At 37.8% G+C, this 144,179-nt stretch overlaps 3 protein-coding genes across 7 annotated transcripts; all 3 read right to left on the bottom strand.

The window, feature by feature from the left end:
• Nucleotides 1–46,796: 46,796 nt before the first annotated feature.
• Nucleotides 46,797–60,342, bottom strand: LOC308565340 (caspase-12-like). Of its 2 annotated transcripts, none has more exons than XM_081154381.1 (11): nt 60,123–60,342; nt 58,766–59,014; nt 57,232–57,291; nt 56,970–57,068; nt 53,381–53,475; nt 52,803–52,976; nt 51,822–52,056; nt 51,044–51,190; nt 48,039–48,148; nt 47,521–47,640; nt 46,797–46,960 (listed from the first exon to the last, which is right to left on the bottom strand). In XM_081154381.1, exons 1-10 carry the CDS (start codon nt 60,127–60,129, stop codon nt 47,542–47,544), a joined length of 1,275 nt encoding a protein of 424 aa, XP_081010507.1. In that variant the 5' UTR covers nt 60,130–60,342; the 3' UTR covers nt 46,797–46,960; nt 47,521–47,541. The 2 variants fall into 2 exon arrangements, 1 of the variants encoding a protein (XP_081010507.1); XR_014000033.1 differs by having other exon boundaries at nt 46,873–46,960; nt 47,521–47,645; nt 60,123–60,187.
• A 7,299-nt stretch (nt 60,343–67,641) lies between these two features.
• CASP1 (caspase 1) lies at nt 67,642–97,426 on the bottom strand. Of its 4 annotated transcripts, none has more exons than XM_081153209.1 (10): nt 84,102–84,169; nt 79,169–79,420; nt 77,030–77,071; nt 76,752–76,858; nt 75,775–75,948; nt 74,387–74,621; nt 73,422–73,565; nt 72,076–72,185; nt 69,725–69,828; nt 69,482–69,568 (listed from the first exon to the last, which is right to left on the bottom strand). In XM_081153209.1, the coding sequence occupies exons 1-9, from the start codon at nt 84,106–84,108 to the stop codon at nt 69,730–69,732; spliced, it is 1,170 nt and encodes a 389-aa protein (XP_081009335.1). In that variant the 5' UTR covers nt 84,109–84,169; the 3' UTR covers nt 69,482–69,568; nt 69,725–69,729. The 4 variants fall into 4 exon arrangements, with proteins under 4 accessions (XP_081009336.1, XP_081009337.1, XP_081009335.1 ...); XM_081153208.1 differs by lacking the exons at nt 69,482–69,568; nt 69,725–69,828; nt 72,076–72,185; ... (5 more) ...; nt 79,169–79,420; nt 84,102–84,169 and adding exons at nt 85,437–85,523; nt 85,953–86,056; nt 86,520–86,629; ... (5 more) ...; nt 96,436–96,702; nt 97,363–97,426; XM_081153210.1 differs by lacking the exons at nt 69,482–69,568; nt 77,030–77,071 and adding an exon at nt 67,642–67,751 and having other exon boundaries at nt 84,102–84,195.
• A 17,723-nt stretch (nt 97,427–115,149) lies between these two features.
• On the bottom strand, nt 115,150–142,046 carry LOC308564940 (caspase recruitment domain-containing protein 18-like; the record flags this gene model as incomplete). The annotated part of the gene is made up of 3 exons (XM_081153658.1): nt 115,150–115,421; nt 137,047–137,181; nt 142,028–142,046. 3 exons carry the CDS (start codon nt 142,044–142,046, stop codon nt 115,150–115,152), a joined length of 426 nt encoding a protein of 141 aa, XP_081009784.1.
• Between the last annotated feature and the right edge of the window lie 2,133 nt (nt 142,047–144,179).

Here is a 144,179-nt window from a genome sequence, read left to right as displayed (position 1 = left end):
CCATATATGCATATTTTATAATGATCCCCAGTGTGTGTTTTTACCACACTTTAAGAAAGTATGTGTATCTTATCAATTTTCCTCTTTTAAGTATTTCTAAAATCATAATTTATTTAAGTTTCCTTTTTTTAAATTCTCACCAGAGGATATTTTTTCCATTGCTATTCACAGAGATTGGAAGGGAGAGAGAGAAACATCAATGTGAGAGAGACACATCGATTGGTTGCCTCCTGCACACTGTCCTATCGGAGCCAGGGACTGAGCCTGAAACTGAGGTACAAGCCCTTGGCTGGGATTGAACCAGGAATCCTTCAGTCCGTAGGCCAACACTCTAACCACTGAGCCTAACTGGCTAGGGCTAAAATCATAATTGTTAATGGTTACATAATATTTCATCCAACTGATTTATCATATTTTGCTTACCCCCCTGTTATTGGACTTTTATATTTGGTTCCAATTCTTTAATAAGGAAGACAGTCAGTTGTATATATCTCTGTTACTTGAAGATTTTTAAAGGGTATATTTCAATAAATGGAGTTACTCAGCCAGATTATACCTATTTTAAGCCACTTAATACATTTTGCAAAACCCTTATCTTAAATTTAATGGTGGTGGATACTGCTAACATTTGTACACAAGGTTGCCCAACTTTTTACATTTTTCCTTATAAAAGCTGGATATACATTTAATTTTACTTAATGAATGTGAAAAAATACACCTTACCTCTTTGTCATTTATTAATAATTTATGTTTTTCTGTATTTTTTGTTTATATCTTGAAATCAGATTTGAATTGGACTTTTATTTATTTTAATTAATTAAATGAAGTCTTTATAAATTAATATTATTATAATGTGCTGAATTATCTACTGCCAACTAAGTGTCAAGTGTCATTTTCTCTCTCCTATGTGCTCCTTTATATATTAGGGTTTGGAAGCCTGGGGACTATATTTCCTAGAATGCCTGCCAGCATGTTATTAAGTTAGAGTCAAGCTATGTGACACATTCCCACAAGATTTGGAAGGTGGAACAAAAAGAGAAGTCGTTGTTGCTTCTGCTAGAGTAGCATAAGAGGCATAGGTTTCCAGCAGACCGCAGCCCTGGAGTGTTACCAAAGGTCTCGGAGCATCTGTTTACAAACAGCCCACTTTGTTCCTGTGGGCAGCTGATGTTATGGAGAATCGTATCTGGCACTCCCTGAACTTTCTGATTGCCTGAACACTGCCAGTGCTGACATTCACTCCCCAAGCCCTCAAATCTCTTACACTGACTTCTGCCTTGCTCGTATTGAATCCTATATTTTCCTGCATAAATATGATTGATATCTATTAATAGTTGCCTCAAATGATTCTTATTTCTTTACCTTTTTTATTGTGTTCATAATTTCAAGAAAGTTTTACTTTTGGCATATGTAAAATCTTAGCACATCCTTTTTTTCATTAAAGCTTCATTTATTGAAAAAAATTAAAAATACAAAATTGTTACATACATAGTATAAACATGTAGTATTGTTTGAGCCTAAGCATTTGAAATAAATGAGTTAAACTGATGACTCATCACAACTGAATACTTTGAAGTACTTTCTATAAATAAGGGATATCGTTATTACATAGCATAACCATCAGAATCAGGAAGTGAACATTGATACATTATACCCTGTAATTTTTAGACATCATATAATTTTAACCTATTGTCTCAACAATACCCTTTAAAGCAGAAGATTCCAATCAGAAGCATGAAAGTGAAACTTGGCTTTATTTAAGTGTGCATTTGTCCTCACTATTTATCAGCCTTTCAGCATATCCTTTAACATTGGCCTAAACCCTATTAAGACTTTCTATTACAATTTTCTTGAATTTTACCATCAGTAGAAACTGGCGACTGTTTTAATACTTTGATTATTTCTAAGCACTATGATGGAACTGAATATATTTAGGAACTTTCAGAAACTCTAATGGTAACAATGTAGATTCTCAGTCATACCTTTCTCACTCTTAGATTTTTTTAGTACATAATATCCTTTAATTAAAAGTCTCGGTTTGATGTTAATAACCATTAATTATCTTAGTGTGGCAAAAGCCTTTGTAACTGTACAAGCAAAGGCATAATCAACAAAGAAAATTTCACTTGATTTTGCCAAAGAAAACTAGAAAACCCTGAAGTTCAGAAATACTATAAAGCCATATTAAAAGAATAAAGGCAAGTAGGAATAACATAGTTGTATCAGATGTGATATTGTAAAAAGTTAATACACTTTAAAAGTAAAGAGCTTTTACTGATCAATATGAAAGAAAATTCTCATAACTGAAATTCTTAAAAAAGACATGTAATTCACAGATAAATAAATAAACATATTCAGTGAATGTAAAGAGAAGCTCAAATCAGTTTTAGAGTATCAGTGATTCTAGTAGTAACAATGAAATGTCTATCATTCATTGAATTCTTAATACATGCTCTGCATCATGCTAAATTATGCCATTTAAACATCACAGCAGATGTAAGTATCGTAAAACCTGCTTTATAGATGATAAAACTGTGACATTATATTGCTCAAAGTTACTTATTGGTATAGTTGGGTCACAAATCAGAGGCTGACCAACTCCAGTACACAGTGTTTTTAACCACTCTGCAGAAATACAATTTAGCATAACAATGAGATGCCTTTTAAAAAAATTGTTCAGCAAATTAGCAAACAATAAATAATTGATAGTGTTCCAAACTGGCCAATAAATAAATAAATAAATAAATAAATAAATAAATAAATAAATAAAATACAGAAACAGACGCCCCCCCTTTTTTTTTTAACCCTGTCAGGTGAAACTGTAAAATGGTTGTGGGGAGCCGTTGTGGCCCTAGGCACAGAGGAACTGCCTGGGTGAGCTGCAGAAGTGCTCCCCTGCTCCCAGGGAGATGTGGGTGAGCCGCTGTGGCCCCAGGCACAGGGGAGCTGCCTGGGTGAGCTGCAGAAGTGCTCCCCTGCTCCCAGGGAGATGTGGGTGAGCTGCTGTGGCCCCAGGCACAGTGCCTGGGTGAGCTGCAGAAGTGCTCCCCTGCTCCCAGGGAGATGTGGGTGAGCTGCTGTGGCCCCAGGCACAGTGCCTGGGTGAGCTGCAGATGTGCTCCCCTGCTCCCAGGGAGATGTGGGTGAGCTGCTGTGGCCCCAGGCACAGGGGAGCTGCCTGGGTGAGCTGCAGAGGTGCTCCCCTGCTCCCTGACCCAGTCCTTGAGGCACCAAAGCAATACTAAATTCTAGAAAGGCTAATTAGGAAGCTGGCCCCGGCCTGAAGGGTTAAAGGATAGTTAAGCCACATACCAAGCCAAGGACTCAATCCTCCCCAAAAGTTCCCATTAGAAGCCGAGAAAAAGATAGTTACCAAGGTCTGAGCTCCTGCAGGTGGCAGAGTGTTTACTCTGAAAGAGCATTCAAAGGGCCTTGTAGGAATGTGGGGAGGGGTGCTATTCAGCAAAATCAACAGTGCCTATATATATGGAGCTGGAAAAATAAACTTGGGGCTGGCAGCCGGCAACAGGCATGAGCTGCAGCCCTCCCGATCCCATCTTTTTTGTGTCTGTCTTTTCTTCATCCTCACCCCTTCCTCAGGACCTTTCGACTCTGCTGGCGGGCTCCGGCAAATGGTAAAAAATTTTTGAAGGTCAATTTGAAGACAACATATCAAAAACTTTAAAGGGTGATTTCATTGATCAAATAATTCCATATCATTCATAATCTAAGATTATAACCAGCAAGATTGTTAAAGATTAATCTAGAACTATACTCATTAAAGCATTGTTTATTAGCTAAGAAAATTGAAAGCCAAGGAAAATCTAATTCACTATGGTATAATGAGGTACTTGTACAATTAAAACTGTTAATCTATTCAAATTTGTGTTTTAGAAAAATATCTAATATCACAAAAAGTTTCAATGTTTTATGAGAAAACATAATTACAAAATGTAAGCTCAATTGTATACACACACACACACACACACACACACACGAAACAAATGTATTATGCAATAACTTGAAGACTGTACCCTCAGAACTAGTTGTGCTTCTCCAAGAATGATGGCATTATAAACAAATTTTACTTTTTAGTTTTTCTCTGTCTTTTCCGGTGTCCTGCCGATGATATGGGTAGTCTGGGATCACATACGGAAAACAACAGTGTTTTTGAGGTGGTTTCATGGAGATTTTGTGCTTCTGAGCCTGTATTTTGAAACTTGTCTTGCTTAGCTGTTTCTGTCTCAGAAACATATTCTCATCACATTTTCCCTTTGTTCAGCCCTGAAGGTTTTACACGGGTGTTGTATTTCCTGTGCTTGCTAACGGTTTTCAATTTATCTGCTGTCTTGGAGAAAGCATAAAAAAGCATTCTTTACCATAAAAATATACTTGGATAGCACTATTTTCAAAGCACCTCCATATTTATTAAATGATTTGATTCTAATACCAACGTGAAGTAAATAGTGTAAATATTATAGTAGCTATTCAGTTACAGGAAGGTTTTAAAAAACTAGGTGAGGGCATATAGTTGAACAAAAACTGTGGTAAAAGCTTCATCTGTGTGTAGGTGCCATTTGAGAAAAATTATCTTGAGTTTTTGCTCCAAAATCTCTCTTCCACATAAATGCCCTTCCCACACTCTTTATACAATTATGTTATACACTTAAAATGGGACACTTTTGTATATGCAAATTATACCCCAAGAAAGCTGTTAAAAACAAGAAGCAGCCCGGGGGCATTATATTCTCGGGTACATTTTTAGAGTAGTGTGTGTTTGAGAAGGGGCAATACATTAGTTTAGAGAACATGAATTGACAGTTCACTTATTTTAATCCCTGATGGACTTTAATGCCAAAAAAGGGAGAGAAATGATCATGACTAGAGTTGTGTTTTAGGAACATTTGCCCTGCCTCCTGCTTTTTACCTGGGGTGACTCTTTCTCCATGGACATGCTGCCTTTCAGTGTAAATTAGGTTCTCATACTACTATGGGCTACTGGGAGTGAAAACTCTTGATTTATACCTACTTTGAGCAGCTGTGGCAGCTATTTTATTCAACATTAAGCCCCACAGTCAATCATACATAATAAAACTGAAGCCTATATAACTTACTGAGATACAGTGAGAGTCAACTCCTTTTAAGCTGACAGCTTACAAACAACTACATGGCTGTTATTTTTGAGTGGCCTCATCTCTTAAAATCTATATTTTACTTTAATATAGGGACAGCCCAGGCACTTTGCAAATTTTACAAAATTATAAGAACAGAGAATGAAGGACCTTTTGAAGTACCCAACTGAAAGGGAGAGATGTGCCGGTTTCAGGGAAAAAGAGCGTGTTCAGCAGAACGCCTGTGACTTCTGTCCTAGGAGAGAAAGAATGACAAGGAGAGGGAAGCATTTGATGGGCAGCCAATTAAATCGAGATTATTTTTATTCAATGGAGTGTATATTTTTCCTGTTTTTGTCAAAATTATGTAAAATCATTTAAAAGTCTTTGTGAAAATTATAATCAAAAGTCTGTTAGACACTCTCAATTTATCAACTAATCCTAATTGAGATATTTTTTATTGAATATATCGGGGTGACATTAGTTAATAAAATTATACAGGCTTCAGGTGTACAATTATATTAATACACCATCTGTATATTGTATTGTGTGTTCACCACCCCAAGTCAAGTCTCCTTCCATGGCCATTTATCCCCCCTTTACTTTCTTTGACTCCCCGATCCCCTTCCCTCTGGCAATCACCATGCTGTTTTCTGTCCATGAGTCTTTCTTTTCTTCCTTGTTTAATCCCTTCACCCTTCTTACCAGCCCCCAAAGCCCTTCCCTCTGACAGCTGTCTGTTTTCCATATCCATGAGTCTCTCTCCACTTTGTTAGTTTATTTTGTTCATTAGATTCCACATATACGTGAGGTCATATGGTACTAGTTTTTCTCTGCCTGGCTTATTTCACTCAGCATAATGTTCTCCAGGTCCATCCATGATGTCTCAAAGGGTAAGAGGTCCTTCTTTTCTACCTTGTTTACAGCTGAGTAGTATTCCATTGCAAATGTACCACAGCCTTTTTTCTTGATTCTCACCCAAGGATATGTTTTTATGGACTTTTAGAGAGAGAAGAAAGGGGAGGGGGGGAGAGACAGAGAGAGAGAGAGAGAGAGAAACATCGATGAGAGAGAGAAACATTCATCAATTGCCTCCAGTATGCACCTGACCAGGGTGGAACCAATAATTTTTTGGTGTAAGGGAGCTCCAACCTACTGAACCATCCTTCCAGGGCTATAGCACAGCTTTTTTATCCACTCATCTACTGATGGGCACTTGGGCTGCTTCCAAATCTTGGCTATTGTAAATAACACTGCAATGAACATAGGAGTGCATATATTCTTTTGAATTAGTGTTTCCAGGTTTTTTGGATATGTTCCCAGAAGTGGTGGGTCATAAGGCAGCTCCATTTTTTTTTTTTTTGAGGTAACTCCATACTACTTTCCACGGTGGCTGCGCCAGTCTGCATTCCCACCAGCAGTGCATTAGGGTTCTCATCTCCACATCATCACCAGCACTCATTAATTGTTGATTTATTGATGGGCAGCCATCCTGACAGGTGCGAGGCAATGCATCGTTGTAATGGTAACTCACATCTCTGATGGTTAGTGACAACAAGCATCATTTCATGTATCTAGAGACCATCAGTATGTCCTTTTTGGAGAAGTGTCTATTCAGGTCCTTAGCCTATTTATTAATTGGATAGTTTGTGTTTTTAGTGTTGAATTTTAGAAGTCCCTTATAATTTTGGATATTAAACCCTTATCAGATGTATCAGTGAACGTGTTTTCCCATTTGGTGAGTTGTCTTTTCATTTTGTTGGAGGTTTACTTTGCTGTGCAAAAACTTTTTAGTTTGATGTAGTCCCATTAGCTTACGTTTTTTTGTTTCTCTTGCCTGAGGAGCTATATCAGAAAAAAAAATATTGTTATGAGAAATGTCTGAGATTTTACTGCCTATTTTTTCTTCTAGAATTTTTATGGTTTTGAGTCTAACATTTTTTAAGTCTTTAATCCATTTTGAGTTTATTCTTGTGTATGGTGTAAGAAGTTGGTCTAGTTTCATTTTTTTTTTTTGCACTTATCTGTCCAATTTCCCCAACACAATTTATTGATTAGACTATCTTTACCCCATTCTATGTTTTTGTCTCCTTTGTCAAATACTAATTGACCATAAGGTGTGGGTTTATTTCTGCGATCTCTCTTCTGTTCCATTGATCTATATGTCTGTGGTTATGCCAGTACCATACTGTTTTGATTACTAAAGCTTTATATTACAGTGTGATAGCAGGCAGCTCGATTCCTCCAACTTTGTACTTCTTTCTCTAGATTGTTGTAGCTATTAGGAATCTTTTGTGGTTCCATACAAATTTTTGAAATATTTGTTCTACTTCTGTGAAATATGCCCTTGGTATCTTGATAAGAATTGCATTGAATCTATAGATCACTTTGGGTTGTATGGACATTTTAACGATGTTAATTCTTCCTATTCATGAACATGCTAAATGCTTCCACTTATTTGTATTTTCTTCAATTTCTTTCTTCAGTGTCTTATAATTTTCCAAGTACAGGTCTTTTACATCTTTGGTTAAATTTATTCCTAGGTATTGTTTTAAGCAATTATAAATGGGATTATTTACTTAGTTTCCTTTTCTGATAATTCATTATTGGTGTATAAAAATGCAACTTATTTCTGGATATTTATTTTGTATTCTGCTACTTTACTGAATTCATTTACTAGTTCTAGTAGTTTTTAGGTGTAATTTTTAGGGTTCTTTATATACAGTATCATGTCATCTGCAAATGACAGTTTTACTTCTTGAAATTTATCAACTAATCCTTATTGAGCTAAATCTATATTAAAGATTGTGGTAAAGGCTGCAAATATGACAGAAATTCATTTAGGTCCCTGCCATTTTGTAATATCTTGGTGTACAGAGTATACATTTTTTAAATGTGTAAGGATACGTGTCTCAGAGAATATAGAATTCAGGGTAGGCCATCATCACAAATTGGGGCAGTAAATAAAAGCTTCACAGTTACAGACTTTAACCCAATTCTTAAAGGATAGGTCATATTTGTGGAGGAAGACAGGAGCTGAAAGGATTAATTGGCTAGCTACTCATTACAAAAATAAAAAACAAAAAACCCCTCAAACTATGTTTGAAATACTGTAACTATTTACTAAAATTTTGCTCCTAATCTCATTTTATATAATATATATTGAGATTTATAATTCACTGTTTAAATATATAACAGTTTTTTATAATCTAAGATTATCTCAATAAGAGCATACTTTTACTATTGAAAAGATGATGTAAGATCAAACAAAAATAAATTATGTGGTCCATAATCTCACCACATCACAGTTATACTGTTAAAGAACAATATTGACTTTTATTGTATCAGTGTAGAGTCCCACGCTTTTTTTTTCCCCAGAAAATTTATCTTTTTTCTGAATTTCAGATCTCAAGAAAAAATGAGTTAAGAAATCAAGAATGTGATTATTATTAAAGAATTAAAGCTTACAAGTCAGCTTGGAGACACTACTGGTTTGAAGGAAGAAAGCTGACGTGCAGAGTCCATGGTCAAGGTTACCATTCCCAGGTGCAGGTAGAAGAGAAGGGATCATCACCTCACCAGTCAGTTTCACCTGTAGCTGTTGCCATGTTATAAGTATGTGTTTATGATCCTATCTTTTCCTAGTGGTATTCATTTTTGCAAATATATTGTCCAAGAATAACAAGTTTAGGAAACAAAACAAGTCCTTAAAATGGCAACTTCAACCTGTGATTTTATGTAATGTTGTTAACCTTTCCAGGTGATCCTAATGTCACATTATTCAAATGAGTAATTTTCAGTATTGGAATATTCATTCTACACTACAGTTACTTTAAAAAAATACTAAACTTAAATTTTCATATTTATTGAACTTTTTAAAAAAATATATCCATAATACTTAAGGGTAGCAGGAATTCCGTGATCATTTAAAGAATAACATGGTTTTAGAAATTTCCAAAAGTTCTTGAGAATTCTAATTTCTTGTTCCCAGATTCAGAAGGTTGATATGTGAAGGGGAGAGGGGAAATTTAGAAGCACTCTTCCTTTTACTCTTATATCACAGGAAACATTATAAATAACAAAATTCAAGAAGATTATTCTTGATAGAGTTTCTAATGATATGTTCCTATGCATCATAGTGTCATTTTTAGAACATAATTTGTGTGATTCAGCAGATCCCCAGTGTTTCTACAGATATGCAAATATGTGGAGGATTCATTCTTGATCTCACTGCTTTGTATGTGTTGTTCCAATACCTGTCTGTTGCCATAATCAAGTCCCATTGTATGACCTTCTTTTACTGAAAGCAATGTGAGGATCTAAGGTATAGCCTAATTTATAAGAGATGTATATGTGTAATTCAAATATCTAGTTATTTATTTTAAATGTATTTTTTTAATCGTCTGTTTGGAGATTTTAACATTCTCAATTCACATGTTATAAAAGTAGGTTTAGGAAGACACTAAAAGAAAACTCTAAGAATTATAAAAACACGATGCATTTTGATAAGTGTACAAGAATGATTTATCACTCAAACCGGGCTACATTTAATATTCTTGCTTGTCTTATGAAAATTGCACTTCATTTTCCCCCACATTTCCATTTTCAAAGCCCTAAAGCAATCTGCTTTCAGAAGAAGGTCAAGGAGGAAGAATGCTGTCTTCAGCATCATTCTGATTTCCAACCTAAAATTAAATCTGCCCTGGATTCTATAAAACAGGTTTTTAACTAATAAAATGTTTCCTCCAGTAAATTTGCCCTCGCCCTGGCCTGTGTGGCTCATTCGGTTGAGCGATGTCCTGTGCACTGAAAGTTCTCAGGTTTGGTTCCCTGTCAGGGCACGTGCCAGTGTTTGGGGCTCGATCCCCAGTAGGGGGCAGGCAGGAGGCAGCCGATCTATGTCTCTCTCTTTTCCTCTCTCTCTAAAAATCAATTAAAACATATATAAAAAAAATTGTTCTGATTCCATGGTCTCACTTTTAGTAAATATTAGGAAACTTGAGAAATTGTGAGGCACAGGTGACATAAAATGATACTTAAAAGTGTATACCTTTTTTTAAAGTTTCTTAAGAGATATCAGGTTTGGAACTGTATTAAAAACAGTGAAAGGATGGGAACAACTTTTACTAGACGTCCATACAATATTCTGAAAAAAGACTCAGGAACTCAACATGGCTCATTGACTTACTAATAAATCACGTGACTATCTCCACATGATTAACACACAGCTTTCTTAATCAAATCAACTAAAAACTAATAATTTTCATGGAATAAAAAGAGCTATTTTTCATGGATATCGTATAAAGAAAAACAAGTGGTACCTCTATGAAAGGTAGCCTCAGTGTTTATTAGGAAGCCACAGAGTAAGGAGAGAGGTGAGAACATGGATTAGGCAGTTGTTCAGTGGGGGAAATCAAAGCTATGGTGCCATGTATCTTAAATTTCCATAAGTGATCCCTGACTTAATGGGCAAATGCAAACTCACCTGTTTCTTGTATATGAAGGTAAACACACTAAATACAACACTGCTTAGCATAGCTGAACTTTTTTTCTGAAGATGCTTGCAATATGCAAAAAGGACTACATGATACAACTACGGGCCCAATTTTCAAACTCAAAACAAGCCAGGTGATAGTATGCTGAAGAAAGTAAGAACAGTCAGAGGAAAATGTAAAATCAAAGTGTGAATGTTATAAGGCCGTTTACTATAAAAAGTGATATATTTTATTATCTAAAGTGCAAAAGTATCCCAAGAAGTCTTCGAGGACAAAACAATCATAGTATAAGGCATTCCAAATAACCTAAAGTGTTAGGTGCATACAGAAAAAAAAATCCCCTTTAATTTCCCTTAAGATACTCCAAATAATAGTCCAGGAAACTAGCAAGGGTGCTCATTCCACTTGCCTTTGCAGACAAGTCTTTAGTATGCTCTGCTGTCTATTTTTATTTAATTTTTAAACTTTTTAAAAAAATTGATTTCAGAGAGAGAAAGGGAGAGGGAGAGAGAGAGAGAAAGATCAATGATGGGAGAGAATCACTGATTGGCTGCCTTTTGCACGCCCCTCACTGGGGATCAAGCCCACAACCTGGGCATGTGCCCTGACTGGGAATCAAACCATGATCTCCTGGTTCATAGGTTGACACTCAACCACTGAGCCATGCAGGCCAGGCAATTTTTATTTAATTTTTAAATTAAATTTATTGAGGTGACATTGGTTAAAAAACTGTATAGGTTTCTGGTGTACAATTCTATAATAGATCATCTGCATATCACATTGAGTGCTAACCACCCAAAGTCGAATCTCCATCCATTACCATATATTTGACCCCCCTTTCCCTTTACTACCTTCTGCTGGTAACCACCATCCTGTCGTCTGTGTCTATGAGTTTTATTTATCTTGTTTGTTCATATTTTGCTTCCATTTTATATGCCATATATGATTATGGTTCCTGATGTTTTCTGCCTGACTTATCCCGCTTAGCACATTCCCAAATCCATCCATGTTGTCTGCTGTTAGCCCTGTCATGATTCTTAAGGCTCCAGAACTCCTCACTCAGCTGAAACACTGTTACGCTGTATCTCTACCTCTTCAAAGCCGTCCTTTGCAATTTCCAGAGAGAGAGCTGGTTTAAGAACTTAATCTTGGTTTCTAGGTTATTATAAAATTAAAAAAATGACCTCCCCTTGCCCTGGCAATTATTTTCCTTCGTGATTAGAAGTTTACGCTGTGTGATCATGGACAAATTATCCAATCTTCCCAAGTTTAACTGTTCCCAAGTTTCTTCATTTATAAAATAAGGGTAATTCAACTTTTTTATTTGACCATGATGAGGATACATTAAGATAAATTTTCCAAACTTTCATAAGAATATCTAGCTCATAGTAAACCTTCAATAAAAATTTAATAGTCACTGTCATATTGTCATATTTTTGTCCTCAATGTCACCAAATAGTAGATGCCTGAAAACTGTGGTGGACTGGAGGTAAGATCCTGTATTATAAATTTGCCAAGGGCCTGTATTTATTTTTTCATCTCTGTATCCCTAGCAGGTAGACAGTGCTTGATACACACAGTGAGTTCTCAATAAGTATTATTTTTAACAGAACAGAGATTTACTATTAGAACCTAAAATAGAATTGAGATGTAGGCACTTTAGGTAAGATAGGAAGAGAAGGCAGTAGATTGAGTCAAGGCTAGAACAAATGAAATGGTGCCCAAGATGCGTGTCTGAGAGTGGGCCACGAGGAGTCAGCACCTGGGGCAAGGTGATGGGCAACTCTGGGGTCTCCTGTTCTACCTGCTGTTGAGGCTTATTCTTTCCCAGGGGCTTAGGCAGTTGAGCTCTCCCTGAGGGTGAGGAAAGTAGAGTCCCGAGGGTAAAGACATTACTCAAGGAGCTTGGAGGGTTCCAAATTAATGGCAGTGAAGTGTCCACCACCGAAAGCGCTCAAAGTTATTTTTGGCCAGTGGGTTATCTTTCACTGTCAGTAGCAGAGGCTAAGACGCACATTTTCTCTTCTCCATGGCCAGGAGTAAACTGGTGCTTATTCTGTGTGGATGAGAAACTGCTGTTTCTGGAAGAAAGCCTCCCGGCAAGCGTGCCTTCTGCTCTATGCAACAGGCAATAGCCAGGCAAAAAATATGCACTTCCAGTGAAATGATCTGCACCGACCACCAGATGTGGGCCAGAGAAAGGACTTCAGACCCTCTGCCTGTCAGGGTTTAAAACTCCAGCAATGAACCCGCAGGTAATTCCTGGCTCTGCCACTTCTACCTTTGTAATCTTGGGAAAGTTACCCGAGCCTCAATTTTCTCATATGTAAAATGAGAATAGTAATAGTATTTATCTCACTAGGTTGTCATGAAGATTAAATGAGTTTACCCCTGTAAAATATTTAGAACAGTGGCTGGCCTATAACAGCACCCATTAAGTAATAGCAAATAAAAGCAGCTTTCACTCTTAGGAAAAATCACCTCCTAGTAATTTGGTTACTAAATACCAGCAAGTCAGGTAGTTACATAGGTCTCTGACTTTATTCAAACCTAAGGAATACTAGTTAGCCAACGTTGTACCAAAAGCCTGATTTGGCACCAAGTAAAATCTGGTGCTGTATCTCAATGAGCTGGTTAAGTTTGAGAAGCTATGCCTGGAGAACAGATAGAAGAGTTTTCAATTTCTGCCACACCTCCCTTCTCCCCTAAAATAAACACCTTTGGGTAACTCACCCACTCCCATTGAGGGGGAAGATTTAATGTTGCAGATGGCTGTGTATTAACTGTAACTCGTCACAATTTACTTATAATAATTCTTGAGATAATTATAGAAACATAGACTCACAAACCTGAAGAGGACTTATGATCATCGAGTTCAAAAGTCACACTTTCCTCTTGAAGAAATGTGTCTTCGTTTGGACGCCTTACTTAAATCCCTCTTTCCCTCTAACTTTGAGGGGGAGAGTCTGTAATGGGAATCCTGGTCCTTAGCCATCGCTTGCCTTCACTGTGCTCCCATTTATTTGCTCAGAGAGTGAGAGTGCTAAAGGCAGTTCAGGACAAAGGCCTTGATGAATGTGCTTTGCCAAATGCACGGTGCTTCATGTAACTCACTCCAGCCATTGTATAAACATCAAGCCCAAAGTATAATTTTAGCAGCGTAAATCGATGAGAAGCTTCTTTAGTTCCAAAGAACAATACAATTAATAAAGATGTGAATTTTTTATTGACCTTGAATTCTCTTGAATTTATTATTTTGTGACCTGGCCTTAACATTTTCTGGAATTTACAATGTTTATATCAATATCAGCATCCGTATCTAATTACAGTGGATTCTGAATAATTAGACTTCACACATGACAATGCTGAGAGGTTTTTCATTTTAGATTTAGAATATTGTGATGTCAAAGATAAAAGTAACAAGACATACAGTGCATTTAACCCCAAAATAGATGACAGAAAATCCAGTTCCGTGTACAGAGAATGTATGCTCCAAGCGTTAACAGAAGCCCCTAGCACACATAAGGCAGAGTGCTAGCCAGAGGAAATGTGATGGCCCAGATAGTGCAAATGAGAGCTTTGGCCTAAGGTTAAACAGACAGCATGCTGTCACATTTTAGATCACAGGACAGGAGGCTATCCAGGGTTGTGGCATTTTTCTAGCTTTACTCATGCAATTTTAGTATATTATGACTTCTCAGAAGAAGGGCAACACACCCTAATAGAACCATTTTAAAAAAGAGTGATTATAACTTTACAGGCCTAGGGAATGAGAAAGGGAAATATGATTTTAAATATTGAACATAGTGTATTCTTACATTGTTAAAAATAAAACAAAACAACTGTGTGTATGCACACAACATACTAACAGCAACTGGACGCAGGTCATGTCTCTTATTTGTGTATGCTAAGATATTATTTAAAAGCTTCCTCGCCCAGTCGGCGTGGCTCAGCAATTGAGCATCGACCTAGGATCCAGGAATCTTGGTTTGATTCCCGGTCAGGGCACATGCCCGGGCTGCGGGCTCAGTCCCCAGTCAGGGGCCTACAGGAGGCAGCCGATCCATGACTCTCTCATCATTGATGTTTCTATCTCTCTCTCCCTCTCCCTTCCTCTCTCTGAAATCAATAAAGATATACTTGAAAAAAAAAGTTTCCTCTAATCTATAATAATAGACAACAAAATTTCAAGATCAATAAACTAAATTGAAATGATGAAGGAAGGTGCATGTATCCTGTGTATGGCTGTTATTCGGAGAGACAGAAAACAAAATGAAAATTACTTCTATGTGCTTACTACATATGTGAGAGGTTTCTATTTATGGCATTGGTCTTATTTAAATATTGTTTATATAAATTGATTTATAGGACTAATGGCTACCATCTGTAGACTACTGTATTGACAGAAACTATTAAAAATACACATGATCCAAAAAAATTAAGTAGTATCATTTTGATATGTGTACATGAAAGCAGACACCAGGGTCCTAGGCTACCTGTCACTACTTGAGCTGAATTAAGCAGAGACAAGGTTGAATCATATGTGAACGTTTATTCCAATAACGCCAGCAGTATGGGGAGAGCACTCGGTCACCCTGGAAACTCTGCTCTGACTCCCCTTGACAGTTGGCTGATTGTATACCAGTGAGGGAAGAAATAACTACATGCAGATGCGAGCTTCGAGTGTAACAGGGAAAGGGGAGGGGAGGGTCTGCAGTCCGGCCTTCAGGAGCTCAAAGTCCAATAACAAGGTGACTAATCTATGATGTTACAAACAGCTCAGCCCTTTCCTGGGACCAGAGAATGGTCAGTATTCCTGAGGCAAACTCCGGGAGGGGGTCAGGGTGAGGGCACAGCAACCAGATCAAATCGTGTCCTGTCCTTGGTCTGTTCTCCAAATGTATTTCTTTCCTGAGTGATGGACCATCAAGGCACCTTGTCTTTTTACAGCCTTGTTTCAGCCTCCAGTTTCCCGGGGTCGCTAAGAAAACTTCTTATCTACACTTAGCAAGGTGAATGATTAGTAAATAAAGGTGGCTCTATTCTTGTTACGTGTCCTTCCCCACTACCATATAGACTTGTACTGCCTTGTAGAATGCAAACAAGCAGACTAGGCCCTTGCACACACACCTTAAACAAACAAACAATTGCACTGCTATACGTCACATGCAGAACAGGGATTTTTTTCCCCGTCAACTACAAGAGTGTATACTTTTGAATAAAGAAAACACTGATGTCCCTGTAGTTATTTAAATAAAATGGAAGGGCAGTTATGGCTACATCATAAGGGACTAAAGTTTCTCAGTCCAATAACTGCAAAGTTGTCTTTTGAATTACAGTGTATCTTTCTAGGTTTCTGAATGAAATATGGTCATGAATAAACAGGATGTTTAGAAATAATTCACTCAACAGGGCTATACTGACCTCTCAGTTCTCAAGACTTTGTAAGAAGTAGCTCTTAAGCATAGCTGCCAACCACATTAGAATAGTATGAAAATATTTTTCAAAATATCTGCAGCCTAACTCTAATTAAACTTTATTTCTTGAAATATTGGGAAATGAAATATACAAAAAGTGAAAAGATTTGATTCTAGACCTCAATATATCACTAACTTTGGGTAAGTCACTTAATATTTTGAGCCAACATATTTATTTGTAAAATGGGCTTTGTTATTTGCAAAATGCTAAATTCTTATAGGTTGGTGGGTTTATATGAGCATTAAATTAGGTAAGGAATGTGATAGGGTTTCAAAATGCAGAAAATGCAATACAAGTATTGTCTTATTATAATAATTCAAATTCTTAAATATGTTTCTCACTACAGATATTTTATTTTCACTTAATTTTTATAAAATGTATCTTTATTGATTTCAGAGAGAGAAAGTGAGGGGGAGGGAGAGAGAGAGATAAAAACATCAATGATGAGAGAATCATTGATCAACTGCCTCCTGCATGCCCCCCACTGAGGATAGTTTGAAACCCAGGCTTGTGTCCTAACGAGGAATTGAACTGTGATCTCCTGGATCATAGGTCAAGGCTCAATTGCTGAGCCATGCTGACCAGGTTATTTTTATTTATTTTTTAACATCTTAATAATTTTGAAGAATGCATTGCTGTTTAGTAGTGTTATCTCCATAAGTTTTTGTGGGTTTTTTTGTTTTTAAATTTTAGTGTGTCATAATTGACAATATTCAAAGATATTTGAAGTGGACAACATGATTTTATATGCATATACATATTAACACTTCCATGACTTCATATATTTACCTATTTTTTCTGGTGAAAACATTTAAATTCTATTCTGTTAGCTGATTTCAATTATATAATACAGTGTTATTAACTATAGTCATCATGTTTTGCATTAGATCGTTAGGCCTCATTAATCTTACAAGTGAAAGTTTGTACCCTTTTACCAGCATCTTTCTATTGCTCTCATCCTTGGGCAACCACTTTTCTACTCTTCGTCTGAATTCAACTTTTTTTTTGGACTCTACATATAAGTGATATAATGCAATATTTGTCTCCCTCTCTCTGGCTTATATCACTCAATATAGTGCCCTCTAGGTTATACCATGTGGTTGGAAATGGGCTGAATAATATTCCATGTTATATAAACTACACTTTATTTGTACATTCATCTGTAAACAGATACTTAGGGTGTTTTCATATGTTGACTATTATTAATGATGCTGTAATAATCATGAGAGTACAAGTATCTCTTAGAAAAAATGATTTTGTTTGCTTTGGCTATATACCCAAATATGGGATTGCTGGATTATATGGTAGTTCTATTTTCAATTCATGGAAGTGCCTCCATTCTGTGTTCCATCATGGCTGCGCCAATTTACATTTCCACCAACAGTCCCCGAGGGTTCCCTTTCCTGCGCATCTTCACTAGCATTAGTTATCTCTTGGATTTTGATACCAGGTATACTAACACATGTGAGGTGATATCAAATTGTGGTTTTAATTTGAATTTTTCTGATGATTAGTAATATTGAGCACCTTCTAATGTATGGCTGGCCTTTTGTGTGTCTTTAAACAAATGCTGGTTCAGATCCTTTGCCCATTTTTTAAAACCAGAGTATTGGTGGGGTGTTCTTGTTTTTGTTTTTCTTGCTGTTGAGTTATATGAGTTCCTGATAAGTTTTGAATATTAACCTCTTATCAGATACGTAGTTTGCAAATATTTTACCTGCTTCGATAAGTTGCCTTTTCAATTTTTCAATTATTTCCTTTGCTGTGCAGAAACATTTCATTTAGTTGTAGCTTCATTTATTATTTTTGCTTTTATTGCATTTGCTTTTGATGTCAAATCCAAAAACTATTAAAAAAAACCAGTGACAAGAACCTTAGTTCATATGTTCTCTTCTAGGAGTTTTAGATTCAGATTTTACGTTGAAGTTTTTAATCCATTTTGGTTGATTTTTGTGCATAGTGAAAGAGAAATCCAGCTTTATTATTTTGCATGTGACTATACAGTTTTCCTAACAATATTTATTGAAGAAATCTTTTCTTGTTATATATTCTTGGCTTCTTTATTTTCATTTAATTCATTATATATGCAACAGGTTTTTTTTCTAGATTCTCAATTCTGGGCCATTGACTAATGTGTCTGTTTTTATGCCAATACCATACTGTTTTGATTACTATAGCTTTGTAATACAGGTTGAGATAAGGAAATTTGATCACACCAGCTTTGTTCTTTCTAAATATTGCTTTGGCTATTTGGGGTCTTTTGTGGCTTCATGTACATTTTAGGATTGTTTATCTATTTTTGTGAAAAATGCTATTGAAATTTTGATATATAAAAAAAATTTTTGATATGGATTAGATTGAATTTATAGATCACTTTAGCTAGCATGTACTTTTTAACAATATGAATTATTTTAACGCATGAGCATGGAATATCTTTCCATTTATTTGTGTCTTTTTCCATTTCATTTATCAGTGTCTTATAGTTTTCAGTATACAGATTTTTGTGCCCCTTGGTTAAATTTATTTCTATGTATTTTATTCTTTTTGATATACTTGTAACTGAGTTTGTTTTCTTAATTTTTTTTTCTGATAGTTTGTTGTTGGTATACAGAAACACAATGGACTTTTAATATTAACTTTATATTTTACAACCTTACTGAATTTTTTCATGAATTCTTACAGTATTTTGATGGCATTTTGGGGGGTTTTTAATATCTAACATCATGTCTTCAGCAAAGAGAGAAATTTTACTTCTTCTTTTCCAATTTGGAGCATTTTTATTTCTTTTTCTTGCCTAATTCTTCTGGTCAGGATTTCCAATACTATTTTGAATCAAGGTGGTGAGAGTGAACATCCTTGTCTTGCTCCTAATTTTAAAGGAAAACTTTTCAGTTTTACACCATTGAGTATGATGTTAGCCATGGGCTTGTTTCATGCTGCCTTTATTGTGTTCAGGTGCATTCCCACTATACCAAGTTTATTGAGAGTTTTGAACATATAGGAACATTTAATTTTGTCATAAGATCCTTCTGCATTTATTGAGATGACCATATGATTTTATCATTCATTTTTTAATGTGATATGTCACATTAATTGATTTGTGGATATTGAACCATATTTGCATCTCTACAATAACTCTCACTTGACAAAACAGACTTTAAACCAAAGGTTAAAGAAGAGAAAAAAGGTCATTATGTAATGATAAAAGGATCAGTTCATCAAAAGGATGCATTTGCAAATAAACATGCACCCTATAGGAGCACCTAAGTATACAAAGCAAAATTAACAGGTGTAAGAAAAAAAATAAACAGCAATACAATAACAGTAGGGGACTTTCAGTGTCCAACTTTCAACAATGGAAAGATCATCCAGAGAGAAAATCAATAAGGACATATTGGACTTTAGTTGTACATTAGACCAGATAGCCCTAACAGACACATACAGAGCATTTCGGTCAACAGCAGCAGGGCACATATTTTTCTCAAGCACACATAGAACATTCTCCAAGATAGACTATATATGTTGGACCTTAAAACAAGGCTAAATAAGAAGACTGAAGAGGTTATTTCATAATTAGCTAGTATATTAATATTAATTAGAGGAAAAGAACAAAGGGAAAGTCAGACATTTTTGAGCATATTCAGCTGGGAAGCAGAGCCTGTTTGTCTCACCAGGAAGCTACAGCTTCACACCCCAGGGAAGTGGGACATTGTCCCTCCAAGGGGATTAACACCCTCCCCTTCCCCAGCCCCATACTGCATTGTCTGGAGGACTGGAGGAAGAATAGGACATATGCAGTGAAGTCAGAGTGACACAAGGAAGGTACTTGCCTAACAGTCTACCCTGGGATAAAGATCAGGGGCTAGAAGGGTGGAGCCACTGCAAGAGAGTGAAATCTTGGAAAGTTAAAATCCCCAGACAAAGACTTCCCTCTCTCTTGTTCCCTCTTGCTCTCTTGTTCCATGACCCACAATCACCTGTTCATTCGAGTGACCTCTCTCCATGGTCATATGGCCTTATGCAGCCACATGACCCATGGCTGTGCAGACCCCACATGCAATGGACTGCAGCTGGGAACACTAGCTAAGCTACCCAGATGCTGGATTGGACTGTACTTTAATATGGAGCAGAAATTCTGGGCAGAGGCCTTATTTCTCGCCTTGTTGAAAACAAGATTAGAGTTTTTCCATGGCAGGATGGACAGAGATGGGACCATGGAGGGGAACTCCCTCAATTTTACATCATTAATAAAGCTTTCCACAAAACCCCATCCTCTTGTGGGGGCCTCAGGAAATTATTTTCCTAAGGACTCCACTTCCACCAATAACAAATTCATATCAATTTTCTTTTCTGACTACAGTGGTATGAAACCAAGAATCAATTATAGAAGAAAACTGGAAAATTCACAAATATGTGGAGATTAAACAACATGCTACTGAACAACCAGGGGGTCAAAGAAGAAGTCAACAGGTTAATCAAAAAATACCTTGCAACAAATGAAAATGAAGACACAACATATCAAAACTTACAAAAGCATCTCTAAGAGGAGTTCATAGTCATAAATGCGTGCATTAAAAACTAAAAATATCTCAAGTAAGCAACCTAATATTACACCTCAATAAATGAGAAAAAGAACAAACTAGGCCCTTAGTTAACAGAAGGAAGGAAATACAAAAATCAGAGTGGAAATAAATGAAATAGAGATTAAAATAACAATAGAAATGATAAATAAAACTAAGACCTATTTTTTTTAAGAGATAAACAGAATAGACAAATCTTTAAAAAGACTTACCAAGAAAAAAAAGTTGTCAAAAAAGTCATAAATGAAAGAAGAGTCATTACAACTGATAGCACAGAAATGCAAAGGCTCATAAGAGGCAACTGTAAGGACAGAAAAAGGCCTCTCATTTTCTTTGCTGTGGACTTCCACAATTTACAAAAAGCATCTGGTAATTAAACTCCAAGATTTTTGGCTCCTCTGTTCAAACTGCGGGACAAGATAAGCTACAGTCAAGATTGCATTCTTGCATCCCCCTCCCCCCTGCTGTATTCACAACTCAGGGATAATTCATGCCCAGGAATCTCTAGTTAGTAAAATGTTTCCTTCCCTACCTCCTCTTCAAACAAGTCTCTTTTCAAACTCTTCATAACTTTTGTTCTAAGTTCGTTTTACAGACTTGGGGAAAATACTGATAAGACACCTCCCTAGGACATCTGCTGTACTGTCCTGCTGTACTGGAAAGCAAACAAACTGTAACTTTTCAAGGCAGCCCCTGGTATCTGCTCATCTTCAACACAATCCCCCTGCCTTCCTTGTCATTTAGCAACAGCAACAGCAACTGCTTAAAAGTGCAAGCCACTCTTTCTTCCCTACTCTGTATTTGATAGGGGAACTTATAATGTCCAAAGATTGAGCACCTGAACTAATCTGAAATATAATTATATCACTTATAAATTATAGAACACATACCCATCTGAATAGGGGTTAAAGTTTCTTTTTCCTTAAGTTTCTTTGTCCTAGGCCTTTATGCCCATACACCCCCCTTGATTCCAGACAAAGCAATTAAAGAGGTGATTCAGCGGTGGACAATGTATCCATGAACAGGCATGGTCAGGCCGGAACAACCAGGAGTCAAGATATCATCTTATCTAGACATTGCCAGATGACCAGAATGATAGCTGATGCCTGCAGACCTCCGGGACTGCACAATAGCTGCATTCCATTCACAGCCTCAGTTTACCCCATTTCCCTATATAACCCTATCCCTCAGGTCATTCTTGAAGACAGGTTTTGGATGCTCGTATGCTCTCTTCTTGGTTGGCCGGTCGTCTCAATAAATGCCTTATATGATTCAACCCTGCCTCCGTTGAATTCGATACCATGACAGGCTGCCCAAACCCCATTGGGGTTTCCAGATAACATATTGACTAAAAATACACTGGCCCTTTCCTCTCTTGGAAAGTAAAATAAATTTCCTCTCTGCATCTCTTTTTTTAGTTGTGAATTCTTTCACAGCCTGCTTCACAGGCTAAACCCTAACAGCAGCTATCAACAATTTTATGCCAACAAATTGGGAAATCTAAGAAGAAATTAATAAATTTATAGAAACATACCATCTACCAAGACTGAATCCAGAATAATTAGAAAATCAGAATGAATCCTGTTACAAGTAAGGAGACTGAATCGGTAATCAAAATCTTCCTGATAACAACAACAACAAATCTAGGACCAAATTCCTTCAATGGTGAATTTTACTAAACATTTAAAGGATACCAATCCTTTTTAAACTCTAGTGAAAAATAAGAGAGAGGGGAATACTTCCAAACTTATTTCATGAGACCAGCATTAGCCTGAAACCAAAGCCAGGCAAGGACACTACAAGAAAATAAAATTACAGGCCAATGTCCCTAATTAGCATAGATGCAAAAAGTCTTAACAAAATAATAGCAAACCAAATTCAACAATACACTAAAACGATCATACATCATGATCAAGTGGGATTTGTTGTAATTAAAATTAACATAAAAAGTTGATATGATACGACATCACACCAATCTCTAAGTGCTTCTAAAATAAATCTGGGCTATTTTTCAATGTATCAAAATTCAGTATGGGCAAGCAGAGGGGATGTTCAGAATGAGAAATAAAAAAGAACAGAATTTAAAGAAACTTGTCTACATACAACACAGTCTTCCAGAAAACACTTAATTGTAACCTTTCATTGCCTTTGAGCTATTTTATCACACTTTGTAAACTGTAGATCACTGATAGACATGCAAATTCTATCTTACCTACTAGAGGTTCAATTCCCTTCCTTTTTACCCTGTGGAAAACCCAGTCTTGTTACCAGTTAAATATTTATTTCCATATCTATAAGTGGACCTGTTTTTAAAGCCTCTTTGAACCTGTCATAACATACATGATTCTTTCTCTAAATGAGCAAATCTTTAAAATATGTTCATTTTTATAACTATATGGAAGTCGTTATTTTATTCTTTACTGAAAATTATCTTTTAAGTAAGCAAGGAAAAAAGACTTCCAAAGAGAGGGCAATTGAATGGTTATTCAGAGAAGAAAAAGACACAAGGAGTCAGATATGCTCCTGTGATCAAGAGAGGGAAAGGTTTTAGGAGGAAATTTCTGCACAGCTCAGGGGTGTCTGGTAAGTTGAAAGAGTTTTTAAAAAGTGTCTATTGCATTTGGAAACCAGATAACCATTGCTATTTCTGCAAGAGCATTTTCATAAAGTGGTGAGGTGATCAAGTACAATGTAAAATTTTGAAGAATGAATAAAATGTGAGAAGGGAAAGCAGTAAAAGGAGACAATTTATTTCCTACATTTTTTTCTTTTGAATCTTACTCTTCTATAACTGTAAAAATGATAAATGATCATTTCTAAAAGCTATTGAAATCAGACAAGAAACGGGTCCAAGGAGGCCTGTCACCACTTGAGCCAAATTAAACAGAGACAAGGTTGAGTCAGATGTGAGCATTTATTCCAATAATTCCACAGAATGGAGAGAGCAGCAGGTCATCCTGAAAATTCTGCTCTAACATCTACCAGCCAGCTGATCGTATAGGGGTAAGGAAGAAAGGCTGCATGCAAGGGGGAAGGAGGCAGGCTAAAGGCTGCAGGGTACATCGTCCATGTTCCATGCGTCTCCTTCTAGGATTTTGAAGTCTGATAACAAAGTAGATAATTTTCCATGATGTTAAAAACAGCTGAGCCTGTTCCTGGGACTGGAGAATGGTCAAGATTCTTGAGACAAACTCCCAGAGGGGGTTAGGGTCCAGGCACAGCAACCTAGTCAAAGTGTGTCCTGTCTTGGTCTGCTATCAAAATGAATTTTCTTTTCTGAGTGATGGATCCATCGGGGCTCTAAGATGTCATCTTTTTACAGCCATGTTTCTGTTCTTGCAGCACTTTCTCCAGTTTCCCAGGGCCTGTAAGAAAACCTCTTATCTGTAGCCAGTAAGGTGAGTAATCATTAAATAACTGTGGTACTTTTTCTATTACGTGCCCTTCCTCTATCACTACCATATCACTTCTCCTTAGTGGTTTTCCATATCTCAGTATGAGTCCTTATATTGGCCTATTAGGATTCTCGATTACTTCTCTATCTCATGTCCTTTTATTCTCTTTCTTACACACTGAGTACCAGCCACACTAGCTGCCTTGCTGTTCAATGAACAAGTTCAGCATACTCCTGTTTCAGGGCATTTACTCCTGCTGTTCCTTCTGTCTGTAAAGCTAACCCCCCAGAGATCTGCTTGGCTTGCCACTTCTTCAGGTCTCTGCTCAAAGTAAGGTATCTCCTCCATAGTAAAGACTAGGCATCAATTTAAAATACCAACTATACTCTACCTTCTCAAAGACACACACCCTTTACCTTTATTCTTGGCCTTATTTTATTTTCTCCCATAGCACTTTTGCTGTTGGGGGAACTGGGGTACCCTTTCCTCACTGAGTGCTGGGGGTGGAGTCCTTACAATATCTTACGAAAAAGAATTTTCTGAGACTCACACAGGAGGATTGAGTGATTTTTATTTTTGTGAAATTATATCCCTGGGTTTCCAAAGTCCTATTTCCCTTAATCCAGTCCTGGAAGAAGTGTAGTTGGGGTTTCAGTCGAGCTAAAAGCAAAGCCAGTGTCCAGAGTTTCCATTCCGTGTTGCAGCCAGGTCCAGTTCAGCATCAGGACAGTTGCAGTTCATTAGTCCATTGGGTGTGGGGTGCACATGGTTGTGGGCCATGTGGACAAATGTAGGAGAGTAAGAGACCATGGCCCCTGCAACATGAGTCCCAAGAGAGCCAAGAGAACAAAAGCACAAAGACAGTAAACTCCTTTGTTTAGGGGATTAAATATCCCAAATTTTACACTCTTGCCGTGGCCATGACCATCTGGTTAATGACCTGTTCTCAGGTGTGACTGACAGCAAGTACCTTTCCCAAGTTACCCCAATTTTCCTGGGCAGGCATGTATTCCCTGTCCTGTCCCTTTCCCCAGTGATATGCAGGGAATGGACCAGGGGAGTGTGTAGCTTTAGCTTCCTGGTGAAACTGCCCAAGTGACACACCTATAATTTCTGGCCTTCCCTTTGCTCCTTTCCTATTATTAATAACTACTTAATTACAATGGTATCACTTTCACCATCTAACATATTATATATTTTTACAAAAAATTTACATATTTATAAAATTATAAATAACAATCAAAAAAATATCTTTAAGTCAATGCAAACCTCATCTGGAATCCCACTGGCACTTTTGAATATCTTTCCGTATGTTCCTCTAAATGCACACAATTTAAAATAAATAGAATCATAATATATATCTACCTGCTTTTAGGACTCTAACCAAAATTTTTAAAATTATGTATTAGTACATAATACCAGTTAAACTTTTCATATTTAATTTTAGTATACCTTAGTTGAAAATGTGTTCTTCTGGCAAAGCAAAGATAAATGGAAAGATAGGTAATTTGAGTTTATTTCATGATGGTTTAAATCTTATGCCACTCACATCTGTATATTTTACTATTTACAAAGTGTTTCCCCATGTTTTGTTTTATTTAACACTCAAGCTTTTTGAGGTACACTAAGAGGTATTATTTTCTTTAGTTTATAATGAGGAAACAGGGGTTTAATATGATTAAATATCTTGCCCAACATCACAAAACTAAATGGCAAATTTTGTTTGTAAATACAAATAAGTGTTATTCAAATAATTCATTCAACAACATGACAAGAAGCCATGGCCATAAAAACAAACAAGGAATGGCTCTTCTCTCCTCTCTGCAATTCAAAGTTTAGTGAGAAAGGTATGTGTACAAGTACAATAAAATCACTCTGAGAAATTCTGGGAAAGGCCTAAACAAAGTAGGAGAAAGTAGCCACCTCTCCTCTGATGAAAGGATTTGGGGCGAAGATCACAATAAAATAAGTGTGTCATAAAAAAAGACAATTCACCTCAAAATAGGTCTGGTGAGAAATGGGAGAATGTCTTTGTTAAGGAGCTTTCCTTGTGATATGGTCTTGTATATATAAAGAAAATAATTGACTTTAAGAACTGATTAAATTTTAATGAACAAGCAGGCAAAATGAAAGTGGAAGTCTGTGGACTACTTTTCAAGGTGAGCCTGTCATGTAGACACAATGAAGATGAGTTACAGAGTTTTACCAAAACACTATTAAAATATGCATGTAGTCTTCTTTAATTTTAAAGATTTATGCTTTCTGTCTTTACAGATATGGCTATTGTTAAAGAAAAAGTCTTTGGAGCTAAAATATTCAGCAAGCCCAGGGAATTTTTTCCACTTTTATTTTATTGTTTTAATTTTATTACATTTATTGGGGTAGCATTGGTTAATAAAATTATATAGGTTTCAAGTGTACAAGTCTATAACACATCAACTATATATGGCATTGTGTGTTGGCCACCCAAAGTCAAGTCTCCTTTCATGACCAGATGTTTGAACTTCTTTACACTTTTCTACTTCTTCTCACCCCCTTCCTCCTGGAAACCACCAAAATGTTTTATATAAGTTTCATTTGTTTATTTGTCTTATTTGTTCATTTGTTTTCACTTTTATATTCCACATATGAGTGAAATCATATGGTCCTTGACTTTCTCTGTCTGACATTTCACTTAGCATGATATTCTCAGGCTCCAGCCATGTTGTCAAAAATGGCAATATTTTTATCATTTCTTATGGCTAAGTAGTATTCCATTGTGTACATGCACCACATCTTCTTTAACCAATCATCTATCTAAGGACACTGGTTGTTCCTATTTTTTGTCCACCATGAATAATGCTACAATGCTACATTGAACATAGGGGTAGATGTATCTTTACCAATAAAGTTTTTGGGTAGACACTGAGAAGAGAGGTTGTTGGATCACATGATAACTCTGTTCTTAATTTTTTAAGGAACCTTCCTACTGCATTTTATAGTGGCTGTACCAGTTTATATTTCTACCTGCAGTGTGTGAGGGTTTCTTTTTTCCCACATCTGCTCCAACACATGTTATTAATAGTCTTGTTGATAATAACCAATTCTAACAGATGTGAGTTGGTATTCCATTGTAGTTTTGATTGGCATTTGCCTAACTGCTAGTGAAGTTGAACATATTTTCATATACCTGTTGGCCATTTGTTTGTCTTATTGAGAGAAGTGTCTGTTCAGGTCCTCTGTTACTTTTTCAATTGGATTGTTTGGGGGTTTTTTGTTATTGAGGTGTATGAGTTTTTTATATATTTTGGATATTAACCCCTTATTTTAGGTGTTGTTTGCAAATATCTTCTCCAATTCAGTTGCTTGATTTTTTGGTTGTTTTTTTGTTTTGTTTTGTTTTTTGTTTTTTTGGATGATTTCTTTGCTGTGCAGAAGCATGGATTGGAAGAATCAACATAGTTTAAATGGCGATATTACCCAAGGAACATAAAGATTTAATGCAATCCCTATCAAAATCACAATGGCATTTTTTAAAGAAATAAAAGAAGTCATCAGATTTTTATAGGACCACAAAAGACCTGAACAGCCAAATCAATTTTGGCGATAAAGAACAAACCTGGAGGTATCACATAACCTCACTTCAAATTATACTACAAATCGACTATAAGCAAAACAGCATGATATTGGCAGAAAAACAGACACACAGCCCAATGGAACAGAACTGAGAGTCCAGAAATAACCTATATATAAATGGGCAAATAGTTTTTGACACAGGAGCCAAAAACAAACATTGGAGAAAAGGAAGATTCTTCAATAAATAGAAAAATTTTAATGCCATATGCAAAAGAATGAAACTAGACTGTTTGTCACAAAAATTAACTCAAAGTGGATCACAGACCTAAATATAAGGCCTGAAAAAATAAAATACATGGAAGAAAACATAGGTACCAAACATATGGACCTTGGTCTTTAAGAGAATTTTATGAATTTAACATTAAATGCAAGGGAATTAAAGCAAAAATAAGTGAATGGGACTATATCAAACTAAAAACTTCAGGCAATTTCTAATATCTCTTCAAATGGCAGAGAGAGCAGGATGCATCACAATCTGACCTGGTTTAAAGGTTGGAAAAATTAGTATTTAAGCGGACTACCAAAGTCAGCTGTCTCTGCCCAGGAAGTAGCCAATGGCTGGTAACATAATCGTGAAAACAGAGAGAATTCACTTATGGAAAGTCACGGTTAATGGAAGAGAAATTCAGAAAAATAAAAGGGTCTGCCCTGAACTGAGAGCAACCACTACCCTCTTTTAGAATTGAATTGAATTTCAAATTGATTTCAAAGAAGTCCTACTGACCTAGTTAGATAAAAAGTGTTCGGGTTTTTTTTCTTTCAAAAAGCAATATGAAGATGTTCTGCTGATTTGTCATATGGGGACACGAGGATGGAAGTCTGGTGAGGCTGGGAGCCCCAGGCCTGCAGCAGGAGTACAGCACACTGCCGTTTCCTCTGGGGCCCTTCTGCGTTCTGCAGGCTCTGGAAGGAACAGTTTCCAACACTTTGCTTCTTACTGGTCTCCAGATATAGCTCTTTTCTCCCACTTCAGAGATGATTTTAATGTTACAAAGCCCTCTCTCTTTGTATATTTTCTTCAGCTTTTGGAAAACAGCCAAGAAGCCCTGCCACAAACTTTGTAAGCCTGCATAAAGCAAGGTGCCTGCCTACTTGCTGGAGTGGAAGGAATGAGAGAAAATGGTGAGAAAAAAATTAGCTCAAAAATAATGTCATCTTTTCAAGCAGGAATTTTATTTTGGGACTGTTTCTATATCTCCAAAGTAATTTAATAGTTTTAATGGATCTGCTATTAGAAACTAGCCCCTCTGAACCACAAAGAAAATCAAACTCACTTGACATTTTCAAAACTGAATGTAGTCCAGCCAGCCATACCTGATATGAATGTAAATATGGAATTTATATTACATTGAGTCTAGATGGTATATTTTCTCTCTCTATGTGTGAGCATGCATATTCATAGCTCTTCTGTATGATAAATTGCTTACGTACTCAATCAAAATATTTCAAAGTTTTCATCACCTTCAACTATCAACCCAGAGGAAATAAAAATATTAAGTCTCTGTTCTTCATACACACTTTATACTGCATCTATATTTCTTTTATGCCTTATCGTATTCTCTCTTGCTCGATTAATCAGGTAATTAAATGTTTTATTGACATTATTTACTGTAAGTTAAGCTCTGGAGACAGACTTTTAATTGCATTTCAAACATTTTCCATCTATGTGACAGTGGAAAACTTCCTTATACTTCCTAAACGTCGATCTCTTCATTTGAAAGTAAGATTATAAGAATTGCCTTGTGATGTACGATAGGGCATTCTATAAAAATAGGAAACGCAAAACTGTTAGCATGACATAGTTTGTACTTGGTAAATAATATATAGTAACTTTATCGATCCACTAGATCACTGTTAATTTAATGAATGAATGTAGCATTTTCTTCTTTTCTTTGTTATATAAATGCATTTCTAGAAACATATATACAAACATTAATTTTAGCTCATTTCTGATGTAGAAAACATTAGCAGACTTTTAAATTAGACAGTGGGTACTAAATATTAATGACTTAAGGTATCTTTATTTTTGTCATTTAAAAACATTTATGCTAACCAAGTGTCTGGGGAAACTTACATAAAATGGGAGGAAGTATAGCCCCGGCTGTTGTAGCTGCTCCAAGGGCTACACTCAATATGCATCACCCTTTCTGCTCTGCTTTCTAGCTTCCCTTCGCCTTCAGTTTTTAAGGGTAATCTGATAGCAGGACTCAGACCCACATCACTAAGGAATTCAAGATCCTGTTCACTGATATCCTTCTAAGGTTCTGGCTGCTATATTTTTATACTGTGTTTAATTTTTTGCTAAATTAAGGAAAGTACCAAGAAATGCCCAAATGGACCCCCAAGATGCCGTACTTTCCACCAATGTGTAACATCAGCCCTATCTTATGAAGATAAAGGTCATTCACTCATTCCTAGAAGGTGACTATTCCCTCTCTGCTCATCTTTTGGAACAAGGAGCACAAAATGACCAGCATAGTCACAGCTAAAATTTAATGAGATTCCTTCTGGGTCGTCTGGGAGAAGCATTTCTCCTCTGGAGACTTCTAGAGCCAATATCTTTGAGTTGTAAGAACAGGAAGCAAAACCTCTCCTATTGAGTCATTAAGAATATTGGGCCTGGCCACGCGGCTCAGCAGTTGAGCATCGACCTAGGATCCAGGCGATCGGGGTTGGATTCCTGGTCAGGGTACAAGCCTGGGTTGCGGGCTTGATCAATGACTCTCTCATCACTGATGTTTCTGTCTCTCTCTCTCTCCCTTCCTCTCTCTGAAATCAATAAAGATATATTTTTTTTAAAAAAGAATATTGGGAAATGGAGTCACTCTTACTTCTACCAGTAATTCCAGGACTTGTGTGTTTTGCCATTGGGGACATAGCACCATAAAATGGTTTTTGATTTATGGTGTAGCCTACAGCCTGGAGATTGTGTGCCATTTTACAGAGTATGATATTCAAACTAGCACTTCTGCTGCACCTTCAAAAGGACCTTTTCTTTCAGATTGGCAGCCTTTGCGTATTGCAGTATGTTTTAGAACTGGTAGATTTTATAATGGTATGTGCCCATTTCTACACTCCCTTTGCTGTAAAATGGGTTCCTTGGTTGATGCAATATTAAGTGGGAATCATAGATAAATAGGTGGGGCTATATATTCCCTTGGGTAGTGTACTTCTTTAGGTCCTGTGGATTAGAAATATATTTAAACTTAACGAAGAATATCCATTTATTCCAGGATGATGACTCACTGTTCCTTCCAGGGTAGAAGGGAGTTAGTGTAATCAACATTTCAGCAAGTGCTTTGGATTCTCCTCTGGGGATAGTGTTGTGTCAAGGGCTCAACTTTGGACTTTATTTATGACAGGTTGAACATTTGACAGTGGCAGTGGTTTTAGATAGATCAATATTTGTGAATACTTGATAACATTTTTTGGTTTAATCTTTAATAAGCCTGCTCTGAAAATCAGATCTAGCTCTGAATGCGCTGACAGGTTGCTGAATTGTCTTGGTGAGAGCAGGCAGGAAGAATATTAAATTCCCAAAGAAAGAACAGACCAAACCTAGAAGATAGAAGATACATTCAGTGACAGTATGTGGAGTGAAATGCTTTGTGATGTATAAAAAAAAAACACCTGTTTTCTATTTCTCTTAAAAAGAGAAAAAAATATTTACCAATACCTTACTCCAGTAATATTTATGGTACATATTTTCTTGGGGAATGCCAAGAAGGGCTTTTTTTCCTGTCTAAAGGCTAGCTTTAAGCAAAAATAGTGTTGCCGCAACAGAGCAGTTTTCACTATACTTACATATAAAATCATCCATGTCACTATCTTATAAGCACATTTCTGAGCATCATTTAATAACTGGACTTTATATTTTCAGGGAAGGCACTCTGTCTTCTTTATTGTTTTCTCTGCAGCTCATCATAGAATACCTCAAATATGTCAGGTTTTTACTTAAATTTTAACTAATAAATCAATATATTTCTACTCTTTACACTGTCTAGTTGCACATATATACACATATGTATATTTTATTTCATTCTGCATGAATTAGACAAAATACGTTATTTATTTAGTTGTTACTAATGCATTCAGCTACTCAGCAAATGTTTATTGAACCTGCATTCTGTTTTAGCCACTATACTAGTGATCAAGGGTAGACAGTGTTTTCCTTGTACTTTCAATCTAACGGGGAGATGCGCCATTAAGCAATGATTAAAAAACAGAATAATTCTGATGGTGTTGGCACACAAATGTCCTAGAGGTGTAGGAGAATAAGAAAAGGCTCTTACTTAGAAAATAATGGATCAGGCCCGGCCAGGCGTGGCTCAGTGGTTGAGTGTCGACCTAGGATCCAGGCGAATGGGGTTCAATTCCTGGTCAGGGCACATGCCCGGTTGCAGGTTAGATCAATGACTCTCTCATCATTGATGTTTCTATCTCTCTCCCTCTCCTTTCCTCTCTCTGAAATCAATAAAGATATATTTTAAAAAAGAAAACAAAAAGAAAATAATGGATCAATATTAAGACTGAAATGATGGTAAGAAGTTATCTAGACGAGGAAGCAGAGATGCACATCAAGTGGCCATCATATCAGAGGTGTGGTGCTTGTCTATGGGAGAGCAAGAATACTGAACTGATAAAGGGGGTTGGTTGTTACTGGATCTTAGAGTACAAGGCAAAGAGTAGCTAGAGACACGGTAAGCCAGTGTATGATTATGATTGATCTTATAATCAAGTCTGGCAGATTTTATCCTAAGTATTGTAGACAAATATTGGAAAATATAAAGCAGGGAAAAATATTATAGAGGCAAAGAGTCCAGTAAAGAAATATGAAAAGTTTTCTTATGAGAGGTAATATTGGCTTTAATAAAAATTCTGGCAATGGAAATGGAAATAATGAGCAGCTTTGTCAGATCTACCTAGGATTTTAAAATTGATTTGATGTGGATGGAGAGAAAGAGGGAAAAGACAAGGGGGGTTCCTTATCCTGGCCTACATGCCCATACCATTAACTTCAAGAAAGAAATTAAGATGTTCAGCAGGTTAGCTATTCAGGGTTATGATGACGTTACATTTGAACTTGTTTTTGCAATACATTCACTGGAGAGATTGAATAAAGAGTTGGATTTTTGGGTCTAGAGCTCAGGAAATACTGATTTTGGAGCTATATCAATATGAATGCTATTGAATCCTTAGAAGTAAGATATTCTAAGTAAATTGTAAAACAAGACAAGTAATCCTAGAAATAAGAGTTGACAATACCAAATATAAAATGAGTTTCAGAAGAAGAGTCTACCTTTGGGGAAATCATGAGCAAAGTGCCACAGAATCTAAAGAGTATAGGAGGTTAAAAATTAGCGATGAAATTTGCTGGAGAGAAGTCAAGTAATTAACATTTTTTACTTTGGGATTAGCAATAATTGGTGACTCTTACAAGAGCATTTTCTGTGAAATACTTGTGAAAAGAGTCAGACTACAGTAGCTTTAGAAAAGTGTAGACATTAGAAAATGGAGAATGTAAATTTCAACAAGCTATTGAATGGTGCTATTGTGAAAAATTTACAATTTTTCAGTTGGAAAAAATGTGACCATAGTCAGAAGATATCAGCATAAGAAGCTGTGGTTACACAAGAAACCTACACAAGAGTTATACAAGCTACATGTGGCTCTAAGCAGAAGATAAGGAGCAGTGGAAGGACGGCATTCTGTTCAAAACCTGCCGGGCATGGCTCAGGGGTTGAGCATTGACCTAAGCTCCAGGAGATCTTGGTTTGATTCCCAGTCAGGGCATGATCCCCAGTTGGGGGGGGGGGTGCAGGAGGCAGCTGATCAATGACTCCCTCAACACTGATGTTTCTATCTCTCTCTCCATCTCCCTTCCTCTCTCTGAAATCAATAAAGAAATATATTTTTTAAAAACAACGAAAAACCCTATTACTTTCCACTATCTCCAAAACAAGTCACATCGTATTCATTCTCTCTTAATTCTTTGTGTCCAAGGTTGCTGAACCAGGTCCAGTCTGACCCCACAGGTCAGACACCTGGTGCCATTCTGTCGCCTACAACAAAACTAACCAAGTAACTCTTATACATCAGAGGCGTATAAGAGCTCAGAGATGTATCAGAGATGTATAAGAGTAGATGAGAAAATACCCACATCACCTGTGTAGAAATGTGTAGGAAAGGCTGAGACACTCTTGCCATAAAACCCATATGCCTGACAGTGACATACAATTGTAAGAGCACTCAGAATTCCCAGCTTCTTCCAGAAGAGCAAAGGGTTTGGACCCAGTATTTAGCATCCCAACTTTTAGGACATCCACCTGAGGGACAGCCCCCAAAACATCTACCTCTGAAAACCAATGGGTTTGTATACATGAGACCCACAAGACTATAGCAGACAGAGAAGCAGTTCTTAACAGGCTGTCCTCTCAGGGCTCAGAACAGAGAGAGTTGATATAAACAGTGATCTGTCAGTCAATCTCAGATAGTGGACTATTTTCATACTTTAAAAGTTGCTGCCTGAAGGTCAGGCTTTTAATTTAGCAGGCATCTAGAGAATGACTTTGGTATTCCCTGAAGATGTAGGAGGCCTATGGGTGCAGCTTCCTTGTTCTCTTTCTGGCCCACTCAAGGTTGCTAGAGTCTCTTTGGAAGGAGCTTGTGTATAAGTCTTGTGCTCTAGCTTTTGTGATTGCCACCCAGGGGATGCACTCCTTGATCAACTGGCTCTGATGGCCAGCAGGGCTTTTATTCCCTGGTCCCACAGGACTGTAGCAAAAAAAAAAAAAAAAAAAAAAAAAGAGCAGTTCTTAACCAGCCATCTGTCAGTGTTCAGTGCAGAGGGTGCAGACAAAAAGTTCCATCTTCCAATCTTTCCCTGAAAGAGGTCTACTTGCATATTTTAAAAGCTACTGCCTGAATATCTGGGTTTCATTTACCCTGCATCTAGGTACTGACTGAGATCCACCCCCTTGGCACATCAACAGTTTTTGGAACATCCTCCACTACTGGGATCAACTGTGATTGTGTAGCTGGGACAATCACAAAGAAGAAAGAATCAAGAATTTGGACCAAGCTGAATGAAAGGTTCATCTCCTACATGAGTTCACTCTGTCAAGACTGGTGATTGTTATATCTAATGTGTAGAAGCCAAAACTTAGAGTAAAAAAATGAAGAAACAGAGGGGATATGTTCCAAACAAAAAGTACACAATAAAACTCCAGAAACAGATCTTAATGAAATGTTAAAAAAACTATAGCTATAATAATTTGTTAATGGGTCCATAAGGTAAAAACATGTAAATTGTGACATCAAAAGCATAAAATATGTGTGTGAGGGGAGAATAAAAATGTAGAGCTTTAAGTATTTATTTCAAATTAAGCTGTTATAAGCTTAAAATAGACTATTGTGAGTATACGATATTTTATGTAAGCTTTATGGTATACACAAAGCAGAAAAAAGCTATAGAACATTAAAAAAAAAAAAATAGAAAGGAATCTAAGCATACACTTCATAAAGGAAGATAAGAGAAAAAGAAAGGATCAAAGAAATTACAAAACAGCCAGTAAACAATGAACAAAATAGGAATAATAAGGTTATATCTATCAATAATTACTTTAAATGTAAATGGACTAAATTCTCCAATCAAAAGACATAGAGTGGCTGAATGGATAAAACAAACAATCAAACAGGAAAAAAAAACTAGACCCAATTATATACTGCCTACAAAATACTCACTTCACCTTAAGAGCACATGCAGACTGGAAGTGAAAGAAAGTAGAGAGATATTTCCTGCAAATGGAAACCAAAAGAAACCAGGGGAAGCTATGTGTGTGTATATATATATATATATATATATATATATATATATATACACATATATAAATACACACACACACACACACACACACACTTTAGAATTTAAGCAAAGGCCTCAATAAGAGACAAAGAAGATCATTATATAATCTATCAAGAGGGTCAATCCTCAAGATGGTATAACATTTGTAAATATGTATACACTCAGCATAGGAGTATCTAAATATATAAAACAAATACTAACAGACCTGAATGGAGAAATAAAATAGTAGGGAACTTTATGATACCACTTTCAACAAAGAATAGATTATCCAAACAGAAAATTAATAAGGGAACATTACACTTTCTACTAGATAGGCTTAATAAACATTTATAACATATTTCATCCAACAGCATAAGGATACATATTCTTCTCAGAAAGTGTGAAGCTTCAACTTTGTACTTACTAGTCAAGGTTTATTGAGAAACTGGGGGGGCTTTTCTGGTTCCATATGAATTAACAAAGTTAATACCTACAATATATAAAGTGTACATTTTAGATATGTTGTGTTTTCATTTGTCAATTATACCTCAACAGATATGAAATTTTAAAAATAAAATAAAATGAAATAAGAAACTCTATCTCATACTGCTGGCATAAAGTACTCACTTATGAAATTTCATTTTTATTAAAATTAATGTATTTTCATATATAAGTCTTCCATTAAATTCTAAGTTAAGTGATGAGATATATTATTTCTTATTCTTCTCCCCTTCCATCAATATCTTATGCAATGTCTGATAGTTTGTTGAGTGAATGGAATTAATATTAAAATGGCCTATTTAATTACTACCACATTTACTTCTGCAAAAAGATTGGTGACTAAACGATTAAAGATATTTATTAATATGAGATATCAAATTGCTCTTGAATTTGAGGTAGCCATGTGTGTTATGTACATAAGACTGGCATAATTTGATGGAATAAAGAGGAAAAACTCAGAAATTTTCTAAGGAGGAACATAATCTTCATCAACGTTTCAACAATTTTGGACTTAAAAATATCTATACTATTCTTGGAAATTTCAAGGGAACATTTTACCATGTAACTTATTGATAAGTTGAACCTTAGTACCATTTCTTCTCATTTAATTTTCCCTGAAGTTAGAGAAAGACTAATAATAATAGTTACCATTTTTTTTAATGCTACTTTAATTGACATAAAACATTGGAATAATAATTGGATCTGTGGAAAAAAAAAAACTGAAAGTACTACCTAAAGCAAATATCTTCTCACTAATAAAAATGTGTACTGTTCTCATACAACTCAATGGCATAAAAACAAACAATCTGGTTTAAAAATGGGCCAAAAGACCCTCACAGATGTTTTTCCAAAGATGACTCAAATGGGAAACAGATATATAAAAAGGTGCTCAGTATTACTAATCATCAGGTAAATGCAAAACGCAACCCCAAGGAGATATTACCCCTGCTCTGTTAGGATCGCTATTATCAAAAAGATAAATGATAACCTGCTGTTGAGGTTGTGGAGAAAAGGGGACCCTTGTACACTGTTGATGAGAATACAAATTGGTACAGCCTTTATATAAAACAGTATATAGTTTCCTCAAAAAGTTAAAAATAAAACTATCATATAATCTAGCAATCCTTCTTATGGGCATATACCCAAAGGAAATGAAGTCAGTAGTGTGCTTCCATGTTTTTTCCAGCCTCATTCACAGTAGCCAAGATACGGAAACAACCTAAGTGTCTTTCAAGAGATGAGTAAAAGAAAAATTGAGATTACACATACATGTATACATATATAAATTAAGCCTTTAAAAAATAGACCCTTACATTTGTGACAACATGGGTGAAACTGGAAAACATGATGCTAAGTGAAATAAGCCAGACATAGAAAGAAAAATGCTTGATCTCATGTTTATATAGAATCTAAAAATGTTAAATAGGGAGAAGCAGAGAGTAGAATAGTGATTCCTAAGGTAGGAAAGAGGGGAATAGGGAGATGTTGATCAAAGTATATTTGTAGCTGCTGTTATGTAGGATGAATAAATCTAGAAATCTAACATACAGCTGATGATTATATTTAATAATGCGATATTGTATACTGGAAATTTGCTAAGAGAGTAGATTTCAGATGCTCTCATCACACACTCAGAAAATGGTAACTATGTGATGAGATGAATATGTTAATTAGTTTCAATGTAGTGATTATTTCACTCTATGTGTTTAAAACATGTTGTAAACCTTGAATATATGTAATTTTTATTAAAAATTCAAAATGAATAAAAAGGTATTGTGATTTTATTCAAATGTATGTTGAAAATTTGAACTCAAAGTGAAAACTATTTTTAAAACTTATTTTAGTAAAGTGAAATTCAGTCCCACAAATAACCTTTACATGATTCTGACTAACTGGCATAGAGGAGTCATTAGTATGCAACACTAGTCACTGTTGAGTTTGCACCATCTGTAAAGCATAAAAAGTAGCTTAGTTATAGTATCATGTATTTGAAAGTGTAATTTTAGTTTAGTATATTTTTCATTCTACAAATTTGAAGTACAAAGGAGAAAGGAATAATGAAATCATGAGGCTCTCAACACAGCAAGCAAGTTGGAAATTCTCAAATTAGCAATAATTGCAGAATCAGCACTTACTCTACACTTGAAATAAATGCCTCTTTAACAAACTACAATTTAAATATTCTTCATATAAATACAGAAAACAACACTGTCTCAAAAGGAAATAAAATAAAAACATGCTGATAGGAGGCAGCTGAGGTAATTGCTGTGTTCAAGTCATCTTGTCTATTTTTTTCTTTTATTGTTGATCCTTACCAGAGGATATTTTTCCAATGACTTTTAGAGACAGTGGAAGGGAGGGAGGAGTGAGAGAGAGAGAAACACTGATGTGAGAGAGGCACATTGATTGGTTGACTCCTGCACTGCCCAATGGGGCCTGCAACCCAGGTACATGCCCTTGACCAAGAATCAAATGGCGAACCTTCAGTGGGTGGGCCAACACTCTAACCACTTAGCCACACCAGCCAGGGCTGTCTTGTCTATTTTTACATGAAAAACATACACCTACTTTTTATTCCCATCTCCAGAGATGAAAAATATATATATTTATTGCATTATGGATTGAAGCCATGCTCACCTACATTGAAGATAGTAACAGACACGTAATATCTCATAATATTGGGGAAAAGCAGAATAAATCTTCACTAAATTAACATAAAAAATTTTAACATAATTAATGTATCTGTGCTATCATATTCTCTTCTAAAATTTTTTAAAAAGAACAAAATTTTAATATTGGAAGGATACAAAAATAAATACATTTTAAATAGTTCTTTATTTCTTATTATTTTTTTGTTCATTCAATAATTCACCAGCCTTTTTGCTTTTTATTTTTAAATAATCATAGTTTTATAGGAAGTTACACTAATATGTACACAAAATGGACATCAGTGAAAATGGCATAGTAGGAAACTCCAAAAGTCTGTCTTACCTACAAAAGCAATGAGCAAACTGGCAAAACTGTCATAATCACCTTTTTTTGGAACTGTGGATACTACTCAAAAGCTTACACCAACCAGAAGAGTGCTCATTCAAGAAATAAAGAACAGCTGAACCGAGGAAGAGGGCTTTGCAGCATTTGAACTTACCTTGATCTCGCCTCCAGACCCTCGGTTTGATAGGGGCCTTAAAGGCACCAGCATGCGTTCCTGGTACAAGTGCCTAACCCCAGAGAGAGTAGAGTAGACTTGACTCTCACAGAGTTGTAGTTGTTCACTTGACCTGTCTGGTGGCTCCCTGAAGGCCTGGCCCAAAGGGCTTGACCCTATTTTGCCTAACTCAGTACTCTACTAGGGCTGAGGAGACTATCCAGTAGCATTCATCAAAATTATTTAAAAGTAAATGTAATGGAGCTGCTTTGGGGGAAAGGAATAATAATTGGAGCAAGAAATCGAGTAATCAAAAAGCTGAACATAGAATTTTCACTCTCAGGTATTTGAAAACATGTTAAGCATAACAAGCAATTGTACATAAATATCTATAGCAATATTATTAATAATAACCAAAAAGGGAAAATAACCTAAATGCTCATCATTTGATTAATGGATGAACAAAAGTGGTATATCCATACAATAACATATTTGGTCATAAAAATGGAATGAAATGCTGATACATGCTGCAACATGGATGAACCTTGAAAACCTTATGCTAAATGAAAGAAGCCAGACCTGATAGGCCACATAGAGTATATGGCATAATTCTACTTATATGAAATACCTAGAATAGGCAACCCCATAAAGAAGAAAGGGGATTAGTCACCAGAGGCTCGGGAAGGGGAAAATGGGGAGTCACTGCCTAATAGGCATGGAGTTGCCTTTTAGGGTATTGAAAATATTCTGCAATTAGATAGTAGTGATCATTTCCCAATACAATGAATATACTAAAAGCCATATAATTGTATGTTTGAAAATGGTTAAAGGGTGAATTTCATGTTACATGAATTTAATCACATATACATGCTCACAAACACACACACACTTGAGTATATAGCTCTGGACCATGGGGGGAAGCACAGGCTATTCAGGCTATGAATTCTCTGCTATATTCCAGGTGGGCAGGGACACTAGATACCCTAAATCTTCCCCTAATCTGTGCCAGTATGCACGGTCCCTTACCTGTAACTTGTCCCACAGTGTGCAATTGTGTTGTTTAATATGGTTATTTCATTTCTGTCCTTATCTACCATATAGAATCTCATCCAAGCTACTGGTCACTGAGCTTCCACATCAAGTTTTCAACAAGTACTCACTGAACAAGGGCATAGAAAATAGAAGGGGAAATGTACAAAGATGTCCTGTGTACTCTTGTGTAATTGCAGTACCATAGCAAAATGAGGAAATTGACATTGATAAAAATCCATACATTCACTTCAGATTTCACTAATCTTACATGCACTAATCATGTGTCTAAAGTTCTACTCAATTTTAATATATGCGTAGATTTCTGTGACCACCACCATTATAATAATGAACGGTTAACCTTTTGTAACCATATCCAACTTCCTCTCCCCAGTCTTCTGTCCCATGTGGACCCTGTCTGATAAATGCTGCCTCTCAAGAACATGTGTAAACATGCTTTCAACATGTTTCTCCCAAGAATTGGGAGAGAATTATCACAGAAAAAAATTTTAATGAGCTGATAACTTAGCTGAATCTTCAACGATAAATTGTTTATAGGATGTTTTGTAAAGCACCTTGCATAAATAAAAGCATTCAAAATGAATATTTTTTTTCATGTTTGTTCATGTTGCCACTATTGTAGCTATATTTGGTATTATTATTATTATTACTATTATGACAACCAGGGAGTGGAGAATGTGTTCATTCCAGGGAAACAAGGTTAGTGGACAGAAAGGCACAGAGAACATATAGGGACACATGGAGCATAACAGAAAAATACAAATAGTTTAGTATAGCTGGGCTTCAAAATAGAATAGGAAAAATTTAAGGAAGTAAGGACACAGTAACATTTGTGAGTTCTGAGAATGTGTTTCTATTTTGTTCTGAGAAGGAGGGACTACTAAACTGATGGATGGCATTCATTTCTGAGCAGTCTCTTCAGTGATAGTCTAGTTGTGTATGAGAGGGAGACAAATGTGAATTTAGGCTGACCAGTGGAGAATCTATGCACCATGTATAATGAGCCATAAATGTGGTGTGACCTGAACTGGTGAGAGTGAGTATGGAGAACAGAATGGATTTGGAATTTAGGAAGCAGAGTTGGCAAATTTGGTGACTTGATGTAGATGGAGGAAAAGAGGAATTAACTGCAAGGCTAAGTTTCTGGAAAAGGTAAGTGTGTGGATGGAAATGCCCCTGATCTGCACAATGGTCCTGGAAAGAAAAACAGAGCTGGGCTAAGATTGTTAGGTTTAGAACATGTTATGTGTTTTAGTTCATTTAGGTTACTATAACAAAACACCACAGACTGGGTGGCTTATAAATAGCAGAAATTTTTTGCTCACAGCTCTGGAGGCTGGAAGTCTGGGATCATGGTGCCAGCATGGTCAAATGAAGGTCCTCCTCCGGGTCACAGACTTCTCTTTGTATCCTCACACAGGGAAAGAGGCTAGGGAGCTTTCTGGAGCCTCTTTTATAGGGCACTAATCCCATTCATGAGGGCTCCACCCCATGACCTAATCACCTCCCAAAGCCCTCACCCTCTAATGCCATCTTATTGGGCATTAGGATTTCAACATACGAAATTGGGACAGACTCAAACATTCAGATAATAACTATGTGTTTTAGACATCTATATAAAATGCTCTCTATATAAGTGGCCAAAAATAATCCCTAACTAGTAAGCATTGTTCATGGTTATATTCTCAACAACTACTATTGAATCAGGCAGAGAACAATCGCACACTCACTATTTATGGAATAAGTAATGTTGGTTGTGAAGAAAAGAATGTATTATGAATGTATGTATTTCTAACACATTATAGATGTCCCCAAAGAAGAATAAAAAAAAACAAACACAACAGAGTCGGTTTGATGAAATGGGAGGGGGGTAATTCTCGACTAAAACAAAACCTGTTTTGTATTGCAAAATAAAAGTTTGTACTGCAAAGCCATTTGCAAAATATATTCCATAATTTATCTCTATAGCGCCACAGAATAATGTCTTCTAGACGGATTCATTTATCTAGTCAAAAAAAATGAGCGCCTGCTCTGTGCCATGCACTGTTCTAAGCTCTGTAAACGCCACACCAAACAAAACAAAGCCAGTGCCCTCATGGAGGTTACATTTTCATGGACAAGATAGGCATATAAGTAAACAAATAATTTTGTAGTGTGTCAGAAGGTAATCAGTGCTGTGGAACAGCCATGAAGCAGGGTAGGGAGAGGGAGCACCAGAGGCAGGGGAGGGCATGCTCTTCCATTTAGAGTGGTGAGGGAAAGCCTCACTGACAAGTCTTAATTTAGCAAAGACCCATAGAAGGGCAGCAGCAAGGCATGTAGATACGGAGATGGGAGAATGGACTGTTTCAGACAGAGGGGTTAGAAATTCTCAAGTGAGAATGTGCTTGTCAAGTAAGAGGAACAGCCCTGGCAGGCCTTGAAGCCAGAGAGCTAGGCTAGGAGCCAGATCCTAGGAGTTTAAGGCAGCCCTTTGCAGAACTTGTGGGCAAGAGGGGGTGCTGTGTACAGTGACCGATAAGCATAGGAAAGTGTGCTTAACCAATTTATAAAGCAGAGAAATAAAAATTAAATGTATTTATTTTGTTCGGACCTGACAAATGAATAAGATTGATTATGCTTCATGTCAGTGAGAATGTGAGAAAATGGGTCATATCACATCTGGCTTATGGGAAGTACCCATTTGGACAATTTTTGGAAAAGCACCCTACATAGAAAATTTAAATTTTAATATATTTTACCTTGTCATTTTAGTTCTGAGTTTATTCCAATAATGTTGTCAGAGGGAAACATAAAGGTATATTTACAAGAGAAATTTTATTATAAAATTACTTAAGATTAATAACAAATTTGGAAATTACCTAAATGTAATGTATATTCTAATACATTCAATAAATATAATATTAGGGAGCCAATAAATATGGAAACAATCTATGGAAGAAAAAGACATTTGAGACCTGATATCATTTTGGGTTTTTTCACTTCCTAATAGAAACCCCACTTTTTCGTTAGGCATGTGACCACATGCAGTAAACACTTCATTTCTCAGCGTCTGTTGCAGCTACGAGCTGCTCTGTGACGAGGCTGTGGTTAGTGCTTATAGGAAGACGCAGTTCTCTAAAAGGGGGGACTGCGCTTTAATGACAGTGAAGGCTGCAGCTCCAGCAGTGCGTTGAACCGAGAAGTGACCTTTGAAGCACAAGGCACTCCTAGAAGTGGGATCATGGGGTCAAATGGCAGTTCCATTTTTAATTTTTTTAGGAAGTGCCACACTGTTTTCCATAACAACTGCCCCAGTCTGCATTCCCACCAGCAGTGTACTAAGGTTCCCCTTTCTTCACACCCTCGCCAACCCTTCTTGTTTGACGATGTATTGATGGCAGCCATTCTTCTAGGTGTGAGGTGATATCTCATTGTGGTTTGAATTTGCATCTCTCTGATGATTAGTGAATTTGAGCATTTTTTCATGTGTCCTAAGAATTCTGAAATACCAATCAGAAAGAATATATGCACCCCTATGTTCATAGCAGCACTATTCACAATAGCCAAGATCTGGAAACAGCCCAAGTGCCCATCGCTAGATGAGTGGATAAAAATGCTGTGGGACACTTACACCATGGAGCTGTAAAAAACCGGATCTCTTACCCTCTGAAACAGCATGGAGGGGCCTGGAGAGTATTATGCTAAGCAAAATCAGCAATTAGTGTGTGTATAAATTGGCTTTCTTCTACAGATTGAAAGTTAAAATAATGAATACTTACATGCAGACATAGTATATTGATAATGTTTTAAAATTTTTACACTTTGATAATTTTCAAAAGCTACTATGGAGGGGTACATTCAGATTGGCCTTTATATATGTTTTTAGGTGAACTTATAAGTGAGTTCATGGATAAAGCATTTTCATATATTTTAGGGTTCATTAAAAATATGACTCATAGTTCACTGAAAAATATTATTAAAAATAGCCTATGGCCAAGTTAGAAATAAATCATTATCAATCAAATAAATATAAATTAAAATTAAATGAGAATCTAATCTATAATCATAAATATGGGCACTGGAAATCAAATATTAGTAATATTCAAGTGAAGGGCCAATGAATGATTCTAGGTGACAAAGAAAATGCTATCCTAAGACTATAATCATTGCTTAACATCAAGATATCTATTAATGTAATATCAATAGTTCAAATCAAAAGATAATACTTTCTATTTACTCTAGTCTACATAAGGGCCCAAAATAGCATTCATCCCTGAGAGGGAGACAAACCATATAAAAAATAACAATGTAAATATACATTTTATTATAAAATAAGTCTAGCTTAAATCAACAGGAAATACTATAGTTAGTTATGAAATACTATAGGCCTTTCCATTAAAATAATAATTAAGGATGCCCAGTATTGCTATTTTAATTTTTTAATATTATCTAAAGGTATATGATAAATGTAGAACCTCATGAATATGAAATAAAAGCTGTGAATATTGACAAGGAAGAGACAAATCTATGATTTGCAGATAATAAAATTTTATATGTAGAACTTTTAGAAGAAAAACTAAGTGAAAAACTGTCTAGATGAGTGAATGATCGGTATGAATCCTGAATTAAGTTTATATATATTTAAGAATCAAGAGCTCCTGCCATTTGCTTTTAACACTCACAGCAATATTGGAAACTACAGAGGAAGAAATTCTCATTAAAAATAGCAAGAAAATACAATGTGTCTAGGAATATCCTTATACAAAAATTTGAGGTTATATGAAGAAAAATATGTCTTTGTTTAAAGATAATACATATATATGTGTGTGTGTCTTAATGATTACATAAAACATGGTCCTAGGTAACCAAATGTACCTATTTATATCCCATTCGAACTGCATTTAGCGGTCAGGAAATGTATAACATCATTCTAAAATTGACCTGGGAGCATGTACAAAAGTAATTAAGGCAAGTGTGAATAAGGGAGATTAACAGTATGATGTGGCATAGCCCTGAAAGTTAAATCAGTGCATGTAACAGGAATGACTTCTGCCACAGAGTTCCCAGTATGTGACAGGTAGTGCAACAGGGAGCCAAGGCATACACAGACCATCACTCCTGCTCTATCGGAGTCAAGTGTTAGTGTACCTGCTTTGTGCCTGGAAACCGGTGCCAGAGAAGTTAACTAATTTCTTTTTAAAATGCCACAGATGTATTTTATAAATGCAGGTTATAAAAGAAGAACTCATTCTACAATGGGATGCTATTCAGAAAGAATGATTTTCTTACTTTCTGTTTTCTAGACCAGATTTCCAGATACCTGACTGTTTTTGTTTTCTCTCTAAAGGAATATCAGATTACCTACGGTATGCTTACAACAAGGCTGTTGTTTTGTTTGGGGTGTTTTTGAAGCTAGTTTGAATAGACTCTAATCCCTTACAGTCAAAGGTTTCCTAACATACATACCAAAATCTGGTATCTTTATTTTATAGCCTTCAAACACGAGTAGCCCAGAGCACATTCTAAACTAATGTTAAAGACAATGGTATAATTTGTAAAAAGAATGAAAAAGATTCATGTAGTGTATCTTTCACATCATTGAAAAGAAATCAGTATTATTCTCAGCAATAAAAACCCATAGTTCACAGCAAATAACTTACAGATATTTTAGAGAATAAACAAATCTTAAAGCAATGACAAGAAATTATAGGTGGACTAGGACAGTATTTAAGTTTGAAAAATAGAAGCAAACAGAAGGAAATGTAAAAGAATTACTAAAAATGTGTGTGTTTTAATAATATCACACACAAAATTTATTATCAGACAACTAAAAAATGCTTGCTAACATATGACCATAAGCTAAAATGTTATTATATAGAAAGTATTTCCATAAGTTAATAAGAAAAACTTGTAACAAAATAGAAAGATATAGTATGAATTAATAATTCACATAAAAAACTAGCTAATAAAGATGTTAAAAGGTCAATGGTAATAACAAAAAAATATGCCAATGAGGCTATTTTTCATCTATTAAATTAGTAACTATTAAAAAGAGATAATTTCTTTGTCTCTAATTAGAGATATTTAATTTCTAAGACATTTAATTTTATTATCTTAGGTTTCTTATATGCAGAAAAGTGGGCATAAAACTTTGACATTAAAAAGTGTAAAAATATTTATACTTGCATCTAGAAATTCAACTTTTTGGAATACATTATAAAAAAATAAACTTATACCTAGACAAAGTAAAACCGTAAAAATATTTATCATCACACATTGTGCAGGAAATAAATATTGAAAAGGACATTAAAAGTAAGTAAAGGTTTAAGCCTGGCAGGGCGTGGCTCAGCGGTTGAGCGTCAACTTAGGATCCAGGAGATCGGGGTTCAATTCCCGGTCAGGGCACATGCCCGGGTTGCAGGCTCAATGCCAGGTCGGGGGTGTGCAGGAGGCAGCCGATCAATGACTCTCTCTCATTGATGTTTCCATCTCTCTCCCTCTCCTTTCCTCTCTCTGAAATCAATAAAGATATATTTTTTTTAAAAATTGTTTTACAATGAGCATGACTTACCTTTATGATAAAATGGGAACACAAGCATACTTTTAAAGGAATTTTATTAACTTAACAATAGTAAGACAGTGATTTTTGGCCTGGTATTTGCAAAGGGTGGTCAGTTGGAAATCCGGTACAAAAATATTCATAATCAAAAAATGACCTTTTAAATTAGCAGATTCATAAAGACCATAAAGTCTCCATTTGCCCTGGAAGAAGTAGAAAGAGAACACTGCTATTAGTAACTAGAAGTAAGATATAAATAGAACTAATCTTTACTGCGAGATATATCTTCACAAAAGGGCTATGTATCTATCGTGCCCAAAGAAGAAGATCTGTACTAGGGCCTCCCTGCCTAGTGTAGATTCATCAGTAAGCATTTGACACCATGGTACTAGCAGGCCTCATCTCAAACAGAGTAGGGATGTGACTCAGCAAATCAGACTGGGGAAGGAAGCCAAACTCCAACTGTACATAATGTGTCCAATTATTTTGTTTTGTGCATGCATCAGAACTAAATATGTTCTACTCACCAAGTAGGTTTTTAAGAGAAATAAGGACTGAAGAATTTTCTCTCTGGACTTAATCATTTCTTATGCCACCATTATACTATGGTCAGATGCAAATAAAACCAGGGCTTCCCCAAGGGCTATTAAAAAGGGCAGATAAGGTGAGCCTTTGCACTCTATCACTGTTCTCCATTCCATCTACACTTTATGTATAGATACTGAGCAGGAAGCACCCAAATCTACTTCTTGGATACATTTACCTGAGATGCTTCATATGAGTTTTAGTTCCCAGGGAAGAGGTAGAAATATCGTGTCAAGGATACTCTTTCAATAGTGGGCATCTGGAACTGTTCATGCGATGTCTCGAATGAACGTTGAACCTAAACTAGCAAAGAACGCCTTTAGAGATTTTCCAAAAGGAAATCTGAACTTCTCATTTAGGGGGTCAGAAAATGTATATTATGTATTAAGCTGTTGCAGGTTGGTATAAATAGAATAAATTTTTAGCTTTTCTTTGGATATAGTACATATACAAGGACACTAGTCCCCTCAAAAGCATTCCCTGAGTGAGCAAGGCTATCAGAATCAGAGAAACTCAGACTGGTATGAGTACTATGAAGTACTTTGTAGTACTTCAAAAAACTTCAAGTTTAAATAAACTTGGAGTACGGGAAGGAGCATCAAGAGGACTTAAGGCTTCAGGATTCCTGTAAACATTTTTCAAATGGTTCTCGGAAGTTTTCTGGGGCATGGAATAAAAGGAAAAGAAGATCCCTACCTTTCGAAAAATCTCCTCCAGATGATGACACCAAGAATATTTTTTGAAATGGTAGATAATTTGGTAAATGAAGAGAGAGCCACTTTTGTCCTTTCTCCAAGAAATATTATCTGCAAATAAAAAAGTATAAAAATATTGGAGGATACAGCCTTTGTTTAAGTGTGGAGGACTCCTAGAGCCATAGCTGTTGGACAAAGTTTAATTTTGAAGCTTTGGAGGAGAGAGGGAGGCCAAAGCTGGACAGAGCTGAAACCACAGGTTTTCATAGCAGCCCAAAGAAAACCATCATGGACCCTCAATCATAAATCCCCTTGACTTCCTCAGTAGAGGGCCAAAGTTTGGCCCTTAGGATTGCAAGTAGTAGGAGAGAGCATAAGTCCTCTCAGCACTTAACACATAATAATAAAAAGAATCCAGCTCTTGACATTCTTTGATTCTGGCGTTTCCCTTCATCCATACTGTTTTCTAGTATACTTTTTTTTACACTTATAGATTTGTCGTGTGAATATCTTTTGAGTTACTACTTCTCTTTACCATTCAATGTGGTCAAATCTACTGTCATAAAAAAGTAAATATTCTAATGGTCAGTTTATCTGCAGCTACCTTCCTATTTCTTCTTCCTTTTAAAAGTTTGAGCTCTCAAATATGTCTCTACTCACCATCTTTATTTTCTCCCAGCCTGTTCACTCTTGTCTAGCTTCTCTTTCCCACACTATATTTACCAAATGACTTTCTGCAAGGTCACCCATGTCCGCCAAGTCATTAAATCGAATGGTAACTCATTCGGCCTCACCTTTACCTGATCTCTCATTCACATCAGAAACTATTGGTAACTCCAACACATTCTTTCCTGGTAACTCTGACAACACCTACTCCTAGTTTTCTTTGTAATTCTCTGACCATAACTTCTGAGTCTAATTTGATGACTAAAACTTCTATCTCTGATCTTGAACTCTAGAATTTTTCAAGCCTTAGATACAGGATCCCATATCACTCTGTTCTCTGTTTCTAGATCATTTTATCTATTTTTAGAACATTAAATGTCATCCTTAAGCAAGCATCTTCCAAAATTCCAACACAGATCTCTCCTCTGAAAAATGCATCTATGTAACTCTTTACTCTTAATTTCATCTCGAAATATGCCAAAGGCATCTCAAACTTTCTTTCAGGATTCCCATTTTCATGAATGTACCACAGTCATCTACTTGCAAACCTGAGTCACCTCTAGCGTCCCTCTTCTTTACCTGCTAAATCCACTGACCACCAGGTCATATTAATTTCCATCTACTAATTACTTCTTGGAGCCAACAATTTACCTTATTCCAAAACTGTCATTATCACCTGTGGCTTATAATACTGCAATAGCATTTTAACCTGTCTCCCTAGATTCAACTCACACCAGACTGTAATCCATTCCCCACAGAATCCCCAAAGTGATCATTTAAAAACAACAATATTATCATTTCCTTGCTTAAATTTCACCAAAATTTTCTATTACTATTGGTATAAAGTAATAGTAATAAAGTATATTAGTATAAAAGACCAAATTCTTTCCTGACATATGAGGCCTCAAATTGCATGGCTCCTGCATACCTCTCCAACTTTCCTCTCCCTCTTGGTAACTCTCCCCTCCCTCCATGCACCAGCTTCAATGGCCTGTTTTCCAAGTCATTTCTTTCTCAAGTCTCTGTGTACACAGCTTTATCTCTCTGGTATGTTCCTCTCTTACCCTTGACGTGGTTAACTTCTTCATCTTTCAAATGTGAGCACAGATTTTTCTTTAAAGCACTGATCATAGTTGGCAATCATTTATTTCTGTAATGTTATGTGTAGATTTCCCCCTCCCTAAATAATTTCTGCCTCTCTGATCTGACCATACACTCTGTAAGGTCCAGTAACCATGTCTGCTGAAATTTGTATCATATGTCCTGCACCCAACCCAGCCCTAGCCCATAGTTATGTGTATAAAAAAAATGAATGCAAGAATTTTACATATTAGACTTTATTTTCTCAACTAAATTAAACAATCTCTTAGAGTATGTGTCAAACTATATTTAACTTTTTAACTACCTTTGAAAGCAAAAGGTGTAGAGTTCTTCTTTTAAATATATATTCTCCAATATATAAAATAAAATAAAGTAGAACTATTCCAGATGAACAGTTGGCCTGCATGGCCTTTTTTTGTATTTCCCCAAGCGAGACTGAGGATCCTCTAGTTCCTTGTTACTCACTTTTGGTCACAGACCAACAGCACTGGCATCACCATGAAGATTTTCTGAAAAGCAGATCTTCTGAATCAGAAATCTGCATTTTAATGAGATTCCCAAGTAATTTCTATGCACGTTAAAGTTTGCAATTAACACACTGGAGCACTTAAAACTGTAACTTGTGTAAACTGGGGTCTAAAAATTGCCCTTGTTATCTAAATGGTTGCTAAAACAATGCTGTGAATGACTGTTATATCAGGAATATCTTTTGTTCTACCTTCTACTCTCCTACTATGACTTTCTTACCAAAGAAAGATTTTCAGTCATTGGCTGAATTATCCTGAAGGTAGGCACCTGAATGTTATCAGATTTCCTAAGACCAGATTCAAATAACAGGCCAAGAGGTTCTAGGATATGTGGAACAATTATTACAGTTTTCCTGGCTGGCTCATTTAATTGCTAGTCGATGATCAGGTGGACCAAACCAAGAGAAGAAGATACATTTCTGTGCCATAGGCATATTTTTTAAAAATGGAAAAAAACCTCTTACTTATATATAGACTATTGTAAGTATTTTAAGTCTGGATCCTCACTGAACTCCTGTTTAGCTTGAAAGTTTCCCCCCAAATCAAGACTATAACTTTCTAGTTTTGAAAATTTTAGAATTTTAAATGTCACTTCTATCTAAAATATCATTAGAGAGGAAATGTTCTTATATTAGTGATAAATATGAGCATAGCCTAGCCTGTAATCTAGGCACTAACAGATTGAGAAACTGTTCTCTCTAAAGTCACTTACGTGGAGTTGAAGACTTGAATGCAATGAAGTCCTTCTCCACGTGGGTCTTTGTAACAGCATCACTCCAGCCGTAGTACTGAAAATTCCGGTCATATCTACATGCACAGGCTTCTCCCATGTCTGGCACCCAAACGCTCCCAGCACCTCCTGAGAGAGACATCCGTGTCATATGGAAGCTATAGTCAAACACATACACAGACACCAACACAAAATCTTTCTCCACCATTCTACCTTTACTTCAGTACATTTTAATATAGCATTTATTAAAAATGAAAGTATCTTACTACTAGGAAAACTACCTCACTGACCGTGAACCATACAAAGCCCATGTAAGTTTAGAATCAACTTGTTGACCATCTAGTTGCAAATGACTGGGCATTCCTAATTCTTCTAGGCTACTTATCATTTCTTTAGGAATAGTACAGACTTAACACAATTTCTGGACTGGGCCTAAGAGTAGTACTGAAATGTTTTTTCTGCCCGGCGGCTGGGAGTGGCTCAGCGGTTGAGCGTCGACCTAGGATCCAGGCGATCGGGGTTCGATTCCCGGTCAGGGCACATGCCCGGGTTGCGGGCTCGATCAATGACTCTCTCATCATTGATGTTTCCATCTCTCTCCCTCTCCTTTCCTCTCTCTGAAATTAATAAAGATATATTAAAAAAAATAAAAAATTAAAAAAAATTAAAATGTTTTTTCTCACCCATCTCTAGGAAAATGAAGGCTACATCAGGCTAATAGGAAAAAGGCCACCCTCTGGGCTCCCCAACTCAGACTCACTGCCTCTGCAGGCCTGCATGATGATGACCTTGGGTTTGTCTCTTAGACTCTGGCAGTTACGGTTGTTGAAAATTTGGAAGATGGTATCATCTGGAAGTATATCTGGCTCTTCTTCCCTGTGCTTTGTCCCACAGATTCCTTCCAGGATGCCGTGTGACATAAATACCAAGATTGTACTGTCCGAGGATCGGTGCTCTTGGCGGGCAGCAAACTCCCATAGCACTGCTTCCATTTCCTGAAAGAGACTCCAGAATTGCTATGAAGAAACTCTCCACATATAATTGGTACTCAGATTGCAGACGGAGTTAACAAAAAGGTTCAGGCACCAAGGAATCAGGTGATTTGGACTTTAGGAAGATGCCAGGAGATGAAATACTAGTCCCCATAGGAAGGCTTAGCTTTCATCTGCTTTATATGTTGGAGCTCCTATAAGTTTTCATTCGGAGAGAAAGAGCGAGAGCTTTCTATTGACAAAAATTATAAGCACTTAAATTTCTTCATCATGGAACAGTAGAAAGTTAGTTTTAAATGGTTTGTTGAAAGTCACCCAGGGTATCTTACGCGAAGCCAGAATCATAATTTTGTGTGCGTGTGTGTGTAAACATTTTTGTTATTTTTACTACATACCTGGTTTTACATTTAGACACGTGATTTTGAAGTTATAAAAGTCTCATGAGCTCATTCTGAAGGTATCAGGCAATTTTAGGGCCCTGGTCATTCATCTCACCCACACTATCAAGTAACAGATGCCTCTCAGATTGAGACCTTTAGAAAGAGCCAACATTTTTAGTGAGATACTACTACATAGAGGTGCTCTAAACCTTTGAGATGAGACTGTGCACTGGAGAGGCAGAAATCCGGGGGATCCTATTCTGGAGCAAATATAATTCCTGTAACATTTATTTTGTTCATGTAGGTGCTAAGGAAGAAATTCAGTGTTCAGGATGGTAGGAAGCTTGTCCTACTCTCCTGAGTCATTACCGAGGCTGTAAGATTCACTTTTATAACCACTGTGTATCCAAGGCTTTCTAGCAGGTCTTGCATCCCCAGAAGGTCAACTTCAGAACCATGCCGGTTAGAAAGGTAATCAAATTCTTTGTTGTGGATGATGAGGGCCAGGCGTGTTCGGCCCTCTTTCTCCATCACTGGATATATCTGCAATAAACAGATACAGAGTGAGTGGCCCCAGGCCTCCTCCCTTTTGCCTCCAAAGTCCATGCAGAACAGACCGTTAGAATTATAGAGTGGATGGCCGGAGAGCTTAGGGATGGAACTATGTCCTCACGAGGAAAGAGACAGGCCCACAGACTGAAAACATGGAGAAGGAACTTGGCATCGATTAGGTGGTGTATAGGAGTTTAGAGTGTGTTCCAGGATGGGATGGAAGAAACAGGAAATCTAATGTAAGGATAACTTAATAGATAAAATGATTAGGTAACATCCTATGCCTTTTGGCTCGATCTTAAGGCATTTAGAACAAGAATGAAAATCCCCAGTGTGTCCCCAGTATCTTGCTTGAGTGGACAAATCGTGTTTCTCTCTATTCCCAGGCAAAATACCTCATCTGCCTTTGTGGTCCTTAGTCTATGGAAATGATCAGAAGGACAAAGCTTCAACTCATGAATGTGTTTGGAAGTCTGGGTTTCTTGAGGAGCTAAAAGAGAAACAAAACAAAACCAAACAAACAAAACCAAACAAAAACCTCAGTAAGCAATAGCATCCACTGTTTTGCAATCACACAGTTCTCTTGCGTGGGCTCTCATTTTTTGGATACTGCCATTCCACCAAAAAGCTTAATATCATGAACATATTTTATATTTAAAATTACTAAAACAAAAACTTGAATATTCCCCCTTTTTCTTTCTGTCTCTTAGTGACCGCACCTTAAATTTCTGTTTTTGTTAGTGGTCACGGCATTGACTAATCTTTCAACCCAACACATTAAATTCATGTAAACACAGTATCTAAGATTTAGAAAGAAGCCTAATGTTTGGTTAGCCTAGTGAAGTCATTATTCAGATATTTGAATGGCACTTCGAATGCCCCTACTTTATTATTACCTCTCTCTAAAATATCTTCACTAACAGGGAACTTAAAACATTCTAACACATTTCGGAATACTAAAGTATGAGCCACCAAAAACAAACAAACAAACAAACAAAGGTCTAATTCCTTTCCCTGTGAAAGCCCATGAATTTTTCTATGACTTTAATATCTCTCCCCATTACTTTATATAATTGCCCCATATAAACAATCATTGTATTTTATCTTAATTGTAAGCTTAATTAGGACAGGGAAGGTGTCTTTAATCTTTGTATTTCCAGTATCTAGCAAGATAATCTGGCACACATTAATGATGTCTGGTAATGTTTATAACTGCTTGTTAATGAATACAGTAGTTACCTTCAACTTGAAAACAGCTACCAAAATATCTCCTGGTTCCTTGTTTCTCCTTAGAACAGCAAGCCTCTGCTCCTTCTAATATTTTCTGCATTAAAATTATTTCATCTTTTAACCAACAAATCTATCAGTTTTTCCTACATCTCTACTCGCCTACTCTATTTTTCCTCTTACTACAAAGAAAGACAAGTTCTTCTTCCTGTGAGATGTGATAGCTCTACTTATGCTCTGAGTTCCAGTCCCTCTCACCCACGGGACTGGACTCAGGCATGTATTCAGCTGTGTCTTCTACATCAACAGTTTCTCTCACCCTTCCAAGTGAATTGTCCCCATTGGCACATCAGCATGCCTTCATATCAAGTTATCTGTTAAAGACACCTCCCCTTGACCCCGTTGCCCCTCCAGCTATTACTGTCCCATTTCTCTGCTCCATTTCTCAGCTCAGTTCCTTAAAGTCTTCATCTACGTTCATTATTTTTTATTTTTTCAACTCATTTTTTCTCCTGGATGCAATATAAATTATTATCCTCACCACTTACGTGAAGTACTTGTTACAAAGGTTACCAATGACCATATTTTGCTTTCCTATCATTTAACATGGTTGAACACACCTTGTTTTTTGAAAATTGTTTTCTAGGCCCCTGGGATGTTGCGTTTTCCAGCATTCTTTCTAAATCTGTCCCTAGTGGTGGCTCTTCCTCTTCTGCCGCATATCCAAATGTTCGATTATTCTATGTTGCAACCTCTGCTATTCTCTATCAATATTTCTCTCCAGGTGGCCTCTTTCAGTCCCGTCATCTAAAATTCTATCTACATGGTGATGAATCCCAAAATTTATTCCCAGCCCTGAGTCCTCTGTGAAATCCTGCTGTTTATTCAATATCTTTGAATGTAGCACATGTTTCAAACTAAACGTACACTAAGACTCCAGATATTTGTCCATTCCTACAAATCTGTTTCTCCTGTGTTTGCTCTGAATCCCAAGTTTTCTCTATCTCAGTAATTGGCACTTAGTTGCCAAGCCAAAAAACCTAGAATCACCCTTGATTCTTTCATTTCTTTTATTAGCCCACACCCAATTAATCTATAGTTTCTGTTGACTCTACCTCCAAAATAGATCCCAAATTTAATTCCCTGCCATCATCTCTGTTACTGCAGCTCTAACCTAAAAGCTTTTATCCCTTAACCGAAACATGCAAACAACTTTCAACTAGAGTTTCTGAGTCTATGCTTGTTTATCCCTCCTCTGCCTAAAAACCTCTTAAAGGTTTTCTATTGTAAACAAAATCCTTTTCCACACTCTAAAAAGCCAAAAATGGCATGGCAGCAACAGTCTGACTCTTTAGCCACTCCTCCTGCCACAGTCTTCCCCTAATTTCCTACTCTCCAGCCAGACTGGCCTTTCCTATGACAAGATAATTCCAGACTCAGAGCCCTTGTCTTGTTTTGCCTTTCCCTGGAATGCTTTTGCTTTAGAGTTTGGCACAACTATTGTTCAGGTATGTATTGAAATATAACTCAAAAGGGTTCTCATAACTATGCACTCTGGCTTATGTACCTCCCACCCCCTCAACATCTCTTTCTAGGGACTAATCCTCTTTTCTCTTGTATGTTCCCTGAAACTGCACTATTTAGTTCTTGCATGTCTATTATATATCTGTCCTCACTACACTGCAAATTCCATGTAAGCAGGATCTTTATATGGCTGATTGCTATAAACCCAGTAATAAGAATAGCATACAGTAGGTTTTCAAGGAATATATGCCTATATATAATATAAGAATAGATATAACAGTGAATAAAGATGGCAACGTTTTTATTCCTTTGTCCAGAACTTCTGAGGATCTGGTGCTCAGAAGACAACACTGTCACTGCTCCTTTTTAACACTATCATTATTTGATGGGGCCCAATATTTCATCAGGTTCTTTGGTGACCACATAGTATGTGTGATTCATACTGTGGGTTTTTAACGTACCTTTCTTAACCACATCCTTATTTTGTTTTGTGAAGTTGGTAGTTGCTTATATCTTAGATTTTTCTTTTTCAATCTTTATTCATTTCAGAGAGAGGAAGGGAGAGGGACCGAGAGAGAAACATCAATGATGAGAGAGTCATTGATCAGCTGCCTCCTGCACGCCCCCAACTGGGGATCGAGCCCACAACCCGGGCATGTGCCCTGACCAGGAATCGAACCCCAATCGCCTGGATCCTAGGTCGATGCTCAACCGCTGAGCCACGCCCAGCAGGGCTATCTTAGATGTTTTATGAGTCCCTTTAAAGATGTTATTAACCCCACTTAAAAATATGAACCTCAGAAAAGTTGAGAAATATATTCCAGAGAACATGGTTAGTCGGTGGCAGTTGGACTTCACGTATAGATTTTTTTAGTTTTACTCCATTTCTCTTTCCACTACACCACCGGGCCTTTCTTATATGTCCTAGCTCAAATAGTGTCATTATGTGCCCATATTACGTGTCAGAGTAGAACTGTTTAATGTCTAGGAAAATCTAGCCTGCTTCTCAGTTTCATCTTCACTTCATTTCCAGATTCTTAGATTGAAAGAGCAGGGATGCATGTGTTAATCTTACTTTTGAGACACTTGTTTAGGGACGAAGGGAGAAATATGCGATTTCCCAAGCCTAAATTCAGTGGTCTTTTCACTGTAATATAGGGCCCCTGTATAGCTGCCTTACCCCAAGTGATATATGAGGGCTCCCAGGAGCCACTGGACTTTGATGGCAGTTACCTGCTGGAGGGAGAGCCAACGCCTGGGCGGATTTGGCGGATTCGGCATTTTCCTCATCTTCATTTTCTTCACTTTCGCTTTCACTTTCACTTTCAGATTCTGAGGTGGAATGAACAAATAGTTAAGCATCAGTGCTCTACTCTGAAGGTTATTTCCAAAGATGACAGTTGACTGAGAACACAGGTCTTCTAGGTCTTTACCAGAATATATTCTGACAACATCAGAAGCTTTCACCTGTGATGTGAGATTTGGAGGCAGTTACCTGTCGAGGAGGAAGATTCACTGCTGTCAGATTCATCATCCTCATTTTCTGGGTGATGTTCTGAAAGAAAAGAACATTTATTAGCAGAAGTAAGTTTCTGGAACCTACACACTTCAGGCTCTTTCCCTTGCACTGACAAGGAGATGACTGTGTTCTGCATGGGGCTACCGTAGGAAGCCTGGAGACCTGGCTCACCCTCTAAGCTCTGGCTTTATTTTAGAGGCAGCGCCATCCTGCCAAGCAGAGGGGGAGGCCAAGTTTCTATGAAATGAGGAAGAGCTCGCTATCTTCTTGTTTATATAACACAGGGAAGAGTTAAATTCTTTAATCAAGGCTTTTCTGCAAAAGCGTTTTTCATTCTCTGGAGGAAGAATACATCTCTATAAAAATTCTTCTTTCAGCAACAGCAACACAATCGCCAAGGGATGTTCTGAGGATTTAGAACATACCCATGAATGTTTTACTCTAGAGTAGGGGTCAGCAAACTATGGCCTGCAGGCCCAACTCATCCCAACACCTGTTTTTGTAAATAAAGTTTTATTGGGACACATCCACACTCATTCTATACTTCTTATATCTTGCTGATTTCATGCTATAACAGTAGATTTGAGTGGTTCTCTGGCAGAGATCACATGGTTCAAAAAGTTTAAAATACTATCTGTCCTTCCAAAGAAAAAATGTGGCCAACCCATGATCCAGAGCAGGGATGGGGAACACCCAGCCCACAAAATCCTTTGGTCTGGCCCCGCCAAGGCAACTGCAGATGGGACTCAAGATTCAATAAATCTAGGAGCTTTCTTCATAGCTAATTTTTAAGTGATAATTTTGTATGGCCTGAGAATGCTGTTATAAATATCCAAATGGCGCTTGGCAGAAAAAAGTTTCCCCAGCCCTGCTCTAGAGAGAAAGATACATTTTTCTTTTACCCTCAAATTCCCTACGTCCTCCTTAAACAATGACAAATATAGGTTCATAGAGATTTGTCTTTTCGGACAAGCCATCGCTAAGCAGAAGATGGTGGGTTTTCCCTACTGAATATTCTATATCTGGGAATGACTCTAACATCCATGGTGTACCGCCAGAGTTGCACAGATTAGCTAAAAACTCTCATTAAATTTAATTCGACTCCAGCACCACTGATTCATTTAACAAATATTTACTCAGCACCTATCAGGTGCCATTTCTGTGAGTCTGGGATACATTCTTGAACAGAGCAGACAGAGATACATGCCTCATGGAGCTTACATTTTAGCAGGGAGATATATAATATAATGAACAAATAAATGTTATAGAATGATTGAAGATGACAATTGCTAAAAAAAAAAAAAAAGTATCAGTGCAAAGTGATTGGGGATGTTGGAATAGGAAAGGAGTAGACCAGGGCATTTTAAAGTACAAAATAAGAAAGTCAGACAAAGAGAGTGCTAGAGATGTGGATAGTTCATTCTCAACATGTGAACAGAAATAAGAACACAAAAACGGCGTAAAGAGAGTAGATAAACAAGTTACTGGCCCTTTGGTCGGAAATACTCACTTAAACTCGGCAGTTTCTTGGGGTTGAAGAGATGTTCCACAAGTATTTCACCTGCCGTTTGCGTTTTCTCAGTGAGGGCCTCAAGGAGGCTTTCGGTCATGTTCACAGCCAGGTCAAATCCTTCTCCTAATCTTCGTAACTCATCCTTATTTACAACATTCTTTTCCACCAAATCATCAAAGATGCCATCAATCATGTTCTTGGCAATCACCTTCACCTGGTAAATGGGATCTTTTTTCTGTCTCTTGTCTGTAAGAATGATTGGATTTTAGATGTAAACAGGACCTTCCCTAGGTTCTAGGCCAAAGAATCTGACAAGCTTGATAAATGAGAGCTGCCTGCATGGGCCGATTTGCAAAAATTCTGATTTGTTAGGCCCTGGCCGGGTAGGTCAGCTGGTTAGAGCGTCATTCCCATAAGCCAAGGTTGCTGGTTCCATCCCCAGTCAGAGCACATACAGGAATCAACCAATGAATGCATAGATAAGTGGAACAACAAATCTCTCTTTTTCTCTCTCTTTAAAAAATATCTGATTTGATAGATCAGAATGGATCTATCAAGTTTTCATTGAAATTTATTTCATTTCTGTGAATTTTCATTCCTAACAATTCCTGAGGTGATGCCACAGACCACACTTAAAATAACACCTATCTTGTTCAAGCGCGTTCCTTTATATAGATGGGGAAACTGAGGTTCAGAGGCATGAAGCAACTTCACTAAGGAGGTCGATGACAGCCGACTCGGGTCAGTTTTTGTATCACCCACCATCTTTTCACTTCCTGTACATTTATCAGTGCTTAGCTTACAAACGCCTGGTATTCAGTAGGTATGGTAGGGAAACATGAACATATTGCACCTGTAGAAGAATGCATTTTGTTTCCATGGGCAGAGCAGAAGGCCGCTCTGTCTGCAGAGGCTGAGAGCCCGAACCACAGCTGGTTCGCTCGCGGCTGCAATAGAAAGGTCAGGCAGGGAGAAGCATGGAGCAGATAAAGTTACTCCTCCTTGGCAGGGCCTTGCCCAAGCCAGAGAATGCTCATAAAATGGGTGAGAATCCCACGTCAGTGTGAGCCCAAAGAAAAGCCTAAAAGCACAGGAAAGGTTCAAGAATACAGGTCCAGATTTTGTACGTTTTCCCCTTGTTTCCCAGAAGCTGTAATACATGAACCGAAGCACTTTGTGTGTTAGCTGTGTCACTTGTGTGACCCGAGCTCCCATCGCCCACATCCCAGGGTAAAATAGTTTTGTCTGGTGAGTGCCCCTCTCGTGGCTCTGCTCCTCTCCCCAACCTCAACCTCTTGAGCTATAAGTCCCCCAAAACACAGCCATAAATAGTCGAAAAACTGGAGCCACTCACCAGCCATCGCTGCTCTGGCTCCCCGGGCAGGAAAAGTCTTAAAGTGAAAGCAATCTCCTTTCCTGTTTCAGCTAACACATGGGTTTTTATTGCCTAAATGGAAAACTGCTGCTTCTCTTTCCAGGAGAGAATTTGATTTGACTCCTACAATTCGTAACTTCTTTCCTTTGGAAAACAGAGCAAAACCTGTCTTTTTTGTTTGATATAACAAAGTCAGCAGAATGTGATACACACACACGCACATGTTTGTTTTGTTTTCTAGTCTATTTTTAACACAGTTAATAAATCAAATTGACCCTTACTTGTCCCTGTGCCACCCCTTAGCCACCAAATAGGAGGGAGGGCCCATGTGGCTGATGTCTGCTCAGCCCTGAAAGTGAAGTGTTAATGTGGAAGGCTTGAGGGGAGCAAGAAACTGGCTGGTAACTGCCCAACTTGATGGAGTATCACTGTTTTAAAAATCCAATGTATAATCTCTTTTCTTCTCTTTGTTTTCTTTTTTTTTAAGAAACCAAAAATCAACTTTATTTTGTACATTGAAAAAGGTAAGTTCCATTTTAGTGAAATGTGCACAGGATTATTTTTCAGTTTAAATAATAGTAATAAGTAAAGATAACTTTAGAATTGTTATACTGTATTCAAATTAAGTGGTATCTGCAAAATAAGAACAATGGAGACTTGAAGCATTGGTGAGAAAAGTCCAGCACTCAATCTGAAAATAAAAGGTTAGATGTGTGGTTTAAGAAATTCAGTTAAGAGGAGGAAACAAGAGGGCCATGTAGGTCACAGCTGCGCCTGCCGCATGCCGGAACCACATCAAAATTACAACTAAAACACAGAGCCACTGTCACTCAGAGCCTCCTGAAATCTGGCTGAACAGAAGCCCCACAACCAGGGAATTGAAGAGGCACTGCGACTGGTAGGAGGGGTGGGGAAGCAGGCAGATTGGGGCTGGATCATGGAGACTCGGCCTCGGGCCCATACCTGGTGCAGCGGGTAAACCCAGGAGGGAATCTCGGCAGCAGAGGTTTCTCAGAGGAGTGAGGGGTCCCAGACCCACATCACACCCCCAGCCCAGGGCTCCAGGGCCGGGAAGAGACGTCCCCACAACTCCGGACTGTGAAACCAGCGGGGACTGTCCCTGAGGGTCGCGGAGGCTGCGGGAGCCCCAGCGGCTCCTCTTAAGGGGCCTGAGCACGGACTCACTCGGACGCTCCCTCTGAGCCCAGCGCCGGGCAGCAGCCGGAAAGGACCCGGGACACTCGGGGAGGAACTAACCTGCCTGAGATCCGGGCGAGAGGCGGAGGGGCGTCTTCCTCCCGGGCAGAAGGGCTGGCGGAGGCCATGGCTCCTTTGGCGAGTCCGCCCCGCACACAGCCGGCGGGCAGGCACCATGTTTGAGTCGCCAGCACCTGACTCACACCCTTGGCCCCGCCCCGTGATTCCCAGAGGCCCCGCCCCTCCCCACCTGCATCTCATCCAGGCCATTTCCAGGGGCTTTTCTATGCTAGTGGCCTCTCAAGCCTCATGCTTAGGACTTTCCTAAAATCTCTCAAACAAGCAGCAGCAGGCCCCATATGGCTTGATAAGCGGCCCCAGGCCTGGCACTAGTAGCAGCCTGCATTGGCTCATAGCTTGGCCTCTCCTGGGCACCTCCAAGCCCAGCACAAGGAGCAGCCAACTACGGTTTGCTGTGTAGCTCATGCCGGGTGGCCCTGGGCAAGGCACTGGCACAGGCTGACTTTGCACCTCCCGGGAGGCCCCAGAGACAGTGCACCTGGTGGTAAGACTCGACCACAGTGGATTACAACCCTACCACATCCACGAGTATCACACTTAAGGGGCACACTTGGTGAACACCAAAGCTTCACTAAAGTAAATCCTGCTCCATAGGGGTTTCTCTAGCACAGCAGCTCTTTGGCTGTAGTTGCAGCTGCTCCTCACAGCTGATTGGCCTGGGAGTCAATTCCTCCTAGTGACACCAACAGCAACCAAGGCTCAACTAAAACAGAGCAGTGCACATAGCCCACACAGGGGAGCACCTAGAAGGCCCAGCTCAGGTGACTGGGGAGGCAGAGCCACTGGACCCTACAGGACACCTACTACACAAAGCCACTCTACGAATTCCAGGAGACAGAGCAGCTCTACCTAATACATAGAAACAAACACCACAAAGCAGCCAAAATGCAGAGGCAAAGAAACATGTCACAAAAGAAAGAACAGAAGAAATCTCTAGAAGAGAAACTAAATGAAATAGATCCAAGCAAGCTAACAGATACAGAGTTCAGAATTTTGTTTATAAGGATGCTCAACCATATTAGTAAGAGTTTTACAAAAATAACTGAGAAAATCAATGACATAATAAAGTCCCAATTTGAAATGAAGGCTACATGAACTGAAATGAAGAATAGTTTACAGGTAATCAACAGTAGAGTAGAGGACACTGAGAATCAAATCAGCAATTTGAAGCATGAGGCAATAAAAAACACCCAACCAGACGAGCAAAAAGAAAAAAGAACCGAGAAATCCTCTGGGACAACTTCAAGAGGCCCAACATTCGTATTATTGGGGTACCAGAAGGAGAGGAAAGAGAGCAAGAAATTGAAAACCTATTGAAAAAATAATTACAGAAAACTTCCCCTACCTGGGAAAAGAAATAGACTTACAAGCCCAGGAAGCACAGAGGGTCCCAAACAAGAGGAACCCAAAGAGGCCCACAGCAAGACACATCATAATTAAAATGCGAAAGGTTAAAGACAAAAAGAGAATCTTAAAAGCAGCAGGAGAAAAGCAATTAGTTACCTACAAGGGAGCACCCATATAACTGTCAGCTGATTTCTCAACAGAAACTTTGCAGGCCAGAAGAGAGTGGCAAGAAATATTCAAAGTGATGGAAAACGTGGAACTACAACCAAGATCGCTCTACCCAGCAAAGCTATCATTTAGAATTGAAGGTCAGATAAAGAGCTTCTCAGACAAGGAAAAGCTAAGAGTTCATCACCACCAGACCAGCACTACAGAAAATGTTGAAGGGTCTTCTTTAAGAAGAAGGTAATGAACAAAAGAATCTGACAAACTAAATAGATCCAGAGACACTGGTGCATGCAATAGAGGACCATGATATTTCAGAGGGAAGAAAGAAGGGGGGTGGAGGATGGGAAGATATTAACCAAAGAAGTTATTCGCATATAAGCATAACCCAGTCAATAATGGGGTGAAGGCCTGGGGAGCGGGTGGGAGCAAGGTGGAGGGAATCGATTGGGGGCGGGGGGAATGGGACACCTGTAATACTTTCAACAATAAAGATAAATTAAAAAAAAAAATCAGTTAAGATTTATTAAACAATTACATATAAACATACCTAGAATAGTGCCTAATTTATAGTATTTGATGAAACAAGATAGTCCATTTTCTCCTACTCAATGAAACTTTTCCTGATCTCTTTAGCTGTCAGTTCTGGGTATTGTTTATCCATGTATTCATGTGTCTATTTTTTATTTGTTGAATGCACAAAGGACTCTTCTACTTAATTTTACAAAAATAGTAGCTTGCCATTAAAATTAAACCATATAAAAATTTATAAAATGGAGTAAGATCATCCAGCTTCCTTAATTTCACACTACAAAGTTATCACAATTATATGTTTACTTTGCATATTTGTGAATTTTGTCCTATCCTCTTAAAAAGTACTTTATACAATACTGATTTTAGATGGCCCCAATGATTGGTCTTCTTGAATCTATGCTCTTTGCCCTGACTATGGACTGGCATTATGACTTGGTTTTGGCCAACATGGTGCACTAGAGGGACACTGTGCAATCTGAGCCTAGGTCTTTGGAGGCATTATGAACCCCTCCGTCTTGGACACCTGGGCCTCCATGCAAATAAGCCTGGGCAGATAGCTAAAGGGTAAGAGACATTACAGGGAAGAGAGCCCAGTTGTCTCAGTCAAAGTTATCCTGGACCAGCTTCAAGCCAGATGATTTTCAAATATATGAGAGATCCCAGCAATGTCAGTAGAGATGCCTACCCTACATGCAGGTGATCTCAGGCACATGGGTAATTCCAGAAATAAAAACAACCACCCATTCGACTGGTTGACTTGTGAACAATAAAAAAGCTCATTGCTTTAAGTTACTAAGTCTTTGACTAGTTTATTACTTAGCAATAGATAACTGAAAAATATATATTTACCTATAACTTTTTTCCATATTATCAATACTTTGGTTTTTTTTTTTTAATTTGACAATAGATGACATATATTTATAAAAAGTCAACCCTTTAAGAACTATATCAATATTTGATGATTGTACAGTATTAAAAGTGTTGCTAGCTTATCATTTTTAAATGTTTGGTGAAATTAGTAGATATATAAGGCAGCTTATCCAGTAGCCCTGAATCATATATAATGAAAACTTCATTCTCCATACAAGTCTTTCCATTTTCAATAACACATTCTATATATCATTTATCTAAAATTTTTTTGTTTTGTTTTTCTGGTGGTGATCTTCAGAACTCTCAATAACCTACCTGTTTTATCCCTATATTTTCTGACATTAAATTCAAACAATGCCTACCAACTCACTATTACCTGGTCTCATATACTTGAGCTTTACTCCTGCAGTTTTTTCTAAGGCTAAACCATCAATTTTTTCTTCTATTCACTCAATCTCACTTAGTCAAGGACATTGTTCAACAATAGTCTCATTGCTCTCCTACATCATTATTTTTCCCACTAATCCTGTCATGATAACCCTAAAAAACACTATAATCCCCCCTTATTAAAACACCTTGCTGACTGGTCACGAGTATGCTCGTGTTTCTGTGTCCCAACGTTGCTGACCGGTTACGAGATAACTTGTTTCTGCACTTACATTAATTTAAGTAATTTTAAGGTCTGAAAGCAATGTAGAGTTTTAAAAGAGGAAAAGTAGCCAGCCACATGGTTGAGTTCCGGCTTAAAATAGCAGGTCAGCAAGATGTTAAAAATAACGCTCTTGATCCCATTTCCACACAACTCCTCAAAAGCATTCTTTACCCTTACTTTCCCCAAATGCTTTTGCATTCTTTCTTGAACTCTTTTGTCTCTACCCCTCTATCAAAACAACTCTCGTTAATGTAACTGGTGACTTCAATGTTGCCAAAATTAAATGGTAAGTGCTGTTATTTTTTTGACTTATTAGAATTATTTCACAGTGGTGTTTGCATCTCTTCCTGAAAACCTTCATTCATTTGCTTTCCAAATCACATCTTTATCTTGATTGTCCTGTTACTTCATTGGCTGCTATTCACATCTTTGGTTTTTGCTTTTTCCCCCCTCACCTGTTTAGCAGTGTCTCCAGTATCTTAGTTTTCAATACTGTTTATATACGTGAAGACACTCAAAACTTTAGCCTCCAGCTTATGCCTATTCCCTGAATGCCATTCTCATATAACCAATGTCAACTGGGTGTATCTTTTGAATGTCTGGTAGACATCTAATTTTGATGCTTCAATCCCTCCAAACTCACCACCTTTGAGAGTGTGTCCTATTTTATTCTTTGAGGTATTAAAGCCAATTTCACACTTCCTGTTATTCAGAGTAGAACACAGTTCTCTATTCTTTCTCAGAACTTCCTTCAGTTTTGCTGGCTATCCTTTCAAATAGTGAAGGCTGCTCACTACCCTCTCTTCTATCATCCAGATCTGGACTACCATCATACTTGAATTTTTGCAATAGCCTGTGCTCCTCTGCTTTGACCTTGGCCCTATCACTGTCATTGTCATCTTAACCCTATAGCCAGAGTGATCCTCATAAAATGTAACTCTGATAATTCAATTAATTATTCTCATAATTTCTCAGTAGATTCCTACCTTAGATGGGTATGATATTTATTGGGATGATCCCTTGGTAATTTAAATAATGTCTAATCACTGGAGTGTACACCTGAAGCTAATATAATATTGTATACCAACTGTAATTAAAAATTTTTAAATGATTTAAAAAAAATAAAAGATTTCAATTAATGAAATCCTGTTTTCCAAACATTTTTTACTTTTGGTTTTATTTTTTTGGAAGTATAGTGCAAAATTTAATGGAATTATTTTTGACTTTTTAAACATAATACTGTAATATTTCTGCACAAGGATATTTATAGTGTGTCCCCAAAAATGTATACACACACTTTGAATAATTATAAAGGCAGTGTTTATTAAAATATATTTCATTTTCAAATTTGAGCTATCAGCTCTTAAAATGTGTATACATTTTTATGGGACACCCTCTATATTCTCATATTGTTTTTTCTCTATTCCTATTTTACTGTTAAGCTTTTATTAGGCCCATGCTGTTAAATTAAGAAATTGCTTTTCTTCCTCTTTTTCTAAGGTTTCATTTTAAATCACTAATGAATTATGAATATTATTAAATGCCTTTCTAAATATCTTTAAAATATCACACTTTTTTCTTTAATCTCTTGAAAAATGCTACCATAAATATTTCTGTTATTAAACTATAACTATATTCCCAGAGTTAATACTAGCTGGCTAAAAATATTATTATTATAAAATATGTGGCTGGATTTGATTTGCTAACACCTTATTTAGAGTGTTTATGTCAATGTTCCTGAGAAATCAACCTACGTTTTTCTAACTTTACCTCAAAGCCATTAGTTTTGCATCAGTTTTTTACTAACCCTATAAAAGAATTTAAAGAGGTTACTTCTCTTTTTATTATCTGGAAGTATTTATATAGTTGAGCTCAGCACTTTCTTAGGGGTTTTGAAAGACATGTCTTTACAAACAGTTTTGTCTGTTAACTTTTTGCAGGTAGATATAACAAAAAATTAATGTATTTAATATTTTTTGATACATTTGGCTTTTTATTTCTTCATGGATTTCGTTGATTTGCTTTTTCTAGAATTTCATCTATATTACGTATGACCGTATCATGACTTTTCTGCATTTATGTTCACTTGTGTTTATGGTTTTTTGATATCCCATAATGTCTTTGTGTTAATTCAAATTTTTAATAATCTTACTGAATGTCTTCTATTAGTATTTTTAAAAGACTAGCTTTTACTTTTTCTGACCTGTTCAATTTTTTTTGTCTCGATATCTCATTGATATTTTTAAATATTTATTATTTGCATTTTTCTCTTTTATTATTGGTTTGCTATTTTTCTGACTTCTCAAGTGAATTAACTGAGAGTAGAAAGAAAGATCCATGGGAATAATTTGCTAAAATAATAATTTGCTGAGAAAAAAGATTATCCGAGCCTATGATGTTGGTTAAGTACTAAATTAGCAAACTCTGAACCACACTACCCCGTGGGTTTGATGAGTGTACAGACGAGATGACCACTGTACAGCTCTTGTCTTCTCCTGTTGCAGAGGGCAAGTCCACGCTGGTTCTCTCCTCTCGGTAAACGCAGGCCCGATGAATCATGAGCTAGAAAATCCAGCTCGCTCCCTCCAGGTCGTTTCCATTCACCCACCGTTGTAACTGAAGTTCTATTTTCTATTAAAGGACCCAAAGATGCAGCTTATTTGTTTTCATTTTTATTTAAATACCAAAGTTTAAATACATGTGCCACGCTGGGTAAGGTGCTCCTAGGAGTTGACCAAGGGGGCAAGGCGGCCTGTAATCTCCTGAAGAGGAAAAACAGAACAGAAGGTGAGGGTGCAGCTCCCAGAAGCCTTTAATCCACACTTGTCAGGAACCCTTTCCAACTTCCCCCTGGGCTTTTGCCGCTCCCCTTGGCTTCTGACTGGCACCTTTGCAGCATATGCACAGGAAGTACTCAGGAGGATCTTTGTAAAATCTAATCAGATGACCTCATTTCTATGTTCAAAAGCACTCAAAGGGCCCGGCTGGGGTGGCTCAATTGGTTGGGTGTTGTCATCACAGAGGTGGCTGGTTCGATTCCCTGTCATGGCACTTGCCCGAGGTGTGCGGGAGGCAGCTAATCGATATTTCTCTCTCTCCCTCCTCCCTCTCTCACTCTAAAAAAATAATCAATAAAAACATATTTGTTTTTTAGAAAAAAAGGCATTCAAAGGCATCCTATCTCACTCAGGATAAAAATTTTAGAACACTTACCATGTGATCACCAAGGCCCATGAGACCAGGATTTTCACCATTTTCTGAATTTGTCTCTGTCATTTCCCTCACTCTCATTCTCTTCCACTGCCTTTTGGAAGTTCTTTAAACATCTTAAGCACATTTCTGCCTCAAGGCATTTGTACTTTCTAGTCCCCAAACTGTAACACTTTTTCTGCATAGAATAGCAAGCTTTGCTATCCCACTCTGTCCACTCTCTGTTCTGATTTCATTATTTTGTCACTTCAAAGAAGCCTTTCCTATATAATCTATTACAGTACAACACCCATCTTTTTCATCTCTTTAGCCTGCTTTATTTTTCTTCTTAGCTCTTATCACTCTGACAGATAGTTGCTTGTTTGTGTACTTAGAGTCTGTTTCCACTCACTAGAGTATGAGCATTCTGAGAGCAAGGACTCCATTTATTTTGTACACTGGTATATTCTAAGATTCTAGAACAGAACTCGGAACATTGTAAGTGCTTGATAAATATTAGTCAAATAGCTCAATTCCTAAATGTGGTTCTATTAGACTAATTAGGAAATAAAACCTATTCTGGTGAAGTATCTATGCAATTATGCAATCAGGGAGTCACAAACCAGGAGGAGAAGATGGTGGGTAAAGATTTAAAGAATTGAGATAAACTTTATAATAAAGTATAATTTAATTATGCTGTTGAAAGGGAGATTAATAATATAATACAGTATGATATAAAGCTGTCATGAGTGAGTAAAATAATTGTTGGCTCTAAACAAAATGAGCCCATTCTAAAATATATTTACACATACACACACAACAATGTGTGTTAACATGGATGCTTAAAGGGGTTTCCCAACAATAATTAAGGACCTGAGAGCAGACTCAGAGTGTTCTGTGATCTACACTGTGAGAATAGTCAGAGAGCCAGAAACTGCATCAACACAAAAATTACAGTCCAGGATATATTTTATACTGTCTGGTAATGGGAGCTCAAGGCCAATAATGTGATATCTGCAGTTAAAGGACCAAATATCTGCTTCCTTCACACTCATTTCCTCTGTTTTCTGGTGTTTTTTTAGGATCTGAGGCAATGTTTGGTAATTCAGTGTCTGTGTGTGTGTGTGTGTGTGTGTGTGTGTGTGTGTGTGTGTGTGAGACAGAGAGACAGAAAGACAGAGAGACAGAGACAGAAAGAAATAGAAAGAGAAATAGAGAGAGAGAGGTGGGAGAGAAAAATTAGTAATAATGGAAGCATGAGTACATTTCTGTTTTATTAATTGCTCCTCTGTGTCCTTCATTGTTTATTACTTCTTGTCTTCCTGACTTCTCTCCTTGATTGGCTGACTGATAGATTAATTGATTTGGAGATAGAGGAGGTTACAGATTCCTAGAAGTAGAGCAAAAAATAACATCTAATCACCAAATTACATCAACAAGCAACATTAAGTTGACCACCCAAGCAAATGGCTGTCATTAGTCATTGGACCTCACCACCAGTATTACTTTCCCATTTATTATACCTGCCAATAGCTCTGAAACTTACTATTTTTAATTGCCAGGAAAAAGATAGAAATATCTTGACATGGATAGTCTTTCAATGGTGGGCATCTGGGCTCGAACATCTGGTTTTTCAAATGATAGTTGTACCTAAAAACAAAAAGAGGTTCTAGATGAAACATAACTCTTATACACTCTCAGAAAACATTTTGCACCATGAGCCAAACACTTCTGGGAATGAAGGGTACTCCTAGGGTTGATGGGACCAAGCCCATAAACATTCTAACTCCCTGTCACTGCCACCCTACTATTTAGAAGTAATGCCCAAGTTCAGAATATACTCTTTATCTCAAAGTAAACACCTCATGCCTAACCCAAGATCTTTCAAAGTTCATTTCTTCTATTTTCCATGGATCTGAACTGATCTCCTGTGGTCAGTTCATAAGAACAGAATCTCAAAGATCCTCTACCTTCAACCTCCAAGACTAACTCCTCAATTCAATAAGGCACAAACCAAAATTTTGTCCCTAAGACCTGAACACAACAACTTTCACATCCTAACCACCAAGCTGACCTCTGAAGTTTTTTGTCATGGACTGATAAATGAGATTGTATTGATACCATTGTAATTAGCTCATTATTAATAATAGGAAAGGAGCTAAGGGGGAAGGCCAGACATTTTAGGCATGTCATTTGGGCAATTTCACCAGGAAGCTGCAATTTCACACTCCCCAGGGAACCACTCCCTGCAGATCACTAGGGGAAGGGGTCCAACAGGTGATGAACACATGCATAATGAGTTGAGGTGACACAGGGAAAGTGCCTGTCAGTCAAACCTGGGGAATAATGCATTAGTTAGAGCAGGCAGGGCCATTGCAAACCCATGAAAATCTGGGAATGCATAATCCTGATGATAAAGGTGCTTGTTCTCTTGTGTGGTTCTTTTGGTTCTCTGGTTCCCTTGCCCCTGTTCTCTCCATAACCACATAGCCCATGGCCATGTGGACCCAACGCATAATGTACTGATGGACTGCATCTGGGAACACAAATTAAGCTAGCCTGATGCTGTATTTGACTGTGGAGACATGGAACAGAAACTCTGGACCCTGGCTTTCATTTTAGATCTGCTGGAAACAAAATGGGACTTCTTTCTTGGCTGGATAGTGGGAAATGGAACCTCATAAACTCAGGGGCATAAGTCCACAAAAATAAAGCTTTCTACAATATTTCATCCTCTTGTGCGAGTCTCAGAAAATTCCTTTTCCTGTGATATCGCAAGAAACCCACTCCCACCAGCAACCAGTGAGGAAGAGGATCTGTCCCCATTGATAACACTATTTCTAGACTATTTTTAGGAGAGAACAATACCCTTGAAAGTACAATGTCTAATTCCTATTATCCAACAGGACTTAATTTCCTAAATTCCCACTCACAGAAATGGTAACTCACATTACAATGCAATCTTCTCCCATTTACTAGAGGTGTAGTTCTCTTTTCCCACAGGTGTGCTACTGTTCTCTAGAGTTTTGAACTTAAAAAACCACCACACTTTCCCATATTCTTAATACTAATACCTTTCACCCAAAAAAGGGGCGGGGCTGGAGGGAGAATATCTGTTCATTTATTCATGCATTTATTTATTGAATGGATATCAATTCCTATGTGCCAGCATGTTGAGGTGTTGAGCAAATTCCTGCCTGCATGAAGTTTGCATTCAATTGAGTAAATAGAGGTAAAAAAACCAACAAAACATATACTGAATGGGTGGTAGTCAGAACAGTGGAAGAAAACAAATCAGGAGGGAGGAGGGAATAAGGAATATCTTGAGGTGGGGAAAGAATATTGTCTTCCTTTCTGGACCACTGCATTCAAAGAGTGTCTTCTCCTGTATTTTCTTTCACATGCCCTAGATCTTTTTTGTTATGGACCCTATCACAATCTCTAATGATACATTTGTTTGTTGGCCTACTTGTGTATTATCCATCTCTCTCACAAAAATGTAGATCCTAGGTAGCCTTATGATGACACACAATGTCTCATCTAACCCTGTGTCACCGGGATAGCAACAATTACCGAGTAGAACACCTAATATATATTTATTTAATTAATTAACCAATAAGAATTGATTTGAGATACTTTCCATTCTTTGACTTTATAGACCATAACAGATAAGCTTCCATTTTAAATTATTTTGTTCCATTTTGATCTCCTGCTGTGGTGTATTGACATCTTTTTTCTAAATCAGATTTTAAAATCCCTGGATAACAGAAACCAGCCACTGCTCTGCTTTTGTTTACCCAGCAAAGTCTGTGATAGTCACTTGAATTAAGAATAATAGTAAAGTCTTCCTTCACATACACACACAAAAAATGATTAGAAAAAGAAAAAGAAGCTTACCTTCCGAAACACTTCCTCTAAGTGATAGCACCAAGAATATTTTCGGAAGCATGCGATTAGTTGTGCAATGAAAAGAGAACCTCTTTCGGGGTCTCTCCAGGATATATGATCTGTAAAGTTAAGGAGAGGTAAGCCTTGGGTTGTGGCCTTGAATTTTTTTTTATTACATTTTTGTTTTATATATTTTGTGTGTGTGTTTTTTTAAGCATAGTTTGGGAATTAATTTGACATATCTAGGGGAAATACTTAAATCTCTACATTAACTAATTTTCCACAAAGCAGGAAAAAAAACTGGAAGAGATTTAACTAAAGGGATAACTCATGAGAACCACATAATGATTGCATGATATTCTTGGAACTGACTCTTACTATGTGCCTCATGTTCATTTATTTGGCTTTGAAAATAGGCTTGAGAGATAACTGGAATTACTGCATTTTACAGAGGAAAGAATAGACAGAAGGATTAAGGAATTCCCCTACTCTCTTGTAGTAAGCAACAGAAAATGGTCACCTGGCTCCAAGGTTGTTTACAGAATATATATCATACTGTCTTTCACAATATAATAAACAAAGTAGGTGGACAAATGCAAAGAAAACTTTTTGAGAGGAGGAATATGTTTGTGGCATAGATTGTGGTGATGGTTTCACAGGTGTGTACTTGTATCCAAACTCATGATTTTATATACAGGAAGTATATACAGCTTTTGGTACATCAATTAAACCTCCACGAGGTGGTTAAAAAAAAGACTTGAAACAAAAATTTAAAAATTAGAAACACTCAAATGTAAGACTTTTTTTAAGATGACTACCTAGAGGTCAAAAACTAAACACTGATCCCCCATTATTAGACCTAATAAGCCCCACAGAATCATTTTCTACCTCTTTTAAAGGACATCTGCACCCTGCTGAGCCCTGCACTGGCACCACTCTAAACAGCATCAAATGGAAATATGGAGAAAAGAGCTTGGAGTTGATCATTTAAGAAAGGGCAGCCAGTCCCAGGATCCATAAAAACTCTATTCAAAATGTTAAGTAGATTTGACAGAAAATTGAATCAACTATTTGGTTTGAAATAGTGTATGGTAAACGGGGTCCCTTGTGTTAGGTTGTTTTAATGTTTGAGGTACCTTTGACTGTAAAGAGTGCCGCTGATTTATAATAATAAAAGTAGAGTTTTAAAAAGTGGAAAATATAGAATCTGTGTTTCCATAGAATAGGTGAGATAAATGTAAATCGTTTTGACAGCACTTAGATCACTGCTGCATACAGCCTATCTTTCTATGCTAGAAGCTTTCGGGGGTGGCCTCAGGCCCACAAATCCTGGACTGTCACCAAAAGACACATACGTGGGGTTGAAGAGCAGAAAGTAATGAAGTCCTTCTCCACGTGTGTTTTGTAAACGGCATCGTCTTCCAGGCTCTCGGGTGACTGTGAAGAGCTGTCTGCCACGGCGGCTGGAGAGTCGCTGACCCACAGTTCTCCCGGCTTCTCTGTGGAGACATCAACGGTATGCACACTGTGTGCCTCCCTCATTCTTTTTAAATGTTTATTCTCATCAGTTTCACACACACAGAGATACATACAGGCACTAAGCCTCTGCCCCCACACACATGACTTGGCTTCTCTCTAGCGTCTTTGAGCAATGTGTCGATGAATAGTGACAGCATTTTGTCAGTAAATAGTGACAGTGTCATAAACCTGGAAGAAGCCATTTACTAAGAACAGCAAAGGAGTTCAAGCCTTATCTGCATAATTGCAGAGCCTACTTACCATTTTTTAACTAAGTAATTTCTGCTTTTTCTCCCAAACACTGTTCCAAAAAGCTGAGAGGCAAGTGGAAGTCAGAAAAAAAGCAAAGGAAATTTTGACAGCAATCCCAAGTACCCTCATCTCCCTCCTCATTTCCCTGTCAATAATGCATGAGAAAGGGAAGGGTGCTGCTACACAGAACAGCCCAGCTTTCGAATGAAATTCTTCTCAAGCCAGAGAATGTCAAAATGTCTGTAAAACATTTACAACTAAAGCTGTCATGAAAATGATTTCATTCCAAGGTTTAAATAATTTTGTTCAACTTTGATTTAAGGATTCTGAAGATCTCCTTCACTACTTATGTTGGATTAAATTGAACAGATATGTCTCAGCTGAAAAGACAATTTCTCACCATACCAAGCCCCTAACTGGAGCCTCCCAAGCATTCAGTTCACTTGATTTGCACTGAATGGGGTCTAAGATTATTTCCCCTAAAAACCAAACATGTCACAATCCTCAGCAAACACCTCATGCCCTTTAGATTTTCCATATCAGAACTCACCACCTCTGCAGGCCTGGATAATGATGACCTTTGGTTTGTCCTTGAGACTGAGGCAGTTGCGATTGTTGAATATACGAAAGATGGTGTCATAAGGTAACACATCTTGTTTTTCAGCGCTATGCAGAGTCCCACAGATTCCATTCAGGATGCCATGAGACATGAACACGAGGAATGTACTATCTGAGGTCCTGTGCTCTGGCCGGGCAGCAAATGCCTCCAGCACGGACTCCATCTCCTGAAAAAGGCCACAAAATCTTACTTTAATAGGACAAGCATTCACATTAACCTGACCTTCTGCTTAATGTGAGCAGCAGAAGAAGCATCTGCAATGTTCTAGTCACTGTGCTTGATGATAGTCGTTTTCTTTTCCTTCCTGCAATGAAGCAGGGGGCTCAGCTGTCTGCTCCAGCTACCATTATATGACCTGTCCCCCTGATACATTTCACCTTTGCTAATTTTCACTTACATACTTTTTTCTTGCTATCCCTGTCTTTTATCTCATTACTTAATAGGAACTTTGTGTCCTAAATGTATTATACCACTTCCCTTCAAAAACCTTCCTCACTGTACTGAGGATAAAATCAAACTGCTGACATATGTATATTCCCTCGTTCCATCTTTTTCTCTTCGTCTAGGCTCTAGTCACACTGGTCTTTCTGTATTTCTCATGTGCCAGTTTCATATTTTGTTCAGACTTTTCATCTGTTACCATCCCTCTTAGAATGTATTTTATTCATTTATTTCCAGACTTGTGTTGTTACTGGTAGTCATCTGTCAGCTCCTATATTGTCTCCTAACAAGGCTTTTCTTGACCATTCCGCCAAAACAATCACTTCCCACTCACCAGTTTGCTCCTATGTTCCTTTTTTTCGCTTACTTTTAACTTTCTTTGCACTCTTACAGAGAGAAACAAAGACACCAAATCTCTGAAATTTTCTGTATTGTTTTTAATTTGATTGCCCCCCCTCCCCTCATCAGTAAACCTAAATCAGTGAGAACTTGGAACCCCCCGTCTCATTCACAGACCTATCCCCAGTGCAAAAATAGGCCCTGGGACAGAGTCAGAACTCAGTATTCACACGGTGAGTACAGGCCTTTAAAACATTCATTACTTTAGAATTTTCTGGGAATATTGGGTCTGAATCCCAATCATCTCACCTTGGAAGTAAGAATTGTGTGGGTACGCATGCCAATCACTTTTTGTGTAGTTTTATGGAATGGAGGCCATTTGGAGCTTAAAAGAGAGAGAGATTTCACCTATCTAATAATTTTACTTTCTAAATACATGTATACACACACACACACAGATATGTGGTCTATGGTGGTTAAAGTATTTGACTAACACTATAAAGTTAATTAGTTAGTAAGAGGATGTGAGGGGCCCTTACCTTGGCGGTGAGTTTCCCTTCCACAATCACACTGTAGCCGAGGCCTGTGAGCAGCTCCTTCATCCCTGCGACGTCATGCTCAGCCCCCCTCCTGAGCTGAAGATGAACAAACTCTATATTGCATATGATGAGAGCCAGACGAGTGCGTGCCGTGCTCTCCTTTATTGGATAGATCTGCAGGAAATAGATATGCAGTGAGTTTGATTTGCCTAAATCTCTTTTAAACCTTCACATACTAATCACTGTTGCTTTGTTACAGGCTCATATAGCTGCCCTCTCCCTTCTCATGTACCAGAGACCCTGCCTTTTTCTTTGTAATGGATTGAATTGACAATAGAAAGAGGTGAGAATTGAAAGTGATTTAGAACCTTCCAGTTATTTAAAAATTAAAAATAAAATACACTGGGGGAATAAAAGTGATTTATTTTCCAAGAGCCCAGAACTAGTCCCAGAACATATTTGGGACAATTACTCAAGAATCTTGAGACTCCACAACCTGTGTATGTGCCGTGATCAGGAATCGAACTGTGATCTCTCAGATCATAGGTCAATGCTCAACCACTGAGCCACGCCGACCAGGCTCAGTATTATTTTTAAAACATCAATATAAAATGGGTTTCAGGCTGTAATTATATTTTTAAAACATGTTTCCTGTCTAGGCTTTTCAACTAGTATGCAAATAATTACTCAGCTACATTATCTTATAAATATTTTGATCCTATGATTATAGCTTAGTTGTAGTAAGTCCCAAATAGATATTAGAACAAATAAATGAAGTAACAGATCTGTATTTTACCATGGGATTGAAAGAAAATTGGAATCTGTGTGAGGTTATGATTTCCTACTTGCTCAAAACATCTATGAAAAAGATTATCGCTGTCCCCACCCCACCACTCTGCAATTAGTGCTTTAAGAAATTGTGTAGTTAGTGAAAGCAACAGTTTCTCTTTCTCTATTTTATGGATAGAACACATTACCTCTCCAGCCTTTTCTTTACATACTTTCAGGAAATCTTCACGAGGACACAGCTTGAGGGTATCTGTGGTTTCTGCTGACTCAACCAGTTTAGCCATTTCTGTAAGAGCTGCAAGATATATGGCATGACATCACATGATATAAATTTTAATACCTGTATCCGTGATCCAATTATCACCTAAGAATACTGACACAGAAGGTAAATCTTGAGAAGAATTTTTTTGTTCACTATTTTGTTTTTTTTAACATTTTTAATGTAGGAATTATAACTGTATCTAACCTCTAGTATGAAGAGATGTAACTGGGAAAGAAGGGAGAAATTCTTGGTAGCAGATCCACCCAAAAATGTAATAAAAGGAAAAACAGATGAAATTAATTTTAATAATAATTTATTTAACATAATATATCCAAACTATTATTTCAACATGTGTTATTACTCAAGCACTCAGTAGTCACAATGTGGCTGGTGGTTATCATATTGGATGGTATAACATACTAATTTACACAGAACACGGACACATACACATACTAAACACCTAATAGAATCCTGAATCTTGTACCAGCCAGCTATTATTTTTTCAGCTACTTCAGCCTGAATTCCTAACTTGTCCAGAGGAGACTGGCTGCTCTGATTCCTAGCCAAATTGTGAAGTCAGCTCTCTCAAGGGGAAATGCTATCTAGCAACCAGAGTGCTGACTCCAGGGTGAGAGGGACAATATTTTGCTTAGAGATTCTAACATACACCACTGGATATCCTGGCCCTCAAAGGGCTGATCAACCAGCACTAAATTTTTAATCCATGTTTTAAAATGTGAGGTAATAACTCCTCCCTGTTGGAGAAGCTTGTTTTCTGGCTCATCCTTAGAGAAATGTGACATGATCCCGCACCAAAACATGTGACTGAGAGTTTGCAAAAGGGTGGGAAAGTCCAGAGCTCTCCCCTGTCTGAGGAAGGAAGAGGAATTCATAAACAATTAGAAGAGAGGTTTGCCAAGATCTGGTTAACAATGACTTTGTCCATGATAGGAATAAACCTTGATTTTAGTTACATGAACAAACCAAGGCACTCTCTGATTTTATTTTATTTAAAAGAAAAAAAGCAATGTTATCCTATATAAAATTTTCAGTTGTTATATTTTATAATTTTTTTCTATTTTACTCATTTATTTCTGTTAGTTGTTTTCATAATATATTTTGATAAATATCTTTCTGAAACGTACGTTAAGCACCTAAGCTCTGGAGATGCAGCACATTGTAAGTATTTAAGAAAACCAAGCTTTCTGAACATTTTTTTATAGATTAGACAGAGACATGCTCTCCTTTCTCATTCCAGAAGATTTTTGCAATGTAAAGACACTCAGCATACTGGGTTGGTCCCTCAGTAGAGGGTGTTTCTCATCAAAAACCTCCTCTGTTTCCAGTTTATTTACAAGCTTGCTGAACTCTCTAACTTAAGAAACCTCATCTCCTAATGATTGTTGTGTCTATGTATAGATATAGTGTTTGCAGTTAAAATTGGGAGTTAATATTTCCATGTTGCATCTAATGTTATAATTAGCAAGGAAACAAATTCTTTCATTACAACATAATAGATATTATAGTGCAGCCTGCTGCCTGCCCAAAAGGAATTTCCAGCAGCCTGCCAATGCAGCAGAAAGAAATGAGAGAATTAAGAGTGTAGATAAAACTGTTAATAGCTCAGTTTTATCTTTTACCTAATGAAATCTTTAGGAAACCCCTTTAATTGATACAAAATGGAAGGAACTGATACCAGATGAGACAAAGCCATCGCCCTTGGTAGCAGGTAGCAACTTGAGTATTTATCTCTCTGACTAAATAACAGTGCTTGGCGTATAGTATATATACATCTATATATATACATACATATATATATCTATATATACATACATACACATATATATTAGATCTTTAGCTAGAGCTAAATTATCTGGAGCTCAGAGAAGAGTGTAAGATGAGAGCTAAAATCTTAAGAGTGGTCAGCATATGCCTAGACTATGTTCTTGGCCTTACAAACCCTGTAAAGTTACTGAAATTGTCCCCATTTCACAAATGCTGAGACTGATGCCTAAGGAGGTTAAGGAACTTGAAGGAAGTCCTATATGTAGTGGCCAAAGTGACAGAACCGGGGTTCAGGATTAGGTGTCCCTAACTACAAAGTCTCTACAATGAGCTTTTTCCATGAATAATCTAAGCATAAGCTCGGCTTTGTACCTAATTGGAAATCGAATCCCCTCTCACAAAGGACAAGGCTGCCCCTAAAAGGACAATGATAAAGTGAGTGAAAATAATGTTTGAGTAATTTAAGGATGGGGGCAGTACAGAGGACTCTGGAGGGGCATTGGAGCTAAACAGATTCTGGAAAATTCGGGATAGTTGTTGTAAGTGATTCATTCTTACCTTTTGTACTGGTGGAATTTTTGTTCGTATTAAGAAAGGTCTGGACAAGGATTTGACCCGCTTCATGGCGTTTCTGTTTCACAGCATCCACTAAGACCCAGGCCTTGTCACTAGGTTTGGCATCATTAAATTTTTTCTTTTCAGTTTCCTCCAATTTCAGAACATCTTTTTTCACCAAGCCATCCAAAACTCCAGTTAAGAGTTCTTTCCCGATAGATTCCAAAGCCTTAAGTGGGTTTTTGTCACGTTCATCTGTCAGAAATATAAAGACACCTTCAACTTTAGGCACAACCTAAAGAGTTTGTCTTGTATTTAAAGAGCTCCCCATAATGTGAAATACTCTTGAGATACCTTCTATTTCACCATTTCCCCAAAAAAATACATCGCTCTTTCATTATACCTGTGGAATTCTTTCCATGTATCAAATACATACTAGGCTTTGTTTAATGATTGGTTGCCACTTAAGGTTTTTTGATAGCTTCTCATCTCCTTTCTGTGACATTGAGCTAAATCTCATCAACTCCTCTAATATTTCTCTTTCTATTTTTCTCCATCTCATAGTGATGATGATCCACCTGCCATGTATGCTCCAAGGAAAGTCCATGCTCTTGTCTATAGTGTAAGGTCTTCCCACTAGACCATAGGATCTATTCTCTCCTCTGTATTTAGTTTCCTTGGTGAAAGCACTATGCTTTTGCATCCACAGTTTGTACCCTAATATTTTAAAATCTTGTCTCAATCAAAATTCAGAGTTGAAAAATAATCTGATAACTTATCTTTCAATATGGTAGATTAATTTGATACCAAGTTAATTTATTACTGTCTGGGATAATTTGAATTTTTATAGAGGAATATAGAAGTCAAAGTAATAAATCTCCTTTAATATCACAGGTATGATTTAGAAATATATATGGGAAGGAAGGATATCTCATCAATTCTCAATTAATTATAAGTTGATTATTCAGTCCATCTAGATATAAGGATAGCCTTGCCTCAAAATGGCACTTTCTAAGAAAATGTGCCAGGACATTGAACAAGAACTTGGGCCCAGAAAAAAACAGCCTCGTGTTCCATGTTATCTTGACTTTTTCCTTCAATAAATGTTTATTTGGCAGTGATTATGAGAAAGAAGCACAGAAATTACAAAACATAAATTAAATGTTACCTAATGTCAATTAACTTAATACTAGCTAAAACCTCTTTCCCACTTATATTGATTGAAAAACAAATACATATAAAACAATGTAAATCATCATCACCATTATTGTTATTATTTATAAGTCTCTGTGCTAAATACAAATATTAATATGCCATATCATCACAATGAGAAAGACATTCTTTTTCTTATTTTATAGATCATTTGCCCCAAATCACACAAATTGGGATTCACATATTGTTTTTACAGCACAGTTTCAGTAATAATAGTTAATATTTATCAGGCCCCCATTGGCACCAAGTGTTATGCATGAACCTTCTCACTTAAACTTTACCAAAACTCCATCTAACTTGTATATTAATAATTCTATTAAAAAACAAACAAAGAGAAGTTAATTAAGTACTTGACCCAAATTGTATGTATAGTCCACACTGCGTACAGTAAGCAAGGAGAAGGGATTCAAACTCAGGGGTTCAGACCCCCCACTCTTAAATCATCAAACTACATTACATGATACTTGGTGAAGAGTTGCTTAAAATGATATAAAGTGCTGCAGGGACTCAAAGAAGACTGGGTAAATTTCTGCAGGTGAAGCCACAAAGGCTTCTTAGAAAAGATAACAGAAACACTGAGATACAATGCAGTATACAAATGTTAGAACAGAGAGTTTGCAAACAGTATGCAGGTTAGTGTGTGGAATATTTAGTCTGCCTAAGCTCCAGGCTTCAGTTGCATTTATCTGTGCACTCAACAAGGTGGTATAGTGTTGACTGAGTGCATGGCATGCGGAGAAATAGAGTTAACAATACAACCCAAGAGTGTGGTCCTAGTTCCTCTTCTCCTCATCTCTATATTCTCATGGCTTGATTATAAATTACCCCCAAATTTATAGATTCAGCCCAGATGTGCATATCAAAACTGAAACTCATATATCCATCTCCTCCCAATATTCCACAAACTTGTTAAACTCAGCTTTATAAAGTGGATCTGTTCATTTTTTATTCACCTGCTTTGTTCCCTAAACTAGCAAATGATATCTAAACACCAAGTACCTCAAACCAGTAAAACATGGTAATAACAGCTCTCTTCTGCTTTCTGAATAACTTAATTTCCATCTTGCCTCAAATTGTACTGATTTTTATCTGTTAAATATTTGTGGAATCTGACTACTTCTCTCATTTCTAAGTGCACCCTATTCCATTTCAGGCCAGCATTCTTCTTTTTTTTTTAAATTACTTCAAGAACCTTATAAATCTAAGTTTGGTTCCTTCTACTCTGTTTTCCACAACAAAGCAGAATTAGTATTCTAAAATCTAGAGTTGATACTGACACCTCTGAGCTTAGCTTAATTTAGGTCTTCTCATTCATTCACTCTCCTCTGCCACTTACCCACCTTGTTTACTACGTTCAGTTTCTAGAAAGCCCTTACAGCAAACCTCGGTTCTCGAACACCTCCCATCTAGAAGCAATTCAGTTCCCCACAAAGTTGTTCACAGAAAAATGTCTCCTTGTCAAACAAAATCTCTGTTCCTGACCAGACAACCCTTTCATGCTGATACCTGAATGATCAGTCACGTGCCTCTCAGGCAACAAACAGAAGAAAGAATGTGCCAGTGTGAGCCAGTTTACCACCAAACCTCATGTTGTTAACATCTCAGGAAATTGTGCTGTGAATATTTTTGTGTTTTGGTGGGTTTTTTTTTTGCTTTTGTTGCGGCCTGTTATTATTAAATACATACAATAAATCACCATGGGTCCTAAAAACGTCAGGGATAGCAAGAAAGTGAAAAGGAAAGTTGTAGGAACAATGATGGAGTTTAAAAAAGAAATAATTGCAAAGTATAATAGAGGTGTTCATGTGTCTGATCTGGCTACCAAGCATGGCATGGTGAAATCACGATTAGCACAATTTTAAAACATACAAGGGCCATCAAGTGTGCTGATGTTGCTAAGAATGTGAAAGTGCTCACGAAACAATGCTCACAGGCAATTGGGAAATATTAAAACAGGAAATCATTTGGGGGTCTGGAACAGATTAATGCCATTTACATGATTTCTAATGGGAGAAAAAAGTGATTGGTTTTCTAATAAATTGCTTCTCAAACAGACATCCGGAACAAATTAAGTTCCAGAGCTGAGGTTCTTCTGGGTGGGCAGTCTCCCACTCCCATATTTATTCCTGTTTCCCCACTCCTCCAAGACTAGACAGAGTGTCAGGTATATGCTCACAGGACACCTCGTTTCTCACTAGGCTAGCATTTTTTCCTAGTAGTTGTTAATTATTTTAATAATAGCTAACCAAACTTGGTTGTTCATATGTATGCGGCCATTTACTTGTTTTTGTCTCTTGCCTTTCAGTTTCTCACATCTATTGTCTAATGATGTCCTGACTGCAATCCAATAATCAGTGAGGCCATCTTGCCTGGACAAACAGGTAGCAGTGAGTGTGAATTTAACTTACTGCTCTCCAGCCAAATGCTGTATTAGTGTCATGAAGGAGACAAGAAAAGAAAGCAATCAACCCTTGTATTTTAGGAACTTAAGTTAAATGTCATAAAACCTGGAGAAAATTATATCATAAAGAGAATCAAAGAAATATATATATATATATATATATATATATATATATATGAAAAAGGAAGGTAAATACAGTAAATACAAAAATATTTTTGTGAAGCTGAATTCATATTTTAGAGGGACCAGTGGAAAAATGGATAAATATATTTTGAAAGGTAGGAAAACCTGTCCAAAAAGTTCAGACATTTTTAAAGAGGCCATAGGAAGCCACTATAGTTCCTGAGAAAGAAAATTACATGTATAGATATCTAGAATGTGAGAACTGAAAGATAACTAGTCATTTTTCCTAATGATTCAAATCTGCAAGCAAGCCTGTGCCTGGCCACCTATATGAGAATTAGATACAAATCTTTACAGGGTAAGAAATCCCTACAGTCTATTTAAGATTGAGAAATTCAGGGTCAGGATAATCTGAATAATCTGGATTTTAAAAAATGGTTACACATTCTTCAGGTTTGTTATAAAGTTTAGAAACTGCTGGTCTAGTTGAGCCCCTTCCTTTTCAAACGCGAGAATGAAACCAAAACTGCCCTGATGCAAGTGTAACCACAAACTGCATAAACAACTAATGGCCCCACTTCTTTGCTCTCCGAGCTTCTGTGTATAAGAAAAACGACCTGAGAACAGGGTGCAGGATGGACGGGAGGAAAACCTAGAGAGGGGGAGACCGGTGAAAAAACTGCGAGGGCAATCTAGGAAAAGCTGTCCTAGCGTCATCATTGGCACCAGGGCTAGAGGGAAAGGGGGTGAAAGAGTCACCTTAAAAGACCAAATGTGTAATTCGATACAGGGCAGGACAGAGGAAGGGGAGTCAAAGGTTCGTCTAGGCGGCTCGTCTGGGATCCATAGGGAGCGAGGATATTTCAGGGCATTTAGCATCTTCAAGAGTTGCCTCACACACAGACAACTCACTCTGTCGGCCTGAGCCCTCCTCCCCTTTGTGACCATGAGCTGAAAGAAAGGAATGAACTCTTCCCGGGTCTAGAATACCTGGAAACCTCACTTCCCTTCTGCTTCCCCAGGGCAGTGTCACCTGGCTGATTCAGGTTACCCAGAGCCAGCAAGGAGAATTCCGCTTGCAAACCACCAGCTCTCGGCTCTCCTTTCCCTTTTGTTATTTCTGTTTGTCACAGAGCAACAAACAAAGTGTTTCCTAAGACCCAGGTCCCTGACCTTTAGTCAGAAAAGAGCCCTACTCACCAGCCATAGGTAACAACAACAGCCTCAGTGCCTTCCCTCTGCTGTCAAGTGAGCCCCAGGCTTGAAAATGAAACTCTGAGCATTTGCACAATGCAAGGGGAAGGGACAGCTAATCACACATTGGTCAACGACTGCTTAGAAGTTGACACCCGCTGCTGGGAAGTCCCCTGGGAAGAAAAATTTCTTACTTTAGGAAGAAAAAAAAATTGTAAATGACGAAAATTTTTCCTATGGACTTGCACTTCTGACTGGTTTCCTTTCTCTCTCTCTCTTCATTGCCTCCTTCCCTCTCTTCTTTCCCTGATGGCTCAGCATGCATCCCTGCTCACCTAGAGGTCATGAAGCAGTGAAAACTAACAGGTCTCCTTTCATTTCCTGTTAAGAACTATCCAATATAGCTTTTGTTTTCTGCTTCAACTGTGCTGGTATCCTCCCCTTCCTGTCTCCCTGTCATTTTGAGTTTTTATGGATAAGTTCTGAAGGAATCTTTGTCTCCACTCCCCTCGTGCTTTTATTTAACCTCCCAAGCCTGAGGGTGACTTCTCACTACCCTTTTTTGATACTCTCTGAAGAATGAGTGACAGTAGAGGCTGTCTCAGGCTGTAGTAGAACAAATGCATGGTAATACAAAAGAAATATGTACAGAAGAACAGTTGAGGGGAAAAAAAAGAGTGATGGTCAACTTTGAAGGTCTTTAAAAGGTCAGAAATTCACCTCCACTCTTAATGGGTTAGGATTGGAAAGGGCTCATAATTGCAAGTGAAAAGGTCTTCCTTCCAGTTCTTCCCAAGTCTCACAGTGCTGAGTGGAGGATTTCACCCCAAATTTATTACCACTGCACCACACAAAGATATTACTTTGTATACAACACATCCTAGCACTTATTCATAGGGTGTAGTGTATTATCAGCTAATTATTTTGTGCTTGTTGACTATCTTGTCTTCTCAATAAGACTGTAAACTATGAATTGCCTGAGGTTGAATCAAAATTACTTTCCATCCCTAAAATACCTTAAGGAAGAATAGAGATATATAATTTCTGGCTAAGGATTTGGCAGTGGTAAACTCTAAGATTTTGGATAAGTCACATATCACACTCTGCATCTCTCCTGCTGAGTTCCAGATTCTTTGATGTCAGGTAGCTACTGTGATTTGCATCTCTGTCCCTAAAACTGAAAGCCCAGAAAATGGTTTCTAGAAAGAAAGAATAGTGCTATTAGGTGCTTCAGTGCTCATGGATCAAGTCTAAAGATTCCAATTCCATTACAAGCTCCAAATTCTACCTCTGTCTTCTCAGAATAGAAAAACACCATGACAACTTTTCATTTTTTTATTTCAGATTTATTGGAACTTTTAAAAAAATGTCTTCTTCCTGCACGTATCATTCCAAAAACCAGAACAGAATGACAGAACTCCTGGTTTTCTACAAGAAAACACACACAAACAAACATTAAAAAAAAAGAGTTCTGCTAAAATAAATGCAAGTTGAAAGATCACTCCACTTATGGGGACACACACACTCATAAAAAGGAAGAGCCCATGTTATGTCTAAATATTGCCCTGCTGCGTGAAAAAGAGGAGCATCTAAAACCAAGCTTTCATCATCTTTTGGCCACATTTCAATCTATATCTGCTATATCAACTGACCCTGAGAAAGGGACATCTAACTGCTGAACTTTGAGAGAAGAGCAATATGCTCTGCACTGAACCAGCAGAAAGCATCTTTTTAGTCCCTCTCATTTACCATACGAGACATTAAGACCTTGACCAGGATGAAGTTGAAGCCCTCTTCTTCAAGCTCACCCATCCCCACCACACACACACATCTGTCCATTGACATGATAGAACTTACTTATATTAATATCCTGGAAAGAGGTAGAAACGTCTTGTCAAAGTCACTCTTTCAGTGGTGGGCATCTGTGCCTTACCATCGGGTGACTCAAATGAAAATCGAACCTAAAAGGAAAAGAGAGTCTGTATTTTTTTCCCCCCTGAGTGGAAGAATCTTTACTTAAGCTGGAAAAATTACAAAAAAGTATAGCAAAATATATCATAAAAACAAAAAGGTTGTGCATCTGTAAGAATCATAGTAATATATATATCCAATCATGGAATGACCAGACTGTTTAAATCTATTGCTGGATCTAATAGCTATGGACACAGGCAAATTGGAGTCCACTTGTTTGTCTACTTAGGGCTAGAGGGGAGTTAAAATAAATTATTATTTTCTAGGGGTTGATTTCTAGATCATAGCAGATTGGATCTGGCTTGTAGGTTTTCTGATTCACCAAAGAACCTCAAAGTTCATTTGGAAAGGGCATTTCTGAAAGATAAGCATGTTTAGAGTTGCTTCTTAGGTTTCAACTGGAATAGTCAAATATCCAGGGAAATAGAGTATGAGAAACATCTAGAGCCTTACCTTTCGGAAAATTTCCTCCACATCACAGGACCAGGCGTATTCTTGCAAACATTCGATGAGTTTAATAATAAAAAGAGAGCCCCGTTTGGGATGTCTCCAAGAAACATTATCTGTGAATAAAGCATGTTCCAAATCTCATGCAAAACTCTTGTCTGGCCATAAAAACAGAATTCTAGGACTTCCACTCCAGCTGAGGAAGGCTGTTAGTTCATACTGTTTTCTAGACACTCTTTGCCATTATTTAGTGAATATATTCAAAGTTTAGTGAGTATATTTTTACTGATACTCCACAATTATTAATGTCATATGAAGAATGCCATATACGGTGCAGTTATTAGCTTGGCATAGTCTCTGAGTTCAAGGACCTGCAAATCTAGTAGGTGGGGAGGAGAAGGCAGAATGGGGTAGAGGGAAGTGAATGGACCTTGGAGAAGAAATACCTGAGTGTGGATCCCAAGAGTGCTATTTACTGACTCTAATTTCAGTTAATTATACACTCCAAAATGCAAGGGCCTTGACTGTAAAAGGTAGGAAGGGTAAAACGTTCTGCCACAAAAATATATTGAAAGACCACATATAATGTATTATAAGTGTTTGGGAGAATATAGGATATGTTATACCCAGTGTATACAGAGTAACTATGTTAATAACCTTTAATATCTACCTTGTAAATAATTTAATTAAAATCAAATAATATTGATCATATGGTATTTGTACCAAAAAAATGTTAACTAAATATGAAAATGGTGCCAATATAAAAGAAATAAAAACCTAAAAATGGTTTAAGAGAAAAAGATCATATTGTACTAGAGGAAAAAACAGTCTTATGAAAGAGAAATATTGAAGAATGATATTAATTATATAAATAGTAGAGACATAGAAATCATGGAGCCATTTAAAAATTTTGCAAAGAAATATTTGAGAGAAAAGCTATGTATATAACCATGGACACAAGCTTTAACAGAACCTTTTAGCCAATAATAATGGTAATAAAGTATATAATAAAAATAGATTAAAATTCTATTTAAAGTCACAGGTATTTTATGAAGCTGGTTCTAGTTAAAGGCAGGGGATGGGAGAGAGGGTGGAGGCAGAAATCTCCACAAGTTCTCTGTGAAATTAAGAGAGTAAATGGTCCCATATGTTCAGGAGAGCACCACAATGTACCTATGATTACCAGAGACTATGAAGCTAAGTTTCCTAGCGGAAGACAAAGGAATTGAAGTTTTTAAGAGTCATCTGCAACAGAAGGTTGAGGAAAAGAAAAGAAGAAGAGAAAACTCAGCACGATGGATGCTGAGAAGCCAAGGTGTCTATAAAGGACTCTATAGCCAGAGGCAAATCTTTTGTGGAATGCTGGAATCAAAGGTAGAAACCTTGAGTTAACTTAAAAATACAAACATCTTTAATAATAGCAATTATTTCATGTGTGGTTTACTCTGTATCATTCTCTCTCTCTTCTTTCTGTATATATATATATATATATATATATATATATATATATATATACATATATATATAATATATAAAATCTCATTCAAATCTTAGAACAATGATATTGTATTTACATACATCAGTGAGGAATTCAAAGAAAGCCCAGAGAGGCTAGATATCTAGAACTAGTTTATAAAATATGAAAAGGCAGGGTCAGGATATAATTGGCAGTATTCTTAACCCATAGCCTAGATTTAGAAATCATTAAGGTTTTTTCTTTTTCATCCACTCTATACTTCTAGTTGAAGACAGTTTAACTTAGAGACTCAATATGCTTTGTCAGCTTTTCTACCTCTCCCTGCCCCTGTAAATACTACTTCTCTGTAAATACATGATGAGGTTCAGGCAAATTGAACTCCTGATTGATCCCAACACTGTGAGCCTTTCCTACATGGAGTCAGATTCTAATTCACTTCAGTGTAGATACTCCTCAATTGATCCCTTGCAGTTCCAGGAAACAATTTCTGCACCGTGGGAGTTTATTACTAATTTAGTGTAAATATATGTACATTTGATCTCTGTGGATAAAGTTATTTGAAGGTTTAAACTGGGAGGACTGCTTTAGTTGTTTTTCAGAAATCTCATAGAAAGTTCAACAGATATCCATTCTCCATAGAGTGTGTGTGGATTTCTGCATTGGTAATGCCCATGAAGGGGTCCTATACAGGCAGTTGTTACCTGGCGTTGAAGAGCAGAAAGCAATAAAATCCTTCTCTATGTGGGCTTTCCTAATGGCATCATCTTCAAAATCTTCTGGATCCAATGAGAAGCCAGTTCCAGGACCTCCTGCTGAATCTTTTAACCACACCACCCCTTCATTCTCTAGAAAGACAAGATTTGGTATTTTGTTACTACCAACAGCGGAGAGAATTACTTTCTCCCTTAAACCTCTGTTCAACCATATTTACTAATTTATTTGTGGCTATCTTTCATTCAAATGCATATACACACATACACTAGAGGAACTATCTTTTTAACAACTCTTATTTCTACTAACCCTTAAATGAATTCTAATGGCATTGAAAAGTCAAAGTCCTAAGACTAAAAGTGTACCTCTTTAGTTGAAAATGGAATAAATATCTACCAACTATTCATACAACTCACAGAAGCTACAGTTTTGTTTGCAGACAGTACGTGTGCTTTGACATTAAGGAGCAGGCACAGAAAATGTATATCAATGAAGAGGTCACTACTTGTATGTCTTGTGTTCTAACAGACATCACACTCACCACCACGGCAGGCCTGGACAATGATCACCTTGGGTTTGTCCTTCAAACTTGGACAGTTCCTAGTGTTCAAACTTTGAAAGATGGTGTTGATGTTTAATACATCTGAGACTTCCTCAGAGTGTTTCTTCCCGCAAATGCCTTCCCGAATACCATGAGACATGAACACCAGGAAAGTACTGTCAGAGTCCTTGAGTTCCTCCCGGGCAGCGAATGCCTTCAGCTCTGTAATCATGTCCTGGAAGAGACCATTCCATTAATTTTGCATGATGAGATTCATTATCATGGCATCTGGGGTATTCAATAAAAAGATACTTAAGGAATTCTTGGATGATATAAAAATCAATAGGATACAAAAGAAAATTTAAGTTTCAATTCAAAGAAAGATGACATAGGGTTATAGGGTGTTGTTCAGGAATTTCTTATGGAGAGGAAAGGGTATTATTGTGTTAATAGAACAATTCCCAAATAAAAATTCCATGGACTCTTGCTAAAAGACTCTGTTAAAAGGGGTTAGTGTGGCATTAAGCACCTTCCAAGGGCAAATTTAAATTTTAAACTATCAAGAAATTAAATTTCTGGTGCTACAACCAAAAGTTCTTTAGTAAAATGAAGGGAGTGATCACTGACCCTACATTCTGGAAGAACTTACCGAAGCAGTGAGATTTTCTCTTACATCCACTGCATATCCCAGACCTTCTAGCAACATCTTCATACCTCTGATATCAGCATCAGCTCCAGTTCTCTTGGGAAGCTTGTCAAACTCTGTGTTGCAGATAATGAGGGCAATACGTTTGCGAGTAAGCTTTTCCATTATTGGGTAAATCTGTAGGAAATGAAAATTGTATAAACAGTCTTGTTCTCTTTTGTTAAATTTCATCTTGAGGGCATAAGATGGTTTCTCCTCCTATAGTCCTATCCAGAAACCAAATCTCATGAACCACATATAAGAACAGGGAAGGCAAATGAATCTTACTATAAGAGATGGAATAGAGCTTACAGATAAATGTCCAGATGACCACTTGATTTAATTATTTTTGAGAGTTAAGACTGTGAGAAAAGAACAGGCTTTGAAGCAAGAATGACAGAATTTTAAAACTGACTTCTCAGCTTACTGGTTTTGCCAAGAATATTTTATAATCCATGCCATAGTTTCCTGATCTATAAAATGGGCTATTTTTAAGATTCAAGGTGTTATTATGTGCAACATTGCTTAGAACAGTATCTGTTTTCTATTAAGCATTGAATGAATGCCATTGTTGTTATTATTATAATTATTTTCTCAGGGAATTGTATCAAACTTGGAACTCAATACATAAGCCTGGAACTAGGAGATAGAAATCCTTTATGTAAGGGAAGCAGCAGGATGATTTTCTAGAACTTCCTTAGGAAATTGGCTCTAAGAAAGTTCCAGTGCCCTTTCAAGTGGTTTCCAGTGTTTCTTTCACCCAGATCCTGTTTTCTGAGAGTAGCACCTCTGCTGACTTTTCATTCTGTATCCTTTGGGCTACTTCTAGGGTGCAAAGCTTGAGGCTCCCTCCTGGTCCTGGGGATGCAAGGTTAGCTGGGTTTTCTTGCACTGCCTGGCGAGCTGCAACAGACAAGAAACATTATGAATAATGGCATCCCTGAGTGTCCCACTAGGTGCTCCTCACAGCATGATCTGCATGTGAAGTGACGGAGGAGAAAGTGAATCCTTAGAAGAAAAACCCCGGGCCAGTTGTTAACACTGTTGAGTGAGTCACTGCTATTGGAACACATCCCAAAACAGAGGAGATTTCCAGTGGTGTGATATAAGAATCTACCTTTATCTCTTCTGACTAGCTTTTTTACATATATTTTAGGTTAAAGAATGAAAAGGGAATTTTTCAAGGCCATGCATGACAGGACTCTCAGGAAAAAGAAAATCAATATATTAGATAAAATAGTTAAGATATAAATTTATTTCTAATGATTTAAAGTTGAGAATAAAATTTAATGGAGGTGGAGGTTAATTACTCATTTTCAATGTTTTTAAAACTGTATATGTTTATTAATTTATATACTTAATAGACATGAGAGTAGACATTAGAGAAGAAGGAAGGAGGGAAGGAGGGAGGGAAGGAGGGAGGGAGGAGGAAGGAAGGAAGGAAGGAAGGAAGGAAGGAAGGAAGGGAGGGAGGGAGGGAGGGAGGGAGGGAGGGAGGGAGGGAGGGAGGGAGGGAGGAAGGAAGGAAGGAAGGAAGGAAGGAAGGAAGGAAGGAAGGAAGGAAGGAAGGAAGGAAGGAAGGGCTTTGTCCTGTCGTTCAGGATCTCCCTACTCTGTGTACATATGGGGATGCAGGTGAAGCATATTGAATATATTAACTAGAATGACTATGAAATAGAATGATAAATGCTAAAATCAAAATTCATACTAAATGGATTCATAGCACTGAACACTGATCATACAAATATATGAGGAAGAGTTTTCACAGTGTTTTATGTGAGTAAAGCCTTTAGGGTTTATTTTATTACAAGTTCAACACTATCCAACAGTGTGATGTACTTGCTAAAGGAGTAACATAACGTCTGTTTCAAAATAAATATGTTTTCACAATATTTGGAATATCTGTCAGAAGCTAAACTATTCAAACAAAAAAGTCATATTCAATTTTTGAGGAAAATTTGAAGAAATTACAGTATATTTATTTAGGTAAACCAAGGCAACATGAAATGCATTTGCTGTGGGTAAAGTAAAAGATAATTAGAATGAATATATTGGAGACAACTATAGAAATCATTATTAGGTGGAAGAAATGTTCTAGTTCTTCATACAGGAATCTGGGGGACAATGGAGAATATTAAAGAGGAATATCTAGATTATATTAGAGCTAATTTTTCTTAGTAAAGGAATGGGGCATTTGGGTGTATAGTGAGTGTCCCATCCCATGAAATATCTAAGAAAACATGCATGAGGTAGCCACCCTTAATAGATTCACTACAGTTACTTTCAAACTTGGTGAAATATTTGCTTCTGTGGCCTCTAAATTTCTTCCAAATATAAGGTATTTTTACTTTAAGAGAAAAAGATCATTTTTGGATGAAATAATTCAAGAATTGTGAGTAAATTATTGTTCCACGACAAATAAAACACTGATTATTTAGTAAGCAAGAAGCTGGACTCATACAAAAACAAGGTTTACTAATAAGGAATCTGATACATATTGGCCTTATCAAGACTCAATAAAGCTGAGACCATTTTCTCAGGATAGAGGACTGAAATATTTTAAAGTTCTTCCTTTTCATCCTGGACCTGGGATTTTCTTGTGCCACCTTCAATAGTGTGTGAAATGAGACATTTTGCATTTAAAATTTTGTGGCAGTTTCTGGCTACCTACTCAACAAGCCACTGTCGTCTTCTTCCTGGGCACACAGCTAGTCTAGTCCGTGTGGCCAACCACCCTAGCAGGTGTGGCCATGTGCTGGAGTTCTAGACAATGGAAGGCAAGCAGAACCATGGTGTGTGACACACACATCCAGGCCAATTCTAGCAAAATCTCTCACAAATGATTTTCCGTATTTCTTCCACTGCCATTAACTGGGTGGTTACGACCACAGTCGTTTTGGCATTGTGTATTATAGATATCAAAGCCATGTGACAGAAGAGGTCTAGGTGTCCGAGTTAGCACTTGGTGGAGAGATGCCTGCTGATGAAGTATGCCCGCTTATGAATGAGACCTAAGTTTCTATCATATACAAGCCATTAAAAGGTTTGGATTTTTTTTGCAGCATTCTATATCATCTTAACTGATACGGGGGTGTGTAGTGTTATAGACATCCCTAATTATTTTGCTACCTTTAATTCGGTCATGGAGATTCTTAAATACCCAGTCACTCATAACTTGTTCATAAAAGCAGAAACTCTGTTTGTCTTTTTTATTACTCTCTAAACAGTACATAGGACAAGGTCTGGAACACAGTTGGCATGGGCGAAATATTTTTCTAATGGCCTAGCAAATAATACAAATTATGATGAAATTATTTAGTAAAATAGTATTTTAACAAATATCTATGGCATGCACACTATGAGGCATCTACTGTCAGATGGGATCATAACCGTGAACAAGTCACACCTGTCCAATTTCCTCATAAAGCTTAAAGCTCAGTGGGGGACACTGATGAATTTATTTTTTAAAATACAAAAAAATATAATGAGAATTATGGCTAGAGAATCATAGGGAACTGTAGGAATAGGGGCTCTAAACTATAGGACTGGAAGGGGCTAGACAGATCTGGATTTGAGAGAGGCATCAACAAAAGTTGGCCACTGCTTGGATGGTGGAACTAAGGGAGGAAAGAGCTAAAAAGAGAATTTCAGGTTTCTGGTCTGAGTAACTTGGTGATGGTGGCACCACCACTGAGACAGAGAAAACTGGAGAAGCAAGGTGCAGGGAAGGAGGGATGGTAAGTTCGGCTCTGGATACGTAGGGAAAAGGGGTGGGTGGGAGATGTGAGTGCATGTGATCAGCAGGCATTAGAAGAATGAAGTGTGATGTTCAAGTGGGCAATCAGAATCTGGGACACAGATTCAGAATTTGTCAGTAGACACATGGTAGTGAAAGGGCAGGAATGACTTCTGCTAAAGCAGAATATATTAAAAAGAGAAAAAGGCGTAGGATCCATGCAGGAGAATTGCCCGCTGCCTCACCCTGGGTTTATCCCATGAATCTGTAGCTCATGCCAGGGAAGAGGGGTTCGAAACGGTTCCTGTCTGAACATGCCATTACCTGAGAAGAGGAGAGGCTGTGCTAGGGAGTCTTGCGTACTATGAGCATTTTCCGAGTGTGCACCTGAGGAAAGATAAAGGCAACAAATTAATCACTTTCTCTGTCGGATCTTGCCCCAATGTGTTGGAAACTCCCTATTGAAAATAACTTCCATGAGCTTTGACCCTGGTCAAATTGTGATTTACCTGGAACCACGAGCATCACTGGGCAAAAAAAGCCTCCCTACGTGAATGACTGGACCTAAACATTTGAGGCAGAACAAGAGAATGTCTGCAAGTAAATCCCTTGATTTCCACTTTCTCTGATGAAAGTGGAATTGAGATTCCATCAGCTGTAGAATCAAGAATTCTCTCGATATGCATGCTTCAAGGTGGCTCCTAAGGCGACCACTACGGCATAGCAGGCATGTGCAAAGTGAAGCTAACTCAGAGCTGACCTGGACTTCAGAAAAAAGTAAGAAGAAAAGGCTCAGACACTTACCCTTGCCAAGATTTATTGCAGCAGAAAATGATGATGAGGTGACTCACCCATCTTCCCTCAATCAGCATTTAGTTAATTTTCTAAGTGCCAGAGAACAGGAAAATGGCAGATCTCAGATATAAACACAAATCTCCTTTGACCGTTAATCCTGGGGACTTGCTCACGAAACACTCTGCCAGCCCACAAAGGGCATTATAGATTGATGCATGTGACAGGGGCCCTGACCACAGTTCCTGTAATCTGCACTCACCCTACTCAGTGTCGCACTCTGAGGAGAAAAACACCGAAAAGCCTTACTCTTACGCTATTGGGTTTCATAAAACCCCTCAGATCTATTAGCGTATCCTCTGAAGTCACGATTCATCATGATTGCCAATTTCAAGGACAAGAGTTAAATTTAAAGTTCTTTACATTTTTATAAGGATCTCAATATAACAACACACACCTGAGAACCTTTTCCAGAAACTTTAAGAATTGGCATGAGCTAACAAATATGATATATCCCGAGTCTTCATTTCATAGTACCTACTGCAGATAAGATTTCCACAGACAAAATATGGTCCATTTCCCTGCTCTGAATGAGGCAGAGCCATAGGCTGTCCCACAAAATGTCAAGCTCAAGGCAACAGACTGCAGCTTGCCCCATCCTCTCAATCTAGGCTGCTGGACTAGATTAACCAGCAGTAAATTCAAGACATTTTCTGGAGGAGGCCTGGTTATGGCAGTAGTGTTCATGCCAAGAACTTTCTTTCAGAAAGCTCTCTCCCATTAGAGTCATTCAATTAGGCATCTGATTACCATATTCTGTGGCTCTGAAAACAATTGGCAAGTAGGTGAGGGAGAGACACAGGCTGACAAAGCTGACTGAGGAGGCGTCAGCTGACAAGCAGCGGGGCGACTCCAGCTGTTAGCCTTACTGTAGTGGGTTGTCCAAGTGCTTCTAGAACTTGAGGACTATGAACTGAAAGGAATGGGTCAAGGAAGAAGAAACTTTGGCTATTTTACAATTATTCTGAACCCTCGTTGTTACTTATTGATTGTCTTTAATTTGGGTAGAGTGTTAAATGGAAAAAAGGTATTAAAACAAAAAACAAGAAATTATCCATAGATGAACTTTGCTTTGTCAGTAAGATAGGCCTAGGCTTCCCCTAGTCCCTAGGATGAAAAGCTTCTCTCCTTCAAGGAACAAACTTTCCTTATGATTGAATTTGGGGAGCATAAAAGAGACCAGTGGCAGGGAGCTCGCTCCCATCTTTGCTGTGTGGGACTAAGGGACTATAGAGAGAAGGGGCAGGTCAGATGCCTGAGTCCTGTATCGGGGCCAAGAGGATGGGAGGTAGAGGGTGGGCCTTACACAATGGTCCACAGCCTCAGTCCATGCTCATGGACCACTTTCCTCAAAAGAAAATGCAAGAGGGCAATGAGAAGAAAGAGTCCACTTTTAAAATCCTAGCTTTTCTTGTATGCATTGAATTGATTCTCTGAGTGCCTCACCATCATTGAAATATGTTTTATTCCTCCAGGAGAGCAAAATTTTGGAGAGAAATTATAAAAACTACTTGGTTATAGACCTTAAGTCTTCATGTCAGATAACTATATAAGTTTCTAGGGATCCCTAGACTTAACTAAATAACTGACTAAATAACTAAGTAATGTGCCCTGCCAGGGGGACTAGAGAATACAGTATAAGCTTATCAGACTGTTCTCATAAGTTCCAACAACTGAGCTGAGCTACCACATATTCAGGATGGGAAATGAGTTTTAATCCAAAGAAAGATCCTGAGGCTAAAGGAAAAGGTACAAAGAGTAATGGGACAGGGGACGTAGATAGTGCCACTGATTTAGAAATGTGGCCCTGAAGCCAGACATAAAGAAGTCGTCTGCAAACTAACAAGACCAGTAAAGAAATCAGATATGGATAGGACGACCAGGGCCTATGTGGACTTTAGCCGGAGTCATTGGCCTTACCTGAGGAGAGCCCCAGCTTGTCTGCCAGGTGGGAGTCCTCTTCACAAATGTAAATGATGCAGATCTGGCTTGCTTGGGGCCCTTTCCGAGTGACCGAATCTATCAAAGCTCGGGCCTTGTCCATAACAGTGGTATTTTCATTTCTTACTTTCTCCATCTCCTCCTGGTTCAGCACTTTTTTCTCTAATAGTTCATCCAACAAGCCATTTATGGTGCCCGGGGTCACCGACTGGATAAATGCCTTCCTTTTCTCCTTCAGGACCAAGTCTGGTTGAAGCACAAGGATTCTTCAAGTCACTAAAACAGCCACCTTTTCCTCTCGAGTCAGCAATGGGGAATAGCTTCCTTCAGACTGAATCCATAAAATGTCCCTCTCTGCACAGTTCTGTCATCCTGAGGTACCCCCATCTCTGATTCTTTCCTCGGTATCACCCATGTGTGCTCACTGAATGGTCTGAAGTCTGAGATTTACTATCCCTAAGTTAGTGCCTGAAAACCAGGGGCCACCCTGACAGCGACTCATGTTTATTAAACTCTGCATAATGAGAGAATGCAGCAGCGATAGCCCATTTCCCTCGGGGGCAACAGTTGCTGGCATCCACCTCATGCCCATGGATCGTGCACCCTCTGTCAGATAATTCAGTTTCGATTGCAAAATGACAGTAAAATACCAGTAAAGCCCAGTTCCTTTCCAGCCCTTGCCTGGCCTGAAAGCTGTGCAGGTCTTTGGGCCCCGTCTCCACTTCCCCTTGCGCTCCTCCCTCTGCTTTCCCTCTCCCTCAGTTCTGCTCACCTAAACATTCCCAGAACCTAACTATGGCCTCCCCCAAAGCCTGCCACTTCCGATACCCCCCACCCCCCACCCCCCCAAGACGTTTCTAATTAGAAAGTAAAAAAAAAAAAACAGAACAAAACAAAAAACCTCACCGGCCATGGCTTTTCTCCCTCAGCCTTGGTGTGCTATCTGAAACTGAAAGCCTGTTCCACCTTCCTTTTCTGCAGGGTGTGTCGCATATTAGGAAACACCAACTGCTCATTCATATGCATGCCTTTATTTCTCCTTCAAACTAATAATCGGATTGCTTAACCTTAGTGCATCAGGGTGTCCATCCTTGGGAAATGCCCTCCCCTTGGACCAGGCTGGGGCAGGAAGGAAGAGGAGCCTAGAGAATAAGAAAGGAATAGGTGTGCACACAATTAAACTCACACCGTAACGAAACTCCCACTAATTAGGAAGTGCCATCTGGAAGAGCAATGCGTCCTTTGGTGTCTTTGTCCACCCACGGTGTTGTAACAAAATAGCAGCTTAGAAACAAGACTGGGCAGCTTAGAAACAAGAGGAATCTATTCCTCACAGTTCTGCGGTCTGGAAGCTCAGGCTGGGTGCCAGCAAGGCTGGATGGTGCTGAAGGCCCTTTTCTGGGTTGCAGGCTGCTGACTTCTCGCCATGCCTCACACGGCAGAAAGGGTGAGATATCTCTCTGGAGTCTCTGTTATAAGGGCATGAATCCCATTCGTGAGGCTTCTGCCCTCATGATCAGTTCAACTGCCAAAGGCCTCAACTCCTACTATGTCAATTTGGGAATTAGGTTTTCAACATACGAATATTGGAGGGACACATACATTCAATCTATAGCATTTGGAGAAGTTGAGCCATTATGATCCATGCCATGCCTCCATCCTGTAGTTCTGGACTGTGTCCTAGGAACTATGCTTTTCTGAGAAGCAGTTCTGCTGTTAGGAATGGAAATATTTTCCACCAGAATCAAATATATAAATATATTTTTTTAATTTATCTTTATTATTGAAAGTATTATAAATGTCCTCCTTTTCCCCCCATTGATCCTCTCTGCCCTGTACCCCTCCCCCCATGGGTTATGCATATATGCATATAAATTCTTAGGTTAATCTCTCCCTACCCACTCCCCCTCCCCGCCTTCCCTCCTAGAATCCTCAGTCTGTTCCATGCTTCTATGTCTCTGGATCTATTTTGTTCATCAGTTTATTTTGTTCATTAGAGTCCACATATGAGTGAGGTCATGTGATACTTGTCTTTCTCTGACGGGCTTATTTTGCTTAGCCCCCACCATGCTGTCCCAAACAGTAAGGGATCCTTCGTTTATACAGCTGCATAATATTCCATGGTGGAAATGTCTGAGAATCAAATATTTTCTTATCTAACACTTTGTCTTTTCAGATGATTCTGTTTTGTGGGATAATGTAGAGACTAAGAGCTCAGGTCCTGAACTCAGAAAGTCTGACTTAGCACCTTAACTTTTCTTTCTTGGGCAAGGTATTGAACTTTCCCATGCTTTGGTTCCTCTATTTGTGAAATAATCTAATTAATGGTATATACGTACATACTTTTGAGTGAATGAAAATGAGGCAACTGCATAGAACATTGCCAAGCACATTGTAAGCATACAATGTAATTATTTGTTATTACTATTATTTTTAATTTAAATATTTCTAAATTAAATAATTAGCCATGGATAGTTATTTGCAGATTATCTAGCTAATTTTTTCTTTTGTGAGAATCCTCGTGAGTTTCATTCATTCATTCACTTAGCAAATATATATGAATGACCTACTTCATGTTAGACATTGTTTTAGGTTCCAAAGATTCAGTCAAAACAGACAATGGTCCTTTGTCCTCACAGCCTCACATTCAAGGACAGAGGACAAACCTGAAACTCAATGTGTAAATGGGATAATGTTAGAGGGCAGTGAGTGCTAAGGGGAAAAAATGAATTGGGAAAGTGGTTTATGAAATATTGGAGGATGTTAAAAATTGAAGACAGAGGAGCCCAGGAAGGCCTAAAGAAGTCACTGCTTTTCATAAGCACATGTTCAATTGCTTGTCCCAAATAAACTCAACATAACCAATGTATTTTACAGATATGGTTGATCAAAGATGGACTAATAACAAAATGTCTATTAGTCTTTCAAAGTTATCAATATATTTACTAAAAATACTCGTGGGATTATTACTTTGGTTTCTTGAGAATAACAACCCAGATTTACTAAAACATTCAGTGCGTGTGTGTGTGTATCCAAACATGCAGGAAATATCTAAATTAAATGTTAATAGCTGTAATGCAATTGTTTTCAAACTCTATACTATTAAAAACAAACTTACATTTCACACAGTTTCTAGCTGTGCTCTAGGCTAAGTGTTAAATTTATTTTTTAATTAGAATAAAATTCACTGTGTAGATTTTAATCTAAGGCTTTTCTCGGGGTGTTTTTATTTTTACTTTGCTACTTACCCAATCCGGTTTTCAGCACAGTCTGTGATCCTTGGCACAGGGACACTTGTTGTAGGGAGGGAAGCAGAAATTGCATGTATATTGCTTCCCTTATACATTCGTATTTATTCATTTATTTCTGAAATGCCTTAAGGATTTTACGTGAGGGTTTCTCTACAAGCCAGGGCCACACACCACTGAGTGGAAACATGCTGAAGTGACATCTGAGTCACAGAGAGGATGGCCAGGCTGTCTGGGGATTTTTAACCATAAGCATTGATCCTGGGAAGCTAAGTATATAGCAAGGGCTCACTGTGTCCTTAAAAATGAAGGTACTAACAACTGGAAACATGCCAAATATCTTTTATAGGTGCACCCATGAGTAAACAAATTGTGTTAAATATGTATATTGGGATACTACTCAGCAATAAAAAAGGAGCGAATTACTGATACAGGTAATAACCTAATGAAAACATTGTGCTTATATTATGAGTGAAAGAGGCCATGTACAATAGAATGCATACCTTATGATTCCAACTATATAAAGTTCTAGAATAGAAAAAATAATGTATTTTGGTAGAAATCAGGTCACTCTTTCCCTTAGGGTGAGGTGGAGAGCAAATGAATACAAAGGGGATGAGGGGACTTTTCTGCATCTTGATGGTGTTATTCTACATCATACATTTATCAAATATACTCCTTAAAAGGAGTATTTATGTTATGTAAATTATACCATAATAAGTTAAATTGCAAAAACTAAAATCAATGGTTGTAATGATAGACTGGATTGGAAAGGAATTTCTGTCTTTGTTTTTATGAATATACTCAAGCCTCAACAAATCAGTTGAAACTCTGGTAAGAGAGAGTTTTTTTTGTGTGTGTGTGTTTTATATATATCTTTATTGATTTCAGAGAGAGGGCAGCAGAGGGAGAGAGAGATAGAAACATCAATGATGAGAGAGTCATTGGGGATGGAGCCCGCAACCCGGGCATGTGCCCTGACCGGGAATCCAACCCGGATCGCCTGGATCCTAGGTCGACGCTCAACCCCTGAGCCATGCCCGGCCGGGCGAGAAAGAGTTTTCTGTAGTGACTAAAATTGAGCTACCTACAGTTAGATGGAGATTTGTAGACAGAATGGAAATAAATTTTAGAAATGATAAATTTATCAATTCAGATATGTACCTAGAAATAGTATTACATAGACAGACTATTACATAGATAAAATCATCATAAAATAAATTAATGGAGGAGTTAAATTACAAGCAGCCTTTTAAAGGCAGCATACTGACTTAAAAATCCTCATGTCAGAATTGCCTGTGATAGCCCGTAAAAGGCAGAAGACCCCTGTGCTGGTGTTCTGGTTTTGCCATTTTCAACCCTTAGAAAGCCACTTACACTCTCAGTTTTTTAATCTCTTATTCTTCTTTATTAGTTTGTGGCTGTTAGGACATTGTGATTAATAAATATTAGTAAGAGTACTAACCATTGCATGTTATTTTATTTTTCCTTTGTCTAAAACCCTCTCTTTTGTACAGTTTGTCAACATGGACTTTGAGATCCAATAGCCTGGGGATCAACTTCCAGTCATTACCTGTATACCTTGAATATTTTATATAAGGTCTCTGTGCTTCCGTTTTCTTTTCTGTATGTGTACGTGTGCTTGCAGACTGGGTGGGGACTCATAACTGTCCTTACTTTCTAGGATGGAATGGTATAGGTAAGGACCACGTCATAGTGCCTTCTGTCTATAGTACTCATGAGCCATATTTCAGAAACCAAGAATGTAAAAATATACTTCCTTGTGAAGTGCTTCTAAATTTTTCACATGCTTTATTGCATAACCTGTCATGACAATTATGTAAGTTAAAAGGGTTAAATAAATGTTGATTCCATTTTATGAATAAGAAGACCAGGTAAAAAGGTTGGTTCAGAAGCTTGGCAAACACAGATTGCAGAACTTGGGTGAGAAGTGTGCTCTCCTCCTCATTTAATACAGTCATGTGCCACACAACGATGCTTTGGTTAACAACAGATCACATATAGGATGATGGTCCTAGATGATTAAGATGGAGCTGAATTTCCTATAAGAAATGGAAGGATATGTGGTTCAGGAGGAATTTTTTTTCTTTTTAAATTATAGTTTATGTACAATATTATATTAGTTTCAGGTGTACATCCCAAGTAGAAAGATTCTATTCTTTTTTTATGGCTGAATTGTATTCCATCGTATATCTGCACCACTTCTTCTTTATCCATTTATCTATTGCTGGACACTTAGGTTGCTTCTGTACTTTGGTTATTGTAAATAATACTGCAATAACATATGGATGTATATGTCTTTTTGACTTAGTGTTTTGAGTTTCTTCAGGTAAATCCCCAGAAGTGGAATTGCTGGGTCCTTCTCTGTCTCTTGCTATAGCCTTTGTTTTAAAGTCTATTTTGTCTGGTATAAGTATTACTTCCTCAGCTTTTCTTTTTAGTTCCCATTTTTATGAACTATCTTATTCCATTCCCAAACTTACAATCTGTGTGTGTCTTTCGATCTGAAGTGAGTCTCTTGTAGAAAGCATATGTAATGGTCTTGTTTTGTTATCTGTACACTCATTGTATGTGTTTTGATTGGAGCATTTAATACATTTGCATTTAAAGTGATTGTTGATAAATACATATTTATCGTCATTTTATTATTTATATTTTTTATTTGAATTTTTTCTTCTTTAAGAAGACCCTTTAATATTTCATGTAGTACTGGTTTGGTGGTGATGAGCTCCTTTAGCTTTTTCCTTGTCTGTTAAGCTCTTTATCTGTCCTTCAATTTTAAATGATAGCCTTGCTGGGTAGAATAATCTTGGTTGTAGGTCCTTGCTTTTCATCACTTTGAATATTTCTTGCCAATCCCTTCTGGTCTGCATAGTTTCTGTTGAGAGATCAGTTGACAGTCTTATGGGAGCTTCCTTGTAGGTAATTGTTTTTCTCTTGCTGCTTCTAAGATTCTCTCTTTGTCTTTAACCTTTGGCATTTTAATTATGATGTGTCTTATATGGGTCTCTTTGGGTTCATCTCCTTTCTGTGCTTCCTAGACTTGTATGTCTATTTCCTTCACCAGGGTAAGAAATTTTTCTGTAATTATTTTTTCAAATAGGTTTTCCATTTCTTGCTTTTTCTCATCTCCTTCCAACAATCCCATGATGTGAAAATTGGTACACTTGAAGTTGTCCCAGAAGCTCTTTTCACTATCCTCACTTTTTTTCTGTTCTGACTGGGTGTTTCCTGCTTTCCTATATTCCAAATTATTGATTTGATCCTCTACTTCATCTACTCTACTGTTGATTCCTTGTAATGTATTCTTTATTTCAGTTATTGTATTCTTTATTTCTGACTGTTTCTTTTTTATGGTTTCTATATTTTTTTTATGCTGTTGAAATTCTTCTTACTAAGTTCCTTGAGCATCCTTATAACCATTGTTTTTGTTTTGTTTTGTGTTTTTTGTTAATCCTCCCCTAAAGATATTTTTTTCATTGATTTTTAGAGAGAGTAAGAGGGAGGGAAGGAAGAAGGGGGAAAGAGAGAGATAGAGAGAGAGAGAAACATCAATATGAGAGAGACACACTGTGAGATAAGTTGCCTCCCACATGCACCCCCACCAGGGTCAAGGATTGAACCTGCAACCTAGGTATGTGGTCTTGACTTGGAACCGAATCAGCTATCATTTCAGTGTGTGGGCTGATTCTCTAACCACTTCGCCACACCAGCCAGGCTTATAACCACTATTTTGAACTCTGTATCTGATAGTTTGCCTGCTTCCATTTTATTTAGTATTTTCTGAAGATTTCTTATGTTTTCTCATTTTGGACCTGTTTCTTTCTCTCCTCATTTTGGCTGCTTTCCTGTGTTGGTTTCTACATATTAGGTAGAGCTTCTGAGTATCCCAGTCTTTGTAGAGTGGCATTATGTAGGAGGTGTTCTGTAGGGCCAAGTGGCGGAGACTTCCTGAACACTTTGGCTGAAAGCTCCAGTTACACTTCATATGGGCTCTGTGCTCTGTTCAGTTGTCGTTGAGCCTTGATCATTTTTGGTAAATAACTGGGAGGGATTGACCTCCACGCTGATTGGCTGCAAGGATTGGTTGCAAGTACTGGCTGTGACTATAGACGAAGAGATGTTGTGCAGGGACCAACCCCATGGAGTAGATTTCATTTCAGTGGGGCTTTGGTGTCCCCCTGAGTCTGCCACTTGAGTGTATTGCTCATGGAGGTGGCTGGGTTGTAATCTAACATGTTCTGAAGCTGTCCACCAGGTGTCATGCCCTGGGCCACCAAAATATAAAGTGATTTGCAGATGGCTGCTACTTATTCAGGGTTTAGAAGTACCCAGGAAAGGCTAAGCTGTGAACCAAGGCTGGCTGCCACTACTGTCAGGCCTGGGGCCACTTAGCAAGTGGTATGGGGCATGCAGAGGCCAGTTGCTTCTGGCTTGAGAGATTTTAGGAAAGTCCAAAGCATGATCCAAAACAGGCCCTTGGTATGGAAAAGCCAGTGAAAAAAGCCTGGGTGTGTTCTAAAGTTGGGTGGGGCAAATTCTCAAGAAATTACCAAGGCTGGTAATTTCGGTGTTAGCGAGGCTGATGCAGACTCATAAGGAGACTGATTGCCAGCTCTGTGATGAAAGGATTCAGAAAAGTCACAGTGGTCTCTGCCACCACTTCTGTCTGGGAGGATGCTGCCCTTCCAGTCCTCATATTGAAGCTATACAATGTAGTTCCTCCCAGTATGTCCATAGTGCCTTTCAATCTCTTACTCTACTGTTGAAGCTCAGAGTGAGTGAGTTCAAGTCAGTCAGTGTGTAGGCCCTGTAAGAGGAACTGCTTAGGGCTCCAGCAGCCCTTCATGTCATTCAGCCAAAATCCTTCCTGGTTTTCTCAGCCATAAGTTATGGGAACTTTTCTTCCCAGCACTGGAATCCTGAGCTTGGGATTCTGATGTGAAGCTCGGACTCCTGGATCCTCAGGGAGGACCTTGGCAGCTGAAATATCCTTCCCAATTTTTAACAAGCACACATGGATTTGGGACCAGCCCATTCCATGTTTCTGCTTGTCCTGCCAGTTTCAGGATGGCTTATTCTATATTCCTTAGTTATAAGACTTCTGTTCAGCTAGGTTTCATGTGGTTCTGAATGATAGTTGTAAATTTAGTTGTAATTTTGATGGGGTTGTGGGAGGTTCTGAATACTGCATTTTCCCAAGCTGCCACTTTGACAAGAAGCCCAGGAGGAATTTTTTTCCTCACAGGAGTCATATCTGTGGGGCTTGGCAGTTGATTTCCTCTCACTCACAACACCTGAATTTTGGGTGCACAGATTGTATCCCAATTAGTCAGCCACTGATCTGTTTCAGTACAGAAGACCCTGACTCCCCGTTGCAAAATATTCAGAGGGCACTACAGCCCTCCTAGATGGAGCGTGATGGTCTTCAGAGTACATTGTGTAAATTCTTTGTTGAGGACCTCAGGTCCTGTACAAGAACAAAGATCCACAGGAGCTACCTGAACAAGCAGTAAGTGCCACTGCCACTTTAGTAAAAGCTTTCTGTGACATGTGGAACCAGCCTGTCTCTGAACTTTGAAAGTACTTTCAGGTCATAATGATGTAAAACATAAATAAGTTTTCTTTTCCCATGAATTCAATGCCAGAGATAGCCCTTTGTGTCAGATAGGGTTAATGGAACCGAAAACAAATATTTAAAGTCAAAATATTGACTCACTGTTCTACGCCTTCTCCATGCGAAACATTACTCTTTTTTTTTTCATGAATACCACAAAGTTTCTTAATCTGACCACTGCTTTAGTATGCAATAGTCAAAACCCACATTGCATAACAATCTCTTATGTTCCTTTATCTCTTTGTCTTCGGTTCTTATTCTTAGTGATCTTCAATCACTATTTAAATCCCTCTTGACAGTCACTATTACAGTGATCTATGCCTTTTCTAGCTTGTTTCTCCTCAATATTTTCAATCAATCCAGTCCACAGTTTTGTTCGTGGAACAGCACTGACAGTTTCAAAGTTCTATTCCCAGCACTGACAATTTTGAAGTTGTATTTCTGACACTGTTGGAAAGAAGCAGGGGGAGGGCTTGTGAGGCAATGTTTATAAAGTCGACAGTAGTGCATAGTAATGTCCTAGGCCTTGACATCCAGTCACCACTCACTCAATGACTCATCAGAGAAGCTTTCAGTCCAATACATTTTATTCATGGCAAGTGCCTTATACAAGTTTACCATTTTTTAGATCTTTTACATCATTACTGTACTTTTTTTATGTTTAGATACACAAATACTTAACATTATCTTATGATTTCCTACAGTATTTAGTACTGTAGGAAACATGCTGTACATGTTTATAGCCCAGTATCAAGAGTTTATATCATGTAGCCTATGTGTATAGTAGGCTGTACCATCTAGGTTTGTGTGAGTACATTCTATGATGTTCACACAATGACAAAATGATTTAACAACACTTTTCTCAGAATTATTCCTATTGTTAAGTGATGCATGACTATACTGCTCCATGTGCTACTCCACAACCTGGCATCGCTCTAAGAAATATGTAGTATAAAAACAGAATAAGACTATGCACTTATTTTTATAGAACTGAAGATAACTAAGGGAAATAAAATATAAACGTTGAAAATAATTGCAGTGAAAATAAGTAAGGGCATAGATAAAATTGCTGTGAGGTATCAGAAAATAGTTAATTAAATATAACCTTGAACAACCAGGGAAAGCTGCACAGGCTGGCACAACATACTCTATAGGAGGGATAGTGTTTGGATTGGTAATGGAGAACAGAGAAAGTAACTTATTGAGATATTTCTGTGTCCTAGGTACTAAGATAGGCCTTTTCACCCACTCAACAATACTGAAAAATTATTAGCCCAATTTTAAAGATCGGAAATTGAAGCTTAGAATAGATAAGTCTCTTTCTCAATAGCAGAGTCATAAATACAGTATAATTGGATTTCTATACTCTAAAGTAAGTGGTTTTGTTTGTTATTTTTGAGACGAAAACAGTCCAATAAGTAGCATAATACAGTATAAACAAAATGCCAAGGCCAGAACCAATGACTAGAATAATATAAATATAATTCTGAGGCCAGAATTATAATATAAATGCTTATGTCAAAGGTTGTTTGCTTGGGAAAGTGAGTTTTGAGAGACAGATTGGGTCAGATTATGATGATTTACAACCATCAGCCTCATTGAGAAATTTAACTGGTAAGATAGGCAGCAGGGAGCCAATGTAGCTTCTTGAGTAGAATAGTCATGTGAACATGCCTCTAAAGTGGCTATTTTTGTGTTGAAGGTTTAATGAGAACTAGGCTCTGGAATAAGTATCTAAACTACATTGGTAAACTACATTGGTTCTGCAAGTGAAAACTTTTGAAAGTACTAATATTCAGGTCTACTACAGATTATCAGATCAGAATATCCAAGAGTGAGGCTCAGGGTTGTGAACACATAAATCTAATCCTAGGTGTTTTTGATGTATATCCTCTATTGAATATCACTAATGAATGTCCTAAACTATTCAGAGATAATAGGAGCTCTCTGAGACCCTCTATGCACCATACCATTGTGAATTTATTGAGATACGCACATTGAGGCATTGCTGGTTCTATAAGAACCAGAACCTGGGTCCTGAATGGTTAGAGTATTGAGACCAAGGGATGTGATGGGAGCTCCTGGGAGTTAGGGTTGGCTGGAGAGGAAGCTTCAGAGATTGTGAGCTGGAGAGGAGTAGCAAAGAACCTGTCTGGACTAGCAGGCAGCCAGGATGGGTATAGTCTCTATGCATCAGCTTTCTATACCAACAGTATTAAAAAAATACTGGCCTATGGAAACTTTGCAAGGTGGAAAGACTGATCTTAGAATCACATTGGTGCCATATCTTTGAAGAGGGATGGATGAGACCTTGAATCTGGAGTGGTACCTGCCAGGAGAAGCAGAAGGAATTCTTCTCTAATTTCAGCCCAAAGGTCTCCTATTCAAGATAGGAACTACATGGATGAAGTTTATAAACATACTAAAATACAAGCTACTACAAGAATATGTCAGAAGAAACAAGAAACTAAAAGTTGATGTTCCCAATGATAAGCAAATGTTGAACTAATCAAATACAGAGTATAGAATGACAGTGGATAAGGGGTTCAAATAAAGGAAGCAAAAAGCAATTATTTTATAGTAAGGAAATTAAATCAGAGAAATTTAATGATGGAAGTATAGCAGTTGCAATTAATAGTGGTTGGGTTAAAAGGAAGACACATAAAGTTTCTGATAGCATAAGTAATCTGAAAGTTATTTTTAAACAATTTATCTAGAATGCAATAAACAGAGATGAGGAAGTAGAAGAAATTTGAAAGAGGGGTTTAGAGATAAGAAGAATGGAATGAGAAGTTTTAATATATATCTGTTTAAAATTCCAGAAAGTCATAATTGAGAAAACGGAAGAGAGAACAATATTGAAGAAAAATGCCCAGAACTGAGAAAAATATGAGCCCACTGAATTAAGAAACACAATGCATCCCAAAGAAGATAAATCCAAAGAACAACAGCTTTATAATAGCCCTGGGGGGTGAGTCATTGTTATGAGCTGAATTGTGTTCCACAGTATTGAAATAGAGTGAACCCTTTACTCATTATGATTGATATCCTTATAAAAAGAATAGAGACTCAGGAACAGAGAGAGACAGAGGGAATAACATATAAACACATAGACACACAGGGGGAAGGCAGCAATCTTATAATGAAAGCAGAGATTAGAGTTACGCAATCGGTAAACCAAGGAATGTCTCTCTCTGCCAGGAACAACCAGAAGCTGACAGAGACAGCATGGCCCTGCTCACACCTTGTTTCAGACTTCCAGAGTCCAGAACTGTAAAACAATGTATTTCTGCCGCAGTCCAGCTGCAGCAGGAGTCAGGGGTGCTGAAGGTGGGCAAGGCGTCGGTGCTGGGAGACAGCAGACTACACAACTTAGAGGTGGTGTGACACTGTTCCACTTTATTGAGAATCAACATAATCTTTTATACTTTCTTTTTTGGCTACGATTATATTTTTTCGGTTAGCAAGCAAGAAATATTATTCACAGGTTAAACAATACAAGTTTCGATTTCATCAGAATGGAACAATTTTGACTTTTATTTTTTAGAATAGAGGAGAAAGGAAAAATCAGTGACCTATAGAGTGATAGATGCGGCTTTGTTTGCAGCAGTAATATATTAGCTTGTGAGACAGATATTTTATATAATATTTGCCTGTGGTTACTACTTCTTATGGATATATTTTAACTATGGACCTATTCATAAGCTATTATATTCTTCTTGCCATTTTCTTCTAAGAAAAGAGTGTCTTTTGCCATAGCTATTGATTAACTACTTAAGAATGCTTTTCTTTTGTTCCTTTGGGAGCGAGCACCGGTGTGGCCGCTGCCTTGTGAAGCGTTTCATGAAGGGCAGGTTCTCATACTGAACATGCCTTCCGTTTACATTAACTATTTTGATACTGTTCTCATTGGAAGCACCTGCGTAAGGCTGAGGAGGGTCTGGTAGCCTTTCCATACTGTTAGCCCCTTTTAGGGGGATGCCGTAATCTGCTATTTATTCTATATGCTACCCAGGGTCATCCTTGTACAGTAGGCAAGGGGCGATGGCCTTTTTCCTGTCCTCGACTAATCTTGCAACCATAGGCGGGTGCGTGAGCTCAGCTTTCTCTAGTTCTTCCATAAATTCCTTATTGGGGGCGCCAGGGGGAGTTTTCCTAGCTACATCTAATAACAATTTGTTAAAGCATCTGGCACATGTCATAGTGACTGGACTTGGGAAAATCAAGATTTCTTCAGAAGTGAGAACATTGTTAACCATTCCCAGGTTAGTTATTGATTTATGGCCCCAAATGCCCCTCCAAGGAGGAGAAGAGATATTCCCACTAAGCCAATTACTCCCACCCACCTGCCACGTCCTCTCCCCAGAAGACACCTTCCTTGAAGCTTCCTCTCCACGTCCGGATCTTGTCAGACAACATGGTTGGAAGAGGACACGGCATATTTCTGTTTTAAGCCTCCCAGTTTGTGATATTTTGCACAGCAGCCCTAGAACAAGAATGCATACATTATTGCTTTCATTTTTCAGATTAGTCGCAGGGAGGTGAACGACTTCATCAAAGTGACTAAGGAGCAATCCCAGCCTCGTTGATTTATAATGTAATAGTAAGACAGAGACCAGAATAGAAGTCAAAAATGGGTGACCTACAGCCATGAGTGAAGGTGTGTTTTCTTGGACCCTCACAGATATAATTTCTTTTGGTATTGTTTAGCAGAAGTTAAAAATTGTAAGATTTCAAATAAAATTTTCGATTAGAGTCCTCTCTTGCCTGAATTCCCATATGACAATAATTACCTGAGGCTGAGTCCACAGATCTACATTTGTGCATTTGTATGCTCTCCCACTTTTCCTGTCCCCACATAACCTGATTAACTTATTTGTGTTTTTTTGCCAAACCTATAGGGTGTTTACATTTATGACCTCTGCTGGGGAGGTTAAAGGCCAGACTTTGGACTGGGCCTTTTAATACTATCAACACTTTACAGTGGTGTAATTATTGACATGATAGGTATCCAACTCAAGGGTCAATTTCCCTACCTGTAAAGTATCTGCCTTGGAGAAGTTATTGAATTAAGTTTAATGCTTGAAAATCAATATTGCTTGTTGAACAATGGACATCCAGTAACGTTAATTACTACCTTAATATAATTTTTCAAATATCTGTAATACTAGTAGAATATGAGAAATCTTTTTTTTCTTATGAGAAAAATGTTTGTAAGAAAATTTAGTTCTCTTGAGGACTCTGTGTGGGTGGTACTATTTTTTCCACTTTATGAATGAGGAAACTGGGCCTGAGAAAGGTTAAGTAACTTTCCAAATGATCATATTGTTATGACAGACCTGTCCTGACCTCAAACCTGTGTTCTTAATCCCTGAGCATATTGGCAGACTACCCTCAAAATATGATTTCTTCAACAAAGGGTGTCTCTTCAAAGAAACTATCTGATTACCTATGGAAATGGAGCCCTGGCCCCAGTGTCTGGTATCTCACAGGAATGTATCCCTTAGGTGGAGAAAAGCATTGAAAACATTCCCCTACTGTATTTGGTATCAATGCACATATATTTTTTTCTAACTTATTACTGACAAATTGAAAGGAAAAGAATCATGCTAAGTTTTACTTTAGCTTTATAAAAAGCTCATTAGAATTGTCCAACCCTGAAAAATACAGTGAATATTTTGGTTTTGATTCCTGGCACCCATTCCCTTGCCACAGCCTATGCTGGAAATTTTAGGAATTAGCACAAGATAACAAATTAGAAACCCTCCCAAAGCTTCTCGGAGGTAATACTTCATTATTTATTACTACATTCACAAGGAAAATACAGCCTAGGCAAAATAAATGGCCATTTCCCTGCTCTGAAGGTGCAGAGCCATGACGTGCCATGATGCTATGGAGACTCCCCAAATCATTCCTCAGGCAACAAGCCACATCTCCTCCCACCCTGCACATTTAGGTTAGAAAGGCTGTGTTTACTCTCGGGAATTTTTGAACATTTTGAAAGAAAGCTTGGTTTCTGGCAATAGAATATCTGTCCATGGGGTTTCTCTAGTGTTCTTCCAGCAAGGAATGTTTGTTATTACATTGACTTGTTGTTATAGATCTGGAGCTGAAAAATTAGCAAGAAGACGAGGGCATTATAAAGAGTCAATGCTACTGAAGATTCTGTCTGAGGGTTTCATTTGTTTCCCATCACAGCAGAACCCAAAGTGACCTGTATGCATGTCTATAGTACTGTAAGGGAACCTAATAAAAATAAATAAATAAAAAAGGAGGGACATTCTCAATTAGATTACAGTCATCCATGGCTTCCTTTGTTATTGATGGATTCTTAGTGGTTGGGGTAGGGCCCAGGGGGAATAAGCAACAAGCATTGTAAGAGGGAGAGATTTATTAAAAATAGGTGACCATTGGAGACATTAATTATCTAGCACAGAAGCAGACTCTCCTCCCACAATAACTAACAGCTTCTCCCTCAGAATGGGCTTGGAGAAGTGCTGGTATTCTAGTAGTGGTAGTACTAGAGATCCCATCTTCACTCTGTGGAGAGAGCAAAAGGTTATAATTATGGACTGGCTCAGATACCAGTACTGGAACTCAGTTCTTAGGAAGGCTGGTAGTAGAGAGTGTAGCCCTCAAGGAACTACTCACAGACCGGTACATGCAAGTAGACAATACTATACAACTTAATTAGAATTCTTAATTTCTAGAACCTTAATTTTTAGTGACAACTGAAAGTAAGTAATTGGCATTCTTTAGATTGGCAAATTTATAAATACATTTCATAACTTTCAGAAACAGTTTTTTTCCACTGGCAAATACACTTATATTTTTAAGAAGCATAACAGAGATAACATAAATCATCCCTTTAGTGCACTTAGAAATGAGCTGTTTAATTATCTAGTGTCCTTGACCACTTTTAGGAGGCTGGAGAAGAGGCAGGGGATGGATATCAGGCCTTGACTTTTGAACTTAAAAGTGCCACATTTTTTCTTTACATTGAGGTGAGGCAGTGGTTCCTGTTGATTCCACAGCCTGCACAGGGTTTTAGGGTGGTATTAATTTCCCCATTGTTCCCAGGACTGCAGCAGCTCCCGGGCTTCCAAGATAGAGTGTTTAAAAGATTTGTTTCCTCCCATTTTTCTTTCTGACTTTTACTATCTTGGAGGGTAATAAGATATTTCCCCCTCTTTGAATCATTAATTTAGATCTTTCTGAGAATTCTTATTATGTACAACATGAAGCTTGCATATAAGAAGTTTTATCCTATTTACTAGGCAACTGGCAAACAATTCTAACTATGCTACAATAAAAGATCATCTTTTTCTTAGTCATTGGCTCATAATCGTATGTGGACTGATTGGCCAGAATGCAACTGAGGGGGCTACCACTGGGTACTGATACCAAGGTGCCCCCCCATGCTTAAGAGTCAAAGATTACACACAAAATAACAATTCAACAAATAGAAAGGAGCAAGCAACTATATAGCAGTATGATTCCTATGCAAATTTCTTTGAGCAATATCCCTAATTAAAAATACAACTATTAAGACACAACACAAAATGTAAGCAACAAGAAAAGCAAATACACAAAAATCCATATACCAAAGCCAAAAGAGCACTCCACCAAATCCCACACCAGGGATCTGGGATTTTTCTTGTTACTGAGCCATGCCTACCACCAAGCTATGCCTATTGAGCCCTATATAATCCCAAATGGTTCAAGGAACCCAAGTGATAAGTCAGGGCCTCCTGATTATGCACACCAAAGACTTTACCCAGTTTGGGTTCATCAGCCCACCAACAACCTGTTTCCTTTCCCCAGCTGGGCATAGCAGATGACCATCCTTGAAAGAGAGAAGGATAGTTCCCAAGTAAAATCATTCAGCAGCTGCTAGGGACTCCTAAGTTTTCTCATGGGATATGTCAGCCACAGGCAGCCTGGAAAACCCCCTACAAAATCCAGGGACTTATAGGAGGGGACCCAACTTATTCCTGGTTGACTCACCAAAACTATAACCAAAACCAAGTTTTGGCTGCCTGCCACAATGAAAGCCAGACTCATGAGACAGATGCTGGTGGAAAAGGAAAGAGGCTTATTCAAGTGCCAGTCAACCGAGAAGATGAGGGACTCTTGTCACAAAGCCCATCTCTCTACCTCAGTGTAGGCAGAGATTGTTATAAAAGAGAGAGGGAAAGTTGAACAAATAAGTCAAGGGGAGATGAAAAGTTCTCTATATGCAGGCTAGCACAGTCTATTTTGATAAGGATCCCGAAACTGATCAAGTGATGGTCTGGTGTTCATCATCTTGGTCTCCGTTCCTGGTTCTACGTTAGCCTGGTTCTATGGTTGAAGCCAGCAATTCTCTTAGAGCTGGGATGACTGAAGGTCAGAGTCTGTATCTTTAGAAGTTAGTTTCTAGGATTCTTAAACACACTGTTTATCTATAAATTGCATATTAGTCAGAGTCAGCATTTATAGAAACAATGTCAAAAAAATGGTGGGTGGGTTACAATTTCCTACTATTAGAAGGAGACCACCCACAGACTGGCACGTGCAAATAGACAATACTACAAAAAACAGGAAGCAAAGGAATTGACTAGAAAACAGAATCCATGTGTAATTTGATATAAATATAATTATTTAATGCATACTTAATTCTATATTTAATTTTCTCCTTGAAAATTTCCCCATTACTATATATTTTTGTAGGCAGCAGTAAGAATAGCATCAGATGGTACACTGGTGGGATCAGACTGGACCTTGGTTCAGCGACCTTGGTACTTGAGTTCTGGCTAGGAAAGAATTCAGGGTCAAGACTCAAACTATAAGAGGAAGTTTATTTAAAAAGTTGCAGAGATAGAAGTAAGCTGTAGAAGAAATGGGCTCAGAAAACAAGTTACAGAGGCAAAAAGAAGGGGAATTGGAGTTTAGGAGAGAGGAAGATAAAGGTAAAGCCCATAGGGGAAAGAGAAGGTGTGGCCAATGCTTCCAGGAAACAGAGCACTCTGGGTATATATCTGGAGATTATAGGGAGGGTCCCAATAAGATATTCATCAGCTTTTCAGGTGTGCTTTTTCAAGGTTATGGTCTCCATTGATTGGTCAGTGCCAGGGTGAGGTGTCATGAGTCAATGTAGCTGGTTCTGAGATCAGCCAAGGAGTCACTTGCCTGGTTTTGCTGCTTTTGTGGGCTTAGAGCTAAAACCCAACTGAGGCCTAGATGTACCTGATGCCTGTCAGAACCTCATTGTCTTGAGGGCTTAATGCTTAAAGGCTGTTATTGGACTCCCTTGTTATTCCCTCTCCAAGGGTTTCTAACCGTATGACTAGCAACATGCTAAGGGAGCAAAAGTCAGGGGACAATTCCAACCTAATGACCAGAGATATGAAAGGCCAGGGATTCTAAACCATATGACCAGCAGTGTGCTACCCAGGGAGGAGAAGTTACCCAGGGAGCAAGGTCATTGTTTTCTCAGTTTTGCCCATTGCTAGGCACCCAGGGCTTTCCACCCTCGTGACCTTCTGTACCTGATCCATCATCCTTGCTCTGATCATGTCTGTCTAACTGCCTACGACATTTTGAAAAGTACATTAATAGAAAGATGAGGTAAGAGCAGAGTGATAGGTAGTAAAAAGAGTGTATGTCTAGAGACAAGAGAACATGCACTAGGGCCACAGGTAACAGGGTCTGAGGCTGAGATAATAGGAAGCTTATTCTAAACCATTAAGACAAATGAAAATTAAAGGTACTGAGCTCAAGATACAGGTACTACTAGGACTTTAGGGTGAATTATTGGAACTTACCTTAGCAAGAATGCAACCCCATCTTTGATGCTAGTTGAGGGTCTTCTTCACAGAGATGCTGAATAAATTTCTTGCAGGCATGGCATCCTTTCCCAATAATGAGATCAATCAAGACTCGAGCCCTATCCATGACTGTGTGATTTTCATCTTTCACTTTGCACATCTCCTCCTGACTAACCACTTCGTCCTCTAAGAGGTCATCCAGCAAGGTGTTTATTGTACCATGGCCCACTGAACGGATAAACAGCCTCCTCTTCTGAATCAGTTGTTTGTCTATTGGAAACACAAAGATTCCCCAAGTAATGAAAATATCCAAACTTCCCTCTCAATTTACAAATAAGGAAGCAATCGTCTTAGTCTTTTTCAACCACACTTTTCTCTCCACGGAGTTCAAGGGTCTTGAGGAATGAGCTAATGCATTTGAATCTCGAGGCATCTACTCCATAGAATTCTTTCTGATTCTAGCCTTACCTTCATGAGGTCATTGAGTAACCAGAGAGAGCTGATTTCATGATTTTTTGTTAGCTTCCTGAAATCAGAGGTTATTCTGCTCCCATACACTTCACTTTCTTAAATTCTGAAGAGTTTTGACAGGCTGTTTCCTTGGGAAACAACGGCTGCCGATATGCATCCTATGCCCAGGTGACTCATAGTTTCAAATTCAGATAAAACTAGCAAAATAACAGGATAGCAATAGAATCTCTGGTTCTTCCTGGCCTTTTATTTCAAAAATGTTGTGAAAGGCTGGCTGAGCACCTTCCCTTCCTCCTCCTATTCCCTCTCCACGTAAACCTGTTAGGTTTAGGTTCCTCACATAAACCTTAGCCAAGCCTAATGAGGAAGGTAACCCCTTCCCAAACTATGTTTTCCCCATGAGCTCTCAAACTAGAAAAGACTCACCAGCCATGGATCCTCACAGTTGCCTTCTATGTGCAGTTGAAATGGCAAGCAAGTTGGTCCTGTCTTTTTAAGTAGGGTGTGCGCAGAGGTTGCGAAATATTACACCTACCTAAGCATAGTAATCATTATTTCAAAATATGTTTTCCATTGTTAGAAAATAATTATTTGAAATAAATAATAAATGGCAATAATTATTGTCATTTATCAAGATGTTCTTAGGTCACCGAACCTTAGCTTATAGCAGAATAGTGCTAATAAGACATTCGCTTCACCATTCCTTGGGGATTGAGAAGTGAGAATATAAAAGAAATAAGAAAGCACATATAGAGTTAAACATGCAATAAAGAATCATCAGTTCACTGAGGTTCGAATAAAAGTCTAACCAGATACAGAATGTTTTGCAACATAAATCAGGTACTAAGAGTTAATAGTGGTAAAATACACAACATAAAATATACCATCTTAACCATTTTAAGTGTTCATTTCAGTGGCATTAAATACATATACATTGTTGTACAAGCATCACCCATGTACATCTCCAGACACTTTTCATCTGCAACTGAAACTATACCCCTTACACAATAACTCCCCATTGTTTTCCTTCTAACAGCCCTTGTCAATCACCATTTTACTTTCTGTGTCTACGAATTTGACTACTTTAGCTAGCTCATATAAGTGAAATCATATAGTTTGATTTTTTTGTTACTGACTTATTCCACTCAACATGATATCCTAAAGATTTACCCATATTATAGCATGTTTCAAAATTCCTCTTTGTTAAAGCTGAATATACATATATAATTACAGATATAGATATAGATATAGATATAGATATAGATATAGATATAGATATAGATGATATATAGGTATATAGGTATAGATATAGATGATATAGATATAGATATAGATGATGATAGAGATGATAGAGATAGAGATAGAGATAGAGATAGATAGAGATAGAGATAGAGATAGAGATAGAGATAGAGATGATAGATAGAGATAGAGATAGAGATGATAGATAGAGATAGAGATAGAGATAGAGATAGAGATAGAGATAGAGATAGAGATAGAGATAGAGATGATAGAGATAGAGATAGAGATAGATAGAGATAGAGATAGAGATAGAGATAGAGATAGAGATAGAGATAGAGATGATGATAGAGATAGAGATAGAGATAGAGATAGAGATAGAGATAGATAGAGATAGAGATAGAGATAGAGATAGAGATAGAGATAGAGATAGAGATGATAGAGATAGAGATGATAGAGATAGAGATAGAGATAGAGATAGATAGAGATAGATAGAGATAGATAGAGATAGATAGAGATAGATAGAGATAGATAGAGATAGATAGATATGCATGCGCACATTTTGATTATCCACCTACTCATTAATGGGCATTTGGGTTGCTTTTATCTTTTGGCTCTTGTGAATAATGCTGCTGCAAACATGGGTGAACAAATGTCTCTTTAAGACTCTGCTTTAGCCCAGCCGGGCATGGCTCAGCGGTTGAGCATCGACCTAGGATCCAGGCAATTGGGGTTTGATTCCCGGTCAGGGCACATGCCCTGGTTGTGGGCTGCAGCCGATCAATGACTCTCTCATCATTGATGTTTCTATCTCTCTCTCTCCCCCTCCTTTCCTCTCTCTGAAATCAGTAAAGATATATTTAAAAAAAAAAAAAAAGACTCTGCTTTAATTTTGTGCGTATATATACCCAGAAGTGAAATTGCCAGATCATAGGGTAATTCTATTTTTGTTAATTTTTTTAGGAATGATTACACTGTTTTCTATGCCTGCCATACCATTTTGCATTCCCACCAACAGTGCACAATGGTTCCAATTTCTCCACATTTTGGGTTTTTGTTAGTTAGTTAGTTAGTTAGTTAGTTAGTTAGTTAGTTAGTTTCAATAGTACCTATCCTAATATGTGTGAGGTGGACTGAAACTTTTTGACTCCTTTCCATTGTGCTTCACTGAAGCTCTGGGCCGATCCAGAGAAATGGTTTGTGTCCCTGGGAAGAAGTTTTGCTTTTAGGGATGAAAGTGTTTTTTTTCTGTAAAGCTCTTTCTCTTCAGAGGGCTCAATTTTAAGGTATGCTATTTGGCAGAGGCTGAGAGTGCAGATTCTGAAGCCAGAATAGTTGAATTAACATGTCACTTGCTGATCTCAGGCAAGGAAATTTGGTTTCCTTTTGGCCAAATGGGTTTAAAGATTATTCTTATGTTGTATTATTATTGCATTTAATGAGCATTTAACAAGTCATTAAAATAGTACCTAGCATAGAGAAAGCACTTAATTTATATATTGTGTATGTTCCTGCAGCAACCCTTGTTTATCTCATCAATTAATTCCATATAAATATTCAACATAAATATTTATTGAAGATCAATTCTATGTACCAAACACTATTATACATGCTGCGAATACAGTGATTAAAAAAAAAATAAACAGACAAAAATTCATGTCCTAATAAAATATACATTATAATGAAAGGCCACAAATAAACATTAAACACATCCAGAATACCTTGCCTTGTGGTAGGCAGTCAGACAGGCATGAACAGAGCAGGACAATAAGCCAGGTATGGGATGTCTCCAGGACAGAAAGCCTCAGGCACCTAGAAATGGATTCCTAGCAATGGGCAGAACTGAGAAAGCAAGTATTAGAAACAAGTATTGTTAATTAGGACCTTCCCACTGAGGCAATCTTTCCTCTCCTAGATCATCTTTGGCCATGCAGGTCAGATTCTTCCCTGACCTTTTCTCCCCTGGCATGTAGCTAGTCATGCAACAGGTTCCCCCCTCCTAAGAGAAGAACAAGGGGGGCAGAAAATAGCCCTTAAGCATTAAGACCCCAGGACAAAGAGGTTCTGACCTACATCAAATATATCTAGGCCTTAGTTGTGTATCAGCCCCAGGCAGAGAAAAGCAGTAAAACCAGAGAAGTGATGTGATGGCTGACATGAGGATCAACTGCATTGATTCATGACCCCCTTGCTTGGTGCTGACGAATCAATCTGTGGAGACACCTGAAAAGCTGATGAATCTTCTATTGGGACCTTTCCTTGGGAACTTGAGATAAATGCTCTCAAGACAGAGGACCCAGTGAGGCTCTCTCTATGGAGCAAGCCTTCACCCTTCTCTGTCCCCTCCAGGAGTGTTTTCCTTGACTCTTTCTCCTAAGCCCCAATAGCTTTTCTTTTGCTTCTGTAACTTGTTTCCTGAGCCTGTTTCTTCTACAGTTCATTTCTTCTACATCTGAGATTTTTCTAAATACGTTTCTCTTATAATTTGAGTCTTGGCTCTGAATTCTTTCTTAGCCAGAACTCAAGTACCCAGGTTACTGAACCATGGTCAGGTCTGACTCCACTGGTCTAATACCTGGTGCCATTTCACCACTGCCAACAGTATTAAGAGTAATACGTGCAAGGAGAAGAAAATAAAGAGGGGGGAAATTTTGGGGGGGAATTGAACTATAGATTGAAAGTCCAGAGAAAGCTACAACAAGAAATTCATGGTTAATTTATAGCACATTTGATTAAGTATCCCAGAAGTAAACTGCATGTGGCCAACAGTTTCATCAACATAGTTTTTTTAAAACTGGAGTAAAATCTAGACACAAAATGCAGATATTAATCTTTAGTACTTAGCAAATATTTTAGCCATTAAAAGAAAAAAAATTCTCAGAAGATTTAAAGAATCACACTTCTTACTACTAACTTACCTGTTAGAAATAATTTGTTATGTACTTAGATTCTGGGCCAGTTGCCACAGTTCAACTGATCATTAGCAAAAGACTTTACCAACAGTCTGAGGCAGGTTGGAGTGGGGAGGTGTATACCCACCTAGTGAGACTAATCTTCTCTGAAGGGCAAAGGTGCCTCAGACCAACTGATTTTGACCAAGAGAATGAAGATCTAGTTTACTCTAATTTATCTTTGTATGTAATATATCTCTTATTAAAAAAATTTTTTTCAACTCAGTTACTATTGTTTCACAACCTGTGCAGATAAAAAAAAAAGCCTGCCTGAGGATCATGTTTAACCTGTAGGCCACATATCTGTCTTCTGTGCTCTTGGCAAATTACTGCATTTATATTCTTGGGAACAAGACTCTATCTTGGTAATGGGTAGTATAAAATTTTGTACATTTTAATCTATGGTTTTCTTAAAGCATTTTTTACTTTTCCTTCTTACTTCCTTGACCAAGCTTGTAGCAGGCTCCTGTTGCCACAGGGAATAATCATAGCAAGGCAGAAGCTAGGAATGGCCAGAAAGGCATTGAGATCTGGAGAAAGAAAAAGACAAGGCACTCACACACACACACACACACACACACATAAATGGGAATGTTTCTGTGGAAAATACTGAGAACATTATCCTCACGATAATAGTTTTCTTGTCATGGACTGCCTGAAGAGGCAGAGGTGTTTGAGTTTTCCAGCCAGCCAGGACAACACACCAGTACTTTGAGGTGGTGTTCTGACCACAACCAAAAGCCAAATCATACTTCTAGGAAGCAAGACTGTAGGCACCAGGATCCCTGATTCTCAGTTTTCTGGAAGCCCAGTAAGAGACTTACTAGATATGCAAGTCCATTGCTGGCTTTAGAAATGAAAATGTCAATGATTATGATATTTAAATGGAAAAGATAAGATTTTCTTTTCTCATCTTTCTGGAGATCACTCAAGCATATGTAAACCTGGTAAGACTCCAAGAAGAGGATGCGGTTCCTATAATAGTTAAAATTGAAGTTACTTCCCTGGCTGATATTGCTCAGTGGTTAGAGTGTCAGTCTGTGAACCAAAGAGTTGCAGGTTTAATTCTTGTTCAAGGGCATGTGCATTGATTGCAGGTTCCATCTCTGGCCCTGGTCAGTGCTTGTGTGGGAGGCAACCCATTGATGTGTCTCTCTCAGTTCAATGTTTCTCTCTCTCCCTCCCTCCCTCCTTTCCACTCTCTCTAAAAATCAATGGAAAACATATCCTCAGGTGAGGATAAATAAATAAATAAATAAATAAATAAATAAATAAATAAATAAAATTAGAGTTACTACTCTGGATAGACATTCAAAATATAATTTGGATTGAGATATAATGATCATAAAATAAATGAATGATGGACTAAATGATAAGTAATGTCTTTAATGACAAGAAATGACTTGAAGATTTAGATCAGGTCATGTCAGTTTTCTGGAATTTGATTTACAACTAACAATTCATGTTTGGGATGATGATAAAGGTGTGGGTGTAGAGAGTAGATGTGACCTAGGAGGCAGAAGGTCCCTAGATGTGAACTCTTTGAAAGAACTGATTTTTCATCTATGTTTCAATTACCTATATTTACATAAATACATTCTAGACTAGATTTAGTAAATACATCTCGATGGGAACACTAATACATGATTATTTTTTCTTTTCATGTAAATTTCCCCTCTTCTGAATGAGTTAGTTTATCTAAGCCTCAGTTTCTTTATCTATGTACAGTTATCTCATCTCTATTATTTTTATTACCTAGATTTGTTTTGACGATTTAGCATAATATTTATAAAACGGTTGCCTGATCATAAATGAAAGTGGTTGTTATCATGTTAACAACAATCTTGAAGGAAAGTATCCTCATACTTACATTTCTTCCAAAAATGCTTATGAGTTCCTTATATCGCTTATTTCATTATCTTTTTAAAATGTCTCTCTATGTTAAAACAAAATGTATCTCTGTTTTATAAAGGAGAATATTAAGTGTTGGGGGTTCAGAGACTTGCCCAGCATGAGGGCCCCTCATGCAACACTAGACTTGGTGTGATGTGCTACTTGCTCTCCATCCAGCGCTGTGGTAGGAAATATGAAGAACATGATCAGTTAAGAGAGGACTCAGACCCCATTCTTAAGGAGTTTAAAATAACTTGGGGGTGATAAGGCATAAGCATAGGAAAAGATAGCATGACAATACAGGAGAACCTAGACTAAAAGTGCTATATAAGAAAAGGGGGGGTTAAAGCTTCTGGAGAAGACAGGAAGATTTCACGCAGGTAGTAGGACATATTCCTAGAACCTGTAGGAACTACTTTGGTGTAACCACTGGGGAGAGAGAAAAGGTTAATAATTTGTTTATAGCTTAATTTTTTTCTAGGTATTGTAACAGGTTGATTAACCTGTCCAAAAACACTGAGAAAATGGCATTTGTGCCCCACCTTTGCAAATGAGGAAACTGAGTCTTTCAGAAATAAACCTCTTGCCCAAGATCATAGCAATAGTGAATGTGACTTTAGGCAGATTTGATATATACCTCTGTTGAAAGTCACTGTTTGGGTACCTACTTCTGTAACTGAATGGATTCTCTAGGCCTTCTTCATGTTCCACAAAATCTTGATGTTAATACTTCACTATCTATGAGAAATTACATTGAGGAGCTGGGTCTGAATGGTTGAGGCATTGAAGCCCAAAGATGGGGAAGGAGCACCTGGGAATTGGAGTGGAAGGGAGGGTGAAGAGTAGGGAGCAGTGAGTCTGACTAAATTAGCAGAAAGCCAGGAGGTGTTGGGCCTTTCAGAGGTCAATTTTTTTTTTTTTTTTTTAATCTTCACTAGAAGATATTTTTTTCATTGCTTTTCAGACACAGTGGAAGGGAGAGAGAGAGAGAGAGAGAGAGAGAGAGAGAGAGAGAGAGAGATTGATGTGAAAGAGACACATTAATTGGTTGCCTCATGCACACCCCCCACTGGGGCTGGCGATTGAGCCTGCAACTGAGGTATGTGCCCTTGACCAGGAACCATACCCAGGACTCTTCATTCCTTAGACAGATGCTCTCACCACTGAGCCAAACCAGCTAGGGCAAAAGGACAATTCTCACAGTGGGATTGTGGGGGATGCCAAAGGTGAAAACTCAGCAAGTGATTTCCTCAAAGCCCTTGAAGGTAGTTAATCTGAATGATCATGAATCTGATGTGTTACTTTGCTACTGGCAGAAATATAAACAAACACACTCTGGAGGAAAGTTTTGTTAGGCCCATTGAAATGTAAAAAATATAATCACATTAAAGAACATTTAACATATGAATGAACATTAAAAATACACTACAGAGCAACTCCTATGCGTAGAAGTCAGCAGAAACAAGAAACCAGAAATTTAGAAACATAAGGATTCATAGATTTTGGACTAATCAGATAAAAAATGCATAAGATCTATGTGGGAAATGCTCAAATAAACCCACAAAGAGAGAGATGCATAAATATTATGAAATAATCACTTTTTAAAAGATAGATTTTTTTTAAATGTAACTTTTGCAAATATAAACTACAATTATTAAAATAAGAAACTCAAAGGACAGGTTAAATACATACACTGTTAATGAGAGAGTTGTGTGCTGAAAGATAAATATGATAATCTATCCAAAGAGAGATGATACATTAGGATTCTGAACATTAGGATTCAGACCTGAATCTTACTGGACTAAAAATCAAGGCCTCAACAGGGTTGTGCTTCCTGGAAGATGGGGGAAATAATCTACTTCCAAGCTCATTTAGGTTGTTGGTTGGATGAATCCAGTTCCTTGTGGTGAAAGTAAGGAGATTAAATGTTTTTTCCTGGTTGTCAGCTGGGAGCTGTTCCTAGCTCCTCAAGGCCTCTCTCTGGTCTTCACACATGGCCCTACATCTAGAACCAGCATGAGTCTGTCCAAATCTTTTGGATCTCTCTGGCTTCCCCCTTCTGCTGCTCTCTTATGCTTTCAGCTGGAAAGGGTTCTCTGCTTTTAAGGACTCAGGTAGTTATATTGGGCCCACTCAGACAATCTCCCTATTTAATGGTCAATTGAGCGATAACCTTTATTACATCCACCTGGGCTCTTAACCATTAAATATTACATATTCACAATTGCTAGACAAATAGGTAAAGACTATAGGGACAAAAATTCAGCATATCTCATCTCAGATGAACATAATAGAAAGAATAAGGAAAAGACAATATTTAAAGAGTTTTCATTTATACCATGGAATACTACGCAGCTATAAAGAAGGATCTCTTACCCTGTGGGACAGTATGGATGGACCTGGGGAATATTATGCTAAGTGAAATAAGCCAGGCAGAGAAAGACAAATATCACATGATCTCACTTATATGTGGAATCTAAAGAACATAATAAACTGATGAACAACATAGATCCAGTGACATAGAAGCATGGAACAAACTGATGAATCTCAGAGGGAAGGTGGGGATGGGTGGCTGGGTGGGGAGAGATTAACCAAAGAATCTATATGCATATATGCACAACCCATGGACACAGACAATAATGTGGTGAAGGCCTGGAACAGAGAGTAGGTGGGGGGTGGAAGGGGTTAATGGGGAACAAGGGGGACATCTGTAATATTTTCAACAATAAAGATAAATTTTTTTAAAAAAAGAGTTTTTAGAATCACAGTATCAGAGTTCTGAAATATACAGAGCCACAGTTTACTGAAGCACACTTTAATAAGCACAACAAATACAAAGAAGGCCAACGCCTTACAACAGCCCTATGAGATACACATTACTGTTCCCATTTTGAAGATGAGAAAAAAGAGTGCAGAGAGCTATGTGTCCAAGTTCAACCACACTCCTCTAATTCAGCTCATACAGAGTGTTAGAAAGCGATTCCTTTGTACTTCTCTTCTCATGAAATTAATCGTGAATAGGGAAAATTATAAAATTCCAACCTGGCTCATATGGTGTTACCTAGCATGCAGAATATAGCTCCATAATATATAGTGAGTGCTTTGTTTATGCTTCATTTGTAGACAACAGACACCCCTTTAGCTAGCTTAATTAGAAAATGATTTATTACTAAATCACATACCTGGCAATTACTCCTAGGGCCCACCTCCTGGTTTGTGTGCTCTTGTGTAATACCTTTTCCTTGAGCACAGGCTGAACCTAGTATTTTGATTCTAATAAATAGAATATAGAAATATGATGACATGTTTTTTTCCAAAATCAAGTAACAAAAAGACTAGTTTCCATTTTGCTCATGTCTCTTCTTTCTCACTTGTTCACTCTTATGGAAACCATATTGTAAGTAGCCCTGAGGAGAAACTCACATATTAAGGAATCGAGCAAAGCTTCTGACCAGCATCCAGTGATGAACTGAATCCTGCCCGCAGTTGGAATTCAGCTCACCATGAGTCTGGAGGCAGATCCGACCCTCTCACAGAACCTTCGGATGAGACCACAGCCTTGGGTGACATCTTGATTGTCACATATTGCTTAGATTCCTAACACACAAAAATGGGAAGATAATTGCTTGTTGTTTTAAGCCACTGAAATTTGGGGCAATTTGTTACTTAGTAATTGATACTAATACATGATGTACTGTGTGGCAGTCAGAAATTCACTTTTAGAAGCTTAAGAGCAGGATTAGATTGAGCTGGTAGGGACAGATGCTACTCTCAGAATCACACAGCCTTTGAAATAATTAGGAAAACTACTGCCTGAGACTGCTGAGTCAGGAGGTTAGTGACTGTGTGAGTTCTTCTTTCACATTGGTTCTATGTGATGTTTGCTTACTTCTCACAGGAAGTAAACAATCATGAATAAAATCATCCACATATCCTTTCTTAGTAATTTTATCACTTCTTCTTCCTTCACCACCCATATACCCTTATATTTGTCTGTTTTTCTATCTCCTTTGACTGTTTGTCTTATAAATGCACATACACAAAAACACCATCGCAATCACCTTTGTTTTTTTCTATAAACATCTAAAGATATTTTTTTCCAATTCTAAACAGAATCCTGATTTAGGATAATGAATTTTGAGATACACACACACACACACACACACACACATATATATATTCAAGCAGGAAAATATGAGAGCAAATTCTCCACATGGAAAATACTCAAAATACTCACAGAAACAAAAGATAGTACAGCACAAAGGAATGATCCCAAGGGGTAAATCTCCCAAGGCACAAGGTCCAGGTTATTACAAACACTGTGTGAAGATAAACTTGAAAATTATTTTATACTCCCTACACTAAGACAACACAAAACTTTGCATTCCCTTATCTGCCTGGATGATGATCTTTGGTTTGTCCTTAAACACTGGAGCTATTCTCAGTGATCAGTGCTCAGTGGTGTGGGATGGTTGCTACATTGGGACTGCCTAGTAGATGATTCATGCCCTGACTACTGTCTGAGATACCATGAGATTAAAATGATAAGAAAGCAACCAACAGAAGTTTAAAGTTTGGGAGAGGAAATTAATGACTTCTATGCTAATATGTCTTAAAAGAACTCCAGAGTCACTAACTTTGAAAGATATGAAACACCATAGTGGTATTAGCAGAAATGCAGTTTATACAATTAAATTCATTCAGCAACTCCTCCCCTCCTTTATTTTCCAGACTACACAGTAGGAAACCACTTCTGTTTTCTCTTTTATTGAAATACAAAATGATTTTAAAAATCCTTTTGGAAGGATAAATTTCCTTGAGGGAGTATACAGACAAGGACTGGACTCCTGAGATTTCCTGTAGAAGGAGAGAAATGAGGGTGAGTAGCTGTGGCAGAAATTGTTCAGGGGTAACTCCTGTAATAAGTAGCTTGAACATTACCATATCTCAAATATGTCTCTATTAGTCCAAAAAAATAAAGAATGCAAACAGGCACTTGTAGCGGTTTCTAACCCCAAGCTTGCACTTAGAAAACTCCGTACTTGAAAGACTTACACGCCTTGATAAGAAAAGTGAGGTTTATTATGCAGGACTGATCAAATCTATGTGAAGGTAACTGATGGAATAGATATGAGGGCAGTAATTTGTATGGGCTAATTGCTGTAATAATTGAAATTTATTTATTTATTGTTTACTTTCTTTTTTTAAAATTTTTCTAGCTTTATTGAGGTTTAATTGACAAATAAAAATTTTATATAATATTTAAGGTATACACTGCAATTTCATATATGTATATATTGTGAAATAATTATCACAATCAAGCTAATTACCATATCCATTACCTCACATAGTTGCACATTTCTTTGTGGTAAGAACACCTATGATCAAGTGTACAATACACTATTATTAACTATAGTCATCATACTGTACGTTAGATCTCCAGAACTTATTCATCTTATAACTGGCACTTTTCACCCTTTGACCCATGTCTCCCCACTCCCACCCCCCTGCTCTATCCCTGGTAACTACCATTCTACTCTCTGTTTCTATGGATTTCACTCCTAGATTCTCATAAAAGTGAGATCATGCAGCATTTGTCTTTATGTGCCTGCCTCATTTCGCTTAGCATAACGTCCTCCAGGTTCACCTATGCTGTTGCAAATGGCACAATTTTCTTTTCTTTTCTTTTCTTTTCTTTCTTTTCTTTTCTTTTCTTTTCTTTTCTTTTCTTTTCTTTTCTTTTCTTTCCTTTTCTTTCCTTTTCTTTTCTTTTCTTTTCTTTTCTTTTTAGGGCAGAATAATATTTCATTGCTTATGTGTGCCACATTTTCCTTAGCCACTCAGATGTTAACAGACTCAGGTAGTTTCTGTATCTTGGCTGCTGTGAACAATACTGCGATAAACATGGGAGGGCAGACACCTGTTTTAGAGACCAATTTCATTTCCTTTGGATATATACCCGGGAAGGGGATGACTGCCTCATGTGATAGTTCCATTTTTAGTTTTTTGAGAGATTTCTGTACTGTTTTCCATAATGCCTGTACCAACTTATATTCTGACCAACAGTGTACAATGTTTTCTTGCCTCCACACCCTCAACCACACTTTTTATCCTGAAAACAATGACTTTTAGACATTTGGAGAAAGACCACAAAAATCTATGATCCCTACAAGAAGAACACAAACAAAGTGAGCCCTTTGACTGTGCCAGCTTGTTGCCTGAAGACGGCTTCCAGACTGCGGTGAGGAGAGGGAGTGTCCCAACTGAGCCGGGCGATCAAGGGAAACTATTGAAGGCCAGGAATCAGGCTGCAGGTGCCGAATGGGAGAGGAGGGATCTGCACACACAGGGAGCTCTGGAGATTGTAGGAAGGTCCTCTCAAGTCTATGGCTAAGCACTGATTTTAACCTGCGAGAGAAGAAATTACTCAGGTGGGGAGCAACCACTGAAGGGCAGTAGTGGAGAGAATGTCCTGGAACTCATGGGGCTGGGGATAGTTTGTGTTTCCAACAGCCAGAGTGGAAAGATGTTAAAATATGCGGGGCAATGTATTGAGTGCCAGAAAGGGGTTGCCTTTAATGGTGGGACTTAGGGCTAAAGCTCCTTTGGATCTACTCCACAATGTCTTCAAAACAACCTTTGAGTATGTTCACTAATCCCAAGAAATGTTGCTGCACGCTAAAATAAAATACAACATTCCTTAAAGGAGCACCACAGAATCTAACATCTAACAATGTCATACCACGAATGAAAAGAAGCACAAAAATTTGATTCACCATTAGGAGAGAAACCAATCAATAAAAACAGGATCAGAAATAACATACATGACGAAAATGGCAGGAAAGATCACGAAGAGAGTTATTATAAGTATGCCCATGTGTTCAAGTAGGTTGAGGCAAAGAGTATTATGAGAAGAATATGAAAATATAATAATAGAACTATCCAAAATAAAGTACAGAGGAAAAAAGACCTGGAACATGAACAGAGCATAAATAATGTGCAATAGCCTAACATAATGTGTAACTGGAATCGCAGGAAAGAACAAAGGTGGGCAAAACAATATTGAGAAAAAATTTCCAAGTTAAATAAAAACCATGCATGTATAGCTCCAGGAAGCTCAAATCAATGCAAACAAAATAAACATTTTTTTAAAAACCTATACATCAAGACACTTCATAAAAATTTTTAATGAAAACCAGTGATAAAGAAAAAAAATCTTAAAACAGCCAGAGGAAAAAGATACAGTCTGCACAGAGCCGCAAACATGACTGTACACTATTCATCAGAAACAATGCGAGGCAGAAAAGTAATGGAGAGATGTCTTTGGTGGACTGAAAACAAAACAAAGCCTGTTTTCTAAACTTAGCAAAATTTTCTTTAAAGGATGAAGACATTTTAGGAAAAAAAAAAAAAAAACTAAGAATATTTTGTCAGCAGGCTTTTGTGCGAAGAAATGCGAAAAGAAGTATTTCAGGTGGAGGAAAAGGATGTCAGATGGGACTGTGGATCTACACCTGAGAAGAGCATCAAAAATGAGAGAAGAGAATTGGCTGTAAGAAGCAAAATCGTAGCGACACACCATGATGTTTACAGCACACGCAGAAGCAAAACGTGGCAACCGAGCAAATGAGAAGAAGGGGGAACAAGTATTTGAAGGCAGGCTGCAATAAGGTTAAGATGCATAATATGGTTTCTATAGCGATTACCAAAAAATAAGCAAATGAACAAAATTCAGTAGTGGATCTAAAATAGAATCATAAAAAAATGTTAAAAAATTTAGAAGACAGAAAAAGAAGGAAACGGAGATAAAGGAAAAACAGAAAATACGTAGTCAGAGCAGAGCAGAGATTTAAACCAAATTATATCCATATTTAATTTAACACGATATAAACACCCCAAAAGACAGGTTGTCAGATAAGGTTTTAAAAAGGAAGAACCACGTTGATGCTGTCTAAAAGAAACCCACTGTAAGTATAAATGCTGCCTGTGAAAAACCTCTTCCTTTTGTGCTGCCTGGAGAAAAGAATCGCAAAGGCACAGGTGTGGAGAAATGTAAATGTGACAGCAAGACTGTATTGTGATTTAAGGAAATTAATTCACCCTCAGGGGTGTAGAGGGTGGGCAGGCTCTAAAAGCACTGCTGGAGGCCTTTGTTAACCCTCTATCTGTCTTCTTGGTTGAGGTAAAGATCAAAACACCATTCAAACAATCGGACCCAAATTTCCAATTCTTCCCAGGCCTGCATCAGGTCCTCCTTCCAGCAAATTCTACTGGAGTTTCACGCCCTCTATCCAATCCGATTACCTTTCCAATTTCTCCCCAGGCTGGGCCCTGCCCCTCTGTGTGTCACCCTGGCTCTCATTGCACACATCCAAAAGTTCCCCTTTGTCATCTAGTTTCTAATGCTGATGAGCCCAGCACAGGAATATCCCCTCCTCCCTCTGGTACTGTGAACATGAGTAAAGGTGCCGTGCCAATGTGCCTCAGGTCAGGAGCAGATCCGTCCTAGTCCTTGATATCTGCGCATTTAGTCCAACACCTGGCTTCACTATAGTGAATCCTGTCTTCTAAAGTAGGGTCATCCCTAGTAGTGGATCCCTAGGCATGTGTTTTCTTGGGTTAGTACATTAATTAATACTTATTTAATGTTGTTATATTACCCATATTGAAACCCTTTTCTTTAGCATTATAGAAAATATCTTCGACTTGTTTACCTTTGTTTATTTTTAATTCATTTATTGTGGTATATGTGCACACAATAAAATGTACCCATTTCAGATGTAAGTTCAGTGTGATTTGCTAAATGTATGTACTACCAAATTCTACTTCCAGGATATTTCCATTATTTTAACAAGTCAAATGAGAGGCAGTTACACCAACCTCAAGCTCAAGGAAACCACTGATCTGATTCTATCACCATGGATCTGTTCACCAGTTCCTCTCCCCCCCTTCTTTCATATAAATGGAATCATATGGTACACACTCTTTATGTAAGTGTTCTTTTGACCAATTAAATGTTTTGAAGAGTTTTCTATTTTGATGTATGTAGAAGTGTGCATATCTTTTTATTGCTGAGAAGCATTATGCTGAGTGGATATGTAACAATCTGTTTATCCATTCATGTGGTGGATACTTGGATAACTTGTAGGTTTTTGCTACCCTAGTAATATCTTACTGTAGCTTCAATTTAAATTTTCCTCATGATTAAAGCCGTTGAAAATCACTATATGTACCTCTTGGTCATTTGTGTATATTCTTTCTTATAGTGTCCAAATTATTTGCCCATTTTTTATTGAGGAGTTTGTTTTCTTATTGAGCTGTAAGTATTCTTTAACTATTCTTGACACAAGACCTTTGTCAGATATATGTATTTTCTTCTAAGCTATCACTTACATTCTAATTTTCTGAATGGTATCATGGGGAGCAAAAGGTTTTAATTTTACAAAACTCAATTTATCTTTTTCTCTTATGTGGGTTGTGACTTCTGGGTTTTGTGTTATAGGTTTGAATTGTGCCCCTTTTACTGTCCTTTGACTTTGTCATACTTACATCTTTGCATCTAAAGTGTGTTCCGAACTAGAAAATATACTTTCTGCAAAGGAGCTCACATCCCCTTTTTCCTTCAATAATTTCCTCAGCAGTGACAACAATGCTATAGACTCACTACACCAATATGCTGTGTGCCCACCGACTGATCACTGGGAGGGTCCACAGGCCTGGCATCTGGGGGGGTGCAGGCGCGAGGGGGCTGGAGGGACACAGGAAGCCATAAGAGGAGGCTGCAGAAACTTGGGGGTGCTCTTCAATCCTTTATAAATGCTGAGCAAAGACTTTCAGCCTGGAATATTGAAACAAATTACGGAGGCAGGCCGGCCTCATGCCCGCAAAGCCTTGCCCACGAATGAAAGACACATACATGGTGTTGAGGAGCAGAAAGCAGCAAGCCCTTCTCCATCTGGGTCTTGTGGGCGCCACCCCACCCCCAGGTCCCCTGGAGACTGTGCAGAGCTGTCCCTGCGGCCGGAGAGTCATGACCCACACCTCTCCACAGTGCACCCTGTCGTGTTATTCATGGCTGCACCCATTTTAGCAACCCTATGGAAACTAAATACACAGAGGGTGCGCTTAACGAGGGTGTTCCGATTACTTGTCCATCGATCAGGGGGAGTAATGGTGCCATAAACTACTATTGACTATTCCTAAGTAAAGTAACCAGTTCTTGGTTAATGATAGTAAAATAGCACTGCAGTGTCAGGGAAGGGAGTCTGCTCAAGTCAACAACAGACACAGGATTCTAAAATAATGTTTTCCTCTCCTTTCCCATTGCTGCTTGTCCCATCTAAGCCAATGCCCAAGTGATATAATTATATTAACATTTAAAGTAAAATATTTATGGGAGAAAGCAATGCCATAATTATTTGCTTTTTGTTAATTGAGGTATACTTTACATATAGTAAAATTTGCTTTTTAATTGAATTTCTTGGAGTGACATGGTTCACCAAACCATACAGGTTTCAAGTATACAACTCAATAAAATGTCATCTGCACACTGCATCATGGGCCTATTGCCCCAAGCAAAGTCTCCCGCCACTTAGCCCACCTCCACCTACCCCCCCCCATTTTTCCTCTGGGCTATCACTACACTACTTTCTGTATCTATGTGTGTGTGTGTGTGTGTGTGTGTGTGTGTGTGTGTGTGTGTGTGTGTATTGTGCTTAATCCCTTCACCTTCTTTCATCCAGCCCCCTTAACCCCAAGCCCTCTTACGGCTGTGTACAGTTTAACTATTTTTGATAAATATACAGTCATGTAACTACCGATACTATCAAGAATAGCCCTCTCATCCTTCACCCCTGACAGTCATTGACCTGCTTTTGTCCCTATGCTTTTGCCTTTTTCTTATGCTATGTAAATAGAATTATATATGTTGACTTCGGGGTCTGGCTTCTTTCACTTACTTAGCACTATATTACATTTAACCCCTCACTATCATGTGAAATACTTCTCAGGTAAGAAATAATAAGATTTTGATTAACAAAGGTTGAAATTAAAGTCATTTTTATGCTATAACTTTAATAACTCCACATAAAGATAATTTAAAGCTAGCATTAATATCATCACTTCCTGTGGTTCACTGAGAGTGGATGGCATTTATATTTATTTGTATATCAATTTCTCTATTGTCATCAGTAGGCAGTCTTTCCAAAGAAGTGTATTTGGTATAACTGCACTAAAGTGAGGCAGGTGCAGGGTTATTTTCACTAGATATAAAACAGTCAGTAAAACCTTGCATGATACACACCTCCCTGACCTCTAGATCCCATCAGAACTCACCACCTCTGCAGGCCTACAGAGGGTTTGTCCTTTAGATTATAGCAGTTTTGATTGTTGAAAATCTGGAGTATGGTGTCATAAGGTAGCACATCTGTTTTTTCATCCCTATGTTGAATCCCACAGATTCTGTCCAGGAGGCCATGAGACATGAACACCAAGAATGTACTATCTGAGGTCTTGTGCTCTGGGCAAGTGGCAAATCTCTTTAGCACTGACTCCATGGCCTGAAAGAGAGTAAACCTTTAAACATCAGATCATAGTACCTGCCCTTTCTACCACTGATGTTTTGAGGAATAGAAAGAATAAATGGCAACTGCCTGACACTTTACAGTGACAGATATATAAAAGGTGCTCAGAAGTGTCCATTGTTATTGTTATTTTGCTGTTGTTGCTGTTAATGTCATAGTTACTAGAATAATTCTGGCAAATATTTCACAATACGCCTAATATATTAATTATTATCGTAACCATTCATAAGTACAATCGAGTGGCATTAAATATATCCACAGTATTCTATAAACATCACCATTATTTATACCAAAAACTTTTCATCATCCCCAATAACATCTCTGTACCCATTAAACAATAACTTCCTTTTATCACCATCTCTCAACCCTGGGTAACCTTTATTCTACTTTCTTTTCCTATGAATTTGCCTATTCTAGTTAAATCAGATAAGTGAAATTGTCTAATAGTTTTCCTTCTGAGTCTCACTTATTTCACTAAACATAATGTTTTTAAGGTCCATTCATATATCAAAAATTCATTCCTTTTTATGGCTGAATAATATAATTTTGTTTATCGATTCATTTGTTGTTGGGCACTTGAATTGTTTCACCTTTTAGCTACTGTGATTAATGCTGTTGTGAACAGTGGTGTACAAATATCTGTTAAAATTCCTGCTACTAATGGATAGAATATGAAGTTTCTTAAATAAAGCATTGGCAAGTGGACAATGGACTCTAACCTAGGGTATGATTAAAAGAGTGAAATCCCAGAGTGTTGAACAAGAACAGATGTGGACTTCTTATTCAATGGTTTTGTAGAGTACAGTAGAATATTTTCTCTCTCCTTTTCTCCTTTCTTCCATTTAATCAAAACTTACCTAACATTTAAGATCCATTTCTAATTTTGTGAACATTAACGACATTCTCCACCTACTTCAGTCTATTGATCATAATTAAACCTTCATGTCCTTCATATGGGCATTATTTTTCTAGCATCGAGTATCTATATGTAATGCATTGCAGCATTATTGATTCATTATTGATTCTCTTAATAGAATGTAATTACCTATCATCTATAGTTATTTATTAATTAGTATTGTGCCTTAAGACATCACTAAAAAATTATCTAGGGAAACTTTCCATTCTATACATTTTACCCCCATTCCATGCATTGATTATCTTACCCTTCCAACCTCCTTTTTGCATATTTCCAGGAATTTTTCACTAAGACAAAGCTTGAGTTGCCCCTTGGGTTCTGTGGGTGTTGACTCTGTTCTTCTAAGAGTTTTAAAATACATAGTCTAATTAGAATTGTGATATCTGGTAAATGGCTCTCTTATTGGGCCTCATACCCTATATCACCCTAGAAACCATTACAGAGAAGGACACTCATTCTCTTGAAAGATGGAAGAAAACTTTGCAAGAAGACATCTTAGCTAGTGAAAGTTATAGTTTTGTCCAACGTTTTCTTAACAGAGATGAATTATGGTCTGAAGAGAGACAGCTTCCACAAAGGAGCTGTCTCTCTTATCTAACTATGAGATCTACCCAAGATGCAGAAATGCATGCATGTGGTTATCTGGTAAAGACTAGAAGAAAAGAAATCTAGTAAGGTTCTCGTAATTGATTTTCTTTCATGTTTCTGCTTCTTAATCAATGACACCACTATTCACTCATTTGCCTAAGCTGAAAACCTAGAGTTCTTTCTTAATTTCACTATTTCCCTCACCCTCAACACATTTCATCCCCCAGATCCATGTCATTATCATATTCTGTTAACAAAATATATTCTATACATCACTTCTCACCTCCCCACTGATACCTGCCCATTCCTAGCACTGATATTCTCACATATGGATCATTAAAATAGCCTGAAAACTATCGTTCCCCATCTGCTCTTTTCCTACTCCATTCTGTTACCTTAATAGTGACCACAATGGCTTTTTACAAAGGTACATAGGATATGTTCTTTTTCTTCAGTTCTGAAGCTCATTCATTGTACTTTCTGCCTTTAGTTCAACATCTTCAAGAGCAAAAATTCTGCGAAAACATCAGTATAAATATACTCCAGAATAAAGCTTAAATCATAATCATAGGCATCATTAGGCAACTTTATAATCTCTTCTCTGAGGAGACACTTGAAAAGTCAGAGATTTCTCTGTCCTCACAATTAACTTTGCCTCCTGAGAGAGAGATTATATTGGCACTGAATGAAACACTCCAATGCTTCTCATCACAGTGAAAATAACACCCACATGGCTTTAACATGCCATTTGAGGATCTATATGATCAAGTCACTGCCTAAAATTTAACTTCATGCTGTTCTTGTTCACAACATCTACATTTTTTCTGTGTTTCTCAAACACCCCATCCCTGTTTCTTCCTTGAGGCCTTTCCACTTATTGTCCTCACTATTTGTGGTTTTCTTCCCCTAGACTTATGTAGGACTGGCTTTTGCATTCATATAATTAACATAACCTTAACTGACCACCTAATCCAGGCAGAGTTCTGGTCATCTTCTATCCTAACCTACCCCATTGTCATCCTTTACTTTTCTTTCTAGTTTTTATCAATATCTGCAAACATGTTATTTATTTTCTACTTCTACTTGCCACCACATCCTCATTTGAGTCTTATTTTAAAGTTTTATGTGCCCAATGTGATAAAGAATAATTGGCAGTAGTTACTCAAAGTTTTTGTTGAGAAATATGAATAAATGAATGAACTGGTGAGTTCCATAAATTCAGGTTATATTTTAACCTAAGTTGTTTTACGAAGTGAGTCTGGGTCATAGCATCAATTTAATACAAAGGCCTTTGAAAAGAGAATGAGTGTGTTCTATTAGGAGGAACCCAATGTAATGAGGAGAGCTGTGCAAAGGGAAACAGAAGATGGATTGGAGAGTTACAATAAGTGCCAAGTTAAGAATGGTGGACCTTGGCCTTAGTAAAATGGGAGGGTGATGTTTTCAAGTTATGGAAAGACATCTTATTGAGTACTCTATTTTGTACCCTGTTACCCTCACTATTGCCATTAGCATTTTGTATCTTTCTTGAAGCAAAAATATTTGGGTCTGGCATAGTGAAGACTATGAGAAATATTTCTAAGATATCTAGCTTTAAGGAAAAATAGGGAAAACAATGACTCTTTGCTTTTGTAGAATAGATGACAGGTTGGTTCTATCATTGGGGAAAAAAAAAAAAATGAGACATGTTTTAGGTGGAGGAGGGGTTGTTTGGCCAAATAAGTAGAGAAGGGGAGGAGAAATCTGCTTTTAATTTGTCTTCAAGAGCCTTCATGAACTACAAAGACCTACTATCAATGACCAAAAGAAAGGGTTTTTGTCTTTTACTTACTTAGGAAGATTAGAATAAAGTTTTCAAAATTATTTCTGTAGAACTAAACTACTCTCCTGTAATAGAAAGATACTTCAAACTAACAGTAAGGTATGGTGTAGACACGAAGCAGAGAACTGCAGGAATTTTGAGGGACAAAGCAAAGGAAAACAGAGGAAGCAGGGCAGCTTTCTCTAAGGGTGAGGAGGTATGAGGTAAAGAGCTGATGCGTCATCTAGGATCTGGCAAGTGAATTAGAAAGCAAAGGCAGGTGCAAAGGTAAGTTGAGACACCCCTTAAACAAAAGTGAGGAATCCTACCTGAAGAAAATCTCAACTTGGAAGCAAAAGTGGAATCTCTCTTGCAGATATAGCCTATAAGTAATTGGCTGGCATGGCACCCTTCAGGAATCACAAAGTCAAGTCACGGGCCTTGGCTACAGTTGTACCGTTTTCCTTTTTCACTTTTTCAGTTTCCTCTTGGTCGAGCACCTTTTCACGTAGGACATCATCCAGCAAGTTATTAAGGGTGTCTTCAGATACTGAATTAACAAATATTTTTCTTTTTTCACTTAGTCTCCTATCTGTTGCAACACAGAAAGGTTGAGACTTACAAACTACTTAAGAAACATCGCTGTTACCTCAGTAACTGGGATACTCTTTTTCCTTTATTCCCTCATTATAGGTTAGATGTTGCAAGGAATGGATTACTTACTTTAGCCAAGATCTCTTTTATTCTTTCTAAGCCCATGGATGCCCACTCCCAGAATTCAAACCCAGTTAAGTCAAAACAAGGCTATACTTGTCCAAATACTTTTCCTTTGGTGAGTTATAAGCAGGACTGAGGGAGCTTCGCCTGAGCTATTGCTTTGATGATTATGTTCATGGAAATCAGAATCAATAATGGTCACACTCATGTCAGTTTTAGTTCTCTTATTTAGGAACAACAGCCCATGGCGCTCTTGTCATGCAGATTCTGAACTATCATGTTTGGATATTTGAGCATTCAGGAGAGATCCACAAAATAACCTCAGAAAATAAGATCACGCCTTCCTGGAATTTACTTGTCCCTCTGAAACACCAGAAAAACCCAGCTAACCTATGGATCCTACCTCAAAACCTAAAAGAATATTGATCAGGGATGAAGGCTTATTATTTTCTTTTCTAGCTAAATATTGCTCACAAAATGCTATACAGAATCCAGTAAGAAAAAACTGAATCCATTTTCTCTCCCAACTATATCTCTTGAAGATACAGTACTGAGGTACAGTATGTGGCAGAATAGACTCAGTCAATAAAAGCTACAGGAGCTGTCAAGAGATAAGACACACCCCATACACACACTTGAATTTATGGCTTAAAACTGGCAGAAACCAGCTCAATCCAACATGAGGACTAATTTCACCTAAGGGTAACCCCTAGCCTCAGTATATGCTCATTGTAACACAGCATGCTGACCGACACACCCACTCACCATGATCAGAAATGGAAAGACCATATAAGGACACAAAATAGCCAAAGGAGCTCCCCTGAGAAATCACTTCTTTCCCTGAGAAGGTCCCAAATATTCCTCCCTCTAACTCAATACCCTACCACTTGATTAAAAGAATCTCAGTAAAGGGAGCAAATTCCACTAAAAGAGGACTGCTCTGCCTGTGGAGTAGCCCATTCTCTGTCTCTCTGCTTCACTAATAAACTCACTTTCACTTTAAACTCTAGGCTGTCTTGTGTGTGAATTCTCTCCTGCAAATGCCAAGATGCCAAGAACCCACTGTGGGTGGTGGACCCTCAGTTCCCAGACCCTCCCACCACCTCTCCACCTCCGCCGCCCACCTGCAGACTGCCTGCATCAATACAATCGGATAAAACAAAACAAAACAAAACATTATGAGCCATCACCTCCATGGCTCTCTTCTAAGGAAGCAGGAAAAAACAATGAGAAAAAAAATACTCAGAACAATTAGGACCTTCCTGTTGAGCAGGGCACACTCACATCTTTAGACATAACTGTTACATTGCACATGTGAATGGCTATATATAAAGACATGCCTTTTTTTTTTTTTTCCTTTTAAAGACACTCTGATGTCATCTCTCAGAATATTTTCTTGTGAAAGAAAAGGGTAGCATTCTTTAGAATGTCTTTCTATTTTGGAGATTCTTTCTTTTGCTGTTCAGAAGCTTTTAAGTTTGATGTACTCTCACTTGATTTTTGCCTTTGTTGCATATGCTTTCGGTGTCCTTGGGGCAGGTGACCTCAAGATATTCCTCAGCATCATAGTGATAATTTTGAACTAAAATTACCTGAAAAGCAGCAGGAGACAGAGGAGCTCTCTAACTTGTCTCTGTCTCTTTAAATGTAGGAGAAAACTATGCATGTGATAGGTGCCCTCCTGGTGCTTGAGGAATGAGAGACAACCTTACTAATGAAATATTAAATCTAGAGCCAAAAAGGGCTGTTAACAAACCTTGTAAAGCCTTTACTACTAATTTACTACCTAAACCCAATCCTTGCTCAGATTCCTTTCTTATGAGCACCAACTTTCTTTGTCCTGTCAATTTCTCACAAATTTACTGTTTCTTTGTCTAAAAAGTATCAAAAGTGTCTAGTTTGATCATTTCTTTCAACCTCATTTTATGATCTGAACATCATATTGTGACTCGCTCATGCACATGTATTTAATTGTTTTGGTTTTTTTTTTCTGTTAATCTAGTTTTGTGTCAATATTACTAGTCTAGCCATAAGAACTGAAGAAGGCTAAAAGGGGGAAATTCTCTCCCTAAACTACAGTGTCATATTCAAAAAGTCATTGCCAAAATCAATTTCCCTACGTTTTCTTCTAGGAGTTTTATACTTTTGGGTCTTGCATGTAAATCTAATTCATTTTGAGTTCATTTTTGTGAGTGTTGTAAGATAGGAATTCAATTTCATTCTTTTGCATGTGAATATCTAGTTTTCCCCACACCATTTATTTATTTATTTTTGCTTAACCACTTATTGATCTTTTCTGATTTTTAAAAAATTTCTGCCCAGTTATGGCAATTAAATGGAAAGTTGCCATTACAACTCACAAACTGTGGGCAGAAAAATAACACACAGACCGTCAGGAATGACACCAAACCCTTTCTATTTTATTCATTCAAAAGCATCCACAGCCTAAGTGTCAAATATGAGCACTGCTATTTTTTTCTTGAAAAGGGGAAGAACATTTATTCTGGCAGTATTTTACAATTCCAGGAAGTGGTTTTAATACCACAGGTTGCAGTAATTGAAACCATAACAAACTTGGAAGGCATTTTTTTGCAAAGCCAGGTACTACTTGGCTGGAAGACTCTTCGTGTACCTAGTGAATTGCCTGTCAGCTTCAGCTAGCTGAGTCTTCCCAGGTGTTGACAGAAGAAACAGACTTTCCTGCCCCCAAAGGTGACAATTCCTGTAGAGCAGAGTGAGTGTTTTCTGTATCTTCAACCCTCCCTCCACCCAGAAGCAAATTCTCAATCTTTTCTGAAGCTGTTTTTGGTCACATGACCCTCTATCTCAGTGACCTTTTCCTACACCATTTATTGAAGAGATTATCCTCTCCCTTTGAGTATTCTTGACTTCCCTTTAAAATACTAGTTGACCATGCATGCCTGGGTTCTTGTTTCTGTTTAATTGACCTATGTCTGTTTTTATGCTAGTGACCTAAAGTTTTTATTACTATAGCTTTGAAATATGGTTTTAAATGAGGAAGTGTCATCCATCCAGCTCTGTTCTTTCTCAATATTGCTTTGGCTACTTGAAATCATTTAATTAAATTCTTTCATTAAAGGGGTAAATATTTGAAATCTATCAGAAACTCATACAATTCAATAGCAAAAACACAAATAATATGATTTAAAAATAGGCAAAGGACCTGAATAGACAGCTTTTCCAAAAATGACATACATAGGGCCCACAGGTACATGAAAAGGTCATTGATAACATTAATCATCAGAGAAATGCAAATCAAAACCACAATGAGCCCAGCTGGGCATGGCTCAGCATTTGAGCATCAACCTAAGATCCAGGAGATAGAGATTTGATTCCTGGTCAGGGCACATGCCCAGGTTTTGGGCTCAATACCCAGTTGGGGGCATGCAGGAGGGAGCCGATCAATGATGACTCCCTCATCAGTGATGTTTCTATCCATCTCTCTCCCTCTCCCTTCCTCTCTCTGAAATCAATAAAGATATATTCTTTAAAAAAATTTTTTTAAAAACCCACAAAAAAAAACAACCATGAGATACCACCTCACATCTGCTAGAATGGCCGTTTTCAAAATGACAAGAGATAAAGTAGCGAAAAGCCTGCATGTAGAGAAAAGAAAACCATTGTGTAGTGTTAGTAGAAATGTAAATTGGTACAGCCACTCTGGAAAACAGCATGGAGGCTTGTCAAAAAGTAAAGAAATAGAACTACCATGTGATTTAGCAATCTCATTCCTGGGTGTGTATCTGAAGGAAATGAAATCACTATCCAAAAAGATGTCTGTACCACTATGTTTATTGCAACATTATTCCCAGTACCACACATGGAAATAATTAAGTGTCCATCGATAGTTAAATGGATTAAAAAAATGTGATATATTATTCAGTCATGAAAAAGAAGAAAATTCTGCTATTTGAGACAATATAGATAAACTTTAAGGGCAATATGCTAAGTAAAATAAGCGAGACAGAGAAAAACAAATACTGTATGATTTCACTTATATGTAAAATCTAAACATGGTGAACTCATAGAAACAGGGAGTAAATTGTTAGTTACCAGGCCTCACAGGGTGATAGAAATGAGGAGATGTTGGTTAAAGTGTACAAGCTTCCAGTTATAGATAAACAAGTTCTGGGGGTTTAATGTACAACATGGTGACTATAATTAACAGTAGTATATTGGATACTTGAATGTTGCTGAGAGTATATCTTAAATGTTCTTACCAAAAAATTTTAAAAAAGAGAGATAACTATGTGAAGTGATGAATGCTAACATTATTGTGGTAATTATTTCACAATATAAACATATGTCAAATCATTATATGTGCATCCTAGAAATACACAATGTTATATGTCAATTATATCTCAATAAAGCTAAGAAAAAAAAACAAAGTAGCAGAATTAGACATTGACCTGGAGATTCCTAAACTGAAAATTAAATCAGTCAAATTTATTGCAAGGTCCCCAGCCCATTGGCACCTCCTCTCAGTTTTGGTTGGCAGTTAACCAGCCACCAAAGACAGAAGGAGACTCCAAGAAGCACCTGCACAGAGTCTTCTGCTCCCAACCTCCCCAAAACTGAAGTCTCTTACCTTCCAGAGGTTCCTTTTCACCTTGGAAAGAGACAGACTTGTGACTTTTCTAGCCAATTTTAACAGGTTGTCGTCTCATATGGAAGCCCATGAAACAATTTCTATTACTCACCTCCTCCATTCATATGCATGCTCTATTAATTATAAAAATAGATTCTATGGTATTTTTAAACTCCATTTGCTACTTTAATAAAATGGTGTATAAAAATACTTTAGAATAATGTTTGTCCTTCTCTTCAGTCTCTATTTTAGCAGTAAAATACCAAAACAATTATGAAGGCAACTATGAGATAAGTTCTTTTAGACAAGCCTGGTACCCGGCACCCTAGATGATTGGGAATGCCTCTATAGGCACAATATGATTCCGTGGCTCCAAAGACCACTTATAGCACAAGATCAAGTACAATCATTTTCTGTCTGTTATTAGTCATTGGCTCCTCTTTAATCATAGCCCATGTCCTTAAGCCAAATTTTTGATTCAATAAACTAAGGGCAATATAGAAGAGTAAAAAGTCATTGGTCAGCTAATTATATTTTTGTATCCTAACCCTAGTTTTTTCAACTTTTCAGCTCCATGACCATGAACAAATAAGTTAACCTTTATAAGTCTCATTTTGTAAACTATAAATATGGGTACTTCATGTACCTCCAGTTCATGGAGGTTTGTAAAGATCTAATAAGGTACTTTATAGCTAGAAAAATTTAGCAAATAAAAAGGCATGAACCATAGTCCCAACTATTTTATGAGGCATATTTATCTAAATATTTGGAATTTCTTTTTACTAAAAATATTATGTTATTTAACTGAAATTTAAATTTAACTGCTGTCAAAGCCTTTTATCTGACAACACTATTAACCTTTTGGACCAGATAATTATTTGTTGTAAGGGGCTGTCTTGTGCGTTGTAGAATGTTCAGCAGCATTGCTTGCTTTTACCTAATGGGTTCCAGTAACACTGTCCCCATGGTGACAACCAAAAATATCTCCAGACTTCCAGATGAGCCTCTTTAGATTTTGAGTTAGATATTGCTGGTAAAGTGCCTGCTCTCTGGCTTAACGGTTGTGTTACCTTGGGCTTACACCTCAGTTGCTTTAACTATACAAGAGGGATAATAGCATTGTGATTGTGTGGGTTAAATGAAAGTTTATTTCATACACAGTTATATAGCACTATATACATGCACATTTCAATTAATAATTTAACATACATGATGATTATATGAGATGGGTGACTTTAAGTCCATTTTAAAGAAGAGAAAACTGAGGCACAGAGAGGTTAAACAATTTGTCCAAGTCAATACAGCAAGTAAGTGGCAGAGCCAGAATTCAAACCCAGGTGATCTGGCCGCAAAATCTGGTTCTTCATTATGCCAGGTTGCCTCTCAGAAACAAGGCGCGGGTTACGTGGCAGGTGCCTGGCTGGCACATAGTAAGAGCTTAGTAGGTTGCATTGATTTTAAGAGTTAGATTAGTGTTATTATTTTATATAACCTTGAAAGCAGGTACTGTGTTATAAGTTTCCTTTTGTACCTTTTCCACTGTGTCCTTACAACCAACCACTTTGTGAGCTAGACAGGGCAGGCAAGCGCCAGCAACTTTGTCTGATGGATGACAAAGAGCCTGCATATTTGCCAGAGAGATGAAATTGTTACCATAGTTAGCTAATTATTAATAAGGGAAAGAAAGCAAGGGAAGTCAGACATTAATAAACATGGTCAACTGGAGACACTGAGCCTATTTGCTTCACCAGGAAGCCAGAGCCTCACACACACTTCAGGGGATTAACACCCTTCCCTTCCCCCTCCTTGGATTGTTTGGGGAGAGCAGGGGAGATAAGAACATGGACAGTTGAAGTCAAAATGGCCCGGGGGGGGGGGGGGTGTAGGGGGAGTGGGGGAGGTGCTTGATGGTACAAGCAGGTCTGTCAGTCTAGCTTGGGGAAATAATAAATTGGCAAGGGGTTGGACCCCATCAGAAGCCTGGGAAAGTTTAGGAAGTTGATTGGTTATTCTGAAAAACCTCCTGGTTCCTCCCAAACCTGAGAATACATAAACTCAGATAAACAAAGGAGTTCTCTCTCACCTGATGACCTACAAGTGCTCATTTTTTAGCCGGCTCTCCCCCCCCCCCCCCCCCCCCCCCCGGGGGAGCTTGAGACCATGGGGGTTTAGCAGCTACCGTGGCCTCAGGCCAGACAGGTTCCAAAGGGACTAAGCTTTAAAATGAAGCAGAAACGTTTAACACTGGCTTTTTGTTTTGGTCC

Source organism: Miniopterus schreibersii (genome assembly GCF_964146895.1).
Source record: "Miniopterus schreibersii genome assembly, chromosome: 12".
Taxonomy (NCBI): domain Eukaryota; kingdom Metazoa; phylum Chordata; class Mammalia; order Chiroptera; family Miniopteridae; genus Miniopterus; species Miniopterus schreibersii.
The sequence above is the reverse complement of the archived record's forward strand: the minus strand, read 5'-3'. Positions and strand labels throughout refer to the sequence as shown.

What these genes read in the sequence shown, in the direction of transcription:
- CASP1 (XM_081153208.1), bottom strand. An exon ending in AGAATGAAAAGTCAGCAGAG is followed by an intron (nt 90,066 to 90,714) that starts GTGCTACTCTCA and finishes CATTTCCTACAG; the next exon opens with ATTTACCCAATAATGGAAAA. An exon ending in GAGAAAATCTCACTGCTTCG is followed by an intron (nt 89,478 to 89,891) that starts GTAAGTTCTTCC and finishes GGTCTCTTCCAG; the next exon opens with GACATGATTACAGAGCTGAA.
- LOC308565340 (XM_081154381.1), bottom strand. An exon ending in TGAATCTTCCTCCTCGACAG is followed by an intron (nt 57,069 to 57,231) that starts GTAACTGCCTCC and finishes ATTCCACCTCAG; the next exon opens with AATCTGAAAGTGAAAGTGAA. An exon ending in CATGCAGGCCTGCAGAGGCA is followed by an intron (nt 51,191 to 51,821) that starts GTGAGTCTGAGT and finishes TGTCTCTCTCAG; the next exon opens with GAGGTGCTGGGAGCGTTTGG.